This window comes from Dermacentor silvarum, chromosome 2 (genome assembly GCF_013339745.2).
Source record: "Dermacentor silvarum isolate Dsil-2018 chromosome 2, BIME_Dsil_1.4, whole genome shotgun sequence".
Classification (NCBI taxonomy): Eukaryota; Metazoa; Arthropoda; class Arachnida; order Ixodida; family Ixodidae; genus Dermacentor; species Dermacentor silvarum.
Window position 1 is genome coordinate 249731972 of NC_051155.1, and position 143845 is coordinate 249875816.

At 45.2% G+C, this 143845-nt stretch overlaps 6 protein-coding genes and 1 pseudogene across 7 annotated transcripts; 3 read left to right on the forward strand and 4 right to left on the reverse strand.

Moving 5' to 3' along the window:
• Window positions 1-864: 864 nt before the first annotated feature.
• Window positions 865-18370, reverse strand: LOC119443115 (DCN1-like protein 1). Its single transcript, XM_037708265.2, has 7 exons — window positions 18222-18370; window positions 17907-18120; window positions 17350-17518; window positions 17118-17248; window positions 13832-13914; window positions 12966-13062; window positions 865-1433 (listed from the first exon to the last, which is right to left on the reverse strand). Exons 1-7 carry the CDS (start codon window positions 18222-18224, stop codon window positions 1342-1344), a joined length of 789 nt encoding a protein of 262 aa, XP_037564193.1. The 5' UTR covers window positions 18225-18370; the 3' UTR covers window positions 865-1341.
• Window positions 18371-18430: 60 nt separating this feature from the next.
• LOC119443112 (DNA replication licensing factor mcm7) lies at window positions 18431-51379 on the forward strand. The gene is made up of 15 exons (XM_049662583.1): window positions 18431-18667; window positions 18779-18858; window positions 18942-19106; window positions 19778-19902; window positions 20558-20738; window positions 24440-24577; window positions 25304-25486; window positions 26423-26504; window positions 33601-33732; window positions 33868-33951; window positions 34789-35000; window positions 40132-40313; window positions 45616-45871; window positions 48758-48867; window positions 50587-51379. The coding sequence occupies exons 1-15, from the start codon at window positions 18637-18639 to the stop codon at window positions 50792-50794; spliced, it is 2169 nt and encodes a 722-aa protein (XP_049518540.1). The 5' UTR covers window positions 18431-18636; the 3' UTR covers window positions 50795-51379.
• On the reverse strand, window positions 47255-47428 carry LOC119443305 (U2 spliceosomal RNA; annotated as a pseudogene).
• Window positions 51380-51444: 65 nt separating the features above from the next.
• On the reverse strand, window positions 51445-69681 carry LOC119443114 (replication factor C subunit 4-like). Of its 2 annotated transcripts, none has more exons than XM_037708264.2 (12): window positions 69591-69681; window positions 69197-69324; window positions 69028-69106; window positions 68010-68089; window positions 67694-67810; window positions 67547-67616; window positions 65258-65331; window positions 65055-65175; window positions 62552-62677; window positions 53073-53153; window positions 51842-51958; window positions 51445-51591 (listed from the first exon to the last, which is right to left on the reverse strand). In XM_037708264.2, exons 2-12 carry the CDS (start codon window positions 69307-69309, stop codon window positions 51493-51495), a joined length of 1077 nt encoding a protein of 358 aa, XP_037564192.1. In that variant the 5' UTR covers window positions 69310-69324; window positions 69591-69681; the 3' UTR covers window positions 51445-51492. The 2 variants fall into 2 exon arrangements, with proteins under 2 accessions (XP_037564192.1, XP_049518542.1); XM_049662585.1 differs by lacking the exon at window positions 69591-69681 and adding an exon at window positions 69400-69582.
• A 146-nt stretch (window positions 69682-69827) lies between these two features.
• LOC119443116 (general transcription factor IIF subunit 2-like) lies at window positions 69828-86620 on the forward strand. The gene is made up of 8 exons (XM_037708266.2): window positions 69828-70048; window positions 70128-70201; window positions 77112-77266; window positions 77878-77907; window positions 79794-79875; window positions 80715-80811; window positions 82597-82740; window positions 86267-86620. Exons 1-8 carry the CDS (start codon window positions 69986-69988, stop codon window positions 86384-86386), a joined length of 765 nt encoding a protein of 254 aa, XP_037564194.1. The 5' UTR covers window positions 69828-69985; the 3' UTR covers window positions 86387-86620.
• Window positions 86621-92667: 6047 nt separating this feature from the next.
• LOC119443118 (ATP-dependent DNA helicase Q1) lies at window positions 92668-95989 on the reverse strand. Its single transcript, XM_049662586.1, is given in 2 exon segments — window positions 92668-94310; window positions 94312-95989. Coding segments are annotated over 2 exon segments (1923 nt in total). The 5' UTR covers window positions 95698-95989; the 3' UTR covers window positions 92668-93773.
• A 645-nt stretch (window positions 95990-96634) lies between these two features.
• On the forward strand, window positions 96635-99874 carry LOC119443119 (profilin). The gene is made up of 4 exons (XM_037708269.2): window positions 96635-96909; window positions 97771-97945; window positions 98723-98820; window positions 99227-99874. The coding sequence occupies exons 1-3, from the start codon at window positions 96787-96789 to the stop codon at window positions 98818-98820; spliced, it is 396 nt and encodes a 131-aa protein (XP_037564197.1). The 5' UTR covers window positions 96635-96786; the 3' UTR covers window positions 99227-99874.
• Window positions 99875-143845: the final 43971 nt, after the last annotated feature.

Sequence of the window (143845 nt, forward strand, 5' to 3'; positions counted from 1 at the left end):
CCAGCACAGATTTTGCAGCCCACAAAGCACTCAATACACACGCAGAAGTGGTAGTAGCGAGTGTGCTCTGAATATATATATATATATATATATATATATATATATATATATATATATATAACTTCAAGGACACTAAAGAGAAACACTGAACCAGTTTCGATTGATAAATCGTTCTTTCAAAACTTTTTTTTTTTATTCGAAAAGAAACTGAAGGTCAAAGTTACAGATTTTCTCGAGTTTCAAAGTACATTCTCATATTTGGGCAGTTGCAGCCCTGCAAAAGTTGAAACATGCTTAGTATTCGGCTCTTTTAGAATAGCAGCTGTCAGTGCATCTTTCCTGATAAAAAGTTAATTGATAGTAAAATCCATAATGTCATGGCAAGCAGATGCACTAACTTCAAGGTGGCACAGACATCAGTCTCTTGTTCTTGTGCCTTTTCTGGCGTACCAAACTTCTCACTGTAAGGGTGGCTTTCTTTTTTTTTTTTGATATGGCAGAAGCATAATTTTTTAATACGGATCAACTTTTGTTTAATGTGCCTTAAAACTGCATCAGTTTTTAAAGGTTTTGTCAGTTGGTGCACAATGGAGGTAATAAACTCAAGACCACAGCCCAGTGGTGACATAGTTATAACTGACACTGCAATACACATGCAGGCAAGCTTAGTGGTGAGCAAATGACCACTCACCTTCTCCATGATCCTGATATAGCCCCTGCTCTGTAAGCACCACAAACCTAAGAAAGGAGTGGTTCGTCCGCAAGCATTACCCCACCTCCCAATTATGAAGTATCTGCAGAAATAATGGACATTCTCGCACTGCCATGGTATTCAGTTTCTGAAAAGCCAGACATCTCACAGAATGTGCTTGAATGATTTATTTTCATTAAAACCATTTGTAAAATTGGAGTCCTAAGTAAAGAGGAAACAAAACTGCAACAACGCCTATCACTTTTGACTGGCAGACAGGAAGAAAAAAAAAAGTGTTGAAATGTTCACCACAACATTTGTTTCTGTGTATGTGTGTGTAAGACCACTTCGAACAAAACCTAGTTGCATTTCTTGTCAAGAGAAGATAGGCTGCTCCACCTGTGACGCCACAATGTGCAACTCCGCGCACAGATGAGAGGGTGCGCGGAAGCGGGAGAAATTCAAATAGCGATCACCTAGGCAAGGACATCTCATGCACACTCCATTAAATTAGTCTTTGTACAACCTGGAGTTATCAGAAGGGGTGCCAGCATTCTTTGCTGTGATGGCTGAGAATGCGGGCGCCTGACAGATGTTCAATGATCTATTTACAAGTGTGTACACGATTGAACGAAACAGGTGGAACACTTTCACTGGAGCAGCTTGTTGTTGTTGTTGTTTGAGCCTTGGACGATTGGCCTTGCCCACTCCACAAAGTCATCAATAAGCACTGGCCAGGCACCTGCATTTGAGAGACCAGCAGCTGTCATAAGAACTGTGCTGTGGAAACTGGCGTCACCCTGAAAATTCATTCTAAGTGGATGATGCACTTTGCAAGCTCACCAGCTACAATTCGTAAATTGCAATACGAGCCATGAAGTAATTAAGAAATTAGTGATTTCTTTGAATTAGTTGAATATGTGTGTTGATTTTCCGTGTGTACGCTTCTTTGAAACTTCCAGCTCAAAATCTACATTATGCTATCTATGACAGGCAATTAAAAAACAATTCTGTAAAACTTAAAAATGATCACCTCGTAAAAAGTCTTTGCATCCTGTTTTATTGCGAAACATTGTTCAACTTATTCCTAGTATTTTATCATCATCATCATTTATTTTCCCTTAAGGACCCCTGTCGGGGTATTACATAAGGGGGGGGGGGTTACAGGAGGTAAGAATAGGAATATAGACATGGTTACAATTTCCTACCGCCTGTGGATTTCATTTGAGAACACAACTAAAAAGAAAAAAGGAACACACAAAAAAAGGAAAAACTTCGCGGCACACCGAATACAATGCAAAAGCAAGAAAAAAAGAAAAAAAGAAAAAGCGAAAGAAGGAAAACACAGTACGGTCATTATAAGGTTAGAGTTTGAGGTAATCAGTAAGCCGCCGTTTAAAGAAAATGTGGTTACGCTCGCTGACAACTCTATCTGGTAATCTGTTCCACTCTGCGATAGTGCTAGGCAAAAACGATTGATTAAAGGAAGATGTTGAACCATGCAAGCGCTGGATGCTGCAAGAGTTAAAAAGGCGACGAGATGTACGGGTTGGTGGAATAAGAAGCTTTCCATGCAGATGTGGGAAGTTATAATATATTCGATGGAAAAGGCACAGCTTTGCAATTTTCCGACGCAACAACAATGGTTCGAGTCCTAAGGATGATTTAATCTTACTGATACTTTCTTGGCGGCTGTACCTGGAAGTGATGAATCTAGCGGCACGATTTTGTATTGATTCTAAAGTGTTGATCAAGTAAGCTTGGTGCGGGCTCCAAATAGCTGAGGCGTATTCAAGTTTACTTCGAATGAAAGTTTCATAGGCTAGTTTTCGTGTCGATGGGGGGCACAGGGCCAGGTTGCGTCTGACGTAACCAAGTGATTTAGTAGCGTCGGTAGCCAATTTTGTGATGTGGTCGGTCCAGGTCAACTTGCTGTTAATGGTGATACCGAGATAACGATATGATTGAACGGTGGATAGGGTTGTCGAATTTAGAGAATACTGGTATTCCTTGTTAGATTGCTTACGGGAGATCCGCATAACTTTACATTTGGAGATGTTAAGTTTCATAAGAGAATTGGAACACCAGGTTTCTATTAAATGTAAGTCTTGTTGAAGTATTGCATGGTCGGTTTGGTCCTTGATGCGACGATAAAGTACGCAGTCGTCTGCGAAAAGTCTCATAGAGGATGAAATGCCGTTAGGAAGGTCGTTTATGAAGATGAGAAAGAGAAGGGGACCGAGGACAGACCCTTGTGGTACGCCGGAGATCACGCTAGAAGTGCCAGAGCAATGATTTCCGACAGCTGTGTACTGGAGGCGATTTGTTAGGAAGCAATGAATCCATGACAGTGCGAGAGGGTCGAGATTGAGGCATGAAAGTTTGGCCAAAAGTCGCTGATGGGGAACACAGTCGAATGCTTTGGCAAAGTCTAGGTAGATGACGTCAGTCCGAATTGATGAGTCTAAGTTCAGGTGAAGATCAGTAACAAATTCAAAAAGCTGTGTATCGCATGACAAACCAGGCCGGAAACCGTGTTGATTGTGAAAAAAGAAGGAATGATCCCCAAGATGACATGCTATTTGTGAACATATTATATGTTCTAGGAGTTTACAGGCAATGCTTGTTAGAGAAATGGGACGATAGTTAGAAGGATCAGAGCGGCTGCCTGACTTATATACAGGTACCACTTTACTGATTTTCCAGTCATTTGGAAGTGAGCTATCGGTAATGGACTGGGTAAAAATTATTTGTAATATTTGACTGGAAATTTCTTTCGTACCTTTTAGTATCTTAGCAGAGATGTTATCTGGCCCAGGGGCACTAGAAATTTTCAGGTTTTCAATTAGCTTCATAATGCCTTGATAATTAATGATAATAGGAAGCATGCGGGGGAAACAGTAGCTGGGCAAATCAACGTCCTTTAGTGCAGACTCACGAGTGAAAACAGAAGAAAAATATGTGTTGATTAGGTCTGACCGCTGATCAAGTGGCACATTTGTACCGTCAGGGTAAGTCAAAGAAATGTTGTTGGAGCGATTGTTTGGTTTCAGAATATTCCAAAATTTTTTTGGGTTGACACGAATAATGTTCTGCAAGTCGTGGTGGAAGAATTTCTTTTTGGATTGTTTCAAAGTGTTGGTGTATTCACGAAGGCATGTAAAGTACTTGTCCCACTTTAAACAAGATTTCGAGCGTTTCGCATCACGAAAAAGACGTTTTTTCTTACCTAACAGCCTCCTTAATGTATTAGAAAACCAGGGCTTTCCTAAATCACCGCGAATACGAACAAGGGGCACGTGTCTCTCAACAAGCGATAGTAACGTATTCTTAAATAGCATCCAGTTTTCATCTACTGTACGAGAAGGAGCAGTCTGACGAAAAGAAAAAGAAAACTTGTTTAGTTCAGTATTGATTTTGCTGAAGTCTGCTTTGTTGTAGTCCCTAATCTGTTTTGTTGAGGGTTGTCGGATAGGAACTGCAATGCAGAGATTAAATAGTAGTAATTTGTGATCGCTTAGACCACCAACAGATGATAGCGATTTTATTATTTCAGGATCAGAAACAAGAACAAGGTCGAGAATGTTCCCCTCACGCGTTGGGATATCAACCATCTGAGTAAAATTGAATGTTAGGATCGTATCAAGAAAATCTTTGGATTGCCGGCTATGCGCCTCTAGATCTTCCCAGTTAATGTCCGGAAAATTAAAATCGCCACACAGCATAAAATTTGCAGGCGGGAACCGTGAGTAAAGATCGGCTAGTACGGAATTTAGTCACACAGCATAAAATTTGCAGACGGGAAGCGTGAGTAAAGATCGGCTAGTACGGAATTTAGTTCATGGTTGAAAGAAACATCACAGTCAGGAGCGCGATAACAAGCAACAATCACAATCACTCTTGAAGCAAGTGAAATATTCACACACAGAATTTCGTGTTGACAGTTCAATTCGGTAACATATGAAGGAACATTTTCTTTCACAAAAATCAAAATGCCGCCTCCCCTACGCCCCAACCTGTCAAGTCTGTGCACAGCGTACACTAGGTCATCCTGTAGTAGCTCATGATCAGCAATATTTGGATGTAGCCACGATTCTGTAAGTATAGCGAGGTCAGTATCGCTGTCTCTTAAAATACATTCTACGGCGTCTTTCTTAGGTAGATAACTACGCACGTTTGCGACCAAGACGGACATATTTTGATAAACAGGATTAGCGATCGGGGCGAGGCAGGATTGGGGGGCAGGAGGAGGACGCGCATGCCTAGGAAAACGCAGGGACTGCTACGCCTTCAGTTCAACTACACAATCAGATTCAGCATTGTACGTGAATTGCTTGCCATCAAGCAGGAGCCGGTCAAAGCGAAGTTTAAATGTTTTGCCACTCTGTTGTCCATGAAGGTAAAGTTTTCTTCGCGCTTGTCGAACTCTCGCTGAGTAATCATCGCGAATAGAAAAACTCGTGCCTTTGAGCTTGGAAGCCACTGCAAGAGTTCTAGAGTTATCTTTATGGTATGGTATGGATTTATGGTAGGTAGGCTGCTGTTTCAATCAAAAGAAATGCGTTACTAATGGTGGGATTGAACCTCCGTCTTCCAGCACAGCAGCCAGACGCCCTAACCATTAGGCCATAATCGCAAACACACCTTATTTGTTAGAATATAGGTCAAATTTTTTTTGTTGGGGGGGGGGGGGGAGGAGGATTAACTATCGACCTATATTATTGATTAAAGAATCTCTACCTACATACGTATATTCGTGAACAAAACTAGCAAGAGTAATGAACTAACGGAGTTCCCCCATAGCGCCTGCCGGAAAGGCAGCCTGGAGATTATCTAGACTGGCCTTGAGAAATGCTGCACATCCATTGTGCTTAACACCAAGATCAACACTGTGTCGTTTGGGGTGCTGAGGACGCCTGCAAAGCATCCAACAAGGACGACTTAGCTGGCAGTTCTACTGAGGATGCAACTTGTGGCATCGACTCGCCAGATTTAGCAGCTAAGCTTACGGTAAATTAAGGTGTGTCATTTTTCTAAAAAAAAATAAATATTGGATGACCTATATTTGTGTTCAACCTATTTTCAAGCAAACACGGTATTTCTCTCATGCCAAAGTCGACTAGCTCTTGGAGACTTTTGGCGAATGAAACACATGCCAGCTTCTCGTATCCTTCCTTTGTAGCAGCTAGCACTCTGAGACGTTGTGTTAGAAACCTTTGGGATTAGCTCACATTTCCCAGTCCTTTTGCAGTAGCAGTTAACATTATGTAGAAGCTGCGCGATATTGTACTTATTCATGATCCACCTACGTTTCTAAACAGGTTCTAACATTTCTTTAATGAAGTAAAAATTTCGGCGTCATTTTAATGTGGGCCACATGATATAGACATTCGAACATACGATTGTATAACACTTGCAGATGATGTTGCAGACAGTTGCATGACGTCACAATCTTTGTTTCACTCGCTTAAAGGAGTGGGAGTGCCCAGTCATTTTGTAGCAATATTTGCAGCAGATGAAATTTCATTCTAGAGCAGATTGGAGCAGACAAATTCTGATCTTGGAGCAGTCTTGAGCATGGAAATTTTAATGATTAAGAGCTTTATTATAATTAAATGGGGTAACCGTCAAAAAACCTTGAATTCTGTAGCACCCTAGAGGTAATTTTACACTTTCTGTATTAGGTGCTGGTGAAGTGACTGACTGGAGCAGGTGGTTTCCAACAGAAGTTGTGAAGAAGCTAGGGTTAGTAAACACTACAGTGGTTTTTTTCAAAGAGATTTCTATGTAGTTAATGTGACAGCACAGACTAACTGAAACCAAGATTCTGCATGAGACTGATTTCGCTTTTCCACTCACTAGAGGCACCTAGACATCAGGAGTTCCCAATGAGTGAGTGGGTGTAAGCCCCCTGAATAAGCTAAAGAGAGTGACATTCCTCCCCATCTCTTGGCCTCTCCTTTTCAGAATCCCCTCGTCGCACATGCTTTCCCTCGCCGCTCTCCGTCTCAGTGTGCACTTTTCGATTGCCGCGATTGCACAGTGCGGCAATGCGATATCACGATTAGCGATTATCGCTATCGTGAGGCTGCGCTCTGTGATCAAGAGTTACTGTCAAGGCACCAGCGCTAGCGAAACCAAAAACCAAGGTAACAAAGGCGATTGCACAGTGCGGCAATGCGATATCACGATTCACGATTATCGCTATCGTGAGGCTGCGCTCTGTGATCAAGAGTTACTGTCAAGGCACCAGCGCTAGCGAAACCAAAAACCAAGGTAACAAAGGCAATTGCACAGTGCGGCAATGCGATATCACGATTCGCGATTATCGCTATCGTGAGGCTGCGCTCTGTGATCAAGAGTTACTGTCAAGGCACCAGCGCTAGCGAAACCAAAAACCAAGGTAACAAAGGCGATTGCACAGTGCGGCAATGCGATATCACGATTCACGATTATCGCTATCGTGAGGCTGCGCTCTGTGATCAAGAGTTACTGTCAAGGCACCAGCGCTAGCGAAACCAAAAACCAAGGTAACAAAGGCGATTGCACAGTGCGGCAATGCGATATCACGATTCGCGATTATCGCTATCGTGAGGCTGCGCTCTGTGATCAAGAGTTACTGTCAAGGCACCAGCGCTAGCGAAACCAAAAACCAAGGTAACAAAGGCGATTGCACAGTGCGGCAATGCGATATCACGATTCGCGATTATCGCTATCGTGAGACTGCGCTCTGTGATCAAGAGTTACTGTCAAGGCACCAGCGCTAGCGAAACCAAAAACCAAGGTAACAAAGGCGTTGCCATCAGCGCGCGGATGCTTTCCGCATGTTTCTGCGGAAATGGCACCAGCAAAGCCAGGTGACTCCGGTGCACCAACAGGGAGGCGCGGAGAAGCCCCAGACATCCTTGCCTGCCATCGCTCACGGCTCAGGTGGCAAGATCAGTGTTTAAAGTCAGGCGGGCCTGGCCCACCCTCGCCAAGTCAACTGTAGCACTGTGGCACCCATTCGACAAGGGCTGGAGGTGATTTTATTACCAGTAGTGCCTTGTGCGGGACAATTCTGACTCCAATTTTTCAATTAACGATTCATTTGCGATGAATCGGTTGATGTGGCTTGAGCAAAAACAGGAAAGAGTGTGTTAATGTACCGCTGCATGCATTTCCCCGTGTTTCTTCTTGTGCTGTGTACTAATATACAGGCTGTTTCAGTTAACTTGGGCCAAACATTAAAAATATGCAAATGCTACGTAGCTGGACAGAACCAAGGTAGTGTTGTTTGCCGTTGCTTGGAGATACTTGACTATTTTTTGCCTCTCGCCTAATCTGATAATTAGTCTTAACCAACTTCTCAATTATTATAATTAGATGCAAAGTGCCAATGAAAAAATTGTAGAGCAACATGAGAAAATACCGACACCGCTTTAAGTTGCTCAATACGTGCTACATAAAAGTGTTTTTCTGAGCGTGAAAGAAGCCCACAAATACACGCAAAGTGCCTTGAGCGACAAAGTGTCGCACGGCAATTTTGCATGTATTCGCGGGCTTCTTTCACGCTCAGAAAAACACTTTTATGTAGCACGTATTGCGCAACTTAAAGCTGTGTCCCTACTTTCTCATGTTGCTCTACAACTTTCTTATTGACATTTTTCATCTAATTATAATAATTGAAAAAATTATTAATTATTTAAGACTAATTAATTAGGCAGGATGCAAAAAATAGTCTGAGTATCTCCAAGCGACGGCAAACAACATTACCTTGGCTCTGTCCAGCTACGTAGCATTTGCATATCTTTAAAGTTTCTTTAAAGTTGGGCTTTAAAGATTCTTTTATGTTGTGGTATACGCTCTGCGGCAGTTTCTGTTGGAATTTATCGCACTCGTGCGGTCTATATTGCATGCAATGGTGTCTTCTACATGAGGTATGGTCCTGCGAGGTGTAGTGAAGGAATTTAGGTCTGAAGTAATTAAGCAGCTGGAGTAACTGCTGGTGTTAGGGCGGACGGAGCACCCAGCGCGAGGTGTGCGCGTTTGTTTTGTTTGAGCTTACGATTAGCCTCGGATATCAGTTAGGTATTTCTGAAAATTCGTTTCACGAATGTTACCTTACTGCAGCATTCTCAGCACATTCTAAGCTCTGGTTTAGCTGCAACAAGTAAAGAAACATTTGACGAAGCAAACAGCGTGGGAATGCGGATAGAATGCGTTTGCATTCAATTTACAGTCGAATCTCGGTAATTTGAACCAAATCACACGGCGGCGCCTCCGACCGGCATTGCTCCGGCACCGCCATAGAGTAAAAGCTTAGGAGAGACCCCTGTTTGTTCTATATAGCGTATGGTCGAAGTGGTCCAAGCATGCGGCATGACCATACGGAGTCTTATTGCGTCGTTATCCCGTGTTCTGTTTTATTTTGCAGCAAAAGGCGCACATATGAACTCTTTTTCTTCCAGTCTCCCAAGTTCAGTCATTTACAATGCATTCACCCACGTCACGGAAATTGTGTCCTCACAAATAGCTGTTGGATTCTCTTTATGCGATCCCCTTTGTATATTGTGCCTTACAGGGCAAAAAGGCAATGCCGATCTAAGCACGAAGCAATTGTGTATATCATATTGGTTTGCCAACTGCAGTGCTTGCTGTGTTCAGCAAAACCTTCGGCCTCTTGCAGGAGGCTAACGTAGACATAGTGATTTGAAGTCTACTAGACTTAAAATGCGCGAGAACGATGGCGGTGGCTGATGCAAATGTTTTACAACAACTCTTCGTCGAGTGAAAACCGATACATCCACCATAGTTCACAACACATACACACACCGCGGCTGATGATGCACGTCGCATTTTTGCACATCCAAGAGAAATTTCTAGATACCGTAGCTACTGCTGCACCTAAAGGCTACACAGTGGTTGTTCGACGACATCGTAAGAACTGACATCCCGTAAATTGCACTCAGAACTAGCTAAAACACCTCCGAATCGTTCCGCAGCACTCGACCGGCAACACATTCAAGCCGCGCTGTGCCGGCTCGCACAATCCAGAGAGGAGGAAAGGCTCGTCGCGAGCCCTTTTCTCCTCGCTCGATGAAAAGGGCTATAAGTACTATAAATATAAACACTACAGTGTAGAATATCCATATTCACTACACAACAATTGCATTATTCATACAACCGTTCTCAACACATCATGAACGCTTCGCATTACATGGACGTCAACCACAGTTGAGTCTGCGAAATGTTTTATTAGTTATTTTAGATGTAGAAAAAAAATTACCATATATATAATCAGGAGGAACTTGGGTAAAGAAACTGTTTCACGGATTTTGTACGATGCTAAGCTTTTCAGGTTGCAGGCAACGAACTAGCTAGTTGGAAGGGAAGGCACATTTCTGTGAATGTTATTAGCACAGTTTTTCAAGTACAGTCTTTTAGATTGGCATTTTGCCGAGGTCATAAAGGACATTTCTGTTGTCTTCACCAGATTTTAATTCACAATGATTGATTTCTCTGCTGCAATGTTTTCACAAGTAGTGATGTCAAGTGCACGTGGTGTAATATATCAAGATAAGCAGAAAATGCGTACTACCGTGTGGGAAAGCACCTTATGCTCGGTAGAGAAAATGAAGCAGAGACAAGAAAACCGTTCACTGTGTTATGTGGTGAGCAGAAATGGGAGAGATCTATCTTTACACAGTTGTCAGCTAAGCTATATATCCACTGGCAAATGTATATATCGTGAGTTTCAGCAGTGCGGCCTCGATAGAAGCCATACACGATAACACAGTAATCCACAGAATTGCACATACAAACCCATGCCATTTTATCAATGAAAGTGTTAACAGTATGGCTAGATGCTTTTTGAGTGAGTACTACTGCCTCCAAAATCTCCATAAATGAAATGCAAACATAGGCTCATTATTTTTAATCTTTGTGAAAGCATGCACGAGCATTGTTTTTCTGTACTATAGTACATGTGTCTCTCAAGTCTGCCGCTCCACTTGCAGAATCCAGTCTGCCCTCCATTTTACAGGACATGCATGTACGACCTGACTCGCACAATTTCGGTTCACATGCTCGAAGAGAAACTCCAACGCGAACGGAGTAACCACAGTGCTCATTAGTTGCCTGCATGAAGCTTTATCAGCTTCAATGAATAGCACTAATATTGAATGTAGGATTTTTCACATGAAACACCATTTTATTGCGGACGAAACAAATCTGGGGGATTGCAATACAGTGTAGACCGCTTATAACGTAAGTCGCCGGAGTCGCGAATATCCGCACTATAACCAAAGCAACAATTTTTATGGCCCGCACATATGCAAAACACGTGCACCGAGCCGCCCCGCATATGCGACAGTCGAGGAATGCGGATAGAATGCGTTTGCATTCAATTTACAGTCGAATCTCGGTAATTTGAACCAAATCACACGGCGGCGCCTCCGACCGGCATTGCTCCGGCACCGCCATAGAGTAAAAGCTTAGGAGAGACCCCTCAATGTCGTGCGCGATAAAAAACACGGTGGAAATTTCACCCTCTCTCAAATGGCAAGGTCGCAAATTCTGCGTTGCGCTGGAACATGCGTGTATGTGCCGACGTCTCAGCCAAGCTACCGTAGCCACGTGTAGAAAATGGCAGTGAACCCTTCTTTCTCCTTTATGCTTCCTTGCACGCTGCGGCTACGGCGCAGAGGGAAGCAGCGGCGCTGTCCCAGGCCGGCCAATGAAACTGCCCACACCGGCAAACGCCCACTTCCGTATAACGGCAGGAAACGAAACTTCGGCGAGCTGGCGCCGGGCCGGCTGGAGCGGCGGCGCGTGCGCACGGTGACTATTATTTCGTATTTCGTTTCTCGCAACTGCACTACAAGCGATACGTGTATACATGGAGTGCTATGAGAAAATTAACGTGAGTCTGAAAAGACCGCACTATATCCGGTCCTGCACTATAAGCGGTTATGTTATAAGTGGTCTGTACTGAACAATGCAAGGTTGTTTTAGAGGTTTCAGTAAAAAATTCGAGTGTATGAGCAATTGTGTAGGGTACATAGCGCAAGTCTAAAGCACACGTCACCGTAAATAGAGGTTCAGCGAAGGTTTCGTTTCAAAGCAATAAATGCCATTCGGACAGATATACAAAGGTGGAAGAACTAGAGCGTATGTATGGTTTCGTTGATACGTCAGGGCACCACGAAATTGGCTCTACATTAATTGCGGGATAATAAAGGCGACTGTTGCATTTTGCAGTTCTAAATAGCCACATGGTGACGACCGCTGATCTGCACAACATACAGGTGTTCAGCAACTAAGCACAATGATAGTGGATGCAGCCAGTGGTGCCAGATCGCTATGCATACTGAATATACTTTATTGCTTGCCCTACACAAACACGACGGTCCATCTAGCAACAATTTGCAGAACCCCAAACGTTGGTGGATAGCCAGCTACTTGAAAAATGCTTTGCATAACATTCCCACAGTGCATGGGATGTGCATTATTTTAACAGCGGAGCTGTTCTTAGTCGAGCGTGCGCTGTCTCATGTGGGGGCAGAGCCAGAGAGGTCACGTGACCCGCTTGCCAGAAGGAGAAGAGCCGACCAATTGGAGTGCGCGTCGGGGAGGAGGAGAGGCGCCGAGGTGTAATAGCAGGTTTTTGCGCCGTGCACTCTTCGCACGATGGACGCCGCGCAGTGTCCACTTGGCTCGTCTAGCGGTAAAGACCGCTAAATAGTTGATTTATTAACTTGGTTTGAATCTGAGCGCTATAGTAGCACTCCATTCATCCTTGTTGGGGACTTCAACGTGGATATAGTTAAGGAATCTCGGCTAATCGAAAATAAAGAAACATACACGACAATCGCAGAAGCAGAATGACCACATCTCCGCTGTTTCGACAGATTTCACTCCGTGGAACTGGCTGCATTTCTTTAAAAATATGTACTACTACTTTTGTTCTTAGCCCTTCTAATCAGTTTTCCATGTTATTGGTTTTGCAGAGTTTTTCTTCACAGTGGTGGAACAAACATGCATTCCAATGCTGCTGTACTTGCCCGAAATGTTTAACTCTTTTTGTCTTCCATAAACATGAGTGGCTTAGGGAGACAAAATCTTAAAACTATCTGACATGCGTACTTCACCATATTCAAAGATATATTACAATGCTGGCTTCGCTGTGCCACAAAATTATAATGGCAGTGGCCCAGCTGCACTATGTACCCAAAACAAGCAGCACAGAATGTAGACTAACAACTGTGCCACCCAGGACACAATGCAAACTTGCCTTCCTCATCATAGTTGCTCATGTCATCAGCAATCATGCCACTGAAGTCCAACAGCAAATTCCAGGTGTCCTTAGGTATGGACCTCTTGTGGTGTTCCTAAAATCAAGTATGCAATGACCCTCAGATAATTCACAAGCATAAACGTTAGAAGTCTGCCATTACACTACAGAGTTTACTAAAGACTAGCTGTCAGGGACCTAATTACAAGTTCAGTTCTTGGTATTGATGCTAAAATTAATTTCAGCATTCTGCTTTATGTAATTTGTGATGAAAATGTAGCATTTCACATGAAGAAAGAGGCCTCAAGTGAACCAATCCAGAGATTATTGTATGTTACTAAGTCAACGTAAGCTGAAACATCAGACGCTTTTTTTTCAGTAAGAGATAAAATGTACAAAACAATGCCTTAGATGTTCGTTTGAGTTAAGAGAAGCTTATGGTCAAGAAAACACATAATTTGCATTCTACGTTAAGTAGAATGCAGTCAATGAGTAAGGTGCATGCATTGCCGAGTTCATATTACACACAAACATATATACAGGGGAATCTCATTGATACGATTGTGTTTAATACGTTTTTCAGGATAAGTTTTTTTTTTTCCCCCAAAATACGATTTGGTTGGATAATACGTGGGATGAAACGATTTTTGGATGATATGCTTTTACGGTACCCGTGAAGATTGTATCAACGAGGTTCCACTGTAATGACAATGATTCATTGCAGAGCATTAATTTGTTCAATTTCCTGTGATTTTCTATCAGGAATAAATAGTTGACTAATCAAGGGGCAACAGCCTCGTTCCCATCAAAAGGAGCATGGTTTAATTATAACAGACTGAAATGTGTTAAAGCAAAATGGCCCTCACTTGCAAGAACTGGCACCAAAGATTAAGAAACTTGAACCTCCCAGGAAACACGATGTTCCAGTAGGTTATTGCCATTTCCAGATCTGAAAAATCAGGAACATCCTCTTGTCACAACCTTGTTTGGTAGTACTGTAACTAATGAGCATCACAAACACTCAACAGTCTTCTGCAGTGAATGAAGTGTTGTGTTACTCAGTCTAGGTGGTAAAATGCTGACAATATGCTGCTCTTAAAGGGACACGGACACAAAATCTAAAAATTTTACGAAAATGCTGAAAATGAATTCTCAGTGTATGATTGCACCGAAAAGAAGTAGTCACTTGGCTCATTTTTGAGCCGATGGCGTTATTTTTTGTGTTTTTGTGAGCGTGCGCCTCGCCGCCCAACCCGCCGGAGTTGGAAGGCATGACGTCACGAAACCCTCGTCGGATAGCCAGCCGGCCGGCCGCGGTCATTCGAAGCGCGCCGACGCTGCCATCGCGAGCATGGATTCGAGTTCTGCCGCCTCTACCAGCGATGAGTACACGTCTGAAGACAAGTAGCGTTCCAACTTGGCAAGAAATATTACCGCTTATGGTTACGAGCCTTCCGCGTTAAGCGACGAAGAAGAGCAGGCGGCCGTGGAAGTGCCGGTCAGCTTTTCGCGAACCATAGGGGAAGATTTCGCTCTGCACCACCAGAGACTTGTGCAAGAATTATTTGTCATTTCCTCTGTAAACTTGCTTTTTCAAGAGCGCACGCAGGCGAGGCAGCTGCGGGGTACTTCAGCACTGCGCGGATGACTGAAAAGTAGTTTATGACGTTGGCGTGAGCAACTGCTGTGAGGTATCAGTACCCCCCCCCCCGAGACTCACGTCCACTTCGCCATCCGCCCGACGGATGGCAGCACCTGTCTGGCGTTTTCCCCAGTTTTTTCTGCTTTTAGCCTATGGAGAAGCAGAGCTTTGTGTGTGTTAGCCCCGCTGCCATGTAGGACTGCTATCGTGTGTCGTGTTCGCTTGCGCTAGCCTTGTATTGTTTTACTATGCATCACCAATAGTTTTAAAGACATTACTGCCTTCGTGCCCAGCCTCAGGCATCTCGCCCCAGCCTCGCCCTCACACTGCACAAGAAGGCTGCAAGTGAATGAAAACAGCACCGACATCTTTTCGCCTCCTCTTTTCAAACGCGCCGCTGATCATCTCCTGCCTTGCGTTTTCGTGAGAAAACCGATGGAACAGCGTCACGCTTTAGGTGTTGCCATTTGAGCGGCATGCCGAGGCTTTTCGGCACAGCCGGGCTGGTCGACGACGAAGTGGTCATCATCATCATCGTCGACGAAGTGCTCCGCGCAAATGAAGTTCTCCAGGCTGGGCGTGATGGTTGACAGGCAGGTATCCAAAGTTTACGCACCTTCTCGTCTCTGGGAGACGTGTGCGACGGCGTGTCACGACCGAGCGACGACTGCGGGAAGGCGCATGTAAGACGCACCACCTGCGTGGAGCGCCGATGGTGATGTTTCAGACAGACCACGTGCGAAGATCGCCGAAAGGGGTTAAACAAACGCTGCAAGGGACCGACACTCCCGGAAACACTGCGAACGCTGTAGCCGACCTTCCGTGCGAGCGCGCACGGGTGGGTGTTACGTCAAATTTCAGCTTCTGCCGGCGGCCGCTTGGAGGTAAGGTGCAACAGAAAATCACGCACAAAAAAAAAAGATGTTTCTCGTTTTTTCAAAGCAGCTTGTTGTATTCGTCACTTTCAACAGTTCAACTTTTGTTCTGACGCAAAAAACCACCCGCCAACTTTTGTGTCCGTATCCCTATTTTTTAACTATTTTTCTTGCCTCTAAACTCTAAAAACATAGCGACAGGCCTTGAAGCAATGTAAATACTTCAATATATAACAGCTTTTCTGCAGCCAGTTTTGGTTTCGTTTCCAAGGAGGATACTGTGTTGAGAGATCGCGAACCAGTATACAGTCATGCGGGAGCAGAACACTGCAACGTTCTGACAATCGCTCCTGCTCTCTTGGTTGGCTCGTATGCTGCTATTCGTTCTGAAGGCCGACTGTAGCAGCATAGCGGAGACAAAGCGCGAGTCAAAACCTCGCAATGTCCTACTATCATGCGACCATATGCTGTGTCTTGATGTCACACTGTATAAACGAACCTGAAACTGTTGGGTAGAAAAGCTATTAAGTTATTCAGGGCACTGTAATGCTTGGCAGTATTCTTTCTGGGGTTTAGAGAAGAATTAATTATGGGGTTTTCCTTGCCAAAATCATGATCTGATTATGAGGCATGCCATAGTGGGAGACTCTGGAATAATTTGGAGCACCTGGGGTTCTTTAACGTGCACCTAAATCTAAGTACACGGGAAAAAAGAGACATAAAAATATAGTGTCAGTACCACTTTAAAAACTGACAAGGCAGTCCAAGCCTATGTACTAGTCACAGTTATTGCAGTAAATCCTTGCTAGTGTAAAGCAAACCAACGAACTGCTGTTATGTGGTCAAAAATCCTTGAACAAAATAAATTTTCAGAAATCGTGCAAATTAAAATTGAGCTGTAATGGTTGCCCTCAGTAATATCAAAACAGCCTTTTTTATGCTTGTGCCCAGGTTGAGCTGTGTAGGTTTCATGAATAACCACTAAGACAGGCCTGCCCCTATAAAGTACAGGATAGAATTTAACTATGTGAGACTTTCAGATCAGTAATACAATTCTAGCTTCCAACTAGATGTGGAGTGCACAAATACTGCCAAGAGAGACAGAGAAGAGAAAAGCATTATCTCAATTACTTCTCAGTCAACACAATATAACAAAGTCTTCTGGCTATTTTAGAATTCTCTCTCTACACGTAAATGCCACGAATTTATCAATATTAAATGCAATTATATGCTTGCTTGCTGCTATGAGTGGCTGCAAGCTTCTGTGCTTTCAGAACTGAAAGCGCAAAAGCAGCACCAAATTCATAACATTTCAATACCAAATTAAAAAAAAAAAAATGTATAAGAAGGCTTCATGCGCAAGTGCAGATATGATTGAATTTTGAGTCGATGTGGACATTTTCAGCCTGCAACACATAACAGGATTCACATAGGTAAACACAGCAGTATGAGGTATTACACAATAGCTCTGTTTAGAAAGCATTAGATGAGTCTCGATGGTATGAATTCCACATTCCTCGTCTTTTCAAAGAGTTGTGGTCCAATGACGGGGGTTTCTATAGCTCACCAAGCGTCTTTTCACATGCCATCACTTAGCTAAATGCACTGACAACAGCACCATCAAGAGGTGCTTACCAAGGCCTTTTTGTCCTGGATTTTTCGCATAATTGAAGGTGAAGTTGTAGAAGTCCTTGAACTTCAGTGGTTCCTTGAGCTCAGGCTCAAGGGATGAAAGCTTTGCTTTTAACTTCTCGACGCTGTCACAGCTGCAAAGGAGGTAAAAATACGTGTTAAGACGTGTTAACTCACGCAACGTCGAGCACTTCGCAACATTTGTAAATGCGGAGAAAATATAATTTACTCTTACCCCAAATCTGACATGCCATTCATGAATTCGTCCCTTGTAAATTCGCACTGGGCGACGGCTTTGAACTTCCACGCGATTATGAGCACCAGTTTGCTCTCGGGACTCAAGCCGAGGTCGTCGAGGAACCGTACGATACCGTCAACCGTCATCTTGTCTGGCTCGTGAGGATCTGTGGACAACAGTGGGAGAAGATATAAGGTTGAGCACGACCAGTTCTTCCAGAATTACATAAATAGTTTGAAACTCCACTGCACTGAAGACGCAGCGCACGAACAATATGAAACTGCGTTTTAGACTGTGTAGATTGCGAAAGACAGCGCCTACATGCTGCGTCAGTTTAACTAAAGCGGCAGGCTCAGTCAAGTCGAACACAACACCTAGATGTTAAAGGTAACAGCCCAGGAAAGGGCGTTGTCTCTTTTTAGACATTTTCCAGTGATACTTGCGATTTCTAGGAGCAGAAACCGAAGTATTAAGCCTAACCGGCTGATCACTACCGAGGTTCGCCTACGAGCGATCGCCGTCAACTCGGCACATTTAAGGCCCAATGTCATTACCTTTATATTTGTTGAACAAGTGCTCCAATTTCTTTCTGTCGACTGCTCCTTTGGGCTCCCTGTAGTACATGTCTGGGTTTTGAAAAAAGTTGTCCGACGCCACATCGAGTTTCCAATCGTGCTGCGTGAGGCAGTAGATGGCCGTCTTCTCTCCGGTCTGTGTGAAGGCGATGAACTGTTTAACTTTCTCCTTTTGTGATGATTTCAATTTATGCTGCAAAGAACAAAAGCATTGGAGGTTAACGCGACATTATTAATGTTCTAGCTACTGCTAGCTAAACTCATGAAAAAAGAAAAAAGTATTAGCTTTCCTACCATTTTCGGCCATTCAGACTCCGTCGCCTGCGGTGCGCATGCGTCACGGAACTCTGGCACAGCTGATGGCTTTCGGCCCACAGTCCGATGACTGTAGCACGAAAAGTTAATGCTCAACCACTGCCATCAAAATTGAAATGTTCTGCGAAAAGAAATTCTGCCGCTTGTGCTGCAGCTGTTGCCTTCCGATGAGCGGTCGACAATTTGCGCTGTCCCTCCTTCTTCCGGAAGAGAGAAAGCGGTGTCCGGCGGTGTCAGCGTCACGTGGGACGACAAATCTGGAGAGATCACGTGATCACGTTTTCCCGCGTTTTCTCAACTTCGGCGGCCTTTTCCCGTGTGCTTGTCGGGATCTTTTGTGGCCGCGTGAAAACGCAGCCTTTTTCGCGGCTTTGAAAATTTCTCATTGAGGATCATGTCTGGAAAAGATTATGTCGCCGATAGAGGTAGGTTGAGCTTACACTTGTTTTCCCAGTTACCTTTTCTCTCTTTAAAAACGAGCTGGCGCTTGTGGCCAAGCCGCGGACCTTTAACAATGGTGTAACGGTCCTTTGCAGAGAAGATCAAGTCCTTTCTCACAGACTTCTACGCGACCGGTGACCGGGGGAAAAAGGAATTTGTTTATTCGAAGCAACTGGTAAGACTATTACCTTTTATTTTGGTAATGGCTCGAGCCACCTGCCGATGTCTCGTGATAACAGCTCACGCTCGTGTTCGCAGGTGAACTTAGCGCACCGGGAGCAGGTAGCGCTCACTATCGATATGGATGATGTCGAGGACTACGACAGCGGCCTGGCGGAAGCCATCATGCAGAACGCACGTCGGTACTGCAACTTGTTCGCCGATGTCGTGTATGAAATGCTACCGGACTACAAGCAGAAAGAGGTGTGCACAACTTGCATTTTTCAACTTGTCCCGTATGATGCTGAGCCGTGCTCCCTCAAGGGCTGCAGAAGATAGCGCCAACCTTTCCTTTCTCAATTGAACCACTTAGTAACTTGTCCCGCCTCACTGGCACGTAAACGAGTGCACGTGACTTTTTATAACTTTTCTGTGCGCGAAAATGTTGCTCTGTTCGTAACTGAAGTGTAGAATTCCACCACACTGTGAACTCATGTATACATAAATTGACAGCTCTTTCTGGCATAAGTAACGAGCACTGTGCAGTGATATAGTGCAATTAGCAGAATACACCAGCGCACAGGATCCTAAAAAGGTAAGTTTTAGGTGTAGTCACAAGAGGGAAAAAATATGTAGTTTAGTAAAGCAATGAACAGGCCTAGTTGGTGGACATTCATGATTGTATTGCGCCTAGTATTACACTGACGGAAGATTACTAAAGAACAAACATAAAATAACAAAAAGCAAGAAGTGGACGTACTTGAACCACGTGCGTCCACTTTTTGTTCTTTTATGCTCGTTCTTTGGTAATCGTCCGTCAGTGTAAAACTAAGTGCAGTACAATCATGAATCTAGTGTAGCATGAATTCAACGATGCTATTTGATATCAAACAATCAATCAAGAGATGCTTTTTCTCATTTATATTTTATGGCAGGTTGTGGCAAAGGACGCCTTGGATGTCTACATTGAGCACCGTATGCTCATGGAAAACAGAAACCGGCAGCCTGGGGATGCCCGAGATCCACGCAACAAGTACCCATCAGAGCTGATGAGGCGATAGTGAGTAAAAAGTCTGCTTACCAAAATTGCTGCATTATTTCCATACATACTCAGATGCCTGACGAAAAAACTACCTTTTGTGCATGTCAAGCAAGTTGTAGATCATGAACCATGTGGAAGTCATATACTCCCCATTTTAGAGGACTGTATAAATATTCAAAGATTTTTGTCAATGAATCATATGTACCCTTATTGGAAACAATCCTTCAGTCAGGTAGTTTGCGATGTCTAAAGACATACGAATGACTGAAAAGTGGATTTAAAAGAAATAGTGCTTATTTCCCTGCAAAATAGTGTAGGTGTGGACGAGGTAAAATGTCTATAGGAAGTATGAAACTATACAAGAGATTTGCATTGTATTTAAAAAATATTTGTTCTGATGCCATCACTATTCAGTTTGGTTCCAAAAACTGCTGTTATTACACCCTTATTAAATTAAATCACATACTCTCTGTGAAGAAACATGTAATGCTGTGTTTAAATCGAAACAAACTATTTGTTTCTTTAAGTAAGCCCTGTCTGAAGAAATTCCTTTCTCTAACTGGTGACCCACATACTTCAGAATCCCTTGCATATTTGTCACTGCTAAAATGTGATACAAAACGATTTTCATATTATATGTAACTTGTTCTGCCTTCTCTGTTCTGTGCTGCAGTGAGGTGTACTTCAAGATGCCGTCAGCCACCAAGCCTCTGTCTGTACGAGACGTGAAGGCAGGCTGTATTGGGAAGCTTGTTACCGTGAAAGGCATTGTCACACGGTGTACTGAAGTGAAGCCCATTATGTGCGTTGCGACATACACTTGTGACCAGTGTGGTGCAGAAACGTACCAGCCTGTAAGTTACTTTTAAGTTCCAAGCATTCTTTAAAGGACTACTTACACAAAAATTTTGTCTTGCTCTTTCTTCTTTATTAGGTAACCGTCTGCTCTCTAATCTCAGTATGGAACCTCAATTACTTGAGTGTGAAACAAATCAATATAATACCGGGTGTGCAAGGTATTTGAGGACACATTCAAGTCGTCATAGACATAAACATTCTAGTTCTGTCTAGGCGCCTAACTTCTGTCTTCACCAACCCCTCTGTTGAACGTACATCACACTTGTAGCAGTCAAACACAGGAGACGAAACTGTATGCAGCTCTAGTTGCCTTACATGCGAACCACACTGACTTGGAGATAGCCACCTTCTTGGATGTCGTGAAATACTTTGTTTTCGGGGTGAGGCAAGAGTTTATGGCCAATTATCATCTGTGACAAACAAATAAGCACTGCTGGCAATCAGGTGCCATTCAGGCAGTTGAGTTTTTCCAGAAGGTGGAGGCCTTCATGAGCGAGAACAACCCTGAAAAAGCATTTTACAAAAGGCCATTGCGTTGCAGCTTTAGGTGCAATAGGATGGATTGGTGGGATAGTTGGGATTGCATTACAGTATGAAAACTTAGTGCACAGCAAAAGGCAAAGAAAGGGACACACAACTTTAGGTGGCAGAGTCAACAGCCGAGCTTTCTATGCGCAATGTCATTAGCTGCCATTCCCAAGTAATTGATTTGCTCGCTCACACTGGGTTTGCGCACTCCAAGAGTCTGGCTGTCAACTTCTGCAGCCATGTCACCCTCAATGTGTCGGGCATCCTAGTTGCCGATGCAGTAGACATTCATTAATTTGACCCTGACAGGACCATCGAAATTGATCGAATTATCCGGTGGATCGAATTAAACAAGATGAAAAAAAAAAAAGCGAAAAAAACACTTTAGCACACCACTGATTCATTCGGCTGTATTTGCTCAATTCTAATACCCCTGTCACACGGGCAGCCTTAACCGAGGTTAAGCTAACTACGGTTACGGCTGACCGCAGTTACCGCTAGCTACACGGCAGGCGTAACCGTAGTTAGCCCCCTAACCATGGTTATCGCAAACCGAGCTTGACAACCTCGGTTTACTCTCGCAAACCGACGAACAGGCAAGATGGCGGACGCCATGGCAATTGCGAGTGCACCAGCGTCGTCCGAAATCGCAATGAGCCAAAGGCGCAGTAACTGGTCCGACGCTACAACAAGGACATTTATACGCGTTTGGGAGGATCACCTTACCGCACTGCGGTCGAACACAAGTAATGCCCGAATATATGCTAAAACTCGAATCACACACACAAACCACTTGAGCACAGAAAACACACGACGTGAATTATTCTCAGCAAAGCCTACTGGCCATACGACACTTGTAACCTGTAGCAGAGGAAATAATGCGCACAAACTGCTAACACACCGCAACTACCACGCACAACAAAAGAAACGCAATGGAATGCGCTGGCTCTCGTAAAGGCTACTAACCGGCTACTAGCCACTGTAAACCGGCTACAGCAACCAGTGTTGAAAGACTTAATGTGAAACTCGCCAAGTTCATCAACATTATTTAGTTATAAAGGCTTGTAGTATTGAAAATGTGAGCGTATATTTTATTGCAACATTTATCTGCACGCTGGTTATTATTTCTTTATTATGCACAGTGAACTTCGCACAAAATATTTTGCACACATGAGGACCACGTGATTGCATCGGTTTGCTTAACCAAGTCCGTGTAGCAATGGCAGACCGCGCTCGCGTTAACCACGGTTAACCCTGTAAACCATGGTTAAGCTTAATCGCGGTTATATCTGCTCGTGTGACAGGGGTATAACATGCCCCCGAATCAAATGTGTGCCCACTTTCTATGTATCCAAAGTAGGAAACTAACATAGAAATTATCTTAAAGCTCCTGAAAGAAGTAGAAATGTAATGTGCACCTGATCTTTTAGAAAGAAAGATGGACAAAGGTTTTAATATGTAATGCACAATGGCAGCTTGTTTTGTAAAGTCAGCTTTGCCGCTATACAGTCTTGCTATGCGGTAAAGCATACAAATGCTGCAAAGGCGGTTTTGGTTTCAAGTCCAATAGCACTGTGCAGGCAACTTACGGCCCAATTTTCTCGGAGAAAAAAAAAAAAAAGAAACAAGCCCGTGTTATAATCAGGTAAATACTGTAATCAGGCACTGAGCTACGGCTATGGCTTGGAAGCTTTTCCTATGGTAGACCGAAAATAGGCATTTTCAATGGGAGGTGACGTGTGCTCAATGCATTAACTGTCCTCTAAGCTCTGCTGAGGCAGACGCTGCCACTGAAGGGGTAGCTATTGAGATCAATCACCGCAGGGGTCATGCGTGTGTGTACAGCCTGGTCAAATTTTAATGATCTAATGAAGTGCAATTTTAGGATCAAAATAACGAAACATTGGACGCATAGAAATGCATGGGCGCCGGCCGGGATTGAATTGACCGAAGTTTAATTAACGAAAGTCAACTGTATAAGCTTACTACACTGCTATGTATGGTGGGTGTCACTGGTAGGGTGACTAACATGCGGTAACGAAATGCTAAAAATTCTAAAGACTGCCATTGTTGAAGCACAGCCCATGATCAAACACACACTATCTGGTTCGAGCATGCAGCTGTTATTAAAGCTGAATTCAGTCAATAATTGAGACTGAAGATGCTCTTTAATTCGAAACACACCAAGCATAGCATGGCGTCAGTGTTGAATCGTGTTTTCTTGTGGCAATGCAGGAATTGGAGGTGATGTAATCATACTTAACAAGCTGCTGATGCATAGCAGTCAGCTTGGTGCAGTGCTGGCAAGGCACACAATGACCATGTTGCTGAAAGTTAGGAGCTCGATGCCACATAGGCCATTTTTAGCTCTCCACTTGTTTGCTTTCGACATGGGAAAGGACTGGTACTCCTGTGTCACCCTTATGATAATAAACCTAATACTCTGGATGTGGTGCAGTCACCTCAGCCTATCCATCGAGTGCTCGGATTTCAATGTAGTCACGGCATAGCCTGCGAGAGCTGCTGACCAAGAAGGTTTATGATACATACTATGTTCACCACCTTTGATTTCCATGATGTCACAAGGTCTTCCTCAAGCTGCGCTGCACTTTGCGTACATTTGAACTGCTTCAAAATGTGTACTTCGTTATTTGTTCTCTCAACGAACAAATAATGAAACAAATAGCACTTGCGCCTCATGGCGCAATTGGCTGACAGCTGTTTACCAAGAAAACATATAAAAGTTTTCTGGTAGTACTCATTTAACTGTGAGCTCCATCCTTTTAATGCTTTAGTGCCCTGTGACCATTTTTCTATTTTCTCATACAATGCAGTGACAAAGAAAATGTGCAAAACTTGAATATTTCCCGCTAAACCCACATTTTGGCACCACCAGTCGTGTGCTGCATTTTTGCGTTTAAGAAGCCTACATTTAGGCCATTACCTTCAAGGGTGTGAATTGGAAAAAAGGGTGCTGAATGCATTGCTAACATATGTAATATTGGGAGTGTGGGTCAAGATTACTCATGTTTCTTTTTCTCTTGTTTGAAATGCATCTAATGACAAACACCATGCTGCTGCCTCTGCTCCACGTTGGTCGAGCCGAGTAGTTGTTTTGATGATTCCATGTGAGGAAGGCCCATTGTAATCACATGTATTCTACCCGTAGATCAACAGCCCCAGCTTCATGCCTCTGGTGACTTGTCCAAGTGATGACTGCCGTGTCAACCGATCAGGAGGTCGGCTCTACCTTCAGACCAGGGGTTCCAAGTTTGTCAAGTTCCAAGAGCTGAAGATACAAGAACACGTAAGAAGGCCAACTGGTGTGCATGTGTTGCCATTACTTCCCTCTTAGCAGTGATAGATGCTGCACGGTGAGCTTTTTTTTTTTTTTTTAAATATCAGTTCTTTGTGGGTTCTACTTCAGTGTCATAGGTTTGATGGCATGCAGATTTGTTGCTGTTGAAAAACTGTGTTGAAAAACTGTGATGCCAAGGTTAAACTTGAGAAGTGTGAAGGTTTGTAGGCACTTAAAAGATGTCTGAATACTAAGGTAGGTCTAGAAATACTGCCCTGGCATCATCGGCATTATCATGGTGTCAGACACAGACCAGAATTTGCTGATGTGTAGCAGTAAGGTTAGGTGTGGTTACGTTGCACATACAATAAAAGAGACAAGCGTGCTGTACACATGGCTGCGGTTGTATGTGGCATCCGTAACGGCAAATGCAGGATTAGAGCAAGGCAATGCGTTGTGGCTTCGTGACACCTACTGGGTGGTACCAAAACTGATTCATATGACCAAGTATTTAGGGTGTTCTGGCGTTTGTCAGTATTTTTATGGGATTTACCGAGTCTGGACCTTCATTTAATGCAAAAAAGAAATGTCAAGTAGAAAAATGTTGTGTCAGTACGCCTTCAAGTTATTTGCCTGATTTGTTCAGATCTTTAGTTGCTGACCAGTTTTGGAACAAGTATCCCCTGCCCCTTCAACGGTTATCTTCATTTTGTTTTTGCACTATTTTTCTTCCAGAGTGACCAAGTACCCGTGGGGAACATTCCACGAAGCATGACTGTGTATGTGCGTGGAGAGCTGACTCGTACTGCATTGCCAGGTGACCATGTCTCGGTGACGGGTATTTTCCTGCCACTGCTGCGCACAGGATTCCGCCAAATGCAGGGTGGCCTCCTCTCGGACACTTTTCTGGAGGCACATGTGAGTTGACCAGCTGTGTGTGTACTTGAACCTCACTGCAGTGATTCAGTCGCTGTGACATCTTGCTGCTGAAAACAAGGTTGTGGGTTGAATTTTGTGCCTTTTATTTGAGCCAGAATGCAATGGGAACTCCTTTCCTTTTTTTCTTTTTTGAAATAGAAAATATTTGGTGCTTGATTCAATTAAAGGATTTCATTTGCAAGCAAATCACTTGTGCGGACTACTGCAGGCAAGGTGCTACACATATTTTATGGGCTTGGAGAAAAAAAGAAGTCTTGTGTCATATCATTGTACACAGATCTCCCTGGGATGGGTTTCTGTTTGCCTTCTTGCAGCTTTTCGAACTTTGAGATGTGTGCGGGCTGCATGCTGATCTTCGTGCAGCTGGGGGGGCACAAGGCATTGCTTCCTTGTGCTCCCTTGCCACCTCCCGTGTTACTGAAGTATTAAACCGCCAAACAGACGACACAAGAAGACACACGGACGAGCGCTTAAGTGTTACTTCCAGCGCGCTAGTGTAATTGAAGAGAAGGAAAGCCGCTAATCGATCTGCTAACTTTTAACTTCACTTTTGCTTGAAGAATTAGAAAAAAATTTCCTGCAGGAAATTTGTGAGGCGATGCAGTTAGTGATGTCATTCTATGGTTAGTTAGAAAAGTGTTTCAGGGCCCCTTTCAGACCCACATGTTTCGCTTAATTGTTGTTTATCTAGGTAGGTAATGACTAGTATACTTACATTTTTCATTAGATGTCATTGCTGAATTTTGTGTTTTACATTTTCTCTTCATTGTCTTTGTTTTTTGCCTTTTTGTTCATCATGCTGTTTAGATATATATTGACTGCTAGAAGGAGAGCTACTTTGTTTGGGCTTCATTTTCGCAAAAAAAACTTTGATGATGCTTACTTTTTAATTCTTTTGTTTTTACTGAAATTCAGAGGATTGTCAAGATGAATAAGATGGAAGATGATGAACTGGACGACAGCATGATGACGCCTGAGGAGCTGGAGGCACTCTCAGGTGTGAAATAGCACCTGTAAATAGTCATTTAGTCATGTTTAAACCTTGAATTATGTTTACCTAAGCATAAGTTGCAGCAAATTTCAGAAGTGTCTGTTGCCAAGTAATTTCTCCAAGCCTTGTTTCTTTGTTTTATTAAATATGCTTCCACTGAGTGGCATTACCTCTTAGGTTAATTTTTGTCAACTTGTGAAGCCAACACAGGGACAACTCTTGTAAAATATTGCATTGCTTAAAAGAAAAATGTTTGTGCCGATAGCTACAGAGAAGGCTCAGGACAAAACTGTGTTTGCAAAATGCAGATTGGTGCATGATAGACTTGCAGAAATCTGTTTTCTGTATCGAAACTAGAAGAAGCACCGCCATTACAGCTTACCAAAAGTGACACGGAACCAACTTGCACAAACCGATGTGCCTCTTGGCTACTTAAAACGCAAAATTGTATGCTTCCTGTGGATACGCTTCCAAGATGTTGCCATGTGTCTTAATGACAAAAACACCATTGGGATAGCTTTCAGTGTGCTTTATGCGAATCGGAGATTGATGTCATATGCACCCCATTGGTAGCTGTGCGGCGAGCCTTTATGTGCGGCTGTCATCTGTTGTGCAGCAGTCTGGTCACTGTTAATCTGTGGTTGCTAGCCTTCTGGCTTTGCTGCAGTGACTTTGGTAATGTCTGCTATTCCTTTATAACAAATTGAGCTCAAGTGAGATTTCATTGCTGTTGGCTTCTGACACCGTTTTACTGATTGTAAAGCTAGTTTTCACAAGGCAGTTTGCCAAGCTAATGGCAGTGCAGTATCTCGCAGTCGGCATGTATGCGCACAGTTTCAACACCTTTTATGAGATGGACAATGCAGACCCGCTCTTGTAATGAAATCGTGTGCACCACACAAGCACCAACATGCTAACTTTGACATTGTCTTAATGGAATGATGACTGGTGCAGTGCAGTCATGCACACTTGCCCTTCATAAGACATTTATTAATGTGTAAGCATTCTTTGGCGAGTACCCCAGCAAAATCTGTCCCTCCTGTGATGCCTTATATCTACAAAATAAATGCATAATTGGTGAGGTTAACACATGTAATTATTATAATAGTGTAATAGTAGATGATTAGTAGCGTTAGAAAAAAAAAAAAACTGTGTCGCCTTGTCAAGGTCGTAACACAAAAGGAAAATAAAAAAAAAAAAGCTGGAAAAAGTGGGCAGATGCATTTGAAGTGAAAATAGGCCATTTCAGAAATACTTTGCCACAAAAAGTACTTCAATGCATTCAGCAGAAGCGGAGTCAATGGCAATCAAACATGGCCTCCACTGTGCTCCCGTTCCTTCTTAAATGCCTTGCACTGCGAAGGCTATGGTGGAGTGAAGTGTGGCCAAAACGCTCCACCTTCTAAATGCCACCATGGCGCGAAGTTCAAATTTCATTTCAAATGTAAACGTAGACGCCACGACTTCCGATTTCGGTGCCTATGACGCGCTAAACAGAAGGCAAACGTGGTTGCCCTCAGCGAGTCGCAGTGCGCTTAGCCAGTGGACTCGTGGCAGCCACGGTATCTATGCTGCGTAGCCCACCGGAGCTACCAATAGCAGCTGTGTATGGGAATGAGCTTCATTACGAAATAAAGCGTCCAGGAGAGAGTGAGAAGCAGGATTCTGTTTGAAATGAGAACGTTTGAGAGGAAGGCGACATTGCAATCCGCTTGGAAGCTCCACGCACTGCATACGACAGCAAAACTTGGCTGAGATGTTCACAGCAGCATATGCTACCCGGGGACTATGTTATTTCGCCAAGCCCGAGGGATGATTCAGGGCCTTTATAGCTCATGTCGTCATTTTAATAGTGTAATAGTAGATTATTGGGCAGCGATGGGTAGACATGCGTAAGCTAGCTAAATAAGTAAGTAAAAGCGAAGTAGCAGCCAAGCCAAAGAATGATTACGCATTAGTAGACAATTTTTAGAATTGCTGTAGCATTTTATGGTTTGAATTTTAATTAGAACAAAAAGTGTTCTACGTGCATGAGGACATGATCTTGGAATTTCGTAGGCTTGTGCGAATATTCAATATTTTTAACAGCAGAGCTGTTTAAGGTAAAGGTTGAACCGTGCGAAGTGTTGATAAGTAGTGAAAGCAAAGCATAGGAGGAGTGGAGGTGCAGAGAAAGAAAGACAAACAGGGAGCGAGAGAAATAAAAAAAACAAAATGAACTTTTTAGACAGGCGGGATTCGAACCGGGTACCCACGGTCCGAAGGCGAGCATCATAACCACTGCGCTATACACCCAATTTTTTTTTCTTTATTGCATGGAAATATTAGTAATTATATGCGAAAATTAGTTGCGATTAGTTGCATTACATATATACACAGATGAAAAACAAATTCACACACGCTAGGCAGTTCAATGAAAGTTCAAAAAACACCCAAGCTTGCAGAACATGCATTTATGGGAACTATGCAGTTGCATTGTACCGACGATTGCAACACAACCTGCTATGGGCGAGAGAGAGAAAAACAAAACAATATAAACTTGTCGAGGCGGGATTTCAGCCTGGGTACTGACGGTCCGAAGGCGAGCGTCATACCCACTACACTATACACCCACGCTTGCAGAGCTTCGCTGTTTCATCAAATTTCACAAGCGTGGAACTGACTTAATTTTTTGGAATATGCTATTTGATGTTGGCTTTAGTTTGAATTTCAATATTCATAATTTTCATATTCAAAGGAAACGAATATAAATTTAAAAACATGTATAATCGACAGTTTCCGTGAGCAAGTCACATTGTGATAGCATGGCTCATAGCTAAGACAAGCCAAAGATGAACATGTATAAGGGACTGTCTACCATTTTTCAAGGACCTTCAAATATTTTGTAGTGCAATAGAACGCCTACTCTGGAAAGTGAGTATGAATTCTTGAAACAATTTTTCGATGTGCGTGGTCTCCTCTTAAAACTCTGTATGGACACCGACAACACTGATTACTGGACACGATGGCAATCTTGGAGGCCATACATCAATACACCACTCCATTCACTGTGACTTCGAGGATGAAGAGCAAATGAAAAGTGATGAAAAGTGGTGGCACCACTTTTCAATAAGCACTAGCTGAACCGAAAGAAAATACTTTCTCACGTGAATAAAAGTTAGCAGATGAGCATAAAATACAATTTCGGACAATGCAATATTGTATACAAAAATAACTCTCCCTGCGCGATTTTTTGCTTTAGTGAGGGTACAGCGATTGTTTGCACTGTTTCACTGAAGAGCGGCGCCACATGTCGTTCTCACGCCACTTTCAGAGACAAATTAAAAATATAATTCTTTGTTTATGAGAAACAAGCATGCTCATTTCCATCACTATGACACTCGATCTTCTTATTCCTACCACAATCCAAAGACATGTTCCGAGCGGTAGACAGTCTTTTTAACAGTCGCCAACTGGTTTTTGCACCTGCTTGATTATTCAAACAGTGATCCCATGGTATTGCCACCTTCTGTCTTGAACCAATGTATAATGACGATAGCAGTTTTGGATTCTGTAAGGTGTCTGGCTCGATTTTTCAGACATGACCTGTAAAAACGGCAGCCGGGAAGAAAGCACAATTCCTGTTCTTCCTGTACTCCTGCTTTCCCTAGCGAGATAGTATCTCGGCTTCCTGAGAACTGTACGGCTGCTGTAAATAGGTTTGCGTTGACTCTGCACTAGATGAACTAAACCGCAACTTCAGTCGCAGATAGAGATAGCGCTGGTTAGGCCTAAAGCCAAGGCATACATGTGGTGGTGGGCGGCAGACCATTGCAGGAAGCTTGTCGCTCGTCAATAATTGGGCCTGAGATGGTGTGTGCGGGCTAGACTAAGGGCCTTAGAAATGTTGAGTGGGCCTGTCAAGTTCATCTGTGCACTTGCTGGATGGAAAATTTGCGCAACTCCTGGCGCTACACAGTCAAGGTTACACTTCAGGACAACATGTGATTGGCAAAAGTGGAACACTCCCATGGCTCAACCATCATGAAATTTCAAGTGCACTGAAGCACAACATTGAGAAAAAGCCTGTGAATGAATTTTCTGTGCTGCTGGCGTTATAAAAATGTTAAAGTTGCATTTTTACATGAAAATACAGTATAGACCACTTATAACGTAACTGCTTATAGTGCAGGACCGGATATAGTACAGTTTTTTCAGACTCCCATTAATTTTTCCATAGAACTCCATGTATACGCATACTGCTTTCAGTGCAGCCGCGTGAGACGAAATACCGGTTATAATGCGGCTTCCATGGGAAAATCTCGCCGACAAGGGCGGATAGCGAGCACGCTTCTCAACGAGGTGTGCCCACCGATGGGAGAGGAGATCAACGAAGGCGATGCGGAGGAGGAGCATGAGACGCGGAGCAAACAAACGAAAAAAAAAAATGCGCGCGTAGGTTGTCTAGGGCACGGAGAAAACTTGCTCGGCTGCTTATTGGCGGTGCGTTTAGCACTGAACGAGGCTTCAGTTTCTGTGCACCTGTCGCGATGCGTGTCGTGAAGTGCAGATATCGCGCGAGCGACGCTGCCAATTTAAGCAGTGTTCTGTAAAATTAGTTTGGAGCTGCAGTAAAAACTCGTTAATTCGACCCTCATCAATTTGGACTCGTCCTCTAGTCCCTGACCGGCGTATGCATTATTCAATGCAATCAAACTCGTTAATTTGGACTACTTTTGGAGCTGGGTGAGCGAGGAGCGCCGCAAATGTGCGATGCAAAAGAGCAAGAACGGCGCTAGCGTCCAACCGAAACGAAGCGGCGGAGTCCGCATCGCCACAGCCATCAGTTGAAATCGTACGTGAATGACAGCAACGCCGGAATGCTTCGAGCCTATTTGTGTCTTTAACGCCTGTATTCTTGCGTTTACCGCTGCGCATAACACCGCGTTGGCCGCAGGCTTTTGTAACTGCGTAGCCGTCATCTACGATCGCGTCGATAACGGCCGCGGTTTTCTCTGCAGCGGTTGCGGCGAACAGTAGTTTTTTTACTCTGTATGCGCATCGGCCGCGTGCCTAAAAAACTGCGTAGTCGCCATCGATGATCGCATTGATAGCGACCGCGGTTTCGACTGCAGTTGTTGTAGCAAATGGTAGTTAATTCGTCCAGACTCGGTGCGTGCGTCGGGCGCGTGCCTTCAGCACTGCAATGTCGCCGTTCATAATTGCATCGATAGGGGTCACGGTTTTTTCCGCAGCGGTTGCGGCAAATAATTGTTTCGTTTTGACTCTGTGCAAAGCTGTCGAGCTTGAAGAGCACCGACTACATCGCGATTATGTTTTCGCCAGCTCAATGGCGAAAACGTAATTGCGATGTGTGCGCGATAGTACAAAGCGTTTCTACATGCTTGGTCTACATGTTTTGCATACGTGCAGGGCTTGAAAATCGTTTTGGTTATAGTGCGGTACCGCTTATAGTGCAGATATTCGCGACTCCGGCGACTTACGTTATAAGCGGTCTACACTGTATCTGAATAGCAGAATATTCAAAATACTACACTGATCCCAGAGATAAGTGTTTCCCTTTTTGGAAGTAAGAAAAAAAGAAAACGTCTTTTTAGATTTAACGTCGGGCACTTGGAGTCAATATCTTAGGCAAATCCCACAACTAGATAAACAATTCAGTACAAAATTATTTGACACTAATTACTGTTCGCTTTGAGCCAAAAAAATTGTTATTCAGCGAAGCTTATACATTTATATGTGGTCTAAATTAAAAGGCGGGGTGGGGTTACTTGGCTAATGTGAAATTATCGGATGTTAATTGTACAGTGTAGACCGCTTATGACGTAAGTCGCCGGAGTTGCGAATATCCCCACTATAAGCGGTACTGCACTATAACCAAAGCAACAATTTTCAAGGCCCACACACATGCAAAACATGTGCACCGAGCCGCCACGCGTATGCGACAGTCAAGGAATGCGGCTAGAACGTTTGCATTCAATTTACAGTCGAATCTCGTTTATTCGAACCAAATCATGCTGTGGCGCCTCCGACCGGCATTGCTCCGGCACCGCCGTAGAGTAAAAGCTTAGGAGAGACCCCTCAATGTCGCACGCGAACAAAAAAAAAAAAAAATAAAGAAGATAAATAAAAACGCGCCGGAAATTGCACCCTCTCTCAAATGGCAAGGTCGCTGATTCTGCGTTGCGCCGGAACATGCGTGTACATGCCGACGTCTCAGCCACGCTACCGTAGCGACACGTAGAAAATGGCAGTGAACCCTTCTTTCTCCTTTATGCTTCCTCTGCTTTCTAGTCACGTGTTGACCTTGCACGCTGCGGCTACGGTGCAAAGGGAAACAGCGGCGCTGTCCCAGGCCAGCCAACGAAACTGCCAACGCCGGCAAACGCCCGCTTCCCGATAACGGCAGAAAACAGAACTTCGGGGAGCTGGCGCCGGGCCGTCTGTAGCGGCGGCGGGCGCGCACGGTCACATTCGAAAGTGAGGGAGCTATGAGGGAGGGCGAGGGGAGCCACCGAAGCGGCGGAGTTGCCGAGGCGAAATCTGCTTCCCGGCTGCTTTCCTCCCTCACATTCCACGGTCTCTGCGTGCGCCCTTCGCCGCCCGCTCCCTGAAGTTTCGTTTCGTGAAGCGAGCGTTGGCCGGCGTTGACAGTTTCGTGGCCCTCGCTCGCTATGCGCGCCGTGATATTTCACGACTCGCACTCAAGATTCTGGTTTCAGCCTCACTGGCTGTTCGTTCGCACCACGTGCCCTTCTCCTCCACTTCATCTCTTTCTTCCCCGAGCACTCCTTGGGGCGCCCGTTTGAGGGGAGCGTTCGCCATCTCCGCTGACTTTCCGTACTCCCAGGCAGCCGCACTGTAACCGGTATTTCGTTTCCCGCAACTGCACTATAAGTGATATGTGTATACATATAGTGCTATGGGAAAATTAACGGGAGTCTGAAAAGACTGCACTATATCCGGTCCTGCACTATAAGCGGTTACGTTATAAGTGGTCTATACTGTATATGCATTTCCATCCTGCTCTTGAAGCTCAGTTGAAGAGGTTAATTATGAGATTTGAAGATAGCTGTTTGCTTTTGTTTTTCAATTTGATCAGAGCCTGACTTCTATGCCAAGCTGGCTGGCAGCATAGCACCTGAAATATATGGACATGAAGATGTCAAAAAAGCGCTGCTGCTTCTACTTGTAGGAGGCATTGACCGCAACCCAAATGGCATGAAGATTAGGGGTGAGTTGTTCAGCTTTTCATTTGATGCTTCAGATTGGATCTTTTGTTTGTGTGCATTCTGGGTGGCAAATCAACAAAGGGATATCGGTGCCTGTCTGGATTTCAAAATGCTTCTTCCTCTCACCTCTCATCTAGGCAACATCAACATTTGTTTAATGGGCGACCCTGGTGTGGCGAAGTCACAGTTGCTGTCTTACATTGATCGACTGGCTCCAAGAAGTAAGTTTGACTATTTAAACCAACATATTTTTTTAAAGAAAGTGTACAGCTATTGCGTAGGTCATGTAACTTATTCCTTGCGTGAGACTTACTTGAACGATCCCCAGCAATGTGTCAGGGTTTTAAGGTCATGATTATTACTTCTTATTAAGTGTTCTGTGTGCCACTACACTCAATGGACATTAGGACACATTTAGTTTATTATTGTCTCGTGCTATGAGGATTTCAAAGCAATGCTGAAAAAAATACAAGAAATTCTTGAAGTGCTAGCGCAAATTTCTTGACGTCATGAAACACCAACTGAACCGCCTTCTACTAGAAAACGAAATCGATTTGCTCGCAGTTCAGGAAACCAGCCAAGTGCATTGTGATCTTTCTGCATGCTTGTTTCATACCAAGTTAGAACCAACGTGGCTATTAAATGCCTATTTTCCACAGACTCCAAATGGGGCAGTTGCAACATTGGATAAATTTTTACCGAATCTGGTGTAGTTACTATGTAGCAGAAATATGAAAAACGTTGGTTCTGTAACTGTTCTTGCAGATTTAAACACACCAAGCCACAGCAGAATGTGTTAGACAAGTCCGCCAACATTTGCTTTCAGATCTGTTCGATTTGTGCTAGCGGTGTTCCAGTACTATTCCTCTAAACTATCATGAAGTATGTCATTCAAGCAAACTACATGAAAGATGTGCTTGAAAGTTGCAGTCTGGTTTCTCGGGATACTGGGAAAATGTTAGAGGTGCTTCTGCATCATGGATTTACTGATTACACTGTTTTTTAATAAAAAAGGCAGCTGATTACAAATAGCACGATTCACTATGTTTGTTTTCCAGGCCAGTATACAACAGGCCGTGGCTCATCTGGTGTTGGTCTGACTGCGTCAGTCATGAAGGATCCACTGACTGGTGAAATGACACTTGAAGGCGGTGCACTTGTGCTTGCTGACCGGGGCGTTTGTTGCATTGACGAGTTTGACAAAATGATGGACAGTGATCGTACTGCAATACACGAGGTTATGGAGCAACAGACCATCTCTATTGCAAAGGTGCAGCTTTCTGCATTCTATGTTTGTCTGGTAGGGATGGGCGAATAGTGAACTTGAGGTTCGAAGCCAACAGTGATTTGGACGAATACTTTGGAATCGAATAGTTTGAATAGTATATATCACATATTACAGTAAAACCTAGTTAATTCGAATTTCACGGGACTGGAAAAAAATGTCCGAATTAACCGAATGCCGAATTATCAGGGTATCTGAGAAACAATAAATGCTTACTACGTCAGCATGATTTTATTAGTGTAATGGATGAGCAAATCCTTTTGCTATTTTGCGCAAAAGCAGTGCGGAAGCTGCAATTCTCTTCATTTCGTGACTGATTTGCTCTCGCAGCGGCGATCGAGGCCTCGCAACTTTCTTCGCAGCACGGCCGTGGCGCGCGCCATCATTTGCGATTCACTTTGCACTACCGTGCGCACATCCCGATTATTTTTCGCCAGTAAGCTGACCGCCAACAGATCGCACGTCAATGACGATGTAGCCGGTGCTCTTCATCCTCGACAGCTTTGCACCGAGTCAAACCGAAACAACTGTCTGTCGCAACCGCGGCCGCTATCGACGAAATTACCGTTCGTTGCAACAACTACAGACAAAATCGCGGTCGCTATCTATGCGATCATGGATGGCCACTACGCAGCTTTTTAGGCACGAGGCCAACCTGCGTATTGAGTCAAAACGAAACTACTTTTTGCCGCAACCGCTACGGAAGAAACCGCGGCAGCTATCGACGCGATTATGAACGGCGACTTTGCGGTGCTTAAGGCACGCGGCCAACGCACGCACTGAGTCAGAACGAAACTACCGTTCGCTGCAACAACTGCAGACGAAATCGTGGTCGCTATCTATGCGATCATGGATGGGCACTACGCAGCTTTTTAGGCACGTGGCCAACCTGCGTATTGAGTCAAAACGAAACTTCTTTTTGCCGCAACCGAGGCAGCTATCGACGCAATATTGGATGGCGACCATGAAATTCCGCGGCCAATGCATTGTTATGTGCGGCGGTAAACGCAATAAAGGCACATTCACATAGTTTCTTGGTGTTATAGTGAGAAACTTTATGGTCATTCACGTACGGTTTCGCTGATGTCTATGGTGATGCAGACTCCGCGGACCACTTTGTTTCGGTTGTACGCTAGCGCCGTTTCTGCTTTTTTGCGTCGCACATTTCCGGCTCATTAAAGGAAAAACGTATAGCCTTTGAGATTTATGGTTGATGTATGGCAGCCATGACGTGAAGCATAGCGTCCAAGATGTGTACTGGCTTTCCGTCGCTTCTGGCTGCCTATTCGGGAGCGCCGAATAATTCGAAAATATCAAATACCTGAATTCGAATCGAATAACGAATATAGAATTATTCGTTCGAATATTCGACAATATCGAATATTCGCCCATCCCTATTTGTTCTGTTCTCTGTGTCATAATTGCAGTCATTACCTTTGAAGCTGCTCTGTTTCCTTTTTATTAATTCTATGATACCTTAAAATTGTTCTCTCGGCAATATATTACTTGTGATGCTGGGTAAAATGTTTAGTTCTCTGATGCTTTTGCAAATCTTGTTATAGCTTTAGCATAAATTCTTATACAGTGTAGACCGCTTATAACGTAAGTCGCCGGAGTTGTGAATATCAGCACTATAAGCGGTACCGCACTATAACCAAAACGATTTTCAAGCCCTGCACATATGCAAAACACGTAGACGAAGCAGCCACATGTATACGAGAATCGAAGCGTGCGACTGGGTGTTTTGCATCCGTTTAAATTTACGAACGGTGAAAGGTTAATGTCCAAGTACCCATGATTTTCGCATGAAGCAGAAAAAGCAATAATAATTCTTCAAAAATGTCTCAGTTTCACCCGAAAGGCGAAGCATCAATTGCGATAGCAATTGGCACATTCGCTTACTAACTGAATTAACAAGCGTGGTGTCAACGCGCACAAGCAAACATGAATAGACTCGATGACCGCAGACCACCACTGTCAAAACGCGGGCGTGGGGAAACGCGGCCTGCCGCAGCGAGCGAAGGTTCGTGCGGTCTATCGCTTCAACGGAAACTGAGAGCGGCTGCAAGCACAGCGCATACAATGGTCAGAGCCATGTGGAGATCGCTTTAGATACGGTGCGCGCGACAACACCAACAGCCGGCACAGGTGAGAATGCATTTGTTGTCAGAGTAGAAGCCGCCCCTCCCTCCTGCGCTGCCTTCCCGCTTTGCTCCTTTCGCGTGGGAGATTGCGTCGCCACTTCCCCTTGCGCCCGGTTGCAAGATATGCATTTGGTGGCGCAGCACAGCGTCGCCCCCCCCCTCCCTCCCTCTCATACTCCCACAGCCTCTCGCGTGCTGGAAGTCGCGTTTGCTCTTCGCTGTGCGTTCGCTCTCCGCGAAGGCGCGCGTGCCCCGCGCGCTTTCACTCGCACATACGACGCGCGGCGCCGATTTTATCGCCCTTGGACTCATGCTCCACGCCTCATGCTCCTCCTCCACATCGCCCTTGTTGATCTCCTCTCCCATTGGTGGGCACACCTCGCTGAGAAGCGTGCTCACTACTGCCCTTGTCGGCGAGTTTTTCCTGCGGAAGCCGCATTATAACCGGTATTTCGTCTTATGCGGCTGCACTGTAAGCGGTATGCGTATACATGGAGTGCTATGGGAAAATTAACGGGAGTCTGAAAAGACAGCACTATAAGCGGTTACGTTATAAGTGGTCTATACTGTATTTAGGTGCATGTTAAAGAACCCCAGGTAGCCAAAATTATTCCGGAGTTCCATGCCACGGCGTGCCTCATTATCATATCATGGTTCTGGCACATAAAATCCCAAAATTTAATTTAAATTTTAGCATAGATTAATTTTGTGTGCTCGTTAGAACTTGGTGTTTTCTTAGCATGGGAATGTTGAATAACCAAACGAGGCTCAAGCTTAGGCTGTCAAGTTGCCTTACAGTTAGGTCTGTTGAACAGTTGAAACCACTTATAACAATATTCAAGTGCCACAAAGATTTCATTGTTATAACTGGGTTGCATGAAAAAAATCAAAATAAGGGGGTGGCAGTGCTGTTGTGAGAAAACTATAATGGTGGGGAGGCCAGTGCCCCTCCCCCACCACATTCCTTCTTCCGGCTGCTGATTGTGTTTACTGGTTTAACTGTTTAACACTGCTTCCTGCGCGCTCCGATCACGTATAACAAGCCGCGGCTGTCGGCGTTTAAGAATGGCACTGTTAAAGAACTGCAAAGCGGAGGTCACAGTGGCAAGTGACATGTGAGCTCCACCGAGGCATCGCATTGGTGGCCTCAAAGGGGCATTTTAATAAATGCGAGAAGGTTGCCGTGGCAGCTTCTCAGCTTGAGAAATTCAGAAGAAACGCTGGGGCGAAATTGCCACAAGTGTCTCGCCACGTACTTCTCAGGGGCTTACACGAAAGAACCCCATGTCCAGTCAGCTTTGCTTGCTTTACACAAACCTTGCCCACATCCTCCTCTCGTGAAAGTCCCTCGCGAAAAACGAAGCCCTGGAGGGACTGAATCATCTGCTGGGCCTCCTGTGGAAGAAAGGCACATGACGGAAGAGAGGCACATGATGCTGGCGATGCCGTGAAGGCTGGAAAGCAGCGTACAGCGGCTTGATTTTTTTCCAGGATTTCGCATTCCATTCCCTTTCGGCACAGACACCCAGTAGCCGGACTTCGTTATAACCGATAGTGCAGCACAGGGGCATTGTAGTAAGCTCGTTATTTCACCATAGATACAAAAGTTGACAGTGCAGCAGGTTCTCATTGTTGTAACCGATATACAGTGTAGATCGCTTATAACGTAAGTCTCCGGAGTCGCTAATATCCGCACTATAAGCGGTACCGCACTATAACCAAAGCAACAATTTTCAAGGCCCCCACATATGCAAAACATGTGCACCGAGCCGCCACGCGTATGCGACAGTCGAGGAATGTGGCTAGAACGTTTGCATTCAATTTACAGTCGAATCTCGTTAATGCGAACCAAATCACGCGGCGGCGCCTCCGACCGGCATTGCTCCGGCACCGCCATAGAGTAAAAGCTTAGGAGAGACCCACCCCTCAATGTTGCGCCGGAACAAAACAAAAAGAAAAAAAAAATGCGGCTGAAATTTCACCCTCTCTCAAATGGCAAGGTCACCGATTCTGCGTTGCGCCGGAACATGCGTTTACCTGAACAGCCACGCTACTGTAGCCACGCGTAGAAAATGACAGTGAACCCTTCTTTCTCCTTTATGCTTCCTCTACTTTCTAGTCACGTGTTGACCTTGCACGCTGCCAACTACGGCGCAGAGGAAGCAGCGGCGCTGTCCCAGGTCAGCCAACGAAACTGCCCACGCCGGCAAACGTCCGTTTCCCGATAACGGCAAAAAATGAAACTTCAGGGAGCTAGCGCCGGGGCGGCTGGAGCGGTGGGGCCTGCACGGCGGCGGGCGTGCACGGTGATAGTCGAAAGTGAGGGAGCTACGAGGGAGGGCGAGGGGAGCCACCGAAGCGGCGGAGTTGCCGAGGTGAAATCCGCTTCCCTGCCGCCCTCCTTCCTCACATTCCATGGTCTCCGCGTGCGCCCTTCGCCGTGCTGTGCCGGCGCCGCCCGCTCCCTGAAGTTTCGTTTACTGCCGTTATCGTGAAGCGAGCGTTGGCCGGCGTTGGCAGTTTCGTGGCCCTCGCTCGCTATGCACGCCGTGATATTTCATAACTCGCACTCAAGATTCTGGTTTCAGCCTCACTGGCTGTTCGTTCGCACCACCTGCCCTTCTCCTCCACTTCTTCTCTCTTTCTTCCTCGAGCACTCCTTGGGGCGCCCGTTTGAGGGGAGCATTCGCCGTCTCCGCTGACTTCCGTACTCCCAGGCAGCCCCACTGTAACCAGTATTTCGTTTCCCGCAACTGCACTATAAGCGATACGTGTATACATGGGAAAATTGACGGGAGTCTGAAAAGACCGCACTATATCCGGTCCTGCACTATAAGTGGTTACGTTATAAGTGGTCTATACTGTGTATTGTTAAAACCGGTATCGTTATAAGTGGGTTCGACTGTATAAGGAAAGCCGTCATTGCACAAACAGTGTGTTATGCTTTGTACATTTTATTTTCTTCCTTGCAGGCTGGCATCATGACAACGCTGAATGCACGCACATCCATTCTGGCGGCAGCCAATCCCGCATACGGTCGTTACAACCCAAAACGCTCCATTGAACAGAATATTCAACTGCCGGCTGCGCTTCTGTCACGTTTTGATCTGTTGTGGCTCATCCAGGACAAACCTGACCGAGAAAATGACCTCAGGTGCGTCTAGCCTGGCTGTTGTATATAACAAATAACAGAGCAGTTTTCTCATATATTTTTCTTAATTTGTGGCCCACTGACACAGCACCGAATGGGGCCTGATTAAATATTTTTTGTACAGTAGAATTCTGTGAATTCGACTCCGGATAGTTTTATTTTTCGTGCCTGCCCCAGTGGTGACCCTAATATCGACCCCTTTAGTGGCAGCGTCTGTCTTGGTGAAGCTTAGGGGACAGTGAACACATCATCTCCTGTTGAAAACGTTTATTTTCGGCCTGCTCTAGGAAGGTTTTCAAGCAACAACAGTAGCTCACAATGTTTCATTGTGGTACTTGCCCAATTCTAACACACACCCTTTCTTTCCCTCATGAGCATTGGGCTGAAACCTGTGGTCGCGGCGTTTGTATGCTTTGCTGCATAACTGCCCCAGCCACACTGGAGGAAAAACGTAGGAAATGCGCTGCCAGCGGTAAAATGCTGCTGCGGCAGTGTGGTTACACCGACTGGCGCGGCGCCGCTGTGGCAATCATGTGACAGCATGAAAATCTTGCCTCCTCTCTTTTACTCTGCGTGCTTTTACTCTTCTTTCCCATCTAAATAGATGGGAAAGAAGAAATTTTTTTTTCGCCAACCACTGCACCAAATTTGATGAGGTTTGTTGCATTTAAAAGAAAAAGTTAAAATCTTGTGACTGTTGGCAGTGATGTTTTTTTTTATTTATATCGTCTACTTTGAAATAAACATTGGCAAAAATTGCAAATTCTCAGAGAACAAAACTATCAGGTTTACTATTCTGGCAAAAGTCGCAAATTCTCAGAAAATGAAGCTATCATGTTTACTATTCTGTAAATCAGCAATAAAAAATGATATCACAGTTCTGTAAATTGCACCTAATAGTACATCTAAAGCGGATAAAACTGATATATGTATTACATATGGCTAAAAAAAAAGAGTAATATGTGAGTAGAGCTTTTTGCAAAACCCTTGTCAACAATGTAAAAAATTTACGTGGTATAAATTCACATATCAAATTTGGCCGCTTTCGGTGATCTAATAGATGCAGTTTACAGAATTGCGATATCTGTTCTTGGTTCAGAGCTACATACTTGTAAACTTCGTGCTTCTATTTTTTTTAACTTACAAATTTTTGAAAATACCTTTAAATAAAATCAGGCCCACAATTGAAATTCCGCTTACAACAGTCACTAGAATTTGACTTTCCTTCTCAAATGCACCAAATTTCATTAAAATTGGCCCAGGGGTTATCTCAGAACAGGCTGCGTACAGGTCCTTGAAATCCTTGAAAACCCTTGAAATTGCAAAGTGCGTTTTCAAGGCCCTTGAAAGTCCTGGAATTTTTCTGCTTCCTTGAAAATCCTTGAATTTCGTGAGCAATGCACTTGACATTGCGACCTCCTTTCTGTGGTAGATCGGCGTCGATCTGACAAACTCCCCATTTCAGAAACAATACGCCGGCGCGAGCACACATGGTTCCATTTTGCAGAACTGCGTGGAAAAAAATAAAAGGCTTCGCTGCGTCAAACCGCGAATGGAGCGAGAGACCCGTGCCGCACTTGGGTGCTTGCTCGGCTGGCAGTGTTTACGCTGCTTTCCTCACCCTATCGTTCGTTTCACTCCTCGCCCGTCGGTCTGCCTTGTCCTACTTTCACTCTTGCGCACGAGATGAAGCTAAAGAGAGTATAGTGGGAGCAACTTAAACACTGATGCTCAGTGCCTTTGGTTGGAGGTTTGTTATAATATTATTTTTGATAATATAAGTATAATAACATTACCGTATTTTCCTGTCGATAATTTGCACCTTTGTATAAGACGCACCACCCTCAAAACGGCATTTATTATTTTTTTTCAGTATATAAGTCGCATCGGTGTATAAGGCGCACCTGTTCTTTCAGTAATCGATTTAAAAAAGTTCGTGATGTTTCGCTCCATGAACGCGGGTCACACGCAAGCGTATGAGTGCCATATATTTCCACTCTAGGCGCATTTCTGCCGTAATTGTTGCTGCGACGTTCCGTATAAAGTGCAAGGGCGAGAACATCGTCCCTGCATGCCATATGCTGTATGTGCGAGTGAAAGCGGGCGACGGTGAGCCAAATCGCGCAGAAGGGAGGAAAGCGGGAAGGCAGCCCGGGAGAGGGGGGCTGCCTGTACTCTCGTAGCAACTGCGTAGTTTGCGCAGCGGCGCGCGCCGTATCTTATCTGCAGATGTGACGACTTCGCGGTAGATCGACTTGCGGTCGGCCTACCGCCGTTTGCGTTACTGCTCCATAGTTCTCGCACGGCGCTCAGGAACTTGATCATGAGAACCCGGCACCTCGATAGTGCGCACAGAACCCGTATCAATTAAGTCAACCAGCAGGCTTCACGTGGCCATAACATCGGACCCGATTTTGACGGCAGTTTTTCCGAAAAAAAAATGTACATAGGTCACACCGTTCTATAAGACGCACCAACGAAAAATTACGAAAAAAAAAAAAACGGGTCTTATACACCGGAAAATACGGTATGCTGAATGTTTCGGAAATGTTATAGATGAACTAACCTAGTTAATACTGCAGAAGCCTGAGCAGCTGTTGTGAGTGTTCGTTGTGTTAACTTTTGATATTGCGGACTTGAGAAATGATCAAGACAAGGCATGTTTTACAAATTACAATATACATCTGTTTGTTATAATTTAATGAATGTGTAGCAAGACTACATCGAATGGTTTGGAAATGTTCGGTAAACTTTCCAAGTTAATACTGGAGAAGTCAGAATAGCTGTTGGAAGCATTCATTGGGTTTTGCGAACTATTTTTTTGGTAGTGTTGTGAACTTGCAAAGTGATCAAGGCTAGACATTATTAACATCATTGGGATATGCATTTATTTCTTTTTATTTTAGTGCAGTAACCCTATGCTGAATGTTATGAATGTTTTTGGTGATTTATCCAGCCTATACTGGAGAAATCTCAGCCGCTGTTGTAAGCGTTAATTTTGTGTTAACTTATCAAGGCTAGACACTTTTATTGTAATTGTGATATACATTTATTTATTGTAAGTGCAATAAAACTAGTCATTTTTGGAAATGTTAGAATTAAGAAATCCTACTTTGGATGCCGCTTTGAGTCCTTGAAAAACCTGTGGCAGGTCCTGGAAAGTCCTGGAATATCCTTGAATTTTTGCCTTGCAAACCTGTACGAACCCTGCGCACGTGGCTCTGCTGTGTGAATGAGGAGGCGAACGAACCTTACTGGCTTGGCTTGACCGACTTGTGGCCTCCGAGGTTGCGATGTGATCTCAGAGGCCACGCCTAGCTGCACCAGCGTGCATGACGTGCCACATTGAGAGAGAGAAGTAGATGCACTGGTTTTCACATTGCCATGTGCAAGCAGTGGTTCATCATTGCAATCGCAGTTCTCTTAATGTGGCGCAAGGCGCACATAGGGCAGAGCTAAGCATGGCCTCCGAGATTGCATTGGTGCAATATCTGAGGCTACACCTAGCTGCACCAGCATGTGCTGGCGCCGCAGTGAAAAAGAAAAGTGCAATGGAAATAATGAGCTGCTGCTTTTGCGCAACTACGCGAAGTGAGGTAAATGAAATCACGATATAATGAACTTCAGGGGACAGCGGCAAATTGTTCGTTATTCTGATAGGTCGTTAGAGTGAAAGACCTAAAATTAACCATTTCACCCATCAATCCACCCTTCAGTTTATCAGTTGTCACCATATGAGCTATCCACAAAAACATCACTGTTGGCTCTTGGCCCACGCTGTTGCTGTTTTGCATAGATGCCGCCGCCGCGGAACCCCGTAAATAGAGTGGCGCATGCAAAAGAGATGCTGGTGCCCAGAAAGCCACCGACAATGAAGAAGCTCCATGTAGCCTATACAGCATAATGTTTCGTTTTGTTTGTTTTTCATATTCCTTGCTGGGGACAGTGCAGCTGTCTCGCTCAAAGTGGACAGTTGAACTATTACAAAATGCTAGAGCGTGTAAAACCATCTGGGAAGTGTGACTGTGCGGCATCCCCGCGAGCAAGGAGGTTACATTTCTCTGCACACGTAGCTGGTACAGCCACTGAAAGAAGCGTGAAAGAAAGAGGTGTTGGCAGAAAGAAGGAAGAGACGTGTCTCTGTTTCTAGGCGAGACTTGTCTGGGTGAAGCATGCGCTCACAAAACATGATACATCGTTGCTTCTGGAATAGAAAAGAAATGAAAAAGGGGGAGTGTTATTGTTTTCTCTGGTGCCATCTCGGGTTTTCTGAACTCATGCATTGCGACGTCCGTTTTTTGCACCTTGTTGTCTGTTAGCCTACTGTTCTGGCTGCCATAAAGGATGCACGGAAATGTAAGAATCCCCAGACTTCGGAATATTAGTTTTTAGTATTGAGGCGTTTACATGACACAGAAACTAAATAACAATCATTATTCTGAAAAGTTTGGTATTCTGAAAGTCGTAGTAGTACTGAAATATTTTTATGTTGAACCTATAAGCAGTCAGCAGGAAATTTCTTAAAAGTTGTTAATCTGAAAAGTTAATGTGGTGTTCATAGTAACGAGGTTTCACTATGCATGTATGCTTTCCTAGAAACCGTATACTGTGCAGCTCTCGTCATCAACTTCACCATACCATCCTCCTTCCTCTTCAAATCCTATCTATTTTTGTTCCCTCAGATGCCTTCCCCAGAAACACTTTGCTAAAGCCAACCTCTCCACCTTTCTGCCATTAAGTAACTTTCTCTTAGTAGTGAGAAAGACCTGTGTTGCTCCATGGCGTATTCAACGTGGGAGTTTTTAACTTCTGCTCCGAATGTGTGGCGACACCTGCGGAAAGCAACATATTCGGCATGCAAGGGCTGAGTATCTTTTAGTTCCGGAGACAAATCTAGTTATATGCACTTACTGGACAATTTCACTTGGATAAAACGAAGCTTTAAATACAGAAATCTCTAAGAATTACAAGGTGAACTTACTTCGTTATATTGTAACGTAGGTTGAAGACAGAGGCTAGCTAAATAGACGCGGTGTCTTTACTAGCGGACCAGCGGTGGAAATGACCATGCGGTGGAAATTCGGTGGAATACAGCGGTGGAAATGACCATGTACCAGCACTGTTTCTGCAGTGACAGAATAAAGGTGGCAGTTTGACAGGTCTAACCTGCATTAATAAAAAATCCCGTGGCGGTCTGTTTTCTTAGTCATTTTAGTTCTAGGAGTAGAGTATTGCTTGTGCCTGAATCTTTTAAATATATTACAATGTTTCACTGCTATGTCTTTCTTTGCCTCCCTCTTCTCAGACTGGCGAACCACATCACTTTTGTGCACAAGAACTGCACGGAGCCACCACAGGGCACCCATAAACCACTGGACATGCGTCTCATGCGGCGTTACATTGCACTGTGTAAAAGTAAGCAGCCCGTGGTTCCTGAGGAACTGACTGACTACATTGTCAGTGCATATGTTGAGATGCGCAAGGAAGCACGCAACAGCAAAGATGCCACCTTCATGTCACCCAGGACATTGCTAGCTATTCTACGCCTTGCTACTGCTCTGGTATGCACTTTCTCACAGCATTTTATTTATGTGTGTCTCTCATGTGTGTTGACTTCTGAACCTTGAGCACCCTATGACAAGTTCATAGCTTTGAAATGAATAGTGCCTCCTGGCCAGTTATAATTTATAACACCTGCTGTCTTGGAGCCAAGTCAGCTCTCAGTAATTAATGATGGATCGCGCTGAGCAGAACTTTATAAACACTGTTAAAAAGGACAAAATTTAGAGCAGATCTTGTTTTGTTGTCATCTGAGGGACTGTGATGCACTTCGGTCCACAGGCAGCTATTGTGCTTCTAGTGACATTGTTCATTGGTGTTGTTCTGCATGTTTTATACGAATCAGAACTCTAGAAAAGGCCTTTTTCAGAAGTTGGTCTTTAGCTGTCACAGCCAAGTTGGCTCCAAAATGTTGGATGCAGTAAATTCCAACTTTGAAGACATCATTCACTTTGTAGTTACTGTAACCAGACATGTAGTGCTGTCGAAATTTTAGCTTGCAAGTCTGTTGTGAATGTGTTGAGCAAGTGTAATACAGTGGCATGGAGGACATATTTTATTCAGAAATTGGGCTCTAATTTGTTGATAGGTTGGGTTCTTTATTTTATTAGACTGTTTACCTGGTTGTAGCCAGTTTTTTTTAGTGAGAAGAGTGCTTGCATGAATTGTTTTACATGAGGTGCATATTGGTTGCTCTTCTAGAGAAAATATACAAGCTCGAGCTTTTGGCAAATATGCATGTTTGAAGCAGCACTGTACTTAGGTACATCCCGTTACTTAAGGCGTTTTACCAGCTGTTACCAGCCCAATGACCACAAAAGAAAGAATATACTTGAAAAGTCTCCTAGATTAGCGACTGTGCGGATTTTGATTAGTATTCGGATGGATTTATAGGTGAGGAAAATATCTTCCAGAAATCAAACTTTGTGCTCGGCACAGGAACATAGGCTGAAAAGGAGATGACGTGCTTGACGCATTCACTGTACCTGAGCGCCGCCAAGGCAGATGCTGCTGCTATTGGAATCACTACTGGGGTCACCATTGGGGTTAGGTTCACGTGTACTGACCAGCCAAGTTCGAATGTTCCGGCGAATACCAATTTCAGGATCGAAATAAGGAAAGCTTGGGCCCATAGAAATGTATGGCCAGGACCTTCGATCGGGATTGAATAACTGGAGTCGAATTAACGAAAGTCTGCTGTACTTAATTTTTCCTGCTACCAGGGTAAGCTTAAAATTACCCCTCATGTTTTGCTTCGTCCGGATTCCGCAATATATTTTGGACGTTACGAATTAATGACTAAAAAAACTGTTGCTGTCTTCTGATGTTTTTCTACAGCGAAGCTTTATATGGCTAGTTTTCAGCAGATCGGTGTCTGTAGACCAAAAACGTGGGCCGATCCCGAAGATAGTGCAATACCAGGCTTACCCGCGAGGTGAAGTAGGCTTCAAGCAGTCCGCCAACTTGCAAAAATAAGTTTAATATCTGGTCCAAATGTAACCCGTATCAGATATTAAGCTGATCAGAACAGATACTACGCTTTGACCCGCGTAGGCCATGTCGACGTTCGCAGTACGCCGTCTCGCGTATTCAAACTAGGGCCTACTAATCTGAGTGTCTTCTGTCTCCTGACGTCATGCTCTACGTGGGCTCCTTTCCTCAGTTCTTCTCGGACTGTGAAATGGGTAGGCCGCGTGTTGTACAGTCTGAAGAAGAACAGCGTGCCTGCCAGGAACGACGGCGTGAAGAGAAAAGGGGATGGGCGCGGCGGCGGCAGAAGGAGGCCACCGACAATAGGCGGGCTGCAGGCACCAAGCGTAAGCGTGCTGCCCGCCAGGCCGGAAGAAATGCAAACCATCCACGTGGTCCTGATCCCGCAAACTTGGAATGGTTCACTGGTGCAATGGTCAACCACAACATCCACAGCTTCACTGGTGATCCATCTTCACAGAATGGAATGGCACTGATTTTTTAACAGTGAAGCTGCTTAAGCCAGCCGTAATTTGTGATGTGTATCAAGAAACTACCAAGAAAGAAAATAAAATAAACTTTTTTGCCGAGGCGGGATTTGAGCCCGCGCTCCCCCTGTCCCAAAGCGAGCGTCGTAACCACTAGGCTATACAGCCACGCTTGCAGAACATGCATTTATGCGAACCATATGATTGCGTTCGAGCGTTGTCGTCTTCGTCCACAGCTGGCGCGTTCGTACGCTTGTGCTCTGCAGGTGAAGAGGTCTTGCACGCTATGAGAGCAAGAGAGACACATTCACGGAGCGGGTCTCCTGGAACGCGGTGTCAGTGTTGCAAGCTGCGCTATGCAATGCGCAGTGACGGCTATAAGTCCGAGACAACGTGAAAAGCAATTATCATCATCATAACTAATAAGATGAAAAGTTTGCGCGCACTTCCGGAAAATGCGGAGCTACGATCGCCCAGCTTCGCTGTTTCAAGCGTTGCGTGGCCGAGTGCAAGGTTTTTTATTATTCATGGAATTTTTGCTGTGAAAGTCATGGAAAACCTAGAAATGTCAAGGAATTTTGAAGAAAGGATTTGCTAGACACCCTGGTTTTATCAGTTCTAAGCAGACGGCATCATATAGCTGCACACCTTCACAGCAGCATGACATAACATATTTGCTCAGATACAAGGCTTTGTGCTTTCTACAGTAGAATTGCTGTAGAAAGCCTGCGCCCTCTCTATAAGTCTCAAGAAAGTTTGTGTTGTCATGTTATCACACATTTAAAACCATGCTTTTGCCTGTGTTGTTGATCTTTGCTGCGTATGTTTTGAATGTGGAACAGTTACTGTCATTTTACGTTCTTTTTATATATAGGACTCCTATTATTTCCAAACAGTCATTTCTTCTATCTGTTCCCCCTTATGTTGCAGGCAAGGCTCCGTTTGGTTGAAGTGGTTGAAAAAGACGACGTTAATGAAGCCATGCGTCTCATGGAAATGTCGAGAGACTCCCTTGTACAGCATACCGAGTCTGGTGGCAGGTAAGCATTATCACTTTGTCATAACTGTGGCCCATGTTGAACAGTTGGTTCAATGTGTGTCTCTTCCGGTGCTTTTAGGTTTCAACATTTTAATTCAAGACGTAGTCACTACAGATATACTCTGATACATAAAATGCAAGCCTGGTCACAGGCGTTTTGAATGAGTGTATTGCAGTAATAATTGGTCAGACAATTTATGAGAATTCGTATGTGAAACTTCAAAAAAGTGCATCAACACAAATAAAAGTGATAATTTACTGTGTTTAGTATAATTACTGAGTGAAAAAATCTGAAGTATGCAAAACATGCACCTGGTTCCTAGTTCCAAACTTTTGTAAGTCAGATCATGCCAATCATTCCGAAGATTTGTTGGCGTCAGTACTAGCCATAGTGATACCAATGCTATGCGGGAAAGCAGTAGCTTTGCAAATGTGAAAACGGGTGAGCTACTATTGTGCAGGGAGTATTCATCCTTACTCAATGCATTCTTTAGGCTTGCGAAACAATAGCTGTCGGGTCAGGGAGCATGTAGAAGCCTCATCATACTTGATTATTGCATTCTATCAGCTTTTCTGTGTGAGTAAGGTAGTCTAACGCGCGTTCAACTGGCGCTGGAGCCTCCACGTGCTCTGTTCCGTTCCTATACAGTGCTTTACAGCATTGCACAATATTGTACAGTAATGAATACGGGCACTTACACAGGTGGTGTTCAAATGCTAGAGATTATATAACTACTAAGTCGAGCTTCACTCGAAGGTCGGTCTGAAATCGACTGCATGCTCTTGTGTGAGTGAAAACCCGACATGACAGGAAGGATTGTTTGTAATAATTTGTGCATACGCTGTCGAAGTGTTGCTGATGGATAAAAGCAACCCACGGTGTGGAATATAAAGTTGCACTTGATATTACCCGAACACAATTATCAAAATAGCACACACACTCATGAGCATCTACTATTGTTTGAGACGACATTAAAACAGATATGTCTAATCGAAAAATTGACAACCCGACAGAAGCTTTTGTCTTCACTGCTGCTGTCATATTATAGATTATGTAAGTGCTAGAAGCACTGGAGGCTAGTTTCGATGGTGCCTCCAGTCAGTTTCATTTTTCCAGACTCCCTATCTACCAAAAATTGTCAAATGTGACGAAGAGGTCAAGTTCGGTTGTCATGTCAGATGGTGCACGGTGTTGTTGTACAGTGGAATCCCGTCGATACGGTCTTTATGGAAACTGGAAAATCAAGCATATCATCTGAAAATCGTATCATCCAACATATCCAACCAAATCATATTATCAGGAAAAGAAAAAGAAACTTATCCCCAAAAAACGTATTATGCAGAATCGTATCAATGAGATTCCACTGTAGAATTCCAACGGAAATATTTAACGTGTAGAAAAACTGTATCAAATTGATTAATCTATAGGCACAGTAACGAAAGAGCACTATGCCTAATTCTATGTGTGTTTATTGTTCGGCCAGAAATGCTTAGCTTGCTTTTGCTTATCCCTGACAATTGCCACAGCTTTATAGCAGTTGCTAATATTCTGCCCATGCTTACCAAAGTTAAGCAACCATCTTAATTGTAGGTATTTATGCTGAGACATCACCTAATAAAGAAATAGTTGGGAACCTCCCTTTCATTGTTACACTGAGAAAAATACGCCTGTTCAGAAAATTAAGTTTTCTAATCATACCAATGGTGTTTATATTTTCAGGGTCCAGACGGTGACTGATAAGATCTTTGCACTTATCCGAGACATGGTCACAGAGTCTGGGGGCAAGACAGTGAAGATGGCTGATGCTGTTGAGCGTTGTACTTCACGTGGGTTCCGGCCCAACCAGATCGAGGAAGCCATTGAAGAATACGAGGAACTCAATGTCTGGCAGGTTAACCAGGCCAGAACGAAGATCACCTTTGTTTGATGCACAAGTTCTTCACTAGCAAAAACTTTGCACTGATGAAGTTTGCTACCAAGGACTGTAAATATTGTATGAAGCCAATTGCTTTTTATCGTGTTGCATCTTGTGTCCAGAGAAGTACCTGCATGTGTGTTGACACTTGCAACGTTTAATATAGTTAGTGCACTACACATTGTATCATCCATTTTGCACTAGTTTTGAAAGGCCTATCTGGTAAAATCTTCCTGATGTTCTTGTTTGCAATCTGTTCAAAATCAAGTTAGTACTTGTCTATTTCATATTTAGCCTGCTTTCTAAGTGAACCAACATGTTTACAAGCCTGCTATGCAGCTAAGGCTATTGAGGTCACTAAATTGATTGTCTGCAAATATCTGGTGTGCTCTGACCATCCATATTTCAGTTGTGCATGTGCACAATATGGGCTAGCATTTTATTTAGTTTTTATTTTACGCCTGTGGCAATGCACTGCATAGCCGGCAAAACCAGCACACTTCACTGCCACTTTCACACATATATTTTCTTTTTTTGCTCTAAACCTAGTTTGTGTTTTATGTACCTCCATATATGTAAATAAAGTTTGAAACTTCATGTGTTTTGACAATACTTCAAAAATTGTGCACAAGTGTTACCTAAGGTAATTTATAAACACCACAACATTTTAAAAAGGACTTTATTTTGTGTGAAAATATACACATAGATAGCTAATCCTGGACACTGCAAATTTGGTTCATGATTGTGACACACAGGTCCATTATTTGGAGGTACTCGTCAGCACCTTCAAGCAGTCGGTGGTCGCATATCTGTTCCAAGAGAATGGTGCATGCTTATTAATCATACTGTTGAATTCATAAGCAAGAACATGTATGCAGTCTTTATGAAAACATGAAGCTTAAGCATATGCATTTTCCTAACTGAGCACAACATAAAGGACATTTTAAACAATACAGAGGTTGCTGCTGTTATTATAATGCAGCCCAAAATAATTCAGGCTTTCTGTATTATCACAAGCTTAAACTGCATTTACAAGAAAAACTTGTGAAAGCTACTTACGGCAAGTTTCTCGGCCATTGCCGACTTCTGTTTGTCATTGTATTTGTCGCTCAACACAATGGCATCATGCAGCTGGTTGAAAAGCTGTGACGCTGCAAAACCTTCAAGCACGAGGTCCTTCAAAAGAAGACAGTTGTCCAATAAACAAGTGCACTTGTACATTTCGGTGCTGCCTAGTTGCTTAAAAAACGGCAAGGCCACCACCACATGTGTAATCAATACTGCACTGGGCTGCTTTTCACAACAGCAATCAAGCCTTGTGCCATAGGGCATAAAATTAAACATCAATTGTACTAGGGTCTAGATCCCAGCTGGTTTGTAAGGGAATATATTTGAAGGATGCAGTAAAAGACTGCACAAGCGACTGGCAGTGTTTTCTGTATGTGTTTGTCATTCGCTTGTCCAGTGTTGAGCTGTTCTCTTCAACGATCAAGCAGGAAGTTCAGCTAAAGTGATATATCAGAGCTCCAGAATGTTTGCGAAGCACAGAGCTTCTGTAAGTGGGAGGATAATGTAAATGTTGGGCAAGATTGAAGCTACTGTTGAAAAAATACTCAACTAGCTCTTTCTGTTGTCTTCAACCAACTTGTCGCTGATGGTACAAATAACATATCCTAGAAGCATAAGCTAGTGTTGCTCTGAGCCATAGCACTGAAACAACCTATGAAACCACAGGCACCATGCAGAATTTGGTTGCACTTGGAAGCAAATAATCAGCTTTCAAGTGTAATTACCAGATAATCTGGTAGTATGCCCTCTTATATGCTGCTCAATGCAGGTTTAATAAATCTGTGCCAGAAGTTACTGAAACGAGTAGCACCGGGTAATGGGGGTGTTTCAGTTGTACGGGGTCATTCACTCTATTTCTGTTAACCTGAGCCATCCAGTAAAAGAAATGAGTTCATACTTCTTGCTTTGAGTGTTCATGTTGTGTAGTGGTCACTTTGATAGCTTCAGCTGAAGGAATTTGTTTCTCATGTTTTTGCATATAACCAGGGAACTGTGCCATTTGTAAAGTAAGCACTGTTTTTAGTGAGACATGATTGCATCAAATTTCTAATTACCACAGCGATTCCTTTAAGGCTGTGGAAGACCACATTTTTCTAAGTGACAAGAAAATTGTTTTCTGGCACGTGACCACCCAATTCGCCTTTTTCCTTCAGTGCCCTTTTATGTCATCAGTGCCAATACCCTTTCTTTCTCTACAAATGACCATTGCCCAGCTTCTTACCTCAACTGTTGTGCTGAGCTTCTCATACGAATTCGACGCACAACTGGTAAGCAGGTCATCGATGCACTGCTTTGGAATAATCTGGATGGAAACATCACACAAGTTCATTGCTGTGATAAACGCTGCTTCAAGAGCACAATAAGCCACTTAACAAGGTTGGAATTGAAATGCGCTCTAGAAATTTGCTGAAAACTCAAAAGAACCCTGTATTCAGAGTCGTAACTTTCGAAGTGTTGACTTTTAATGACATTTTAATCTTTTAAAGGTCAACGGCAACAAAATTTCACTTCAGCTATATTTGTTTTAAATGAGTAGTACTATATACCACTGAACCATTTTTGGAAAGGCCGCAAGGCTGGTAATACTGTAGTTTTCTTGTTAGCAGTCTTTAAAGGGCACCTAAGCAGACACAGCGTGCACCTCGTGGTTGTCACCACTTATGCAAGTCCACGCCGCCTCAGATTTTTGAGGGCGCTTAGGGCAGCAACAATCACTAGACTAGCTTGCATTGCCACGCCTAGAGAACCACAGAGACCAATCAGAGCCCGCGGCTGTCAGAGCGCCTCGACGACGAGAGGGCACGTGGTGGCCATGGTATCTATGCTACGCAGCCGCGTGGCCTTCAAGATAGCACGGGTGCACCGTTGCAATCTCAGAGGCCACATGCAACAGATGTGGCTACGTGCAACTGTGCACGACCAGGCTGGAGTACGTGCTCGTGCTCAGTCTGGCCATGCTACGTGGTACAGACTAGCTTTGTTCTGCACCGACGGAGAGTAGCCGAATCCAGATTGCACATTTTGAAGTGCTATCAAAATCTTATCTTGGAGGTCACACCAAAAAGCCATGCATTAGGTCATGCAGTCACTATGGGCAAGTGGTGATGATGGAGTTTTTTTCAGTTTCAGTATTAAGCACAGATATTTTTTGCAAGCTTCTTGTGACACTTATGCTCATATTTCAATGATCAAACTTTGCACAGAGGCCCTCCTTTATATCTACAATAAACTAGGCATTTTACACGGTCTAAAATTTTGTTGCGGTTGGCCTCATTAAAAAAACAATACCAAAATAGCAAAAAAATTTTTTTAATGACGTGAAATACTCCAATAATATGTTTAGAATGCAAAAAATAACCCTGTAAACATTGTATGGCAATGAATTCATAGGACCTGGCAACCATCTCATGCATACTTTCTTCGTATCGGACACATTGTCTAGAGTGTCGTTACAGTATTTCTCGCTTGAAGAATGAAGCACGAAGTTTACATCCTCGTCACTTTTGATCTCATTGTTTGACGGATAGCAACCTAGCACACTAAAACGCTGCATGTATGATGCCATGTTTGTTTGAAAGTGCAGAAAAATCTCGTGCAAACAGGGCAACCTCAGTACACAAGGAATGCCTCCTGCCATCTAGTGTGGAAAATCGTATTAGAGAAATGGGCTGAAACCAAAACGGGTACTGTGATCTATGTTGTAAATAGAAAAACACCCTTTGACGGCCTCTGTTCATCCAAAGCCATTCAGAAAGTGGCGAAATGCCCATGTCGTACAAGGTTATTTTGTCACGAGCTAGAAAGTGACAATTACTTATGATGAGCTGAGGTCGTCAAGATCCCTTAAGGAATTAATAATGTTGACCTTTAATGGCTATAATGCGTATCAGTTGGATCATTCACATTTCTGTCTCCGAGTTATGCGGGTGTTATGGTCACACTAAGGCCATTTCTGCCACCACATTACTTTGGATTGCGTTGTGGCCTGCTTGTGACTGGCGATTGCATGTGGAGACAAGCAGGATCAAGGGGTGTTAATTAAATGTGGGGTTGGGACTAGTACTTGTGAAGCAACTAAAGCAACTAGTCCCCATCCGAGTTATTCCACTGGCACAAGAGCAGCCAACAGCATGGAGTTTCAAATTAATGTTATCGGAGAAAAATGTGCTGGTATCGGCAGTCACTGCCACTATGATGGGCAGCACATGGATTAAACTTCAAGTAACCTTTGACACAAGGCACAACACTTATGCAACGAACTGTGTACCCTCCCTCATATGACATCCATGGCAAAGGGTGCAAGTTCAGTTGAAAGCAATGCTATGAAAGCACAAGTGATTGAGGACATTACCTGCTGTAAATTTTAAGAAATAGAGCAGGAGGGCATGAAGAAAACAAAAATAAAAAGCAAGGCTAAAGTTCATAGATTACTATGAAAATGGAGTAGTGAACAGGATTCAGAGATTCCTTCTGTAACTATAGATGACGTTAGAAGAGCCTTGCAAGCATGGAGTTAATATAACTAACTCTAGAGGAAAAGATTTCAGACACCGTAAATTTTACATCAAAATTTTCAAAATAACCATCTGATCTTTCTGAAAAATATATGGAATGAACTTCAAATGTTGTCCGTGCCTATGTGCTACGTGTAAGTGCTTGCTTTTGCATAATATTTTGAATATTTTTAGTGCTACAAAAATGAGTCGTAGCAACACAACGGCGCCTATGGGGTTCCCACTATTTTTCGCCCAGCTTTTCCTCTAGCGTTAGTATAGTGCCTAGAATATACTTACTAGTGTGCCGACCGCGGGCTTTCCGGTGGCACGGAGAATGATGCCTTCCAACGGCGGCCACCAGACGGCGATAGCCGTACGGACCGTGCTATGCCGAGCGGCGTCTCTAGCCAACGCGCGCGTGTGCGACAGACGCCAATGGGCTGTCCCAGCCCGTTTCACTTTGCGGAACGTTGGTTGAGGTGCAAAGTGTAATCGAAAGAATATGATTTCGTTGCACTTACAAACGATCGTACGCACAGTTATCATTATAACGCTACACGCTACCGGGTGTTCCTGCGAAAAATACCAATAAATAAATACGTGGTTTCCGAAGAAGTGTAACTTTTTTTCCACAGTAAACTATTATATGCGAGACATGTCCACAAATGCTAAATTCACACCAAGTTGTATCTAATTACCATAAATTAAATTAATTACCATAAATGACGGTAATTAAACATGGCACATTTTCATGGGCGAAACACCGTCGACTAATTTTGAACGAGCGCTCAATGTAGCAATTATTAAAGTGTTTCTCACAAGCGACAGCCGCCAGAGTTAGCCTTCGATCTGCCCTCTTATATTCTTCTCCCACTCGCAAAACGTTCTGGTTCAGCAGGCGCGCTGAATAATGAGACTTGGTCGTTGTTTGAGCGCTATCCAGTTGTACAATATGGGACAAAACAGGTGCTGTCTTTACGCCTCGTTTTCTGCGACATCTCGGTTCCACCCGTGAACAGACACAAGTGCGAACCACGCGCACAGAAAAGAAACCCAGCAATGGCCATGCGGAGGCACTACATGCTTCTTGCTCGAAAGCAACAACGCGCCGCAACCGACTGCGCTTACGAACGCGCATCCGAAGTGCATCCGAAGCGCAAGCGACGCGCGATGCGCCGCTCGGTTAGCACGGTCCCAAACAGTGTCGCCGTCTGGTGGCCTCCGACGGAAGGCATCACCGGCGGTGCCAGCGTCTCCCATTAGAAACGCCCGGCGGTCGGCACACTAGTAAGTATATTCTAGGCACTATAGCGTTAGTATACTATATGCTTGCAAGACATGTCTCAAGAAAAAAGTGGCAGAAGATGGAATAGCAGTTAATTTAATCGAAAATGGAGGAGATGTTATGCTTGAAAATCTTGCAACATTTTATATGCAATGCCTCACGACTTCCAAGTGTACCCCCTTCAGTTGCAAATTAAATCTGGCAGTGAAAAAAAATTATCTTAACATCATTTTTTGGCTCTCCATGCTTCAATAAAAGAGCCATTAAAAGATGGCAACATAAATTTTATTTTTCATTGTTTTCCGTGGTGTCCACATTTGTGGACAGGGGCCTTAACCGGGAAAAGATGTTGCACTGCTTAGCTAGGTAAGGAGGGCAAAACATTTTTCCTGTGATTATTCCTTGATTTTCTAAACATTTGCAATGTAGTTTGTGTGGTAAACATGAAAGCAATGATTCTGAGCCGACAGGCACAGGAACATGTGACATTTTCAGCAAAGAATTCGGCTCTTCGCTGCGCATCCCTCACGGCAGCAAAGCTGGCCCTCACGGCAGCAAAGCTGTGCATTTGGTGTGCGCGCGTGCCAGCGATCGTACCTGTCATACCTAATGGCAGCGGTTGGAAGTGACTGTGGTGTGGCCTTCTTGACAACGGGCTTAGAGCTGTCATTGCTTGGCCTACCGCGCTTTTTTGGAGCATTTCTGTTGCAAGTGATCAGGCTGCTCACAATGTCTGCTTGGAACGCCATCATGTACATGGTGTTTCACTGTAGGAGCTTCTCAGCGCTTGCGTTCCGGAAGTACTCTAACCAGCTGTTGCTCAACGCAAAACACAGAAAATGAGAAATCACCATCACGAGCCACCGTATGCGCCAAGTCTTGCTCCGCGCATTCATCATCCGAGAGATCTGGGGAGGTATTCTGTAAGAGTCCACCTAGTGGACTTGTCCATTTCATCTGCTGTTGAACTTCTGATTGGCTGAGCTGAGCTCGGCGTCTGCAGGGGGCAGGCGCCACTGTCAATCAGCACTTCAGCAGCAGACGAAATGGACAAGTCCACTAGGTGGACTCTAACAGAATACCCCCCCCCTGCATCGGATGCGTCGCCATTTTGAATTTTCGCTAAAAGTTTGTCGACAGTCTGTTCATAGAGCTTGCATCTTTCTACCGCATGCTTAGAAATGCCTGAAAAACAAAATAAGAGGTTTTGATTATTTTAGCCAAGGGGTGTCTTCTGCTATACAAGGCAGCTCGCTCGGAAAGGTGGCTTTGAGGCGCCCTGTCTACAAACGTGGACAGGGCGATTCAACGTGAAACTTTCGGTAGTTGCGTGCGGCACTCTTACACTTGGTACTCCAAGAAAAGATAGTATTTGACAATCACGAAACATTGCTTTTTACAAATAAATGGCTTTTGGGGGTCTTTAATAACATTAATAGTTAAACCTGCTTATAACGAACCTCCATATAACGAATTCCTGGATATAACAAAGTTTTTCTATTCGCCACCGTTACTCCATAGAAGCACATGTATTTGAGACCTCTACGTAACGAAGTGGCAGTGGGAGACCCCCTCGAAATAACGAATTTTCCCCGCCGACAACCTAGAGATTTCGTACCAAATTTTGTCATTTTTGCGCGAGCAGCAACCGGAAGCACCTTCTCCGCCGCAACGGAAGGCGAAGCAGCAGCGGTGCGCTTGGTGCGCTCGAATTCACGGCGACTTCCTGATTCAAACCTGATCCTGCTGCTTGCTGCAGCTGGCCTTGCCCGCCAAGCCGGCACTCTCCTTTTCCAGTCTACCAATTTAGCTAAACAGCGAATGTTTACAAGTTTATACGGCCGATAAAACAACTATGCTTACTTCGTATAGCTGTTTGCTAATTTGCTGTCGCCATCGATGCTTCGCCTTTTGGCCAAAACTGGGACTTTTTTGTTCATCGCAACTTTAGTGCATAGGGAGTAAATCTTGAGCGATAGTTGTATTTCTGTATGAAAGCATGAGGTGCACGGTACTGTAAAGGATTTTTCTTTCCTTTCTTTTGGTCACAGAAAACGGGTGCGCGTTACAATCAAGTAAATACGGTAAGTGTTTCTTTTTAGAATTTTCGTGCCGAGCCTGCATATAACAAAATCATCTTTATAACGAATTTTTTCGGGAATTTGTCAATTTCGTTATATCCTCGTTTAACTGTACTACAAAAACAAAAACGAAGAGCTAGTTACGGCTCGCGCTGTAGAAGCTTGAAGCAGCCATTTTCCCGCGCTTTCTGATAATTATTTTGTATGTCTTCAGGGCGATGGTGCCACTTGTCAAATAGAGAAAGGAAAGGCGCGTTCGCCCGCACTTTTCAATGTGTTTGGTACTACGCGAATGAAAAGTTGGTGTCCACATTTGAGGACATGGCATAGCACCTGAAGGGGGTACCAGTGAGCTGGAAGAATGCCAACATTATACTAATCCATAAGAAGGGACATATTAAAGAATTGAATTATAGGCCTATTAGCTTGCTTTCAATATTGTATAAAATATTCAAGATAATTTCCCATAGAATCAGGGCAACACTTGACTTAAAGCTTCAGGAAAGGACATTCTACAATGGATCACATCCATGTCACCAATCAGGCAATTGAGAAATCTGCAGAGTATATTCAACCTCTCTATATGGTGTTCATATATTATGAAAAGGCATTTGATTCAGTAGATATGACCAACCATGGAAGCATTACGTAATCAAGGAGTACAGAAGGCATACATGAATATTATGGCAAATATCTACAAGGATTCCATAGCTACCTTGGTTCTCCACAAGAAAAGTAGAAAGATACCTACCTATCAAGAAAGGGGTCAGGCAAGGACAAACAATCTCTCCAATGCTATTCACTGAATCACTGCATGCTTAGAAGTATTTAAGCTCTTAGACTGGGAAGGCTAAGAGTCAACGGAAATTATCTCGGCAACCTTCAGTTTGCAGATGACATTGTCCTATTCAGCAATAACGGGGACGAATTACAACAGATGATTGAGGACCTTAACCGAGAAAGTGTAAAAGTGGGGTTGAAGATTAATACGCAGAAGACAAAGATAATGTTCAATAGCCTCGCAAGGGAACAAGAATTCATGATTGCCAGTCAGCCTCTAGAGTCTGCAGGAGTACATTTATCTAGGTCAGTTACTCACAAAGGACCTTGATCATGAGAAGGAAGCTTATAGAAGAATAAATATGGGTTGCAGTGCATACTGCAGGCATTACCAAATCCTGACAGGGAGTGTAAAATTATTGCATTCTACAGGTGTTAACATATGGGGCTGAAACTTGGAGGTTAACAAAGAAGCTTGAGAATGAGTCAAGGACCGCGCAAGGAGCTATGGAACGAAAAATGTTAGGTGTAACGTTTAGAGACAGGAAGAGAGTGGTGTGGATCAGAGAGCAAATGGGAATAGCTAATATTCTAGTTGACATTAAAGGGCCCCTCACCAGGTCTGATCAGACTGAGTTGACAAGCGCAGTGTATACAATGCGTGGTAACGATCCGTTTCTGCTAAGTATTACATCCCTATGCGCCGCGGAATGAGCTGAAATTTCAAATCAAACGCCGTTTGCCCTTCTCGAGGGGCGCTGCGCTCCCAGCAGGTGAGTCGATGTCTATCACACAAGTTCACCTACGTACATGGCAGTGCTGTGACGTCGCTCATAGTGACGCGTGACTCAAGAGAATTATTCACGGCAACATCAATTATTTGTTTAATCGGGTGCTTCAATAGAAGAATAAAGTTTAGAGAAATAATAAAACATACAAGCCAAATGTCTGCATGCTTTTGTTCCACTTCATACCCTGGCAAGAGAGATATACTTCCATTTTGTCTGCTTGTTCCCACGTCGTGCAGTCTTGCGCGCAGAGGACTAAACTATGTCATTTTCTACACTGTTCCGTTGCCACGATCATGCTTTTTCATCCTCTCGCGCCTGCCTCAGTGCTCATGATTGTGGCACTGACTTATACCGCTAAGCAGGTGTTCTCATGCAGAGCACGCAAAATCGTCCGCTGTGTGAAAAGAGACAAACATAACAGCTCGTGCGTGAGGTTCTTACCAGAAGTGTGCCACTCAGCAAAAACGTGAGAAAGAGAGAGAGAGAGAGAGAGAGAAAAGGCAGGGCGGGGTCTATGACATATTTGCCACGCGATCCTCTGGCTCCGGTATGGGAGGACACAAGGAAGGAATTTCATTTGCAGAGGCTAGACGGGGCAGGTAGAGAAAGCATCTATGTTGACGGTGACGCTCGCCTCCTGAAATCATGGGTTCGCAGCACTACAAATATTTCTATCTCTGCTATTAATGAACTAATTTGAGAAATTCTTGTGGTAGAACACTCTTTAGAGGGCATGTAACAACATTCAGCGAATAATCGAAATTTGCTATGTGGCTAGGTGAGGGGCCCTTTACGAGAAAAAAAATATAGAACTACGTAATGGGGTAATGCGTAGGGCAGATAACCGGTCGATCATTAGTGTTACAGAATGGGCGCCAAGGGAAGGGAAGCGAAGCGCAGTTAACGACGGCAGAAAATTAGGTGGGGTGATGAAATGAAGAGATTTGCAGGCACAAGTTGGAATCACAACTTGTGCCTGCACAAGACAGAGGTAATTGGAGATCGCCAGGAAAGGCCTTCGTCTTGCAGTGGACATAAAAATAGGCGAATGATGATGATGATGATGATGAAAAGGCTTGCAAGATAAATTATTCCCTTGGTTCGATGCCTTGAATATTTTAGCAGGAAGGGTGCTGGATAATTTAGAACTGCTATGAGAAGGATTGCACATCACCACTGAAATTATCTTGATAAAGCGCTGCGAGTACCTTGAATCACTGATTATCTTAATTAAATAAAAAATTTAATTCTGGGGTATTACATGCCAGAACCACGATCTGATTATCAGGCATGCCGTAGTGAGAGACTCCACATTAATTTCGACCTCCTGTAGTTCCTTAACCTGCACTCAATGCACTGTACACAGGGATATTTTAATATTTCCTCCCATTGAAACGTGGCTGCCTTGGCCGGGATTTGATTCTGCGATCTCGTGCTCAGCAGTGCAACATCAAAGCCACTAGGTCACCACAGCGAGTCCATAGGGCCCACGACGTCGCCGAGAGACACCACCTCCCCGTTCCGTCATGGGCGGAGCCACCAACTTGATTGGGGTGCCTTCGGCTCCCCTCCAATATTTTTTCTCAGGACCTTTCAATTAAGTTCTTGTGAACTGTCAACAGCGAGTTATTACCCTGGCACAGCTGCAAGGCTGATGAGTGTCTAGTTTTCTTATTAGCAGCGGTTAAATAGCACCTAAGCAGACGACATGTGCACCTGGTGGTTAACGGACATAAGTCCCAGCCCGTCTCCTTCAAGATTTTTTAGCGTGCTGCCTGATCTCGGGGGTCATGCCGAGGAGCCACACTGCTTCGCAACAATCAGAGTCATGGATTACTCCCAGCGAGCAGTAATGGCGTTCCAACCCCCCCCCCCCCCCCCACTTTTTCTTTTGTTTCGGCATCAAAAATGTAACATTTTAGCAAAATATTCGTGACGCATTCACTTGTATTTCCAAGGTAAACATTTGCATGCAGGTCCCTCTACCTACACTATGTGAAACAAGGCTCCTTACACACTTCAAAATAATGTTGCAGTTGGCCTTAAATTTCAACAAACAGGAGTTCTTAATATGTCGAATTTTTGCATTACACCCCCTTGTTATTGGCAGCTACATCTGGAAATCAGACCTGAAATGTGCTCGGCAGCAGCATCCTTTTTCTCAAAGTAACCAACCTTAGTCGTCGGGTTTTACTTACTAGAGCTAATTCTGCTATTTACAAGCAGCTTATGATCAGTGAAGATGCAACACAGAAATGGCGACTCACCCCAGCAACTTCAGCCACATCATGGGACGTTACAGGCTCACCACATTTAAGCCGAGAAACACTTTGGAAAAGGGTGATTGCTCTTCGCATGTCTCCTTCACAAGCATCCATAAGGAAATCCAGTACCTAGACATTTGATACAGAAGTGTTAATGAATGTGAAAATAGATGTATTGAATTTCTGGGGCAGTGAAGACCAGTCATGTACTACTTGAGCGTCATGTTCAAGCGTGACAAGCTTTGAGGGCAGATTTCATAGAAATCTATGTACAGTGTAGACTGCTTATAATGTAAGTCGCCGGAGTCGCGAATATCTGCACTATAAGCGGTAACGCACTATAACCAAAAAAAAAAAAAAAACTATTTTATTGCGATAATGGACACTCCAGGCGCATTTCTGCCGTCGCTGTCACCGTGCTCTAGGTTCCGTATTTGCTTACTAAATAAATTAACAAGCACGGTGTCACGCCCGCACAAGCAAACATGAACACATCTCTCTCGTTGACCGCGGAAACGAACCGTCAAAACGCTCGAGTGACGAAGCGCGGCGAGCAAAAAGACCTTCGTGATATCATGGCCCTCGCTTCAACGCGACCTATAAGCAGCGAAAACACGGCGCGCGGCGGACTTTCCCCGTCGAAGATTGCTTTCAAGATAGGCCAAGGCGATCGTATCGCTGAAGTGGATCGTCGCAGATTACGTCCTGCTTTGGTCCACTGAAACCGCTCCGCATTGCTTTGCTGGCGAAATCCTCTCCTTTTTTGCGCCAGTCCCGAACACAAGCTTCGGATTCTCCGAACGCCCGTGATGCGGCCCGATTTCCGTCCGTCTCCGCACACATGATCACTTTCCTTTTAAATGCGGCATCATGATGAACTCAGTACTTCATGCTGATAGAGCAGACGCAGAGAATGTGAAGACAGACGATAGACTATTGCCTAAGCACGTGTAGTGCAGCACATGGAGGAAGCTACGGTAGTTAGGCTTGAGAGTAGCTAGGCTCGAGAGTAGCTAGGCTCGACGCGCGTGCGAGGCAGCCATTTTGAAATGCCGACGGCTATAGGTAACGCAGATGTAGGGTCGTACTCGATTATAACGCGCACGCAAGTTTTGGACCTGTTTTAGCAAAAAAAAAAGTGCGCGTTAGATTCGAGTAAATACGGTATTTGAGGAGAGCGTTTGCCGTCTAGGTTGTCTGCCGAACTTCAAGGCAGCCACACTGTAACCGGTATTTCGTGTCCCACAACTGCACTATAAGCGATACGCGTATACATAGAGTGATATGGGAAAATTAACCGGAGTCTGAAAAGACCGTATTATATCCGGTCCTGCACTATAAGCAGTTACATTATAAGTGGTCTATACTGTAATAGGCTCGAAAACGACAACACACACCAAGCGCTTTTTGTGTGTCGGTCTATATGTATGTTGTCGTTCTTGCGCCTATTACATAGATAAGCAAAACCAACCGGCCCAAATTTCCACCCTAACAATCTTATAGAAGCTTTGCTTTTATTTGAAACATTACACTATGGGAAAATGATTGAAAAAAGCTTTGCTGCAACTTAACATAACAAATTAACAACAAAAAGGTTATAGACGTTTCGTCACCTATGCAAGTGGTATCTTCAGTATACACTGACACAAATGAGGGGATGCAGTTTCCCCACTTTTGCCTGAGAGCAAAAGTGGGGGAAAAGAAAACTCCTGGAATCCTGGTTCATCCGTTGTGACGCATCAGCGTGCAACACCAACCGTGACCCCTGCCAGATGCTTATAAGGACGTGTGTGATAAGTAGACTGGGACCTCCCCTCATTTGTGCCAGTGTATACTGAAGGTGTCACTTGCACAGGTGGCGAAATGTCTATAACCTTTTTGTTGTTAATTTGTTATATTAAGTCGGAATAAGCCTTTTTGTTACCCATGAATTCACCCGGCTTTTGGAACATTTTTGCACTATGTGAAAAGAACAAAAACCAATTAGCCGCTTACCTACTCCAAACACTCTGCAACAGCATATGATACACAGCCTTTCAGCACACGATCTACTAGAAAATTAGTCATGATGATGAAAGTTCCAAGTTGACCATTCTACTGGTCCTTACATGTAGAAAACAGCTAAGGTTGAAGACTGGGCGTGTTGGTATAGCATACTAAAGGTTGGATTGCGCAACATTTCAACGGGACACGCAGAAGAGAAACACGCAAGAGAGCGCTACTTGTAATTATTGATTTATTCCCTTGTCAGCGGAATAAATACAGGAGGATACTCAAATTTATTCCACTGACAAGGGAATAAATTGATAGTTGCAAGTAGCACTCTGTAATGTGTGTTTCTCTTCTGTGTGTCCAGTCGAAATGTTGTGCAATCCGAACTCAAGAAAACAGCCGTCATCACTAATGCAAAAATATCACACAGCATTGCACTCATATAGCACCAATGTGTCACCGCTACCAGAATGCCCATCCAATGAAACTGAAAAAGCAATCAAGAGTATCGAACCTGATCATCGCACTGAACTCCTTCAGCTGTACATATGGCGCGTAGGCGTTCTATTAGAACTTCTTTAGGCAAAGGCTTGAATCGAAACTTTGAGCAACGAGACGTCAGTGGGTCTATGATTCTGAGAAAAGACAGAAATGCAATTAAGTGCATCTTCATAATGGTTATACTCGGGTAAATAAAAATGTACGAAGTGCTTTTACCTGCTTATGTAGTTACAGATGAGGCAGAAACGAGTTGTCTTAGTTTCCTTTTCCATGGTACGACGCAAGGCTGCCTAATAATAAAAGCAAATCAACATGTCTTATATACAAATTGAAGCCAACAGGAAACGTGCTACTGGGAAAGAAATAAAAAAAGAAAGCAATTACTACGACACTTAATAAATTACTTTTTGCCGTGTGAGTCATTAAGAAAAGGGAAAAAGAGTCATCCACCAGACTGTAGCACAATGCTACAAAGGATGACATTCTTTTCCATGAACTTTCCTCCACCTTGCAGGCTTCTGCAGAACTGATTTGCCATATCCTCTGTCCCTGTGCTTCGAGTTGTTGATAAATTTGGCCTCGCGCTGCAATGTGCTGTCCTGGTTTGCTCAGGTCGTGGGGTCGATCTCCCGACAAAGGCGACTATTTCTTGAACTGCCAAGCTTTCTTTCTGAAAAACTCTTTCCTGTGTAGTTTCGTGCTACAGTTGGGTGAACGACAATTCTTGCTTTCATGAACCTTCCTCCACATTAGGGCTTCCACAGAACTGATTTACCGTGAGCCAGAGAGGTTACATCACCACATAAACAGTTGAGCCGTATTCTACAGCCACCGTATAGACATCAGAAACTATTGCAATAAAACTAGTGAGGGTGTAAAATGCCAAGAGAATTAAACATTTGCTAGCAGATTTCGTTTATTGCCATTTAATTTTCCCCAATAAAACATATGTACGGCGGTTTTCAAAAGTTTTTAAGCTAAATAGAAAGCTTTAGCTGGGGAAAAAATACGATTTCTCTATTCAAACACATGTAAAATGCAGCAATGCTTTTATGAAACAACCTCTGGACCGATTTGATGAAATTTGTTGCATTTGAGAGAGAAAGTAAAATGCTAACAATTCTAGGAAGCAATATTTTTCTTTAGACCTCTAATCTTTAATCAAAAGTGGTAAAAATTGATAAGTTTAACAAAAAGCACAATATTATCACATACGTAACTCTACACCAAAAACAGATATCACAGTTCTGTAAACTGCATATGTTAGAGCAGACAAATGTGATTTACTAATTTATAGCTAATGTGAAATTGTTACAAATATTATGATGGCTTTTCGATCCTACTGACAAATTTGTACCAGTGTATTTCAGAGCGGTGTATAAGACAAATTTTGGTCGCTTTCGTTGTCTTAATAGGTGCAGTTTACAGTATTCTGATTTTGCAAATTTAAAGAATTTTTAAAAATCATTGAGAGCATAAATTGAAAATCCACTTTTACAATTACTAGATTTGAACCGTTCCTTTTAAATGCAATAAACCTCATCAAAATTTGTGCAGTGGTTGCCGAGAAAACTGATTCCTCCAATCTGATATTTAGATAGGACCTCCTGAGCTAAAGCTCCCTTGTTTAGCAAACTCTATTGATCGTTTCTGAGCTTAATAGAAGTTACCAGGTTTTATGAAGGCTTTATGCTTGCATTAAAGGCTAACAGCAGAGAAATTTCACTTTGGTTATATTTGGTATAAATGAGTATATACCACTGAAGTGATCTTGGCAAAGCTGCAGGGCTGGTAATTGTATAGTTTTTCTGCTAGCAGCCTTTAAACAGGATCTAAGATGATGCGTGCACCTGGTGGTTGTCGCTATGACGTAAGTCCCAGCAGGCCGCCTCCGAGATTTTTCAGCATGTCACAGGTGACGCCTTATCTCGGAGGTAATGCTGATGAACCACGTGTACTAGCTCTTGCGTCACTTCCGACATGAGGAAATGGTGACTTTTCTTTCTTTTTTTTTTCTCTCTCTCTCTTACTTTTTTTTTTCAGTGATGGTATTGAAAACGGTTATTTTTGCAAGCTTTTCGTGATGCTACTGTATGTACTTCAAATGTAAAGGTTTGCACAGTGGCTCCCCTATCTTAAAGGCTCCTTACGCAGTCTGAAATTTTATTGCGGTTTGCCTTTAATGCAAAATAAAAATTTTAATAAAACCTGATAAATTCTATTAAGCTCAGAAATTATCAATAGAGTTTGCTAAACTTTCTTAATCTACTAAGCGAACTAAGCAAAACTCAGATGTGAGAAGCCAGAATCACAGTGAGGCTAAAGTGACTAACAAATGGGAAGTATTGTTATTATATATGTAGTTTAAGTTTCCATAATTTGCCAGAGTAACCTCTAACACACATTTCTTTTTGCTGAAGAAAACAATGATACTTTTGTTAATGCAGCAATGTGCCCAAACTTAACATATGCACTGAGAGTTCAAAAGGTTTCTGGGCCAAGTACCTGAGCACTTGCTGTCATGGAATCTGCTTCATCTAGAATTATAATCTTGAATGGTGGACATGGTTTCCCACTGCAAGTGAAACATATTGTAATCATATCAGATGGTAACAGTGCAAGATCAAAAGTTCCTAAAAAATGTGCACGTACTCGGGTGCTGTAGCACTTGCTGTAAGTTGTGAAAAGGTCTTGATTTTCTCTCTGACAACCTGGATGCCACGTTCATCAGAAGCATTTAGCTCCAAAATGCGGCTTTTGTACATGTCTCTGAAAAATGATGTTACTGTCAATAAGTTGTCAATATATAAAGCACAAATCTGAAAAGACATCACAATGAGCAGAAAGCTTATTTGAATTCTTGACAAGTTTCGAAAAATTTCTCATTTGTTTCAGCCTATACTAATTCATCAAACAGAGGAGCATACGGAAACTATGAGGAGTAAACCATAGAGTTCGATTAGCATACCCGAAGAGTTCTCGGGCCAGGGCAAGTATAGTAGATGTCTTTCCCGTTCCTGGAGGCCCATAGAACAGAAGATTTGGGAGCTGCAAGCATTGAACCCACACAATCACGTAAAGTGCTTTGTGGCAGAACACTTATTTTTGTATGAGTTATACAAAATGAAAGCACTTCAAGTTACAAATCTATTAATGAACTAATTACATTTTCAGGTTTTATGTGCCAAAACCATGATATGAATATCAGGCACGTCGTAGTGGGGGACTCCGGATTAATTTTGACCACCTGGGGTCCTTTGATGTGCGCCCAATGCATGATACACAGGCATTCTTGCATTTCACCCCCATCGAAATGCAGCCGCGGCGACCGGGATTTGATCCCGTGATCTTGTGCTTAGCAGCACAACGCCATGGCCGCTAAGCCACTACAGCGGGTCTACAATTCTATAAATTCTTTACAAATACAGCCAAACTGTTTACACTACAGTGAAGCGGTTGTGCCAAACTTTGTTTCCATACACTGATTGGGGATTATACAGTTTCTATGGCTTAAGTTGCTGCTATTGCTGCTTATTCGGTTTCCTGCTTCCTTCTCTTACCTTTTTTCACTGTACCGAAGTGTACTCTTATTTTCATTATATCTATTAATGCTCTATATATGTAAACATTGGTGTCATACGTACGTCATTTGTATAGATAAGATATTCTTATTTTTTTCTGTCATTGAATGAGCTGCTGTAGCCTTGTTTTTCGTAACATGGTGTTTTACAAGCCACTGCAAGGGGTTGTCAAGGGCTCTGTCAAGGTGTCTATGTAGACCAGCTTTTATTTGTTTATTATTATTATTATTATTATTATTATATTTTTTTTTGCTTGGTATGCCACACGGCATAAAATCATAATGGAGTACTGAAAGCCTTCCAGCGTTTCTGCTGGAGAAATAAAGTTGACTTGACATATACGACTGCGGTACAATATAGTTGAGCACAAGACACGAGGATGCACTGCTTACTTTCTACACTTACATCGGCTCCTTGAAGTGACTTTTTTAGTACAGAGACCACTTCATCTTGGTGGGCCACATCGTCTACAGTTTTGGGCCGGCTGAGTGAGGCGGAAAACGAAAACAAGAATAAGTCATAGAAAATCACGTTACTAGATGCTAAAAGGGCAATTAGCTCTGCAAAAGCTTACTATTTTTCCACCCATGGGACGTGCACTGGTTTTTTGGGTGCCGGCTTCGGCTCCTTGGTTTTCTCCTTGGGAAGGATTAAGTTTGGGTTGGCCGTTTTCAAAAAAGCGTGCATGTTTGGTTCCGATACCTGTGCAGAATAAAGTTCAACGCTTAATTAACCTCCGGCGTTACACATGAACGACCTCCTCCCCGTGAATTACACCTTTAGGATTCCGCAGCGCACACAGCCCTACAGCTGCGTCACGAGAGTTAATTCGGCACAGCGTCGCCAGCCTTGCCTTACTCGCATATGTTTAGCGTGCAATCATCCCTCATTGATGAATCAATGAATAAAAGCTGATAAAAGTGTGGTCAAAAGACAGCGCGAAGCGACCGCGCAAAACGTCAACTCACCACGAGTAATGAGCCTAACCGCGCGCAATTTTTCGCGCGCTGGGCGCCGGCAGCGAGCGCGCGGTACAAAGAAGCGAAACACCGAGCGTGAATAAATACCATTTATCGTATCTAGTACAGTAAGATTTATCAATAAAGATCTGAAGTGAAACTCAATTAAATATATATTAAGCTTTAGAAAAAAAGTTGTTTGGTTTCATTTCTGACTGTTTTTAGTTCTCAGCTGTCATTGTCAGGTGGCGCAGATTTCAAAGATGGTTGCGCCCAAGCAGTGAAAAGCCGCGACGCGGAGACTACGCTTGCGCTAATTCCTTGGTCTACAGTTACGCTTGAGCGTTGATCGATGGTTGAAAGTATTTACACTATTCCGAACACAAGTCGCTCACTCTCCTAAAATGGGTGATCAAGAGAGAGACGTTGACTGTACCAACGCAGCCCGTGGCGTATGGCTGGTAAAGGTATGTTTACGTGTTCCTGACCTGATTAAAAATCGACTGACTCTGCTTCCTATTTTCTATTCATTCTCTTGCATATTAGGTGCCGAAATACATCGCTTCTAGGTGGAGCAAAGCGCCACCCATGTCGGAGGCTGGGCGGCTGAGAATCACGAAGTGAGTCAATGCGTGCGCCTTGTCAAATGTTCTGCGAAAGTTCACCTCTGGCCAGGCATGATGCTGGTAAAGTAAAACCACGCAAACATTCCCACCACTATCGCTGCGTGATATCTCCATCATTTGAATTAACATTGCTGTCCTGCCGAGATTACCTTGGAGGCGTCATTAATCACACCTTGTCATAGCTTAGTCGAAGACGGCAGAAAACTAGGTGGGGTGATGAAATTAGGAAACTTGAAAGGGTTTGAAGGTGAGCTCGTTGGTATGCATTCATGGTGTAAAGAACAGCGCTAAAACACGGACAGAAGGAAGAACACAGGACGAGCGCTGCGTCCTGTGTTCGTCCTTCTGTCCGTGTTTTTAGCGCTGTTTTTTGTAAAAACACCATGAAATTAGGAAATTTGCAGGTCTAAATTGAAATCAGCTAGCGCAAGCCTGTCTTGCGCTGGCTGAATCGGAGATCGCAGGGAGAGGCCTTCGTCCTGCAGTGGACATAAAAATAGGCTGATGATGATGATGTCTTAGCTACCCAAACAGATAAGGGATCAACAGTGCTCGAGCAAAGAATATCTTAGGCTGGATACATCCCTGACAAAGACCACTTGTCGAAGCGTTGGTTCCAGTGATCTTGTTCGACTACAGTTGATCTTGTCGTGGCTTCTACATTTTACTAACCTTATGCCCTGGGTACCCGCGATGCCGCGTAGAATACTTGAGGATCGTAGCCAAGTGCTCTAAAGAGGCCAGGTCCCAAGTATAATGCGAACAGAAATATGCAAGATAGCACCAAACAGTGTTTAGTACTTTAATCAGCGGAAACTATGACCTAACAAAGTAAGAAATAGATAGATAGATAGATAGATATTATAGATAGATATCTATCTATCATAGATAGACATCTATAGATAGATAGATGGTATGCACTGAACCTTGATCCGTGAGGCGGCGACAGCATCGCCGGGCAGCCTCGCCATGTTTACGGTCATCGGTTCGTCCGTGCTTCGCGGAAGTATTGGAGATCGCTACCGTCCAAGCCGTCGTGGGGAGTTCGCACAAAGCAGTGTTTTGTGCGCAGAGCCGTGAGTGCGTGTTATTACGTAGAAAGTACTTGAATTAGTGTATCTGCGTGCACAGCGAGACTATACGTGCCGCGATTGTACGCCAATGCAGCAACGGCATAATGGTGAACTACGCGGTGTCGCCGTCTTCTTTTATGAGAAGCCACGGTGCGAACGGCTTTTAATTGAATGACTGTGAATGATGAACCTGCGAGTACAAACAGACAGCCTAAACGTCGAGATCTGAAAATTTGAATTCAATTTGAAAATTGTGGTGGCTGCAGAGTTGGAGCACTTACTACTTTTCAAAATAAAACAATGTCAACGCTAATTTGTACGACGTCAATTAATGGCATTTACGGGACTGCGTGAATGCTGACGGTCATTAAAGCGGAAGGAAGTTACAAATACATTATTCTTGTTTTTTTCGAAAGCTGCACGTCTCTAACCAGCACTAAACAAACACATGCACAGCACGCAGTGGTTGTGGAGGTCTAAAATACCATTTGAAAGCAACCGCTAGCAACTGCTCCATCTAATCCCTCTCCGGCCGCGACATCCCATTACCGTGGGTATGAGATGTACACACAATTCGCAAGGCTATTTCACACAAAAAAAGAAAAAAAAACGCGAACAAAAATAAACGACGGAAGCTTGCTCACCTTTCCGACAACAACAATGAACGGCTGCTGCACCCAGCCGCTCATCAACTAATTATGGCCTTCCATGGATTTGTATGATTTTAGTTGCTCGCGCGACACAAAACTTGTTTCATGCACAAGAGAGTCCTTGATGTCGGTGAAATCCATGCGAGGCAGCAGCCCAACATCGCGCTGAAGTTCAGCACCTTTCAGCTAAAGTGGGTCGACGCCGCCGCACAAGCGCACTTTTTCTTCGTAGCGCAATCGCTCAGGTTTATCTAAACCACGTGTGTATGCACTTAAGTGCGTTATAGTCACCGAACACACCAATTGACTATAAATAGTGAAGTACAACCTTCCGCTGAATCGTCCGTTGCGCTACTGCCAGCGCCTAGGCCTAGGCCGCCTAAGGATGGCGGCCGCCAACATGGTGGAAACCGCGGACGACGGTAGCGCTCCTCGCAGATGACATCAAGTGCATACACCCTATAGATAGATAAACAGGGTTGTTAATGTGTTTTACTACTTATAGAATAACTTTGTGAGAGAAACAGTATTGTCTTGCTGTAGAAAGCCATTGGAATGCCCTTATCATGTTATCATGCTTTGGAATAACTTTGTCCCGTTAATTTTTGAAGCGCGATAAAATGAAGCTTTCTTTGGCCTTTCCTCCCACATATTGATTGCTTACTGTTGGCTTCTGTCTCGCATGTTTAGCCGGTCCCAGACATAATGCAAATAAGCAGCTGGTTTATTGCAAATCATGGCAGGCGCAGGGCAGCAGGTGATGCAAGTAAGCACGGATCATGCTGCCTTTGCCATACCATCATCATTGATCAGTGTAGAAATTTAGGCTCCTTGTATTTTTATCTTGGTCTTTTTTTCAGTGTAGTGCAGCCAGTACAAGGACGCAGAGAAGGTACAAGACAGTGCTGTGTGTGCTTCTTGTTCCTTCTCTTTGGCCTTATACTGGTTGCGCTACACTAAAAAACACAACGAAAACTTCGTTTTATCGTCTTTATTCCATTGTGATCAATCCATCATTGTCATGCCATTGTCATGCCATTGTCATCGCCCCGTTGTCATCACTCTGTTGTTGTCGGTGTATTATTTTGTTGTCATCACACTGTTGCCATGCATTCGTGGTGATACCATTGTCGTGATGCCATTGTTTTCATCCCATTGTTGCAATTCCATTGGTGTCATTCCAGCTTTATTATGCCATCGTCGTCATTCGAACTTCGCCATCATATTTTCATCACGCTGTCACACTCGTCATACCATTGTCATCATACTGTTGTCATTTCATTGTTGTGAAGCTGTCGTCATTTTAGTGTTACCATACAGTTGTCATCGAGTCATTACGTTGTTGTCAGGCAGTCGTCAACAATCCATTGTCATTATGTTGTCATGATACAATTTTCATCGTGCTGCTGTGTTCATACAATTGTCATCATTCTGTCGTTGTCAAGCCATCGTCATCAAACAGTCGTCATGTTGCTGTGTTCATTCCATTACTGTCATTAAATCGTCTTCAAGCCGTCATCGTCATTCCATCGTCATCATGCTGCTATGTTCATTCCATTGCCATCATTACGTCATCAATCATCGTTGCTGTGTTCATTCCATTACTGTCATTAAATCGTCTTCATTCCACGTCGTCATGCTGCTATGTTCATTCCATTGCCATCATTAAGTCATCAATCCATCGTCATACAGTTGTTGTCGTGCCTGTGTTTGTTCTATTGTCGTCATTATGGCGTCGTCGTTCCATTGTCGTCATTTCTTCATGGTCATTGTTGGAGAGAGAGACTGGTTGTGGTTTGTTGGAGACAGAGACGGATGTGGTTTATTGAACCAACTGCTCAAGATGGCGCTAGCGCGAGCTCTCGTCTCCTGCATTTCAACTGCTCGACCGGTGGTGGTCGAGCGAAGAGCAAGCGCGGTGGCGATGCGGTTGGCGGTTTGGTTTTTGATATCCTTGATCGGGGGGGGGGGGGGGAGGGCTCAACGGTGTGCGTCTTTTGTTTTCGGGTAGCTCGAACTTGTCCTCAATTTTGGTCGTGATCTGCGTCCCCTGTGTCGGCGATCGCCTTGTCTTTCTTGAGGAAGAGTGGATGCTGTCCCCTTCCTTCGATCTGGAGTTTCGGTTGTAAGCGTGGTGTCGGTGGTCTGGCCTTTGCGCTGACGTTCGCCTGCTTACCGGGTGGATAGACTGGATGTACTGCCTGCTCTCCTCAGATAGGGCTGGCGGCAGTCGCTAGTGATCCAATGTCGGCGCGGGAATGAGAATGAATCCGGCTGACGGCGTGGCGGATCATCTCGTGGTATTCAAGGGCCTTGGTGAATTCAGCTTCAAATTCGTCATCGTCAATCACGAGCTCTTCTATTTTGGCATTGATTTCCGCGAGGCCATGGTCTTTGTCGTCAAGTTCGCGCAGAAGCACTTGCAAGTCGGTATAGGTCGGTTCGGTTTCTTGCAAAGCTTCTGTTGCGGCAGCAATGACATGGGTAGCGGCGCTTTGAATGGCATCGTGCTGATGGCGTAGTCGATCCATGGTTGGTTAAGGACGCCAGTTTTCTCCCGGGTTTCACGGCACCATAAACCATGTTGGAGACAGAGACTGACATCCGTCGGATGCGGTTTATTGAACCAACTACTCAAGATGGCGCTAGCGCGAGCTCTCGTCTCCTGCGTTCCAAACCTCTTCTTCTACAATTTTCAATAGTCATGTTTGAGATCCACATGTAGAGCGCCACAATTTTATGTTGAGCAAGACATTTTCTGGTGAACATGTGTCCAGCTTGGTTGTGTGCTCTATATTTGCAATAATTGGTCGCTAAGCAAGAACAGCGTTCTTCAATGACACCACTTCCCACAGCGCATAGTATCTGCATAAACGTTGGTATTGTGATATGCTTAACTGATTATATCAGGGGTGGGACTCCTGCGCCAATTGCGCCATTTTGATACAAACGCAAATTCCAGTTCCAAACTGCGCAAAACCCAGAATATTTACCGAAATTGTGCCATGCTGCGTACTACGATTTGTACTACGAAAAAGATTTGTACTACGAAAAAGAGTGCAGCCATTCACATTCCGCACACCGTGCGATGGTGCCTCCGGCACATTTTCACTTAATTTTTACGCTTAAACCACTAGAGTTTTCGGCGCTTCCGGCAAGTGGCCGGCGCACACGCAGCCGTTCCCGGCTGTTGTCGCAGCTATAAGAACGGCCATGGTGCCAGAGCGGCTGTATTTAGAGTGTACTATAATACGGTTGAGTGGGCCAAGTGGCGCGTCGCTCCTTAGCTGAGGCGCACAACGACAAAAGGTAGGCTGAGGGCGCTGCGAGCGAATTAGGAAGGCGCGCGCTGCAGCGGGTTCAGCGGGCTGGCATCTCTGTCCCCAGGGCCGGTATAATGTAAAACTATTGCTATCTGTCTTCTGCCCACATGGCTCAGGTCACGCTCATGTGGGCATAAAACAGATTGAGGGCTAATGAGGACTAATGGCGGATCCTGAAGAAAAATTAACAGTTTCGCCCCAAAGGCAAAGCATCAATTGCGATAGCAAATAAGTAGACAGCTATACCAAGTAAGGATGTCAGTTTTCTCGGTCCTATAAACTCGTAAACATTCACTTACTAACTAAATTAACAAGCATGGTGTGACACGCGCACAGGCAAATATAAACACATTTCCCTCGGGGAACGCGGACAATCGCTGCCAAAACGCTGGAGTGAGGAAGCACGGCAGCAGTAGCGAGTGAATTGACCTTCGTGCTGCCTCTCGCTTCAACGCGAACTAAGCGGCGAAAACAGCGCACACGAAACTATCAGCACTCAGCGCACTTTGTCCCCATTGCAGATCGCTTTAAGGTGAGGCCGGCACGGCTGCACCTTATGCCGCACACGCCGGAGTAGACCCCCCTCCCCCCCATGGGTACATTGCGCGACGGAAGCCGGCGTGCTTCATCCCCGCTTTCCTCCCTTGTGCACGCGAGACGGAGCCACCATCGTCGGCTCACCCCCGTATGCTTTCACTCGCACATACTGCATATGACGCGTGGCGACGATGTTATCGCCTTTGGACTTTATACGGAACATCACGGCGACGGCAGAAATGCGCCTGTAGTGTCCATATAATTGCTATCGCAATAATAAAAATATAGGCTCGAAGTCCTCAGCAGGCAGACGAGGAGAAAAGCGAAATGGCGCGTTGCTGCGAAATTAGCACGAAACGGTTGCAGCGCGCAACCGTCGGACGATTTGTGGCAACTCCGTGCAGTTGCAGAATGTAGCTCAAATACAGTTCCAATCCAGCTCAAATTCTGCTCAAATCGAGCACTTGATGTAGCTCCAATTCTGCTCAAATCCTGCGCTTGTGTAGTTCAAATCCAGCGCTAATGCAGCTCCACTAACGTGAAACCTAGGGAAGTGCGAAGCAGTGATGCGCCGGTGTAGGGTGGTGGCGCCCTATCTTGCACTGCGCTGGTACAAGTCTGGCATTTCGGAACCGATTTTAACGAGTTTCTGCTAGTTAATGCGCTTAATGCTTGAATATTCCTGTCTTTTACATTATTCTGAATCATGTTAGTTTATTTGCACCGGTTTTGATCAATTGTGCACTTGTTTTGACCCTGTTTTGAGTACTTGTTTGTGAGCGTGATCACGGCGTACGCCGCTGACAGCAAGGCCCCTAAAGTGCTTTGCACTTGATAACAGATTGGGATAGTTTTACGTTACACCCGCCCAAGGTTGATTATGGCTCTCCGGGTCTGCGGTGACATATGGTGACCCAGAAATTATGTTACCGTGTCGATTGGACCACACAAGTTGATAGCATTTGCCCCTATCATTATGAGCCTCGGCACCGGAATATATGACATGATGAGCCTCGGCACCGAATCATAGTGCCACCGATGTTTTTTGCTTTGCAGGAAAGCATGCTCCATGTCGTCGCTCGACCCCCTCTTCCATATTCTAGTACGCTATAGCTAAAAATCGCGCTTCTACTATGCACTTCGTGTTGGTTTATTCTGTGTTTCATCATGGTTTTGAAGTGCGCTGCCATATTCTATTATTCCACCAAAATTCAAATTGGCCTGCCCCAAATTGCTCCAAAATGCCTTTGGGCAGTCCCACCCATGTTATACGAAAATGTATGTGTTTATATGAAAATCTTAATTTGATTTTCCTTTTCAGGGGAGCAAATGGTAAATCGGACATTCGGTTTACACTGAGCGATGAATGTGTCAACATGAAAGACCCAGCTGACAAGTCGGCCATACCCAAAGAACATCGTTTCGTCATCTCCAACATAGCCAACCAGAACTTAGCCGTTTTCTCACAGAACAAAGGTTTGTTTTAAGCATTGAAGTCTCTATGAATGAGCGTGTAATTTTGATAAGTACATGAGTTGTATTTCAATTAGTTGATGTCAAGTGACAAACATGTAAACTTGAAGAACAGCTGACAAGTTAACCACTACAAAAAGCAGAAAAAACAAGCGAACATAATTTCATCATTTTTGCTAAGCCATCTATGATTGGCTAACTTTTACAAAAATGCATGTGTAAGATGATGAATTTTTCATGAATAAGCACATGGGGCTCTATTCTGGATCAACCACTTTTTTGGGAGATCACTTTTGGTCTGCATGGATTGCCAGTGGGTAGAATGCCCATTGCCCACATGAAGTGCTGCACCACATGCCACATTTCACGAGAAAGAAGTATCCATGAATCGGATCAAATGAGAATATAGCCCGTAATTTTGGTAACCACATGCATTGTATATACAAGTCGTACAGGTTCGTAGTATCAGCACTCACCTCTCATCTTTTTTCTGGTGGTCAGATCAAATGCTCACAATGTTTCTGTTATTCTATTGGCTGTTGAAAGACCACATAAAAAGCGAATATCTTCCTTTTTTTTTTTTTTTTTTTTTTTTTTTTTTTTTTTTTTTACAGTGGTGGAAGATGGTACAGAGCATTCCTCTCGTAAGTGTCTACTATTCTTGCTGTTACAACCTTAGCTTTTAGTGCCAGATAACTTCTGTAGTAGTATACCTAAAAGTTTAGTAGCTTTTCATATATTTCAATTTAGTAAGTATTGTTTTGTCAATTGTACATTTTGTAACTCAGTTGCATGTGCTTTGTAATAACTCTTACTATTAACTTGCACCTTTGCATAGTAATATAGAAAATAATATAAAATGTATTATAAAAACAGCCATGCAGCACCGAGCGTCACGAAAACCTGGCGAGGTTTGCAAGGAAAAGCTTTGCTTTTAGTGGCTTTTTTTTTTTTTTGTATGTCATCAAAGAGTGTAACCATTGGGTTTGAAGTTTTACAAGGTGCAACAGGAAACTAACTTCAAGTTTGACCAGTTAAGTTTTTCTGTGCAGTGCCTTGAAACCATAGTAAAAAAAGCTAGTGTAGACTCACAACATATCCCAAAATTTTGTATTCCTGTAACAGCACCCTGTTTCCGGTCTCCAACCATCCTACTGTAGTTGGTGCTCTGGGTACATAACTAATAAATAATAGTAAGTACTTGCACTGCAAGTTGGCATTGTGATGTCACTTCCATGCAATAAGCCCACTCCACCATGGTGTTTTCGTGCCGTGGTGTTCTGCTGCTGAGCATGAGATCATGGGTTTCATGTTTGGAATCATGGCCATATTTCAATAGGGGTGAAATACAAAAACACTCCTGTTCTACGCTGCAATGCATGTTGCGGAACCCCAAGTATTCGAAATAATGTGTGGTTGGCCTGACAGTGCAAGTAAGATGTTAACAGAAACAAGAGCACAACTGGACTAGCGATGACTTCAGAATATTGTTTATTCCAGAAGAAAAGCACAATTTAACCACCGTGAGAAAACAAAGCTTTAAACCAAAACAAGCCAACAGCATGTGTGCCCACACTCTCTCCCAATTGTCCTCTTATCTCTGTTTGTCTCACTTGCGCTGTTAGTAGGTTTGCCACCTGGCTGGTTTTCCACCAGCACAGCTGATTTTTTCCTAATGGTGCTGTCTGCCAGTACGACCCCATACCGGCACTTCAGTTGCCAGTTTTTCAGTTCTTTCCTAAATCACCATATGTGTGCATGCCTTTCAGCAGATGCCATCACAGCCAACATTACCAGAACCAAAGTCAGTTTGTAAACTCTGCTTTGGAATGCTGCAGAAAAGCGACCCCCACCCATTGCCTGCCGTGCCGTCAATAGAAAGCGTTGTATGCACCACCACCGTCCCCAGCCCTTGCTACATTGTGCAGCAAGGTGCAGCTCCTTTTCCCCCGTGTTTACAACAAGAAAAAAAAAAAGGCAGCACAACACTACGCTACTCCTGCTGGTCCGGTTTCCGATCACCGGCTGTCTGCATACGTCCGACCTAAATTGGAATTCAATTCAGACGAAAAGGCAGCATTCTCTGATTTGCTACTGCTTGGGCCGTAAAAAAATTAGCCGCAGACACGAAAAAATTGCAAGATTTGCAGTGGGTTGGTGTATAAACACTCGTGCATGATGTTTGGGGGGGGGGGGGTGCATTTTCCTTTTCAAACTTCCGCTTCTTCCGAGCCCGTCCAAAAATACCTTTCACCCCTCCCCCCCTCCCATTTTCTTTTTCTTGAGAAAGGTGGCAACTTTAGCTGTTAGGTCAACCATGCATTTGTACACACTCGCCCTACTTCTTGTTCTTGTCAAAATCTGGAGCCTCCCACTGTGTTTGTTTCTGATACTGTAAGATGCTTTGGAAAGTTAAACCTTATTATATAGCTTATGTGATGTGACCATACTGGGCTTTAAGCAGTACATCTCAACTCTCAGTGCTTGCTGCCCCATGACAGTGCAATGTGTATTTGTGCAAATGCTACAGGTAAGGTTTACCTGGAAGGCCATGTTGTACAGAAAGGAGAATGCAGGCCCCTGGGAGATGACCGCTACATGCAACTGAAGAGGTACATAGGTGCATCTCATCCTGTAGTACTGTACTACAATTATTTATTAAAACTTAGAGATTGACTCCAACCAAATAAGGAAATTTACTAGCCCGAGTCAATCTCTAAGTCCTAATCAATTTTCCCAACCAGACAGGTAATTCTGTCGAAATGTTTAGCTTCAAATGTACTACAATTATGTTTCTCATTTACATTACAACATGTATTGTTGCTATTATTTTATTTAATGTCTCATGTGACATTGTGACAGCTGCAGAGCCTGAAGGCTCTGCAGCTGTACCATCACAAAGGCAACAATGGCTTGTTTGGCCAACGAATGTTCGAGTGCTTCAAGTTGTTGATTAATTCACTTTCACACTGTTGGAAGGGCCAACAATGCTATGGTGTGATGACTGTCGTCACAAGGAGACCCTTGAACATAGTCTTTGTGAGTGTCCTTCATAGGGTATAGATGATCACTTACAACTGTGTTGGCACGCACTGATCATTGTGATAACAAAACATTTTGGAATGCCAACCTCGTAAGCCATTGCAGCAGAGGGTGTCGAAGACACTGCTGCAACTCTTAAGAACAAAAAACCTGCACAAACAGATTTAAGTTTTTCCCTAATTGGTGTTGATTGTGCTGTACAATATCCTGTGCTCTGATTATGTGCCCTGTGTCTTTCTCCTGTTCTTTCTTCATTGCTCTTCTCTTTTCCCCAGTGTCCAGTAGCAATATGGATTGTCTGTTCTGGTTAGCTCCATGCCTTCCTTTCATCTCTCTCTGTCTCTCTTGTGTTTTTCATGTGCATACCAATATATGCATAGTCTATAAAAAGTCTTTCACACGTTCTCAGGCAAACTATCCTCAAGGCTAGCCAACCTGTGCGTCAAGTGAAGCAGCTAGATCGAATTGTGCAGAACTACAAGCCAGTGTCTGACCACAAGCACAATGTGAGTTTCATTTTACCAGTGATATTCTCTTGGCTAGCAAAACTTGTGTTGCCCAACCAGCGTCGGTGTTCGTGTAAAAAAGATCACATATGTGCTGAGGCAGTCTCAGTTTTTGCAAAACAGCATATTGTGAATTTGGTGGAATGCTTTTCTTTTTTGCCATTGATGATATAGCTCCTCTCTAAGGAGTCATTGTTTTGCTACTGCTGCTGGCATAAATTGCTGTCAGTTTGCACAAATACTCAAATTATGAATAATACACACAAATGTAAAAGAGAACATGTGTTGGAACTTCTTTATGAAATAGATACACCAATGTGTTATGATATAGAAATATATTTAAAACTTGCCAACAAATAAGTTGCCCTATAGCAAACTGTTGCAACTTCTTGCACACATGTTTGCTTGAAGTAAAATTAATAAGTCGTCAAAAACAGCAAGTTCAACAGGTTTGTGACCGTAAAATGTTGATCATGGAAGGCTGGTTCTTCTAGCAGAACGGAATTTCTTAAATGGTATCACAAACTACGATTTGAAGCAGTCGTTACCACATCTTTGTTAGGAATCTGATTAATCTGCTTAGGGAGCTGTGCAACAGTCTGAGAAGAAAATGGAAGCTAGCAAATCTATTTGTTCACAATAGCTCAGTGCAGTTTACTTCATCTGCTGCACAAAGACATTTAGGATAAATGTTACCACAACAAAAAAAGAGAACCTCCAATAAGGGCATTGCATAGCATTGCCTTTGCGCAGAAGGCCTTATGGTAGCCCCGTTCGCCATTGAAAATAGTTAAATAATTTCTGATGAAGAAAGCTTACCATTTTAAATTTAGCCTTTTAGGAACGTACATTCTGTATGTACTTGAATGGTGTGTACATCTGCCAGACTGCCCACAGGAGTTTTTCGAATGCAATGTAAGCTACAATTCTTAGCAGAGTCAATGCCTGGAGATGCACTGTTGAGCCTCCATGTTTGAGTAAAGAATCACATCTCACTTGGAGAGTGCATGCTTGGGCCTTGAAGTATTTAACCACATTGCAAAAATATTTGTAGGCAAGTGTGCATTGTCAGAGGTGTAAAATGGTCATTGCCCTTCAAATTTAAAATGAAAATGAAGAAGACTATCGTGCCAGACGGTATTGATGGATTATGCTGATGGAGTAGTTGTTTACTTTTATTTAGAGAAGGGGTACGATAAAACAAAAAGGATGTGAAAGATGGAATGTGGCACTGCCGTCACACACTTGAACCACCTTCTTTTGACATCACAAATTTTGGCAATGACGTAAAGAAGGTACTTAATATTGACAACAGAAATAGTGAATTACTGCCATACCTGATACACTGAACTTAGCAGTTTCTATCAGCATTTTTCTTTGAAGAAAATCATCCAAAAGTTTATTGAATGTAAAAAATGTTCTGTGTCACAGGAGCAATGTCATCACCATCTCTGTGAGTGTGTAATGGAAATTGATATATGGCAATTTAACCTTTTGCTGCAATTTTGGTTCTGCCCAGAAGTCAACTTTTTCACGCCAGGCAACAAATTGAGAGAATGCACCCATCTATCACTTCCAGGCTTTGGCCTCATCTGTCTTATGGTTGACTTTCCTTATTCAATTCCTACAACTGTTCACCTGATTTAGAGATTGCTTTTAGCATTTCTTCTAGAAAGCAGTTAAATTTTCTTAATTTGTCAAAGGACCACAGTGTTTGCAGATGTTGTGCTCTGCCTTGGTGGTGATCTGGTGAAAGAAAGTGCATGAATTCCTTTCTCAATACAGCTGGAGTTTGAGCAGAAGAAGAAGGCAGAGGGCAAGAAGGCACGTGAGGATAAAGATAAGGTGCTGGACATGCTTTTCTCAGCCTTTGAGAAACACCAGTATTACAATATCAAGGACTTGGAGAAGATCACACGGCAGCCAGTGGTAAGGACAGTATCTCTAAAGCACTGTGTAGTTAGTGTCCACAGAAATGCTGACGTAAGTGTTCTGTAAACTGTAGAGACACCATGCCACACACTTCTTGCATATAAAAAGAATAAAACTTAGCTGAGAGAAACAATTATAGGATATTTAATTTGACAGTAAAGGTGCCTTCAAATGTAGGAGCTGGTGTCATCTACGTTGTCATGACTTAGTTAAAATGTCATGATAACAGCCGTGACACAGAAAAATTTGCTCCTGCTGTGCAGCAGTCTAAGTATAAAGGTGTTGCTCAAGTTAAAGAATTAAAAATCTGGAATGTTGTAACATGTTTCTTGAGGCTGCACATCAGTGGTAAATTATAGTAAAATTATTTATGATGCTCCAGCATTGGCCAGTCAATATTTGTAAGGTTTAGAGGGTTTGGGCCTTCATTTAATGCACAAGAAAGAATGACAAGTAAAAGATTTCATATCAGTACTTCTTCAAAGATGACTAAAAAAATTAATGAGGAGAGAGAAGAGAGAGGAAGTAATGGCGCAATGGCGCATTGAGTTGACTGAGTGCCTATGGCAAATCACACGAATAGGAGCAGCCTTGAGTGGGCAAAAGCCTCTTAGATGTTTTGACTTGTAATGGCCTGTTTCAAATATCTAGCCATGTAGACAGCATAGCTGCAGTTTTCTAAGTCGTTACTGCTCCTATTTCTGATGTTACATGTCATGAATGTCTTGAAAATCATGAATGAAGTGATATCTTCGAATAATATGTGCTAGTCAGCACATTCCGCCACTGCGTTAGAAACTTGGAAGAGATTGAAGAGGCTTGAAAGGCAGTGGCTCAGGATCGTACAGTGAACAGTGTAATGAAAAACAGTGGGAATAATTTTAGGCAACAGGAAGTCTAGTATGAATCATAGAACAAATGCGGGTAACTGACATTCTAGTCGAGATTAACCCATTGCCACATGGCATATCATATGTGATACACATAGAATTTCTAGCATAATAGAATTGGAAGAAAAAAAAGAGAGAGAGAAATCCCTACATATTTACCTGGAATATATGTCCTCTCTATCATTGAAATACTACTACATAGCGACTGTAGCACTGCAAATATTTTTTAGTTATTTTTTCTTTAAAAATAGATGACAGCAGCTCATCACACAATGTGCAGAAATTACATAAATAAACAGGTTATTTACACAATTTCTACTCTCCGTATCAGCGCATGAGATTCCTGGGTGCTTGGTAACTGTTTATTAGCCTATGATGTTTTCACCAAAAAAGACTTCTGGCAGTACTGTGATGCAAGCATTCATTGTTTTGTTTCCTCGTGAACAAACAAATTTGGTGGCAAAATATAATATTTCTACAGGCGATGTGGTTTCTTAATATTATCATTGGTGATCAATAAGCCAGAAAATGAAAATATCAGCAGTGTTTACAATAAAAATAGCATAAGGCCTATTGTTTTTCCTGAGAGCTGATAACAACAGCTGCAACAAATAATGCCCAGAGAAACAGGAACTTTTGGCTTGTATCAATCTCCTAAAGACTATGCAAAGCAAAAAAATGACATAGAACCAAGGTTTATAAATGATCCAACCTAAGTATTGAAGCTGTCAATGACATCATCAAATTTAAAGAAACTTGTACTATCTGGAACTGCAAGGAATACACTCCATTTTTCAAGCTACGTTTAAGTTTCTTAAGTAGTTTAAATATATTTGGCAATTCTTCTGCGATTCAAATGTTTTTCTGCATATTCACAAAATATGCCTGTGACTGCACGGTGTATCATATATGATTCCCGACAATTTTCATAAAATTGCAACCATATATTTCTTTGAGAAATTGAGGTTTGTTTAAGCATATCTGGCTTAGACACAAAGGCTAGTATAATTTTTTCAGAAGAAAATAAAAATTCATGCAGGAAGGGAGGGGTTAGGACGATTAGCAGGTTATGTAATGTGTAGAGCACATAAACATGCAGTGCAGTTGAGGGCTGCAGAGTGTTTGCTACAAACCAATTGCTACATTTAATTTTACACTAATTGCTTCAAACCTATTTGTAGCAATATTGACACATAGCTGTGCTGGCCTTTACTTCCTCTTACCACATCTCATTCCCTTTTCCTGCACTATTTGTAGCCAGGCTGTCGGGCTGAAATGGTTTTGAATAATTGTTCACTATGGTAGATTTAGTTCACTCCTGTATGTTAAATGGAAGGAAAATGATTAAATGTGGGCAAATACAAAATTTTTTGAATATGAATAGTAGTATTGATTATTGAATAATTGTACATAGACGCATATATTTATAACAGGAACATTTATTTGGGTATAATTGACCCGCTGCAGTGGCTCAAGTGGCTAAGGTGTTGCGCTGCTGAGCACGAGGTCGCGGGATCGAATCTCGGCCACGGCGGCCGCATTCCGATGGAGGCGAAATGCAAAAACGCCCGTGTGCTTGCATTGTAATGCACATTAAAGAACCCCTGGTGGACAAAATTGATCTGGAGCCCTCCACTACAGCGTGCCTCATAATAAGAACTGGTTTTGGCACGTAAAACCCCAGAAAGAAGAAAAAAATTCATTCCATTCCAGAGCACAAAATTTTTGCACAGTGCTCTTGTTCTTTGTACCATGCACACCAAGGAGCATCTATACTGAATTTTTAAAGCATACAATATACAGGGTGTTTCGGCGAACACTTTCAAAAATTCTTAAAGGTTGCCTGTGGCAGATAGCACAATTCTAGTTCATGAGCTGGTCTACTCGAAGAGGCTGACATTACTTGCACAAGAAATTGAAATACATAATCGAATAATTAACAAAAATTCACTAATTAAGTTTTCAACTAATTACCTGATGACCCATATTGCAATTTACAAATTGTAGCCGTGGAGTGTGCAAGGCGGATCCACTTGGAACGAATTCTCGGGATGACACCAGTTTGGAGATAATAATTCCTGAACTTCGCGGAGAAATGCATTGGCGTTCCAGTTCGTTTCTTAGCAAAACGTCGCTTTATGCATTGAAGCACAAAATTAACTGGAACGCCAATGCATTTCTCCGAAATTCAGGAAATAATAGTATCTCGAAACTGGTGTCATCCTGAGAATTAATTCCAAGTAGATTCGTCTTGCAAACTTCACGGCTACAATTTGTAAATTGCAATATGGGCCATCAGGTAATTAGTTAAAGACTTAATTAGAGAATTTTTGCTGATTAGTCAATTATGCATTTCAATTTTTTGTGCAAGTAATGTCCGCCTCTTCGCGTAGACGAGCTCATTAACTAGAATCGGGCTATCTGCCACAGGCAACCTTAAATAAATTTTGAAAGTGTTTGCTGAAACACAATATGCATTTAGTTTTGTTGCTTTCTGGTACACATAAACGGATGACAAGTTTTACTTTTTTGAAATACTCTTCACTGTAAGGATTGCTGTAACACGCATTAGGCTTATGCAGTGCATTTTTTCGAGCATATAAGTCCCACTGAGTCCATGCAATCTTTTTCAGCCTTACCTGAAGGAGATCCTGAAGGAAATCTGCAATTACAATGCCAAGAATCCTCACAAGAATATGTGGGAGCTCAAGCCAGAGTACCGTCATTACAAGGATCAGGAGGCCAAGCAGTGATTGCTTCGTGAATCGCTTGTTGTGCACCTCACCTTGAAGAGCTACGTGATCGAAGACAAAAATATGTATACTGCCTCCTTTGACATCGCGTTTTGATCTCACAGAAGTTCTAAGACATGGCAAATTCTATCATATGGTCCGCCCTTTGTACTCACGTTCAAGAAAGCACAGCAGCTAGAAGTTGTATGTTGTCAACCATATAAACAAAAATAAAAACTGCCCCTTCCTCCACTACTATTTGTTCTACTGAAGTTCTCATTCAGTTTTTCCATCAGTTGTGATTCAGTGAATCATTACAGAATTATTTTAATGAAGTTGATATGAAAGGTGTAAGTTATGGGCTTGAACATTCGGAAGCTACACAGAAGGCTATAGTGGACTCTGTAGCACCGTTGGCTGCTGTTGCACCTCAGCAGTCTCGAGGATTGGAGTATGATCACATTGATGTGATTTAATTCATGAGCTGAGTGTCGAACCAAAAGCTTTTTTTTGCTTTCTCACATGGAACCTCACAAGCAATATGTCAGAAGTAATACTGTCATTTATATTGCACCTACTTCAGTTTTCTTATCAGTATAATCAAAGGTTACCGCCCAGTTAGCACTACTCTATTTCAGCATTACAGTGGAACCTCGATACGATTCTGCATAATACGTTTTGGGATAATACTTTTCTTTTTCCCCGATAATACGTTGGATGATACTATTTTTGGAAGATACGCATTATTTTCTGGTTCCCGTGAAGATCATATCAACGCGATTCCACTGTATAAAAGTCTTTCACACCAGCAAACTATTCGATGATCACCAATATCAAATGCTCATGAGTATTACTAACATGCTTGCCTCCTGACAAGCCACATTCAAATTTGCCTTTGCTAAAATGACAGCAACCCCATGTGCATTTGCAAATGAGATAGCATGCTTGAGCCACAAGTGCAGCCAATGAATCAATAAAAAATTCCAGAGAAGTTCGCCAACCCGAATTAAAAAGGGTTTCGTTCTGGAGTAAAAAAAAAAAATGGTAATGTTTCGGTTAAATACACCTTGCGAGGGGCTTCAAGGGCATTTAAGGGGCCCTGAACCACCCCTCGGGCATGGTGAAATAACATAGTCCGCGGGTAGCATACGCTGTTGTGAACATCTCACAACAGCATACGCTGTTGTGAAGTTTTGCTGTCGTAGGCGGTGCGTGGAGCTCGCAAGTGGAGCGCAAAGTTAGCTTTCTCTCAAACACTCTCGTTTCAACGGAAGCCATGATCCTCACTCTTCTGTGTGCTTTATTACGTAATAAAGCACATTACAATACGCGGCTGCTATTGGTCGCTGCTGTCAGCTACACCACGGCCACTGCGGGGTGCCGCCACAAGTCCACTGGCTGCTCGCTGTGGACAACCGCGTTTGGTTTACGTTTAGCGCGTCGTAGGCATCAAAATAGGAATTCCGATGGCGTCTACATTAACTCACTGTGGACAATTGCGTTTGGCTTATGTTTAGTGCGTCGTAGACACCAAAATCGGAAGTCTTGGCGTCTACATTTACAACCAAAATGAAATTTGAACTGCGCCCCACTTCGCCGTAGCCTTCGCAGTGCAAGGCATTGAAGGAGGAAGGGGAGCACAGCAGAGGCCGTGTTTAATTGCCAATAACTCTGCTTCTGCTGAACGCATTGAAGTACTTTTTACGGCAAAGTATTTCTGAAATAGCCTATTTTCACTTCAAATGTCTTTCTCCACTCCGATAAAAAGCGGTTCAGGGCCCCTTTAAAGAATAACCATCAGCTGAACTGTTAAATTTCATATTCTGAACATCAAGAGGTTGGTCTTTCTTGCGAGGGGAGCTTTGGCAAGCCAGAAAAGGTACAAAAGTTAGTGGCAAAGCCACCTTAACGTTCCCTTACTATGACTCCTGATGATGCATATTTTGACAGCATCTGTCCAAGAGCAGTTAGTAATTAATTGAACATGGATTAGTTTGCATTCTGAAGAAACCAAGGGCGCAACCTAGTTTTTGATATCTGTTTCTGCGAAAAAATGGCCTAACACGCAAAAACACTTTAAAATCTGTGACATCATGCTAATGTGCTAGTGTTCCTTTGGCACGAAAATTGTAAAAATTTTATTCTGCTGAATAAATGCTGATGGAGTCTTGCAAGAGTGTTTTGCCAATCTGAGCTCATTTAGCATTTTTCATTTATGTCCTATAGAAACACAGGGCTACAAGAGAGTTGCCCATACAACCAGATTACACGAGGTGGCTTTCTGGCGTTCTTGTAGCACACACTGAAAGCATGGTACATGAACATTTTCGCATTGTGTCCCCATCAGAATGTGGCCGCTGCAGCTGAGAAACAAATCCCTGTTGAACATGAACATAGCCACGGAGCTCCTGCAGTGGGGGAGTAAAATTAAGTATGAAGTCTAAAGAAATAGCTTCGGATGGCATAATTTTTGATATAATAAAGACTAAACAAAGTAAATCGTAAAAAGGGCTGGTTTATGTCCCTTGCATCATGGTGGACAGCTTGCAAATAGAGTTGCAGGATTGTGCGCTAAACTTGTTTGCACAGAAATGAGCAAACAGGTGAATGGTCACAGGAATTTATGCAACCAGGTCAATCTTTAGAAATAGTGAAGTGCGACTATACCCCCATCACACCAGCACCGTGCTTTGCTGTTACAACTAGATTTTTTTGCCACCTGTCAGTGGGAAATAGAAAAAGGTTGTCCAGTATTGTCTGCTAATCTTCCACTACTCAATGCTAGTTGAACAGAAGGATTATGGATGAATTAGTGGTACACAGGTGCAGAACCTCCTCTTCATAGTTACACGTCAAATTTTCATTTTTGGTTGGCCGACAGGGCCCATAGTTTTCGTTGCAATGTGAAGAGTTGGCAACATGGAATGTGCATGCAGCCGGGTGCACATAGAGGTGTTTGTAATGATGTGTAATAAAATGTCTTGCTTTCTCACAGAAAAGAAGCAGCTTCATCACATCACATGTCAGCAGCTGTAAACAGGATGGTCTCCCACCAAGAGCACTTGACTAAACTTAATAAAAAGTGTGAAGGCACTCCAAAATTAACATAGTTATGTCACTACAAATTATCTAATGCAAAATTTACTTTTCACATGCTTGCTCAGCAACCACTTCCCTTGCAGCAATGATGCATTGCACAGCAGAAGATAGGCATTCATTTAGGACAGAGGATTAAAGAAAGTACATGTGACTCATTGGGCTGAGCGGGAGGCACTTGGAGCAGCCACCAAGCAGCCACGCTTTGCATGGACATTTGCCTTATGCAGGCTCTAGTTATCGTAATACACTGCGATATTCAGCCAAAGGCAAGTAGTATTTGGAAGTTCTGATCCTGAAATTCTTGAACCGAAAGTTTTTTGAATAAAAAAGGGGGGGGGGGGGAGAATTAAAAATAAATCTCTTGGTACCATTACACATACAACTGGAAATATGACCTTGTTTCTTCTTTCTTTTAAGCTGTTCAGTGCTCTATTAACTTCTTGAGTATAATGAACCAACTCGCTCGACAAACTGTATTGTTAAACAAATTTTCAACATGTTTCAAGAGGCTTCGTCAGTTTTCAAGAGCAACCCACCTTTCAGACCCATCACACATAATGGACACTGCCAGACCTTGTGTACACGCTAAAATAATAATTATTTCATAGACATGAAATTCATATAACTGCTTGTCCCTAGGTGATGTACATAAAATGTACATCACCGTTTAGCACAGTGTGGTAGGGGGTCACTTGTCTGGTGTGCAGTTTTGAGTAAGAAGCTATCAAGGCCAACAGAAAATTGGTAATGCGGCACAACTGTTCATATTAATAAGCTGAGATGATTGCATGTAGTGATGCAACAAGCCAGGTAACCTTTGTATAAATATCCCATATCTTTCACATTATCGGTTTCATGACATTGTTTTGCTAGCATGCACCCTCGTCTCGTACCAAGACATTACAGAATACTACAAGCTAACCTGCAGAACATATGCACCCCCACACAAGTCACTACCTAGAGAGCAGGAGCGATTCCTCCGAGCTCTACAGGTTAATATATTCCCCCGCCCAACCAGAAATCACCTCATAGCCCCTACACAATTCTCTCCTCAGTGCCGCTTCTGCGCAGAGCCCGGGTCCCTCAGGTACATAATAGGGGGTTGTAGAGAGGCACCACTCAATCCTCCGAACCCTTACCACACCAACGAGCTTTGGGAGAGAGCCTTGGCCAGCTTTGACCTCGAAGATCAGCAACGGCTGATTGCGAGGGCATTCTGGAATGACGCCTCTGCAAAGCTGGATTTACATAATAAATATGTTTATTCTCTCTCTCTTGCTAGAATGTTGATAAAATGCATACATTCAATAGTAAATTTCAAAATTATTTTTAAAGGTATGTGTTAAATTGGTTTAGCCATTGTTTTAAAGCTGTCTCTCCTTTACAAAATTACAGTTGAAGGCTGAACTCCCTTTTCTTAACTTACGTTGAACTGCAGCAGCAAGGGCATCATCGTATCTCAACTGTCAGTTTCATATTCCACTGTCAGTTTCAGTGAATCTATCTCTTTGAATCCATATTTCGTAGATTTGGGCTGGTTTGCAGCGAGAAAAGTTGACAAAGGTTCCTTGTTTGAGTTATATTGGGAGTATATTTGGAACATACAATAGTCAGAAAGCTTTACACCAGTGGCGTAGCCAGAAATTTATTTCTGGGGGGGTTCTTTGTCAACACCTACCACTCCTTCACCTTTCTCTCTCTCTCTCTCTATATATATATATATATCCTGTCTTTGGTGTCTTTGGCAGCTTCATATGATATTACTAATAAACATCGAGCCCTCCCTTATGTTTCCGGCCTTCTCGTTCATATATATATATATATATACATGGAGGTTGTATACCACGCAAGGAATAACTCCTAGCACTCCCTGGACAAGAATGCTTTAACGAGGATTCTCGTTTTTGTGTGTTGCCAAAACAACACTTTGCGTAACTTCTGACAAAAGTTTTTCATTGCTACAGTGTGCAGCTACTTCGCATCAAACTATGCTATCATCCTTATGCTATTTTTAGAAATATTTAAAAAACTAATATTTCGTTTACGAATTGATGCAGTTATATAATGTATGTTGATGATTTATATAATGAATGTTGGGACACGAGGGACTGGCAGGGAACGCGAGGGCAGACCGTATTGCTCGAGGATTAAACGTCCGAGCAACGGCAGGGCCCAGCGATGACCTTCCACCGAATTCTCGTGACATCCTTTTACAGCAAAGACAGGAGCGGACACATTTTGTACATCCTCACTCGAATTTAAACAGCCAACAGGAGAGGGACTGGCATTGTATTCAGACGAATACGTACCCCAACCTGCACCACCTACACAGAATACACCCCACGAGGTTCACTGACGAGTGCCTGTGGTGGACAGACACACCCAAGCTAAAACACATCACATGGGAGTGTCCCAAGAGGCCTCCACACATAGACAGCCCAATAGTACTCAAACATCCACTCATGAGGAATAGGCAGAGGGAGGCATGGCTTGCGGACGAAGGCCGGGAGAGCCAATTGGCTCTTCTGGGCCAAGCCCAGCGAGCCGCTTGGGCCAGTGGAGCCCTGGAGCCCCAACGATCGTGCCTGTTACTTATTTTCAATAAAGTGTTTACTCACTCACTCACCTAGCTGGTACATGACTTGGAAAAGCGACAAGTGCTTTCGGCGTTGTGAGCATGCTATATTATTTTATATTTAAAAATACAGGAACGAAGCTTTGCGCTAGAACTTTGATAGTATCATATGATGCAAGTTTCACTCACTTTCAGTGACCTGCTGTCACCTTGTTTGAAAGTAACTTGCGATCATGGTATTGTCGTCATCACACTCGCAAATTGATGAGGCAGACAATCCAAAACAGGGCTGCTTCCCGTTTAGAAGCATTTGTGAAAATTACGGCATCCATAGCTATCAGTAAAATTTCAGATTTGAAAGTGTCGTGTTTCCTGACACCGTCATTTAGTGAGGATGGGCTCTCCGCAGCAAGCAGCATGTGTGACGACGGGGTAGGTGAGCCTCAGCTAGGCAACTGGCCGGGGCTGTCTGGTGTTGAGCGATCGGGCAGTGACGAGACACTCTCCCTATGTCCATAATTATCTGCCAACTTAGTTCTTGACACATTACATGCGTGCCCCCCCCCCCCCCCCGCATCGATCACCCCACTCCCTTCTTAAAATTTTTGTCCATTAGTCACTTGCACTCGACGGCCCCTAACATTCCTATATTTATGTTTCTGCGTGGACTTCAAGGCCATTCACCTACCTGCCCTTCCACCTGTTTGTTGTGGTGGTTTTTTAGCTTCCCTGGCTCAGCACCCCCATCCTTTAAATATTTTACCGTACGCAAGTCAGCATTCTGTAGATCTTTCTTTCTTTCTTGCCCCATTTTTTGCCCTGTTCTTCATATCCCCATTATTATTAAGCCCTTTTCAAAAATATTTGCAGGAAAAGTATATTCACTGAAACACATTGCACTCACTCCAGTGTCTTCCAGTTTTGAAGAAAAGGTGTTGTGGGCCTCATTTAACCTCTTTATATAGAAGCAGTGCAACTAACTAAATTTAGTTTCTACTGGCGCTGCACCCATCACAGCTATAATGCGTCAAGGGTGTGACTAATGCCAATGTGCCATCTTTAAGACCAATTTCAGAACAGCCAAACAGTCAAGCAGGGACATTGTGAATCACATTATTTGCACCAGCTTGTGCAATGGTTGGAAAATACAATCACTAACAGCTCAGCATTTCATTAACAGCAAGTCCCCCAACTAAGCCGGCCCTCAGTTAGTTTAGATATAGAAGCAGCTAGATGGAAACAAACTCAGAAGAGAGAATTCCAAATATGCCAACCCTAACTTGAAGTTCTTTAGTGTTATTATGCAGAGCAATGGGCCAACCGACCACAGCAGAATCAGCTGCTGAATTTCAGTCCTGCTTTACAGTCAGAGGACTAAAATTTTTGTTAAGGCCACATTTTGCATGCTACAGTCCAACTTTACAGTCCTTTACACTGCTACATTCCAAAGCACAAGATTTTAATGCATTTTTTGGTGAGCTACAAAGACTGGCTTCCTTGAGCAAAATTTATAGCACGAGGTTAATCATATTTATTACACAAAAGTATGTCCGTGCAGCGACAATAAAGCAAATTGCGCATGTCAACAGCAACATCTTGGGACATTGTTAAATGGTCACTCAATGGCCCTCAGTCCTTTGAACAGCCTTATGCTTTACTTGTAACGTTTAGAACACAAGAATCCGACTTATTGAACACAGGTATGTCAAAGGAACAATAACAAACCAAAGTGCATTAATCAATCACAACCACGTCTTGGGATGTTGGTAAATGATTACTGAATGACTTTTGGCTCTTTGAAGAGCCTTCTGCCTCACTTCTGGGTCGTTTACTTTCAGCATAGTCACTTTTGCTCTGCTTGTGACGCTTTACCGATACTGGCAGTGTGACTTCTGGAGCAGCTACACTTGTCATCGAGAAAGGGCAAGAAACTTTTTTGCCTTTGTCAATTTCTTGCTTCCTCTCACCTATACGAATATAACTGATGTAAGCATAAGGAGTGATGTGGAACTTTTCAGCAAGGTAGCCTTCCAGCAGTGCCCATGCAACTATCGTCTCACACCGCTCCCGTGGCAGGTCTGTTTTTGTTACCCCTCGTTCTTTCCATTTTTTGGCATCCTTGCCCATCCAGGCGTCAATCAACTTTGTTGCTGTCAATTGTTCCTTTGCCTCACTTGCTGCTAAAAGCACTTTGTAGATGTTCTTGATGTGCACCGTGACATCAATGTCTTTCACCGTCTCTTTGAGTCGACAGTTGTCACAGATACCATCACTGGCAGTGTATGTCTTGCTGTTTTTCCCCAAAGTGTCGCAAGAACATGGCACGACGACACTCACGCACATCCACACAGTACCGCACCATTGTGTAGACATTTTCCCGGCCACACTTCTCTGTGAAGACAGATGTTGTCTGGCGAAATATGTCGGCAAATCGGAAAAGTATCAAACATGTGGCTGGTTGGTCATCCCTTCCTGCACGGCCACTTTCTTGGTAATAGTTTTCAACAGATTTTGACAGTGTGTGGTGAATGACAAAGCGCACATTTGGCTTATCAATTCCCATACCAAAAGCAATGGTAGCAACAATGACCAAAAGTTTGCCACGCATCCAGCGGGTATGAACACTGCTGCGCCTCTGCGGTTCCATGCTGGCATGGTAAGAGTCTGCAGCAATACCATAGCCTTTCAGCTCATCTGCCAATTCATCAGTCTCTTTAATAGAAAAACAGTAAACAATGCCACACTGATCTTTAAAACGACCGAGAATGAGCCTGGCAACGTTTTTCATAGCTTCGTCAGTCCCCGAAGGCTTTGGCAGTACCTCGTAGACAAGATTAGGTCTGTCCAGAGGTGCACGCAGTACCACAGAGCTCTCAATGTCAAGCATCTTCTGAATGTCGGCAACAATGGCTGCAGAAGCAGTGGCTGTGACTCCCAAAATTGGTACTTCAGGAAATTCGCGTTTCATTATGGCCAAGTACTTGTAGTCTGGCCTGAAGTCGTTGCCCCACTGAGAGCAACAATGCACTTCATCTATGGCAAGCCTCGCAAAATACTTCCTGTGGTACGCCTTTCCCAGCATGGACATAAAACGCTTACTTTTGGCCATCTTTTCTGGTGTCACGTATAGCAGCTTCACGCTATCTTCTCCGTCAGCCATAGCCTTCAGTATCCGATTTGTATCTTTTACAGAAACGCTGGCAGCCAGCATTGCAACTGGGTATGACATGGCTTGCAGTGCCATGACCTGGTCTTCCATGAGTGAAAGTAGGGGTGATACGACGATAGTGACACCTTTTGAAATCAGCGCTGGCAGTTGGTAGCAAAGGCTCTTTCCGCCTCCGGTGGGCATGATGAGAATGCAGTCTTTATTTGAAAGGGTAACGTTTATGGCTGGAAGCTGCATGGACCGGAAGCTTTTTACGTGGAACACATTTTCTAGCACCTCATTAACTCTATTTGACCACGGGAAATCGAACTTGCTCCAATCCGTGCGTGCAATCTCGTCCAGCGACTGTTGTTTCAACTTCACCGTAAGTTCGTGCTTTTTCCTCGTGAGGCATTCCCGTATCGTGGTAAGACGAATTATCTCCTTCTCAGTGGATATTAATTCTTTTTCAACTTTTCGAAGCTCTTGTTCCCAAGACGACAAAGCCATTTCAGTAACGGGGCAGGTTAGTAGTTACCTACAGGCAAGAATCAAGAAGTCATGCTGTTCGGACTCGCCAGGGAACGGCGCTACGGAACACGTCGCATTAAAGCCCCTTTAGGTCGCACAAAAGTGACAAAACTGTCGCACTTAAAGGAACATACTGTCGAAACTTGCTTAGAGTTCGCTTCCGCTGTTCGAGCTGCGTGGGTGACGAACTGATGGGACGACGACACGGCATCGACGGCGCCGGCAGCAGCTAACCATGAGCTAACTTGAATTGAGTTCACCGGTAATCTGACAGGGGCCGCCACCGATTTCCATTTCCGCTTTACGTCACGGATGAATCACAGCACCCACTGTGCAAAAGTGACGTAGCAAACCTTGCGCCGAGGAAAATAGTTACCGTTTTGAGTTAGCTTACTTAATACAAATCACTATAACGCACACTTTTGCAGAGGTTGAGGAGCAATAGTAGCAGTATCTAAATAAATGAACAGTGGTTTGAAAATGTACGACTTACAAGTTTAGCGCGCATTTTTTAAGGAACCGTCAGCAAGCCCACTAATACCCACCACTGATGACTAATCGCAAAAGAAAATAAATCAACAAAGGCAGTTTATAAAATTTGGCGTACTTTCAAGTAGCTCGAAGAATTCAAATTTTGGGGGAAATTCATCTGTTATCTCTAAGCAATATTTGTAAGCACAAGTACTTTTCTGGGGCGGTGCCGTGCGTGCTACAAGCACACGTCATGCGCATATTGAATATCTATACTATTTACAGCAAGAGTCACTGTTTGCGAGGCACCTCAAATGGCGAAAGATGTTTGTAAAAATCCGGCTGATAATTTCCTCCTCGTCCTCGCCCACTGCGGGCGTTGCGAGCGAGCAAGCAGTGACAGCTGGTTGCCGGTATAAAAGCGAGGAGCCGGCAGATTCCGACGTCACGTGCACCGGAGGCGGGCGGAGTGATACATCGTGCGCGCTTCGGTCGCTCTCGCAGTGCCGGCTTTGTTGGATTTTGAGCGCATCTGGTGCCAGCGCTGCGGCTTCGTGTCGGATACCTCTGTAGTGCAACGAAAACAACGCTTCAGAAATGTCTTGGCAGACGTACGTCGACAACCAGATTTGTGCACAGGTCAACTGCACAGTGGCCGCAATTGCTGGCCTCAACGATGGAGCCATTTGGGCGAAATATGAAAAGGACTCCAACTGTTCGGTGAGCAAGCGGCTCCAATGCCGGTACCTCGACTAGGCCTAACACGCCGACATGTTCAATCACCTTTGTGGCCGGGTTTGAAAACAGGGCCTTCATTACGCGCGGTCGACTGCTTCGGCTGTGCTGATTTTTGCTGCCTCTCGACTGCGCTTTCGTTTGTGGTCTTTCTCTTAAACTTTATCGGTCGTTGGCTGTCGTTATCGCTCTTGAGATTGGCTTTAGTACCTGTACACGCCCAAAGGCGTTACCTTGTTTGTCAAATTTTTCCGTAAACGTCACTAAATTTAGTGCGCGCTTTCATCGCAGTTCTTCGAGATTGTTGATTAGCTTACTGTGACCATAAAATTGACATTTCGCTGCAAACTGTATCCTACGTAACTGCTCATTCCTTCAATTTCTTGACTATCCTGGCTGCCGCATGTGCTCGGGATTATTTTACTTGTGACCGCGACATTAGCTTGATATTACGTTCACCTGCGCTGGCTCGTCCTGTATTCGCGGTGTGCGGCAACATAATGGTTCTCATTTGCACTTTGCCGCACATAGTGTACTTGAAGTTACTTTTTGCGAGTGTTTCATATCGTTTTCTATGAAATTTAAAAGAAAGCGGTGTCCTGCCGGTGGCGGGTATCGGGAGGTAGGCCTAGGTGTGACTGAGCTCGGGTCATCGCGATGCGAGCCTTGGTGATCGTCACGCGGTGTCGGTTAATTTTGCTTTTCTAATACGTTCAACCTGGTCGGAGGGGAGGGGGAATGTCATCGAGCTAAGGCGGGGCGGGGCGATTTTTCGTTTTTGGGCGCCGGTCGAACCAGTTTGTGAGCTGGGGGGGAGGCTTCATCTGCTTGCTGATATCGGCGCAGATCACGCAGCAGGAGCTGAAAACCATCGCCGACACGATGCGGACCAACCCTAGTGCTTTCAACGAGACCGGCATCCACCTTGGTGGCCAGAAGTACGTCTGCCTATGCGCCGAGAACAACTTGGTCCGGGGCCGAAAAGGCAGCTCAGCGTTCATCGCCGTCGCCACGAACACCTGTGAGTTCCAAAGTCGTCTGCTCTGTTGTCGTAAACACCGGATATGCCGGTCGTTCTTGTGCATGGTGCAGTATTGCAACAGAATCTACTACTGTGAAAGCCAAGAAATTTCGGATATCGGACGCGGTTTGTGTAACTCAACACGGCGGTTTCGAGCAAGCTATTAAAATCGTCGACTGGCAGGTTACGAGAGCGTGATATGCTACCGCAAACACCTAGGACAGATTTTAATTTAGCCTTAGTTGGTGGGGACGCCTTGTCTGGTTGTGTGCCCGATTTAACCGTCCTTAAGCATTGTCTTCTCTTTTGGAAACTTTAATTACACGTGCTACAATTGTTTTTAACCAGCGCTCTTCACAATTTTAATATCGGCAAGGTTGGCTCAGTGGTTATCGCTTCTGCTACTGAGCAGGTCTTGGCTCATTCACGCCTGCGACCGATTGCGACTTGCGACCACAGAGCGACTCCAGGCAACCGGCTCGTCGCGTCACTTAAGTCTCGCGATCGATGCCCTTGAAGTCTGCTCGCAATTCCATCGCCATGTAAAATACGCGTCAGCGTGTAACGATGTCCTATTCCTACGCATCTAATTGGTTCAGCAGCTTTGTGTCTGAAAAACTGAGCAGTGATCGACTGACCCAAAAAAACATATTCTTTTCGACCAAGGCAACCATTTGTGACGCACCAGGTCGCGCGACCTGTCAATCGCCGGTGTGAACGCTTCTACTTTTGTGACTTGAACAAATCTCAACGCATTACTTTGCTTCTTAATCGCAGGTCTGCTGGTAGCTGCCACCATTGATGGCTTCCCTCCTGGTGTGCTCAACACTGTGGTCGAGAAACTAGGAGACTATCTGAAGCAAAATAACTATTAGGTATGCATAGTTTTTGTTCTAACCACTTCTTTTGCACTGGTTATATATACATCGTGGTAGCTTTCGTTCCCCTCAGTGCATCTGCTGAATGCGCCTCCTAGTTGTTCTATATTCATCAGAAGTATTAATTTTTGTGTGCGCCACAAGCAGCCTTTTGCTTTAGATACCACTTCAATGCTCAGAGTTGTCATTTGGCTGCTTCGGTGTGTCCACATGGACGCTCAGTTTCCAAGGCTGCAGTCCTTGGGTTTAGTGCTGCGTTCATGCATTCTACAAATTTTCCCTGATTTTTGTCTAGTCTTTGTGACACCCACAATGGAGTGTAGCTTTTCACGCTATTCTGAAGTTTTCTGCATGGTTGTGGCTGGTTATGCAATTTATGTTTGGTCTTTTTTTCTTTGTGCAGTTTTACAAAGCAAAGGAAAGCGCTGTCTGCCACGAAATTGCTCGTGCCGCCTCCTCCCCTTGATCCTGCTGTCGCCGCCATCTCCGGTGCCACTTTCCTTCCTGCCCTCTCCTCGATGGTCAAACCACGAAGATGCCGCAAAGCCAACACGATGACATCCGCCGAAGACCGCAGCCCCACGCATCGGTGCTCTTTGCAACTTCAGTTTGCACCACCCATTCCTGCAAATTCGCTTTCTTCCACTTTCTCACGAGCACTGTTAACATGACACGTCCGTGAGTTTTGCGGAGTTCCGCTGTATTGTTTCTGTGAAGGGGGAGGGGGTGTGCAACAGCGAAAAAGAGAAGACTCCATCGCTTCTTGCCTGTATTCGTTGGCACATTTTTAATTGTGAATTGTAATCTTTTTTTTTTATGCGTTACAATGTATTTTTCTTTTCACCTTCTCCTCCTCTTCAATGTTTTTTTAGGTGGGTCGGGGAAACAATTTGTGCGTTAATGGCAAAGCTGTCAAAGCCAGTGAACATGGTGTTGCGCCAAATACGCCGGTTGGAATAAATTCCAGTGTTGGTGAACTTATACCCAACTTTTTTTTTTATGCACACATGTTGAGAGGTGGACAGGTGCTATTAAATTATTTTGTGCTGTTTCTCTTTGTCCTTGTTTGGTTTATTTTCTTTTTAATGCTTTTTGCTAACATGTTCTCTTCAGCGCTCGGATTGGTGCTGAGATTGGTGGGAAGCTTGCCAGTAAAAACATTGTGCCGGCTGGTGAGCCACACTTGCTTTCAGACCTAGTGCCATTTCAGAACACTTCCCTGTTGCATGAATGCTATAGTGTTTTCACTTTTCACCTCTTGAAAAAAAATTCAGTGCCGAGTATACTGAGAGCCTAGTCAAGGAAACTTGTGTGGTGGGGTTTCATACATTTTTAATGGGGATGTATGGATGTGAACGAACAGCTTCATGCATGGTGCAGAGTGATTGACAGCCTGTTTTGTATAACAGGCACCAACTTCCGGCAAATTATGCTTGCAAATTCCCCCCCCCCCTAAATTGCCTGGAGGCCAGCCTGCCTTCCAGTTTGCTGTTGCCAGCTTTCAGCAGCATTTGTAGGCGATGTTTTTTTACTCTGTTCGTGGCATGAAGCTCAAATTTATTAATGCAAGCTCTTGCCTTGTTGGTGTGGCATGTTAGTCTGGAAGCTCCCTCCCCACTGCTTGTTTAAGCAGTGGGGGGTCTGTTTCGATGGAATTCATGGTGCTGGATAGAGTGGTTAAACGGATCGAGTGTCCGTTATTGGGAAAGCTGCTCACGTTGAAGGCCACGCAGGTTATTGTCTTGTAGTGACTGCTGGTGGTGCGCGGCATTTTTTTTCTCTGACCCGATTATGCATCGGGACTAACTGTGCCGAACAAATTTTTTTCCCCTTTATTTTTCTTTGCCCCCACACCGTTGATTGAAGATGCAAGTGCTGGCCAGAAGAGAGAAAAAAAAAAACGATTTATCTGAAGCCCGAGGGGAATGAATGCGGTCGCGACGATGGCATGAGCGGGCTTCGGAAATTTTCCGACGACTTAACAATTTTGTTTTTATATGCGGGAATAAAGGAATGATAGTGACCTTGAACAGGCTGGTCGTGGTGATTATTGACGTCCTCGCCACATCACTGTTGCGAGGCGCATATCACAGCGCATTCCCGACCCATACCTAGATTTTTCACCTCGTGCAAAAATTTTCTCTAAAGGCAGCCGAATCTGCTTCCAGCTTTTGCCTAAGCTGGCCGGTGACCTTGACCTCACGTGCAGCGTGGAAGAGCGATGCCACCGACGCGTTCGGAAAGGACAATTTGAGAGTACAATTCAACATCTGACTGCTAGGAATGGTTGAAGCCATTTGCAGTGGTTGTGTGTACCTCAGAGGGAACGGTTGAGTTTGCAGCATATCCATATCGAATCAAGAGGCTCGTCATTGCGACAACCGCACACGGCGGTTTGAGCTATGTGCGACTAGCATTCGAGGAGCACCGTTTTTTTTTGGGGGGGGGGTGGGGGGGGGGGTATTTTTAGATGTAAGCGTATTTGCCTCTGTTCTGATCAGCTTCGTTTAACTGGGCGATGGCCGGGGGGGGGGGGGGGGGGATAAAAACTTTTTTTTTTTAAAGTTCGCCCAACAGAATAAACTTAAATATAGAAATGTAGGCTGGTTTCGGCGATGAACATCAATAGTGCTCGATGGATGTCTCCATAGAGCCAAGAATCAGTCCAGTGGTCGCGTGGGATGAAGGCCACTGTTAGCAGGAAGCGTCGTCGTATCTGGTTTAGACCAGGGCATGTCCACAACAGGTGTTTGATTGTAGCCGCAGACGCTCGAGCTGGGCAATATGGGCAGGTATCCGCAAATGGTCCATGGAGGTGGTGTGGAAATGGGGAGGGAAAAAAATTGCTGGGCTTCTCTTGGAGAATCAACTGCTGCTAAGTTCATCGTGGAAAGCGTTATACTTGTATGCTGTCTTGGATGAACAGATTTAGTACATGTTCGCCATCCCGATGTTTCGCCAAGCAAAGCCCTCTTGACCAAATAAATACACGGACAGGCATCAACAGTGGCACTATCGGAGCTGTTCGCTATGAACAGTTTCATGCGCGTGGAAACAGCAGCGAGCGTGCGGCCCCAAGAAGCTTCCGGTGACGCGCCTTAGTTTCGCCGCAACACAAAGCGAGTTTTTAAGTTGTTTCAGTGTGCGGAAAGTATATATATTTTTTAACGTTTTCAGATAAAAGACCTGCGCATTACGATCAAGACTCATACGTAACGTTTCTCGTAGAACTTGCGACAACCTTAACTTGTAAAATTTAATTTTACGGCGGAAGGGTCGTAAAATTACGTCCATGGCCGGTATGTTGTAGCGATGCCTTGTGCTTTATTCTCACGTCCGGCTGATCTCGTTGATACCGTAAGCGGACCGTCGCTCTGACCATTGACCAAGCGCGAGAAGGCATTGGCATCGGAAAGGCATCGCTGCAAAATACTGGCCCATTTCGCCTTGTAGAAGGCCAGAGACATGATTCCGGTCTACTTCTCTGACCATTACGCCATTCAAGAATTTCCGGATGGTGGTTGTTGAGAAACTTCGCAGTTCCGTGCTCAGACTTAGTTTGGGTACAGAACACTGCGAAGCTACGGGTTCAGCCGACGCGAGAACGGCCAAGGAGCTTTAGGTGCATCGCAAGGACGAGTACGACCTTCGCCTGGCTAATCTGATCGAGCTCTACGTCTCGTATAGATGGACAAGTCCAGTTGGATGCTTGCAGGGTCATCACACGCGCCGCGCCATCTATCCATGTCTGAAGGGCAAGAGGGATGCGCTTGAGGACTAAATGCTGCAAGCAAAAGGAGATCCAAGAAGCGTTTGGAAGCCGCCACGGGAAGACTAATACGGGTAGGGTACGGGTGGCTCACGGCGAATTTTCGACTGCGGTCGAGCCCGATCGGGATCGATCTTCTCGATCGCGATTGGGTGCTTTGCAAGATTGAGCCAATCGTTGTCGTGAAATTCGATCGCTATGTGAAGTGCGCCGTGTATCACCCGCGTGATAAGCAAAAGTTGGATAAGGAAGAGGAAGCCCGGATATTCCTCGAGAAGCATGATGCGACAGATCGGTCAGAACATGAAGGAAGTTTAGGTCATACATTTCATGCTTTATATTTATTGTCCTGCAGGAGAGCTATCTTCCCACAAGTTACGAGGCGACACGTGACGTTCATACCAGTGGAGCAAATAAATTATCTGCGTAATTCACGTGCTTTATTTTCTTTTTAATTAAAAACATCTTACGATGCATTCTAATTCAGCGCAGTATTAGAGGGGTGCCGGAATCGCCACCTCTCTCTGTCAGCTCACCTCGTCATCTTTTATCCTGAAGAATTCGCCATGCGTCTACTCTTTCCAGCACGGAGCATCACCGACTTGCACTATCTGGGGTCGCTCTGACTGAAGCTTAAGCGATTTGCTAAAAAAAGAAAAAAAAAAAAAAAAGCATCAACGCCCATCACATTCGAGGAGTGGTCGCGACAAAAAGAGGTTACCGGCAGCGAAATATCCTTGTCTTATTTCTAGGATATGTCCCAGGACGTGGCTCTCAAGCAAGCCGCCTGATGCCAAGAAGTGAAGAGGTGGGTCCATAATTTTAGCATTGTAATCAGTCGGACGGTTTTCCGGCAGCGCATCTGGCGTTGGAAAGGGGCAACAGTTTTATTAGTGGTGAGCCCCACCGTATGCCAATCTAGGCCTGTTTCAAATCGCCGGATGAGCATGCGTCTAAGTAGTAGTAGCAAACGTTATTTAGAAAAATAAATTGTGCAATGAACTGGGCCCCTCAGTCCAAGAGACCGCTGGTCGCCTGCACCAAAGCAGAGTCGATGTAGGCAGCCAGGATCGCTTGGTCGTCTTGTGTAGTGGCTACAGTCGGCCACTCGGTTGCAGGGTGATGTTGGGAGTGGAGATCCACAATGCCATAGTATTTGCCGAGGATCTCGAAAGATTTTTCTCCGGCGATGGACCCCTGGCAGCCTAGCCCCGGGTACCAACAGCCTTAACCGCTGGACAAATAAAGGTTATTCCTATCCTATCCTTGTGCGAAGGGGGTGATAAAGTTAGGAAATTTGCAGGCGCAAGTAGGAATCAGCTAGCGCAAGACCGGGGTAATTGGAGATCGCAGGGAGAGGCCTTCGTCCTGCAGTGTACATGAATATAGGCTGATGATGATGATGATGTGCGAAGCGTTAGGTGACCGCCACAGAGTGGCAGATGCTCTGTTACTTACGTGTTGTCTAGCTGGTGTATGTAGGATGTTTGTGCTTGGCGAATGAGTGTGCCTTGTCGTCTGGTGAGGTGTGGGCATTGGCGGGAGCTTTGTGACAGGATGGACCTGTGCAGGGGATCGAGCGGGCTCGGCGCAGTTCTTGCGTCTACTTATCTAGTACAAATGAACAGAATGAATATGACAAGAATTGCACACCGTCTTCAAGTAGCCGAGATTGTTCTGAACTCCCTTCCGCATCGGACTTAATGTTCAACGCTACAACCAAGTCAGTACCAGCCCTGCACATGCTCGATCCAACGCAGTGATGGAAAGTGCTGCGCCAAACTGCGCCGTGACGGTGAACAAAATCCTGCTACATGCTGCCCCAAATTGTCGTTTATCGCAGGTATTGCGCCGGTACGCCTGCTACTCCGAATAATTGGGAATATTTTGGGCGCACGAGAAGACGCCGCGCATCAAGCATCTTTCTCTACTCACCCTCGTATGTATTCCCTCACAACTACAGCATACGGCGCGCCGCCATCTTGTCGCATTTGGACATACTAGGAACCTCACGGCGACGCTGATTATGACGTCGGAAATTCGCCTGGAATGTCCATACAGGCGAATTTCCGCCGTCCGGAAATTATTATGGTTGCGATTATCTATCGCAACAATAATTATGTAAATATGGTGACGCACGATTGCAAGGGCACAGCTGCTCGACAACGCAGACGCTATTTCACCTATACTTGCGAGGACGACAATAAAAATAGTGTCCTTGTTTCTGTTCCATCTGGATTTGCGCTGCTTAGTCGTGCTTCTGATCATCTACCAACTCACTCAGCTAGTAATTAAAAGTGTAGTGATATACGTATATATAGTGTCAGTATAGTACAGCCACCCAATTCTTTAATAATATCGCGTGAGCGCCGACCCGATAGTGCGTCAGCGGCTTGCATAGAACAGCCTAAGACCATGCGCTGTGACTACCTTGAGCTTTAAGCGCATGAGCTTATCCTTGCGCATTATTATTAATGCGCGAGGATACAGCGTTCGCGCTATATTAAGAAAAAAGGGTGTCTGTACGTATCCAACTTGTTTAGCGGATGAAGCGCTTTAACTGATAAAACGTTTAGCAGAGGAAAGGGACGATGAAGCCGAGGACAGCTTGGGGGAAATCAATTAACTCACTCTTTATTGAAACGAGAAATTAACTGTGAGTTAGGGTTCAGTCTGCGTTTATCTGCATCTTCTTGTATAATAATATTAAAATGGAACAGAAAGTTGAAGAAAAATACTTTCATGTAATACATATTGAATGCAATCTTTCAGAAAGTACTGCCTTATACAGCGCTTCCTCTTTGCACCAGAGCAGTAAGTTACTGTTCCAAAGCATAATGCTTCCTTGCTCCAAACAACATTTTTTTTTCTGCTTCAAGAGCTGCTCCGAAAGCTGCTCCAAAAACCAAGTGCCGCTTCCATCACTGCCAACGTCATCGCTCCAAGAAGCAGACTTCACTTGTGGCCACGGAGCATGTGAGAATGTGATCGTCTTTATGGCAGCAACAACAGCACCACACCCATCGCTTCACTTCATTCCTCGAGCATACTGTACAAATAAACTGTGAAAAAAAACAGACACGCGCAAAAACAAAAAAGGTTGTTCTACCTTTATTATCGGAACTTTGTTTCAATGGAAACTGCATACATATATTCTTTCATTCAAGAAATTACTTTTTGTTTATTCTGCAAAACAATCTTTTTTGATATGTACAAAATTGGTACCTATAGGGCTAAGTGAGAATTTTCTCATGTATTGCAGTGAAAAACTTGCCTCAGAAATTCGACAGAGGTATAATCGCAGCCATGACAAGGGACATGGCATAATATTTCAATGGCTTTCGGGACACTGCAACGTCAGCGGGAATGACCACGCCGATGGAGCCGCCCGATCTGCACATGAAAGCGGCCAATGTGTTTTGATTTCGCTTTCGCGAATAGACAGTGGCTGGGCTGCGACTGATGTCCTGTGAATGTAGTACGTTGCCTCTGTGGGACTCGAACGTTTTCCCCGTGTGCTGTTTACGTTCGTTGTCTCCGGATACATCTACCGCCTGGGTTACCACGACGTGAACATACCATGCTGTACCATTTGTGGCCAGGAGACGCATTTACAAACTGTTATGCCTTCCTCATTGAAATGGCCAACAGCCCCACGTGCAACTGTGATGAGACGCTCACACACGTTATTTCTGTCTGCCGGTGCTATAGTGCACCGAGCGGCAAGTGATGTGCAGAGTGCTGTACCAATTGGACAATCGTCCTCTATCAGATCTAAATGTTCTAGGCCATTGCTCCCAAATAAACTCCCGGCAGACGGCTTTATTCGCGCCACTGAGGTACTGTACCTGCGGTCTGTGGGCCTTCATGATAGACACTAAGAATGCTGCCCGCTACTTATCTATAGTGTACACTTTAGCACAAACAAACAGAGGTTTGTTCGTGCTCGTCTGTCTCTCTCTCCCTCTTCCGCTCTATTTCTCTTTTTTCCCCTACCCTTCCCCCCGTGCAGGGTAGCCAACCGGAACGACCACTGGTCTGTTTGTTTGTTTGTTTGTTTGTTTGTTTGTTTGTTCCTTCATTCGGTCTTACCGTGCGGGCGGGCGTATAGTTACGTAGCCGCCACTGAATTCATCTGACCTGCCGGCCACTTTTCATCATCGTATAGGTTGTGGGGAATTCGCGGCACTAAAGATCCGGGCTGCAGGAACTCAGCCCTCACTATACTGTTCTTTAAATTGCATGCCGCAAAATGTCACTGGGGCAGTCCGCTCTTTGTGTACTTTACAACAAACCTGCGTTGAGTGGTGGTGGTGGTGGTGATGTTGAAGCAGGCGGGTTTAGCCTGGTATACATAGCCTGCAGTTGTTTCGTCTGATTCTCCTTTGAGTTGAGATCAGGGGTGTGTCACCAGACGTCGATAAGCCCCGTGTCTCGCGGGAAGGCTATCATCAGTAGTTGCGCTCTCTTCCTGATTACCGCGGGCACTCCGGGGAAGACGACGTCTTCAAAGGTCCTGTACGTAAGACCGCTCTTTTGCAAGCTGTCGACCATCGCTTTTCTTTCTGTGTCAAACTGCGGGAATAACCACTCTACGCATCCGAAATGTTCGATGTCGCTTCTGTGGTGACATTGGCGACATCGAACAACCACATGCTGGACATCAGCCGCCAGTAGATTTTTTCGGGTGTTCGTTCTAATGTACGATATTTCGTTTGGTGTCAATGGCTTCCAGTGACATCGACACAGATTGCCTGTTAACTAGCTTCATGTTGACTGTAGGAAGCACGGGCACACATATGATGGTATTTGGCGTCCGGCGCAAAAGTCGCAAATGGTCGCGCGACCTCCTCAAGTCGCCGGTGTGAATGAGCCGTTACATACCTCTGGGATCTGATGTACTCACCGGCGCAACCTACGACAGAGACGTGACCATCCTTAATAACGACTTGCGATTCTTGTCAAGCCAGCAAATGATGATGTCATTGTTGATGTTACTCGGCTAGGTAGTTCACGCTGGTGGGAAACTACAAAGTGAGACACTTAATTCGGACATGTTGTGCGGAGCTTCATTCCGAAGCCTCTTCAATGCCGCAAATGCATAAAACTGGGACACGTCAGCAGCGTCTGCGAAAGCCAGACAGCATGCATACTGCCCCAGTTCCACGCTGCAGATAAATGTGGCGCCACCATAATGAAGTGTTCGAACTGCAGTGGGTCCCGTGAGGCTTCATCGAAGATCGAATTGCTTCATCGAATGGCCCTCTTGAAAAAGATGGTGAGAGATCATTCATATCATCGAGAAGCCGCTGCTAAAGTCTGGAGGCGATGTTCCCGTCACCGACGTTCTTCAAGGAAGACCATTGCTTCTGCGACGCGCTTGCCACTCCCTGCATCATCACCTGCTCCTCTGCCGCCCAGGCCATGCACTGCGGAAAGGACAACGAAGGACAAAACCACTGAGAAGACCACATCTGCCGAAGCTTGGCTGGCCCTACCAAAACAACAGCAATCGCCAACAGAATCAGAGCCAACTTTTAATGGAAAAACCCCGGCGTCTACTTCTAGCGTCGTATGGATAAATTGGAAGACAAGCGATGGAGATCTTTCTGTCAGTCGCTTGATTCCAGAAGATCGCTCTCGCACATATGGAGAACAATTAGGGGCCTTCGCTAATGTCCGCGTCAATGGAAGCCATTTGCTGCTCTGGCCAACTACGAAAGCCGCTCGCAGCTTGAAATGGCTCAAGAGCTCTGTGCGTGAGTTGCTGGGTCCGTGGTCATCATTACTGACGCACCACTGAGTGACGTTCTTGAGGCACGTGTACCAGAAATGAACGTGCTATTTTCACTCGAAGAGCTCGACGCTGCGTTGGCAGCCTGCAGGCGTTCTTCGTCACCCGGTCCAAATGGCATCACGTACGCTGCCCTATGCCACCTTGGATATGACGCACGTGCTGAGCTGCTCAAGTACTACAACGAGTCTTGGCACAACCGCGTCGTTCCTAAACAATGGAAATCGAGCCGCTTGATCTCCATTCTGAAATCTGGAAAGCCTCCGCTTGATTTATTATCATATCGTCGGATTTCGTTTTCGAGCTGCGTCGGCCAAGTGATCGAACTAATAATTCTTGCCCGCTTGGAATGGTACCTCGAACGATTCAACATCAATACGGACACCATAGTGGGCTTTCGTCGAGGTCGTCCATCCATCGACAACGTGACTGACCTAGTTACCTTGGTCCAAGAGCAAAAAAAAAGCCTCAAACACCTACCAATGGCACTTTTCCTCGATGTCAAAGGAGCATACGACAACGTCACCCATGAGGCCATACGGAACTCACTTGAGTGGGATGTTGAGCCCCATATTGTTCAACCTCGTCCTGGTACGACTTGCGGAGTACTTTATGCGGACATCTGCGTTTGGGCCTCTGCGGTGACTCGCCCTCAGGTGCGGGCCAGGCTTCAGCGGGCGGCAAACATGACGGCGCCTTATGTTCGTGAACAAAGCCTCAGCGTGTCTACCGAAAAGTGCGCAAAACTTATGGGGTTTTACGTGCCAAAACCACGATCTGATTATGTGGGAGTTGGTGGCCAGATCTATCAATAAATTCGGGACTATTTGACTGATGTGCCTTTTTTTTGTAAAGACCGACGACGGCCCAACTTTGGAACATTACATCTGCCGTGGTGTGCCGCAGGGTGGGGTGTTGAGCCCCATATTGTTCAACCTCGTCCTGGTAGGACTTGCGGAATACTTTCTGCGAACATCTGCGTCTGGGCCTCTGCGGTGACTCGCCCTCAGGTGCGGGCCAGGCTTCAGCGGGCGGCAAACATGACGGCGCCTTATGTCCGTGAACAAAGCCTCAGCGTGTCTACCGAAAAGTGCGCAAAAATTATGGGGTTTTACGTGCCAAAACCACGATCTGATTATCAGGCACGCCGTAGTCGGGGACTCCGGAAATTTGGACCACCTGGGGTTCTTTATCGTGCACCTAAGTCTAAGTACACGGGTGTTTTCGCATTTCGCCCCCATTGATATGCGGCCACCGTGGCCGGGATTCGATCCCGCGACCTCGTGCTCAGTAGCCCAACATCATAGCCACTGAGCAACCACGGTGGGTCCGAAAAGTGCGAATTGATTGGCTTTACGCGCAAGCAAATGTCATAGTATCCCGTTTAAATCAATGGTCAAACTGTATCCTATGTTAAAACGCATCGCTTTCTGGGTGTCATCATCGACCGCAACGTCTCGTGGAGCCCTCATTACGTCTATCTGAAGTTATCTGTCATTGCTCAGGTCTTCAACTTTTTCTGCGGGAAAACCTGGAGTACACCAGTCCATTCTATGTTGCAGCTGTACAGGGTGCTGTTCCTGGGGATCCTGTATTACAGGCTACCAGTTTTGTCAAATACATGCAAGACTAACATTTTCGCTCTGGAGAGCGTACGAGGTCAAGCCCTATACGCACGTGTTTAGAGCTGCCTCGGCGCACCTAGACAGCAGCAACAATTTCCATTGTGAGAGACCATATGATTCAGACATACGTAGCTGTTGACTCTCTCAGAGAGCACATTCGTCATCTGTCAAGGATCCCCGACCATCACCTAGCTTCCCTACCAGCCGAGAGACCTCAAGCGATCTTTTCAAAAGTGATTAGCGCACATCAAGAGTGCATACCGTCATCTCATACAACGGCGGCGAAGCCTTCATCTCCCCTGTGGTGGCTGCCACAGCCTCAAGTGAGCCTTGCTCTTCCCATAATTTTACAAAGACGGCCAATCATCCGTCGCCGGCTCTGAAGCAACTGACGCTGCTATTACTGTACCAAAGTCATGACCGCATACATGTATAGCGACGGTGCGACTTCACCTACCAGCACAACTGCCGCTTTCGTCGTCCAGCTAAGATGATTACAGTTAAATTAAGTGTCACACATGACTACATCCACGGCGGCAGAACTGGCAGCCCTCCATGCCGCTATGAACAAAGTCACAGAAATGGGGCACATCTTGTGACTCTAAGGCAGCTCTTCACAGTATGAAGTCTGCCTTACATCACAGAAAATACCAGCAGATGATATCGGACATAGAGAAATACACCACCATGCTCTGGAAACAGGACAGAACATAATATTTCAGTGGATTCCTGCTCACCGTGGTATCGTCGGCAGCAACTTTGCTGACAGGGCTGCCCGGTCTGCCCATGAAGACACCCACATGCGTTCAATACCTTTCGCGAGGACGGTCGCTTCCGGGGAACTTCGTCTTCTTTCACGCAGAATTTGAAGTCGCAAGCTTTCTGGAGTTCTTCAAGCGCCTTCAATTGCCGATTGCATAAGACGGACCCCTTGCTATGGCTACAACTGCCATCTAGCATTTCCCGCGGCTAAACGACCTTTCTGTGCCGGTTGTGACTGGGAGTGGCGTTCATGAACCCAGTGTACGACTGTAGATGCGAGGAAACCATAGGCGCCGACTACTGGGGGGCTCCGGGGCTCGAGCCCCCTCCGGAGTTCTCCCGGGGGGGGGGGGGGGGGGGGGGCTCTGCCCCCCAACCCCCCGGCGTTCCGTAGCCTACCCCCCGCCCCTAAATTGTCATTACCGGAGTTCTGTTACCCACATAATTTGAAGATTCTTTTGCGGTGCCTCTACCTTTTCACTTTTGTTGTGGCTATAAGCTTGCGGCATCATTGTTGGCGCAGACGTGCACGGCTTTTAATTTATACTTTCGCTTTATTTCGGCAAATCCTGACAATAGGAGGACAAGCGCATTAGAAGCACCAGCGGCGGCTACCTCATTCATGTTTCCTCACTTCAGCATTTTTACAGCGAGAGCTGTATATGGCTAGGCGAAAGGAAAAACTGTTCGCCACATGTTTCGATAAACGTCTCCATTGGCTGCGCCGTCAGTTGCGTCGTTCTCTAGGTCGCACCCAAGTGTGCGCGCCACTGGCAGCGCCGTCAGTGACGTCGTGAGCGAACGCGTTTATGCCATTTCCACGTTGACGCTGCTCTGCCCGCAACGCCGCCTCCTCGGCTCGCCGCTGTCGCATGCGTTCGATATCTCGAGTTGGCTCGGCATCGTGGTTAGCAGCATGCGCCCGCCATTGGCGCTTGTGTTCCACTTCGCAATTTCAACGTGGACGTTTCGTCGCAGCCGAAGCCAAAGTGCCGTTCGAGAAACTCCCGCCGAAAGCGGGCGTTGGCTACGGCGAACGCATTCTCGCCATTGCCACGTTGACGCTGCTCTGCCCGCAACGCCGCCTCCTCGGCTCGCCGTTGTCGCATGCGTTCGATATCTCGAGTTAGCTCGGCGTCGTGGTTAGCAGCATCCGCCCGCCATTGGCGCTTGCGTTCCACTAGAAACACAAACATGTAACCAATAATTGCGAAACGCTTCAATACAGCGTCGGGATTAACCCAGTGCTAAACACCGGGGCCGCACGTTTCAGCTTCACTGGTTAACCCTCTGTACGGAGTGCTTGGGCGGTGATTTTACTTCATTTCTCTCAGGAGTTTTTTTAATTCATCTGAGAACACAATGCACAGACACAATATATTTAAATATATACACAGCACATTGTTTATTATATGTTTTAAAGAGAAGGAGGTAGCCAAGTAAGTGGATAGCCTATGCTTAGAGAATGAATATGTTGATGTATGTTCATCTCACTTCAAATTACTTTGCGTCCTTTTTTGACCCTGAAAAAAACTTGCAGACTTCAGTGACCCCTTCGGCAGAGTCTTCTATCAAGGGCGTGTGAAAATCACGTGAGTGATATGTGTCAATATTGATTCTCTTTCCAGTAGGCAATTCTAACGAGTGGCGACAAAAGAAAAGAAGCTCTCCTAATTATTTACAACATATACGCATTAGGGATGGAAACATCGGCTCTTTCATGCAGAGGCCATAAATACGGGGTGTTTCAGCAAACACTTTCAACAAAATTTTAAAGGTTGCGTGTGGCAGATAGCACAATTCTACTTCATGAGCTGGTCTACTCGAAGAGGTGGACATTACTTGCACAAAAAATTGAAATGCATAATCGACTCATTAACAAAAAATCACCAATTAGTTTTTAACATATTAACTTATGGCCCATATTGCAATTTACAAATTCTAGCCGTGGAGTTCGCAAGGCGAATGCACTAGGAACATTCTCAGGATGGCACTCTATTCGAGGTATTAATTCCCGAACATTGCGGAGACATGCATTGGCGTTCCAGTTACTTTTGTGCTTACCTGCCGTGGTTGCTTTGTGGCTATGGTGTTGGACTTCTAAGCATGAGGCTGCGGAATCAAATCACGGCCATGGCGGCTGCATTTCGATCGGGGCGAAATGCTAGAACACCCGTATACTTAGATTTAGGTGCACGTTAAATAACCCTAGGTGGTCTAAATAAATTATTCCAGAGTCCTCGACTATGGCGTGCCTCATAATCAGATCGGGGTTTTCACACGTAAAACCCCATAATTTATGTACATAATCATACTTTTGAGCTTCGATGCATAATACGACGTTTTGTTAAAAAAGTGACTGGCATGCCAAGGCATTTCTCCGCAATGTTAGAGAATTAATATCTTGACACTGGTGTCAGCCTGAGAATTAGTTCCAAGTGGATTCGAACTCCACGGCTAGAATTTGTAAATTGTAACATGGGCCATAAGGTAACTAGCTAAAAACTTAATTGGTTAATTTTGTTTATTAGTCGATCATGCATTTCAATTTTTTGTGCAAATAATGTCCGCCTCTTCGAGTAGACGAGCTCATGAACTAAAATTGTGCTATCTGCCACAGGCAACCTTTCAAAAGCTTTGAAAGTGTTCGCTGAAACACCTTGTATATAGAATTCACTCAGTAACCGAAATGATGCCAAGCCGGATGAACTCGAAATCAGAATAAATAGAAGTCTAGAAGCCATGCGCAGCAGCGCTTATACTCGGACTCAAAGTACTAAAAAATAATAATAATAAAAAGAGTGCTGTTTGGCCGGGAAGGCAAAACAGTATTAGTGATAGCGAAGTAGAAAACAATTACAAGAAGGAAGATTCTTACCATGTAAATCCGTGTAAAGATCGGCCCCGTTTAGGGCCGCATCCCCAACTTGACAGCCAACATTAAAAAAAAAAAAAAAAAAAAAAAAACATCCAACCGAGAAGCAATGGCGTTCCGTGCACTGATTCTGATCGGGCTCAACAGCGAATTGTCGCGCGCAGCGTACTTACGCGCGTCGCTACTGGATGTCGAGAGGAGGCGATTGCGGAGGTTTACGGCGGAATTGATACTCGAAGTTGGAAAAATGAGGTCAAATGGCCCGGTTGCATGAAAGGCCCGTCAAAATTGCGACAGAAAAGTGCGACCCTTACACGACTCTATATGTTAGTTATAGTGGCCATATAAATTGTAGGAAACATTCACCTAAAATTAAAATAGCAAGCATAGTGTAATGCACGGACCATGGAAACCTGTGAATACCTCACTGGGTGACCTCGAGCACTCGCTTTCACAACGCAAGCATTACGAAGAACGCCGGCAGCGGAGGCGAACGGTTCGTACAGCCGCGCGATTCACCGCAACTCTGAAAATTAGATTCATCATCATTATCTGCCTATTTTTATGTCCAGTACTGACGGCCTCTCTGTGTGATCTGCGAGGACCTCCGTCTTTTAACTCTGCAACACTATGGGCGCGGAAAGACAGCCCGGCAAAGAAGACAGCGCGCATGAAGTTAGCAGCCATCACTGCTCGCCCTTTATCATTGCGCCCACCAATGATTACCAACAATTAGATATGGCACGCGAGCCGCATAAGCGTCAGCCGCGCACAGTCATTCACAGCTATGGAAGGGCTAGAGGAGAAGACGCGTGCTCTCTTTCCCATTCGCGTTTGATCACGTCACCTCCAACTAACCCGAATATTGAGCGCGTGGGAAGATAATGCGTATTCAGCCGCCATCCTTTTCGGCTCACTGTTACGTGCTTTTTCCCGCACCCTAAGTGCGGGAAAAAGTCGCTAATTTAGAAGGCTTTTGGATTTAATACGGAACATCACGGCGACGACAACAGCAAAAGTTTGCCTGGAGTGTCGATATAATTGCGTTCGCTATAAAGCGGGAAATGGAAAATTGTTAACAAAGGGTATATAATATTTATACAGGGTGTTCTAGCGAACACTTTCAAAATTTATTTAAGGTTGCCTGTGGCAGATAGCCCAATTCTAGTTAATGAGCTGGTCTACTCGAAGATGCGGACATTACTTGCACAACAAATTGAAATGCATAATCGACTAATCAACAAAAATTCACTAATTAAGTTTTTAACTCATTAACTGATAGCTCCTATTGCAATTTACAAATTGTAGCCGTGGAGTTCCCCAAGGCGGATCTACTTGGAATTAATTCTCAGGATGACACCACTTTCGAGATAATCATTCCCGAACTTTGCGGAGAAATGCATTGGCGTATATATATATATATATATATATATATATATATATATATATATATATATATATATATATATATACATGGGTAGGTCTCGGAAAGCTGGTTGCCCCCCCCCCCCCCCCTGGAAATGAAAGCTTTCCGCCCATGGAGGAAACCATCGAGTACCTATTGTATATCTGTCCTCGCTACGACGTACAACGCCTTTCTCTCCGGACAACTTTAAACCGACTGGACTCGCGACCGCGTTCTCCGTGTCAACAATACTCGGACCGTGGCTACACCCGTCACTGGTACAAAAAGCGATTCGTGCACTACTATAGTACTTAAAGTGCACCGGTTTGAGAGACCGCTTAAAGTGTATCCTCCCACGTGCACTCAGTGCTCACTCTTCTCTTCTTACTATTCCCCTTTTCCCTTAGCCCCAGTGCAGTGTAGCAAACCGGATGCTCGTCTGGTTGACCTCCCTGCCTTTCCTCTCCTTGCTTTCTCTCTATTACACCAAATCGCCGCAAGGTTTAGACATTCATCGAATTGCAAAGGGGAGGAGAGAGAGAGAGAGAATAAACTTTATTCAAGAACCCCGGTCCGGGTTAGCCCGCTTTGTTCTAGTTGTCTGCCAAGCCGAGCGTCGTGATCATGGCTTGTACGTAGTCGGGTGAGGAGTCCGCCAGCCACTCCTCAGGTGTCGCGCAGCTCTACGGGTAGGTGAGAGTTTAGCAAGGCTCCCCTGAACAGCAGGAGGACTCCCCGGGCGGCAATCCCACAGAATGTGAGCATTATCCGTGAAGCCGCCACATGCCATGCAGGAAGGTCTGTCAGGCAAACAAAAGGGGAGGAGGGTGGTTGAGTGCTGATTGGGTGGAGCGTGTGCCTGCTGGCAGCACAGCAGCGTCGTGGCGATTCGTAGCATGGTTTTGAATACAATATGCCTTGACGCAGACAGCTGTATCACCACTGTGGGTTTGCATCACTCCTTATGAACCTTTCTTGGATTTATGAATGGACTTTAAGGAATATGCGAAAAAAAAGAATCCAGGTGTCTGAGTGTGGCAGCTTAGAGAGAGAAGGATAAATTAAAGGCATGTAGGGAGGTTAACCAGGGCTGATCCCGGTTAGCTACCCTGCACTCGGTGGTGGGCAAATTGAAGGAAAATATTAAGACAAGGAGCGAAAGTCTAGTGTTGATGTCGCGGACGTAGTGAAAGTTTGAACGGCATCGTAGATGGCTTGTAGTTCATTTACCAGAATGCTGACTTTCCCTGATGTGTAAAGCTGGTGACCGCGGACAACATCATTTGTTGGGCTGAGAAATCATTTTCGCCCACCGTATCTGCATCGTGGCGTAGCCGTACGTGTCACGGGTGTCAGCGTGTTGGATATCGAAAGTGAGGCGCACGCTCGTGATATTTTCTGCATCTGGCAAGTGATTTTGTTTGTGTTCATGTAGGCGAAACTTCGTGGAGGCATTGGCTCGGATTCATCCGAAGGTTACGTTGAAAGTGCTGATGCACTAGTGCAAGGCTGGAGTAAACAGCTGAGCTGGTGATCGACCTAGCTTCTTCCAGGTTTTACTAGGCTTGGCTAAGTTTTGCTAGGAAATGCCAAGTGCTGATAGGCACAGTATTCCGAATCGGCTCGCCGCCGACGCGCAGATTCTCGCTTGGCCGCGCGACGCGCTTCAAGATGAGCGGCTTCTTCTTCGGGTGTCCGGATCTTCTTTGGTCGTCCTATGTCAAGGTTACATGTACTCGCCACAGAGTCGACGAGAGTTCTGCCGCCGTCGCGGCGGCTCCAAGCTTTATCTTCCCGGTGACGTCACGACTAAGCTCCGCCTCCGCACGATCATCCAACTGTCAACACGGCATGGCAAAGCGTGTAACTAGGCGGCAGCAAAGCTTGGCGAAGCGATGACGCGGCCTGGTAAAGCGTTGACATGTCTCAGAGAAGCGAGGCACATGCGGTTGCTAGGCGACGGGAAGTGACGCCATGGCTAGACGGAGCACGTGCGCGGTCGTAGCAGCTCGGCGCGACGGTGCGGAGCGGCGGCGAAGCGAGTCGCAGCTGTGCCAAGTGGTTGCTATGCAACGTGTGGTGACGTCATCGCCAGGCGCAGTTTCTGGTCTACACTATATGGGCCAACCTCCGGCTTAAACAGCTCCGCTGTTAAAAAGTCATTCGCGTTACACCCGCTCGTATGTTGGTTACAAATTACAGTTAGACTGGGTTTATTCGTCCTACATCAAGGGGTGACAGGTACCAGGCGAATAGCTGCACTCGACCTTGGAGAACTACGGGTAGTGTAAAGCACGTCAAACAATTTTACGTTCTACGCGACGATTAAAGAAAGAAGCCAGGCAAGCAATGCTCGTGCTTCTGTCATCAACCTATTTAGTGTTCACTGTGGGACGAAGGTCAACGACTACCCCTGTAAGTCGACTTCATCTTTTTCCGCAAATTTCCTAACCTTATCACATCACATAATCATCTGCCGTTCTAGACTGTGCTGTCATTCCCTTTGCACCTCATTCTGTTACTCTAGAGCACCGGCTATCCGCTCAAATCTGCTCCATACGCATCACATGACCCGCCAAACTCCACTCTTTCCTCTTAACCTCAACTAGAATATCAGCTACACCCGCTTTTGTAGCACACACGAGAAAGTCGAAAGGCAGACGCAGACGCTGAATGTGAATATCGCCATAACCAGCAAGACAACGCAGATTGTGTTCTTTCGAGGGCGCCTCCCGCAAAGCTTTTCGCTTCCACGTAGCGCAGTTCCAACAGCGAGCGATCGCGGTTTCAGTTTGCACACGCGATCACAGCCGCCAGCTTCCGGCAGCGCTTTCCTCCGGCGATCCCACTTCCTGTTGGGGCGGTGGTTGATGCTCACGCGGCTTCCTGCGCTGCTGCCGGGGAGCGGTTCGCCGCGCGCTATCGGTTTCCTCGCACACGTCCCGCCACTGCAGAAGATTCATTCCGCTCTGCACTCGCTGGGCGTCGGTCTCCTTCTTCTTCTTTTTCTCTTACTTCTATTTCGCCTGAAAGGAGAAGTGAAACGATAGAAAAAGAAAAAAATAACGAAATCGGCAAGGTTGAGCGATTCCTCCGGCGGCGCTGAACTCGTTTACCGCGACAGCAGACATAATCTCAGCTGAACAACTCCTTCCTTGCGATGCACGCAACGTAGTTCTCGTTCGTTGTGCTGTCTCTTGTTGTGGCCTCCGAAACAGGTGCACGTATTACGTTACCATGCACTGTCAGATTGTGTGCGATGCTCATAACCTTTAGCACAAACTACAGAGCACCGAACATGCGCCTAGCGCAATGGTAACTCGCCCAGCCTCTAACTGCATATTGCCGAGGGTACGTGAGTTCGAATACCAGTGGCCCAATTGGGCAAAGTATCGTTTTCATTTGCCCCCATATCGTGGGTGGAGGGGATGATGATGCGACGAGGGCCCTGGCTTCCAGCATAAATTCCCTCCAAGAAGCTGAGTTTCTTCGCGGCGCGGTGCCTACATTCAAGGCTCATTCAAGACAGCTAGTAAACTTTAATTTCCTTTTTAATGTGAATAGCATTCTTTGCCTATTTCAGCCGTTTGGAGGCTACCTTCGTCATACAGGTTTCACAATACAACGATCGTTACGCCATTGTCATCATTCACTCGTCGTTATCCCCTTGTCTTCAGGTAGTTGTCACGCCATCGTTGTCATTGCGTCGCCTCATACAGGTCGTCGTCATGCATTCGTTGTCATAACATCTTCGTGATGCCGTCGCGGTCGTTAAATCATCCGCATTGTTACTTTGACAGCCGTTCCTCGTCATGTCGTTGTCGTGAGCCATCGTCGTCGTACCGTTTTCGTCATGCCATCGTCGTCTCGCTGTCGTTTCACCATCGTCATTACTTCTGTACTTCATCCCATTGTTGTCGTCATAGCACCTTCATCGATCCATCGAAGTCATTCTTTCTTCGTCAATCTATGGCCACTGCATCGACGTCATGCCGCAGCATAGAGTTTCACACTATATAACCTAGAGGGAAATGTGGCGCTGCTGCGCTGTGGTATGCAAGGGAATGCCGGTATATTGTGGATTCGGATTGGCAACGTTCTGGGAGAGCCAGAACGCCTTGAAGACGCGCCTGACTAGCACCATTCCGTCTGTCACAATGATTCATTTCCTGCTAAAACAGGACGTAAAAAACTGATTTAGCTTTATTATTACACAAAAACATGTTTTGTTTAATTTTGAGGACATACTATTGGATGCACTATTCTATGAAACGTAAAAAGTATCAGCTGGCCACTAAAGTTGAAGGGCAGACGACAAGATTCTCGCTCGCTTTGGAACAACTTGTCGTCTGTTCTTGCTTTTCTTCGCTTGATGCTGCATTGTGGGTGAGTAAACTTTATTTAGAGATGTAATATGGGTGAATGAAAGCCTTTTACGCAGATATTATTTTAAGAACGCGTTATTTGTGTAGCCATATCCACGTTTTAGACGAAGATTCGTACAACACGTACCAGCCAACACAAGCATCGCAGACACATATCCCGTCATTCCCATGAGGGCACGGCAGCCCTTTAAGAAACTCGCATAGACGGTGGCGCCAGTTTACCCTCTAGGTGTTATAGTGAGAAACTCTATGTGCCGCAGTGCTCATGGGCGATCTTAGCAAGCGACTGCCATAGCAAAGTGGGGCCATATTGCAGTATGTGGCACATAGCTGAGGCAACAAAACTCTCACAACTATACCACTACACGTGTTACGTAAACGTGACTTCAGGGATACGGTCAGGCGTTATATTGCTCGAAAGCTATTCGCATTATAGTCGACAGTCATCGTGAGATGAGTTCTGCCGTAATTTTTCTGCCGGCGTGGAGCAGAAAATGTTTATTCTGTCTGTTCAAAGCGCAAATCTATTAGAGTCAACATTTAAGGACGTGAAACAAGGGTATACTGTGCATTTGGTACCATCTCTGCATCCTTCCAGCATTTCATGTCTTTCTTTCATTCTTACTTTCTTTGATATTGACAACACAGTGCAGGTTAAACGTGCCCGTGCCCGCTCTGTGCATTTTCGTTCTTTCCAAATTTAGGAGCGCCGGTTAGCGCGGGTGTTCCTAATGGCGAATCTCGGATCGAAACCACGTTGTGCATGCCTCGCCACCTAGCGATTCTGAAAGCACGGTTCGAACGCTCAGTGCAGTTATACCACACGCACACACGCACACGTATGGCGGCGTAGTCATTTTTGCAAACAGTGCTTGCGCACTGTTTGCCTGTGCATGCCTGTGCATGTTTGCGTGTCTGTGTGCATCCTTGCATTCTGTGTGTGTCGTGTTTGCGCGTGCGTGCGTGCGTGTGTGTGTGTGTGTGTGTGTGTGTGTGTGTGTGTGTGTGTGTGTGTGTGTGTGTGTGTGTGTGTGTGTGTGTGTGTGTGCGCGTGTGTGTGTGTGTGTGTGTGTGTGTGTGTGTGTGTGTGAGTGCGTCTGCGTGTGAGTGTTTGTGTGCACGCAACCTCACTCCTAACGTATCTGTCCTAGCAAGACTGAAAGCTGGACTTGTTGGATGCTTGAGAACAAAGCAGCGCGAAAGGTGCGCGTACGAAGAAAAGAATCAAACAACACAAATGAGGAACTCGCAATGAATAGTTTATTATGGAATTCGTCGACGTACGTTTATACGATACACTCCTAATAATTGACATAAAACATACGATCAAAATTGACCAGTGCATGCCTAATGCCAAGATCATGCAGCATGCAGTATCCACTGCCACTGCGACACTGGGTCCATAATCAAGCATGGCACTGGATACTGGGTCTCAGTGGCACTGGGTGTTGCAATATGGCTCCTACCGCGAGCGCAATTAAAATAGAGATTTAGTGCTTCTCTTCGGCGTCTTTCTACCGTATACGCAGGACACCTCACATGCACCCCACTGCAACTGCCGCTAGACGTGTATCGTGTCTCTATATTGTGGCGCTTATGGCGTGCTATGGGTTCTAGACTTGAAAATCAAGGTTGCCTTCACGCAGAGAGTAAAGTTCTTGAGCACAGCTATATAGCACGCTAATAGCCATCGCGCACGAAAACAGACGTTTGCGCCGTCCACGTGGCAAGTCCACTTTCAACAAAGACTGCACGTTCAGATCGCCATGCAGCTGCGCAAAAGCAGAAATGATTCATCCCAACATTTTTCTTGTACACCATCTACAAGCCTTGACAGAAGTCTATGCACTGGTGCGCGTTCACGGACGCTGTGGTCGGCTGTTTTGAGTCAGGGCAGCGTGGCTTCAGCCCTTTTGTGAGTCGTCGCGGGATACGCTTGTCTTGGCACGAACAAAAAACGCCCACGGCTAAGATCTGTGCCGCCTCGATGGTTATGCTATCAGCAGTTCCGCTGTAAGCCCGCTGGGGCACAGTGTTCCCCGGTTCTTCACATTACATCGCATTGAAAGTCACTTCGCCCACTGCATACCATTGCTATAAAGCCACACGTGAGCTGTCGGTCGTTGTGAAAGGTAACTGTGCAAAAAAAAAAAAAAAAATATGAAGCTAGTGCGATTAGTGCAAGATAGAGAGGGAAATGGAACATTTATTACACGAAGCTTTTTGATGCATTGATACAGGTTTTGATGCTTTGGTCAGTGGTCGGATTAAGTTGCTGCGGATATTTTTCTTAATTCTTTAATTTTTTTTCGCAGCCGGACGGGTTTTGGTTCCGTGGTCGGTGGCTGAACTGTATTACTTCGAAGGTTATATGTTGCGTTTCTGGGGTTCCTGCGGACGTTACCCTTAAAGCCGAGCTTTTTGTGGCGCTCGACGGGTTTATATGATGTGGTTGGTGGTGGTGGTGGTGGTGGTGGTGGTGGTGTTGGATGGACGGATACAGTGTGGGAAAGATGCGGATGGTGAAAAGGAAGAGTGGCGGTTTGGAGAAGGAAGGCGGGATATAGGTCAATAGAACGCAGCAGCAACACAATGAGTTAAGACAAATGCATACTCCGACTTGCCATGCGGATCGGCAGCCAGCGCAAGCAAGCACGACGACAGTAGCCGAACGAAGATCCCTTTAATCGATTAGTAGCGGAAATATATACACAACTAGGGGCCACCCGGGGCGCCCTCCAGTACAATGCAACAACACTATAACAATACCCTTTGTGAGTCCGGGTGGATAGTGATGATCAGGCGGGGTTGGCCTAACAGTTCGAGCAGGCAATTTGATCCGCCGGAGCGTCTGTTTCCGAGGCATGAATATGCGACCACGTGTCCTTCAGCTCAGCCGCTCTCGAAAATGTGAGCAGAAGGCGCCAGCCTCGCTGTAGAGAGTAACTGTGAAGAGGTAGGTGCGCTATTTTCTGCAACCCTTTAGGGAGTACGGCTCAGCGCCGGAAGGGGTACGGGACACAAAAATGAAACATAAAGAGGCGGAAACGTAACGAGGCAGTCACAGAGCCCTTGGCTGTCAGCAGTAGCCAGACGGAGCATTCACAAGTTACAAAACAGCCCCGTGTTCTCCAGGAACGTGGGTAGGCGCCTGAAGGCGAGGCTGTACCTGCCGGCCAGGGAACAGCAGTTGCGATGCCGAGACCGCAGGGAGTCCCAGATGTCGAAATGATGTGTAGAGATAAGCTCTTGCCATCTTCTCTGCTCTCTGGATCAGCTTGAGCTGGTCGTCGAGGGCCGAGCTGGACAGCAGTGCCTCCCATTGCTCCCTCGTGGTGTTCGTGTCATGGTGTTCTATGTTGTGTAGCGTGCACTCCCACGTAATGTGGTATAGGGTTGGTGTGGCCCCACACCACGGGCATTCGTGCCTGTAGGCTGTGGGGTGCATGCGATGTAATATGTGTAGGTTCGTGTAAGTGCCTGTCTGGAGCCTACGCCAGGCAGCGGCATCCTCCGTCTTTAGTATTCGATGGCCTTGTGAGAAGATGGCAAGAGCCAGCGGAGCCCTGGACTAGGGGCCCCGACCATTAGCGATGCCCCATTGGGGCAAGACAAAACTATCTTTGGATTAAAGTTTATCTATCTATCTATCTATCTATCTATCTATCTATCTATCTATCTATCTATCTATCTATCTATCTATCTATCTATCTATCTATCTATCTATCTATCTATCTATCTATCTATCTATCTATCTATCTATCTATCTATCTATCTATCTATCTATCTATCTATCTATCTATCTATCTATCTATCTATCTATCTATCTATCTATCTATCTATCTATCTAGAGATAAGCTCTCTCTTTGGATAAAATGGAGCAGAAGCAAAGAAGATGCTCAATTGTTTCGGCCTCACCGCACGCTGAGCAAGCCGGGGATGGAGTCAGGCTTTTGTACCTCCGGGATGCCGTCCAGGAGCAGCCGATCCGGAGGCGCAGCAGGCGAGACCGCTCCTGCCTTGTGAGGCCGTTCCTGTCTTGTGAAGCCGCGATCAGGAAGGGTACGGGGGGCTCGACCACCCGCGACGCCCTCATCCGGGTGAAGCACCGTAAGGTGCCACTGCAACGTGTGCCTTGCGTATAGTCGAAGGACATTACAGCGGTGCTGACGGGTACAGTGGTGTCGTGTGCTGCCTTTGCCAGGGCGTCAGCCTCCTAGTTGCCCTGGACATCGACGTGGGAGCGGAGCGACTGCAGCAACAGCTTCAAGCCACTATAAATAAGAGCGCGAAGCTTTGCCGCCAGCAGGGCGACACAAAAGCTGGCGGTCTCTGGACGTTGAAGCGCCAGGAGCGCGGATCGTGGTCGCAGAGGATGATGACAGGAGATTCCGGGGGGTCCTTCACCAGTATAGGGCTGCCCCCAGATGCAGGTGAGCCACCTCAGCAGCAGTGGAGCAAGCAACAGCGTCAATGACTACTTGAGAGAGTGAACAACCATCCTCTTTTAAGTACCACACGCAGACATCTGCGCAGACCGCCTAAATTCGTTCTTGCGCTCCTTGAGGACAGGTTGCTGCGTGTTCCATCGCGCTTGCGCGCTCCTTTACAGCGAAGCTGTGTATGGCTAAAGTTTCATGTATGTTTCGTGTTTGTGCGTCAACAATAAAAAATTGGAGGACGCTTAAGCTTCGCCTTTAAGAGTAGAACGCGATAGCGTTATCGGGACCCGTTCGCATCGCATCGTTCGCATACGGCAAGTAGGCTTCATTAACTGTAACAGTGACGTGGGAAAGCCAGCTTACAAAGACCAAGCTTACACCGAACCCCTTAATGTCGGCTTCACTTTTAAACTGAAATGAATTGCTGGAAATGTGTTTTTCCAGGGGCAATATAAGTGTCTTATATTAAAATGTGAAGGCCCTAGCACCTTTTTTATTATTTTATTAATTGTTTGCTAGTGCCCCGACGCACGCAGGTCTGGTAGAAATGCTGGAAAAGGGGTTTGTGTTTGAGTTTCCTCGTAGCAGAATTAGGTTTCCTCGTGCATTCAAATTGCAATCCGACGCCGATTGGTAAACAGTCCGACGGCGAATCCAACGCCGAATGGTAAAGTCGCATTTTACCTTTTTTTTTTCTGACGAATTTCACTGTGAGAAATTCAATTTTTGTTCACCAAAACCTTGCTCCACGTGGAGGGCCTGCGCGGCCGATGTGGTTGGATGATTTTCTCCGCCACCCGCGATGACACCGGCGCCGGATTTTCTGCGACACGGGGCCCTAAACGCCATCACGTTAAAAGGCTAGGGCTAAGGATCTTAACGAGACTCCGTAAAGGTATTTAATGCATGTAGTGCTTGTTTGGGGTGCGGGTTTTCTATTAGCGTGTTCGCGGTGCTTGTCGCGTCATCTATTATGCGGTTCATCAAGTATAGCGTGCCACTCCGTCAGCCGGGCTAACATATTCCTGAAATCTTTCTCAACAATGCGTGACGGCGGCAGGCGTGCGTATACGTCACTCAGCCAATGTCAGCGGCATCCATCACGGACTGCGCTTTTCGAACGTGACATTGAACTTCATCTGCTTGATCGCCTTTGTACACACAACACACTTCGCTGTCGCTGTGTGCCGACGAAGCGGGCTACCTGGCCTCGAGACGGATGTGTACTCAGTTTTAAAATACGACACTTTTGTCATTGCCTGACTATACTTAGCTGACCACTTGGTAATACGAGGGCTTGTGCGCTCGGAGCAGCAGTATAACACGAGCGAACTGAAGCAGCTCTCTTTCAACACGGATAGGACACAGAACCTACACGGCACGACCGGCTCTGTCATGTCCGCTTTTAATTTGCGCACATTCATTTTACAATCCAAATGGATCAACTCGTGCCCAAACCAACTTGCCATTGCAAGTGAACCGACGCTTTTATCGTAGACTAAGGTCATATAGCGCACACCAGGCCGGATGGTGATATTGGGTGATATCAACGCACCTCATACGCTGTCGGGCTACGCGTCCACATCCCCCTAAAGGCGCTCTACTCGAGCAATCGGTTGAGAACCTCGGCTTGCAAACAGCAAACCACATATAAGCACACCCACACGCACAGGGACACAACACCCCGATCGCGTGCACACGCGATCAAGGACGCACAGTGGACATCGATAAACAAAAACTTGGGGAGCGATCACGACTTGAGTTGCTTTTCACTCACCACCACCAAATTACGTTGAACAATTGACACAACCATACCAACCGACTGACCAAAATACAGGGAGCTCCAACGGACCCTAGGCACATCAAACCTACACTCGACCGACAGCGAAACACAAAGGGTACTCGTTGAAAGTTAGCGCCAAACGTGTGTGTTGTCGGCCTTCTTCTTCTTGTGTCCTGTTTCTGATGCGCTACGCCTTTTGCCTCCATCATGTTATACCAAGAAGCCCAACGTACAACGTTAGACAAAAGAACAAGAGGTACGCAGTGGCAATCGTCGACACGAAAGCCCGACAACAATTTACGGCAGCAGTCAGGGCAGGGACTCCAGCGGCTGCCGAAACTTTCGCCGTGGCAATCACCCTCGCTCACGCGGAATGCACGTAGTAGAGCGCCACCATAATCACAGACTCACAAGAAGCATGTCGCATGCTTCTTAGGGGCCACGTGACCAATACAAGTGAATAATAGCGACAAATACGCCCATGATTACCTACTCGTATGGTGCCCAGGCCACACGGGCCTGGAAGGGAACGAACTGGTCGATTCGCTAGCCCGAGGTATTTTTGACCGAGCAGACTCGACTGGGACAGTCCTGGGAAGCTAACGTAATCACCTGAATCCAACGAATGCCCGAGAGATTCTCGCTCATTAGCGACAAAAAAAGTAACCTCCCCCTCACTCACAACTCATTGGAGAGGAAGCGGCCAGCTGGCGCAAAATTCAGACCGGGGTATTCCCCCGCCTTAAATTACAAAATGCCATGTTCCACACTCACTACAAGGCCGACTGCCCGTGGTGCGGCGGCAAATCAACACTACAACACATTACATGGGATTGCGAATCATACCCGTTTGATAAAGAACGCCACATAATGGAGCAATGGGAAGCACAGCTAACCAGCTCAGACCTGGCGGGACAACAGTCCTTCATAAACCAGGTCAAGCGGCAACGGGCGTCCGAGGCCAGTGGGCACCTGGAGTAAAGGGGCTTCGACCATTCCACCATTTGAACTAAAGGTTTTTTCTCCCTCTTAGAAGCGTCGCCTCCCACTCATTACCATTCCCGTTTGAGTGCGTGGTCTGTCGGTCGAACTGTGTGACCTCACGGCTGATGTCCACGCGTAATGCAATTTCTCGGGATTTATCTCAGGCTCGCATGTCCCCATATGTAGGAAGTGTGACCGCCACCGGTGGCCAAACAGTTTCAGTGGTCTCGCACGTGTTCAACGGACGTTGAGTGAGTGAGACAACTTTAATAAATATCCAGCAAATTGATGGCCTGGGTCTAGGCCGCGCCGGGGGCAGCAGAGAGACCCTGTCTCTCGGTAGGTTCCCGGGCTTGCTGGATGGCCCAAAGTTGGTCCTGAAGATCAGAGCTACTCAGTGCGGTTCTCCACCGCGCCCTTAGTTCATCCCGGGGGGACTGCAATTCTTCTCTGAACTATTTCACAATCCCAGAGTTTGTGACGTTGCTGCGCGAAACTTTGATGGGCCGTTCTCGCTAGCAGGGAAGCTCGCCCCGCGCGGAGTAACTTCCCGCACGGCAAACCGTCCGGCGCACCCGCTCACTTTGGACAAAGCCCCTCGGTGTATATCCTCCTGAGACCCGAACACCACCATGTGGTATAATCGCTCTTCAAGGTGGTTTTTATTGTCCACTGTTATGTTATGAACTTGAAAAACAATTTTTAAAATTTATATACCACCGTTAGAGGCCAAGAACTGCGTCTCCGTGTACGTGAACATCTCCTCATGTTTGCTATGGTAAAAACTGCATTTCATTGCTTAAACGCAGAGATGAAGACATGTAGTACATTGCCATGTTGCTGGCGCGTCCGGTATTTTCACGCAATCTCGGTGATATCGAAACACACCTCAAGGTTGCATTCGGCCGTCTGGGACGACACAGAGGTCTAGATCAATGGAGTGTCAAATTCCTCGAAAGCGGATGAGAAGAATATGAGCAAACCACTTCTTTACACATGCACCGTACTTTATACCCAGAATGAATGTTTTGCATAATCACTTGCGAATGAATTTGTAAAAAAAAATGTAGAAGGCAATGTGCAATTTATTGTACAAGGGCTCTTAGGAGGATATACACCGAGCGCATCCCCAAAATGAAACGACGTGGAGGCGCGCGGGCGTTCCTTTCCGTGAAAGACACGCCTGGCTGATGCCGCTCTGCTTTGGCGGCCGCTCTCGCCGCTGTCAGGTCGGCGTCGTTTCGCACGCCCCTCGCGAGCGCGTGGCACCGGAGCGGGCACGCACGTGCGCTGTACGCGCGTGCGCCGCTTGGCGCGCCGGCGCGACGCTAATGTGGCCCGCGCGCTCCTATTAGGAGGCGCTCGGGTGTTGAGGGCAGTTGCTACACAACGCGATGCAGTGCGCCAAGTGGTTCCTGAATGCCTCGAAAACGCGGCCAAGGAGGACCGAGGGGAGCGCGGATGCAAGCTCCCTTGAGCGTCGCCGTATAGCGGGCGGTATATACGAGGCACCGCCGCCGAGACCGTGATACTGGCGACGACGATGGCGATGGACGCAATCACGTGACCACCGCGATCGTGGCCATCGTCGTAAGTCCGACCAGTCTTTTTCGTGAGAACTCGCACCGTCGCGGTGGAAAACAGTGCCACGTGAATTCACCCGAAGAATACTAAGCACGAACCGAGATTCTTGACATTTTGAATTTTGACATTTTTAAATGGCCAGATTTCTCGGCACCCTCGCATATCTGGTATGCACCACGTGACCGAAGTGTTTATTTTGTTTTGTCAAGCAATAAAATTCCAATTGTCAGTCAGTCAGCGCCAGCGTCGTCCTTTAATTCCTTGTCCCTCGCCTGTATCGCGCTGCACATATACATACGTAAAAAAACCCCGAACAGACATTCTTTTTTTCTGCACACCACGCCCGGGTAAGTGCTATAAGCTTTGTCAGGTGAAATAGTACAGGATGGTGCGGATGGTGCAGGTGCTACTACGGCCCTTGAATCGCGTGCACATTGTTTTCCACCCTGTTCGAGCACATATTCCTTTTGCGGGGTTTGTTCTCCTCGTGAGCCGAGCACGTGGCTCGCGCGCGAAGGGAGAATTACCCCTCCCAGAGAATTGATCTTACCCTTGTTCTGCGTCAACCTGATCCTAGTGGTTAATCTCGTCAATCAGACTTCTTCTCCCTTGCTACGTTATATTTCCCTTGATGCTCACCCTTGACCCTGAATAGATCATCGGTCAAGGTAACTAGTTTCGCCTGCTTTAAGTCGACGTGGGCTTGCTTACTTCGACGAGAGCTCGTAATGATATTTTTTAGATTAATGTATTGATTCCAGATTCCTGACGATATTTTCTTTTTTTTAGCTTGCCAGTGTTACAGCCGCTTTAATGAAAATAAACATGACACTTTTTTTCTCGCATTCAATAGTCTTGTCGTGTGCGTTGAGCTTCTGAGCTCGACGTCGCGGGTTTGATCTCGGCTGCGGCGGCTGCGTTACGATCAGGGCGGAATGCAAAAACGCTCGTGTATCGTGCACGTCCTTCATCCTGAAACATTGCGCGAATCAAAAGAAGACGAGCCTCTTGACGCAATACACGCAAAGTGCCTCGAGCGGCCAGTCGCACGGCAATTTTGCGTGTATCCGCGGGCTTCTTTCACGCTCGGAAAAACACTTTTATGTAGGGCGCATTAAGCAACATACAGCTGTAACGGGAGTTTTTAAGGTCGCTCTACAATTTTCTCGTTGACACTTTTCATCTAATTACAATTTTTGAGAAGTCGATTAATTAATGAAGACTAATTGTGGAAATAGGCGGAATGCAATACATAATCTGAGCATCTCCAAGCGACGGCAAGTAACATTACCTATAGCTTCTGTCTAGCGATACGTGGCCTTTGCATATTTTTAAATCTTGGTGGGTGATAGTTGGCACACCGTATATATATATATATATATATATATATATATATATATATATATATATATATATATATATATATACGATTCCGCAAAGCCATCTGCGTATTGCGCCCAATGCGGCTGTTGTCGCGCTCACTGTCGTCGGAAGCAACAAGCGCTCTAGCCGCGTTCCTTATCGTCCCAGGCGTTCAGGGCATGTCGCCTTAACAGTGGGCGGCAGCGATAACGTCCGGTCGCTGCCACTGCCGAGCTTATCTCTGAGCCCGCGAACGACTACAACATTGTTCCGCGCAAAGGTCGTCACACGGGGCGCAGAATCAGTGGTGCGTTGCGGTGATGTCTCCTATGTAAGAACTGCTATTAGCCATTTAACTGAAGCAGTGCGCAGGCGCTAAAACTACAGATAACTTTGACAGGCGGGGATTCAAGCGAAAGCTTGTCTCAATCGCTACACTTTCTATTAAGGGAAAGGCAGGTAAGCACTTACTGGACAGCCATTTGATCTGACGGAGTTTGTCGCATTAGAGGCTGCAAGAATGGTTGCCCAGAATATTTATCAGGGCCCTCGAACATGCCTAAATATAATTGTATGTACTAAGCCACGAAGGAAAAAAAAGGGAAAAAAAAGAAAAGAAAAGCAAAAAACAAAATCACGTGGCGCAGTTAACGACTGCGTTATTAAGCCGTGAAAGCGACATATACAGGGTGTTTCAGCGAACACTTTCAAAATTTATTTAAGGTTGCCTGTTGCAGATAGCCCAATTCTTGTTATTGAGCTGGTCTACTCGAAGAGGCGGACATTACTTCCACAAAAAATTGCAATGCATAATCGACTAATCAACAAAAATTCACAAATTAAGTTTTAACTAATTACCTGATGGCCCATATTGCAATTCACAAATTGTAGCCGTGGAATTCGCAAGGTGGATCCACGTGGAATTAATTCTCAGGATGACACCAGTTTCGAGATATTAATTCCCGAACTTTGCGGAGAAATGCATTGACGTTCCAGTTAATTTTGTTCTTCAATGGATAAAGCGACGTTTTGTTAAGAAACTAACTGGAACGCCAATGCATTTCTCCGCAAAATTCGGGAATTAATATCTCGAAACTGGTGTCATCCAGAGAATTCGTTCCAAGTGGATCCGTCTTGCGAACTCCACGGCTACAATTTGTAAATTGTAATATGGGCCATCAGGTAATTAGTTGAAAACCTAATTAGTGATTTTTTGTTAATTATTGGATTATGCATTTCAATTTTTGTGGAAGTAATGTCCGCCTCTTCGAGTAGACCAGCTCAATAACTAGAATTGGGCTATCTGCAACAGGCAACCTTAAATAAATTTTGAAAGTGTTTGCTGAAACACCCTGTATACAGTGTTTATTTATTTATTTATTTTTTGATACAATTTAGATTTCTGTCAAATAGTAATGAGCGCAACGATTGTTTCAGTTTCTCAGAGGAGTTTCTAGGTGATGTGGACATAGTTTGCCGCTAATAAGGTGAGCTTCAGAAGACGAAGAAAAACTCATTGATTAACTTTTTATTAGTGCTTTGGAGGCAGTTGTCTGAATGGAAAACTTGGAGACAGTCACATTTCTTTAAAGACATTTCTTTGATCGTGATCGTGATCGTCACATTTCTTTAAATATGCGCTGAACTAACACGCGGAACAATATAAAAAAAGTCAAAGGGAGAAGTAAGGCAACAAAGCACCACTCAATGGTTCGCATCCAGATACTCTTTGAGGCAAGCAACGCGACAGATAGTCTGGCAATACAAATTTCACCCGTCTTGCTTATAAAGCACTCTGGTACCAGCCGGAGATACCACAATCACCGCAATGACCCGGCAGCCACTGAAATACGACTTCGACGAAGCTGCTAGGAAAGTAAATGAAGGAGCAAACTGTGTTCCTGTGCCTTTATCGAGGACTGACGCAGCCCAACACCAAAGCAAGCTAGCGCACAGCATGACATTGGAGAAGACGCACACGCCTGAATTCACCCAGCATCGGTTGCTTTCTCTCGACCCATCTATGCAACTGCGGCTGTTGCCTGGACTTCCGCGAAGTGAGGAAACAATGCTGTGCCGCTTACGCTTCGGTGTTGCATTCACCAATGCACATACGTGTTTGATTGGAATGGCTGATAGCGCCGAGTGTAATGCCTGCGGTGTCGAGGAGACCATAGAACGCCTACTGGGCTACTGCCCAGCATTTGAAAACGAAAGACATGTCCTGTGCACAACTCTCAATCAGCTGGATAAGAGACCATTCACCTTGAACAAGATCTTGCGACCATGGCCTTGAATATCGCAGCTACAAAAGGCCGCAAAAGCGCTGCTGCGATTTTTGAAAACTACCGGATTGAGTGACCATCCGTGATCCGGACTGTGTGATCGTCAGTGATAGAGCAGAGATCCATTGCTACGTCGGCGATATCCCGCAGCGGACTTTCTGTTCTTGTCTTAATCTTTCTCTCCCCTTTTCCCTTCCCCCAGTGAAGGCTCAGTCCTGGTTAGCCTGCCTGCCTTTCATTAATCAGTTTCTCTCTCTGTCTCTGCATGGTACCAGAGTGTTTTCTAGGTACAATGTCAAAGTAGCACGTGAGTTTGAAAAATCGTTTATATATATATATATATATATATATATATATATATATATATATATATATATATATATATATATATATAAACAAGCCGGCTGAAATGTGTGTTGCTGGACCATTTGGAGCATTGCTTGCGCCAGAAATACGGGCTTTAACTCTTTATAAAAGAGGTAACATGTACTAGGGTAGTATTACTCTCAGAATAGGCTTCGCGACGAGTAGAAAGGTACGCCTGGGTTCTCTTAGTCTTAAACATTCGGTTAAGAGTATCTGGGTGTGCACCATTGAGTGGTGTTTTGCTGCCTATTACTGATCCCTTTGAGAAAAAGATTGTGCAACGTGTTTGTGCAGAGTGTATATATATATATATATATATATATATATATATATATATATATATATATATATATATATATATATATATATATGTCAGCTCCGTCCACCAAACTCCTAGCCTACACGACCTTCGTGAGACCTATTTTAGAGTATGCTAATACAGTATGGTTTCCGCATTCGAAGACTAACATTAAAAAACTAGAAACTGTCCAACGTAAGGCTGTGAGGTTTATTCACAACAAATATAAACGTACGGATTCCCCTACAAACCTGTTGGTTGCCTCTGGCCTTCAGACATTAGAAGCTATAGCGATACAGTCCCGATTAATATTTCTTTTTCAAATTCTTCATAATACTTATAAAATTGACCATTCTAAATATGTCGCTTATTCACAGTCACGTGAAAGCCGACATAAGCATCTGCATACATTGGTGGAATATTCTCACAGGTCGACGCATTTAAACTCATTTTTCCCATCTACAATACGAAAATGGAACCAATTAGATCGCAATATAACAAGCGCTAACACTCTCTCTGAGTTCCGCACCAAAATAGAGGCACTAACTTTAAATTGACAAACAGCATGTTTACGCAATTGAACAGGCTGACTGTCTCATCGTAAAGGATATATATAGATATTTTAATCACTTGATTGCCTTTCTTTCTTTCTTTTCTGCGTGTTAATTTTTTTTGTACGCTTTCTAGTTTCATGTTCAAATTAAGTGTATACATACTACTCAGTGAAACTTTTTTCCGTCTTGTATGTTGCTGTATACATTGTTGCAAATCACACGAGTAAATATGTATGTCGCAATTGTACATTCCTAGGCACATATATGTATAGATACATTTTTTTTTCTCTTTCGTCTCACTTTTACTGTACAATGTACCCTCAATATGCCCACCTGTTATGCTCTCGATCGAGAGCGGCAGTATTGTAAATAAATAAATAAATAAATAAATAAATAAATAAATAAATAAATAAATAAATAAATAAATAAATAAATAAATAAATAAATAAATAAATAAATAAATAAATAAATAAATAAATAAATCTCTGTCATTTCAATAAGACCTCACTTGATAATCAATGCTGTGCTCGTCTTTCTTGCCTTTGTATCAAGTCTTTCTTTCGCGCCGTTCGCCTACAGAATGCTGTTTCTTGGGCCTCAGGCTAACTGCTGCGAACCCGCTGCCGCTGCGTTCGCAAAACCGTCCATTGAAAGAGCTTGTGGTTCGAATCGAAGTGATACGCTGAACCCCCAACCGTCGAGTTGATTTCTCTGTGGATTGCCTCTCGGCATGCTTGTGGGGCCACGAATGCCACTGCGCTGACCTCGTCAGTGAGAGCAAGGGACCCGTTGCAACAGCAACTGTGTCGACACGCAGGAAGACGCGTTGCAACCCCATTTCTTATGCGTGAAAGTGCGCTCTCAAGCGAGTGCGCCAGGTGCATTACATTGAATTCGCTGTGCAGCGCGGTGACGCCAGTGCATTTTTCAACCAGGCAGGGAAGAAACGGCAACCGGATGCCACATCACACGTATGCGAGTGACAGGCAGGCAGGCAAGGAACGGCGCAGAAGAATTAGACCCGCACGAAAAGAAGGACGTGGCGCCTACTAATTGTTCAACATTTAATACTAGCGACATGCGAAACAAATATTCATGTGCGATTTCAGTAAAAATAATACGACGGTTGCACAGGTGCTCTCGTAGAACTAATAGCGGCGCCACACGGCCAGTTTTGATCGTGATCGAGACTGATCCGGATCGAAATTCTCGACCGCTATTGGCTCCCTCCCGCAGCTTGCGCAAGAGAGCGTATAAGGTGTTAGGCAATAGACGGACGTCCAGCACGCCCAGCACGTGACAAAGGAATTGTTGGAATATTTGCGTTAAATATGCGTGGATGGTCGTTACTACGTATATGCACACGTGCGCGACGCAAATGTGTTTTCATACGACGTGTGTACTTTCACGTGCGTGAGGAGCGGCGTGAGATGCGTCTGCATTATGTGCACGGGTAGTACACATACCATGCATTGGACGCCGCGTTTAGCGGCATTAAATCATCACACGTAATCTTCCTCTCACTTTTCCTCACTCTATTCGTTGCCCCTTCCCCAGTGAGAAGCAGGCCCTATTTGCCGATCTCATTGCTCGTGTGCTTATCATATCTCTCTTTCCCGTTGTTATAATTTGTTATTGTTACTTCGCTAAGGTTATATGGGCAGAAGCATCAGAAAAAATTCAGCAGGTCCAACGAGTTAGAATCTATATACAGCGAAGCTTTGTGTGAGTGCATGAAGAGTCGGAACACGAGTGTATACACACACGCACACACGCACACGCGCACACGACACACGCACACACGCACACACATGAGCTCCGCTGTGATTGGTTGGCCTATTCGGCAAGGCACAGCCAGGCCGCAGCGCCCACGGTCACGAAACCTGGCGAGGTTCGCAAAGAAAAGCTTCGCTTTTACCAACTCGCTCACTTCATGGTCTAGCTGCTCAACTGTACATTGACTGCTTTGCGCGTGCAGTGTGAAAAAGGGGGAGAGTTCCTGGCTACTCTTTTCCTGACTGCATGATTTTTTCCCCACTACCAGCACGGCGTATTCGTTATCGGCTTTGTGCGCGGCCACAGATGACGGAGGGAACAGACAGCGAGAGGTAAAATATTTTATTCAAAAACAATCTGCTGGCCTGGGTGTGCCACGTATACTCTGCGGCGGACGGAACAATAAAAACTGGTGAATTGATGCAATCTGATACAAGTGCCGGTGTATATGGGAGGTAGCGGTGCTTTCCGGTTCGCTAACATCTGGATCTGGTCAATTGTCGGACACAGATGGGGTGCTGGGACACAGATTGGACACAGATGGGATGCTGAGCAGCCATGAGTTTCTCAGGACGCTAGAAATAAATACTTTAAGCTTTATACACTTCACCAGTTATCTTACTCGTTGGTATTATCAATCAGCGGCTCACCGCTTCAAAAAAAAAAAAAAAAACGGTCGGCACACATTAGCTTCCACGTGACAAGGCAAGATAGGGCAATATAAAACAAAAATAACTAGGCCATTACTTATCATAACTGACGTACAGGACTTGATGGTGACGTGTTTCATGTGTTATGATGATTATTATGAAAAGCGACACATACCTAGTGAGCAAAGTTGGTCCGAAGGTCGATTTCGAACCCGGTTACCTCAGCACAGCAACCCGATGCTCTAAGTTAGCGTGAAAAATGTTATATAGGCACGGACGGACGGACGGACAGACGGACGGACGGATGGACGACTGACTGACTGACTGACTGACTGACTGACTGACTGACTGACTGACTGACTGACTGACTGACTGACTGCAAACTGAATGAAGTTACGAAAAAATTCTAATCGCATAAATAGGGGGGGGGGGGGGGGTTGAACACTTTAACACTCCAGTTAGTGTTCGGTGACGCATGCTTACGATGCTTAAAAATAATTATAGGCAATTATGGTTCGTCACGGAAACGTCACAGGAACGAAAAATGATAGGCATAAGGTTAAGAGATAGAAGAACAGCGGTGTGGATTACAGAGCACACGGGAGTAGTCGATATTCTAACTGAAATTAAGAGGAAGAAATGGAGTTGGGTGGGACACGCAATGAGTTTGGCAGACCACCAGTGCTCTGTTAGAGTTACAAAATGGGTGCCAAGAGAAAGGAAGCGCAGTCAACGAAGGCAGAGATCTGAGTGGTGTGATGACATTAGGAACCTTGCAGGCACAAGATGGGGGGCAAGAGAGGGGTGATTATAGATCACTGGAAGAGGCCCTCGTCCTGCAGTGCACACAAACATGATGGTATCCCTCAGCATGCATGGTTGTAAGATCGTGCCAGACAAGAACATTTGCGTTTGATTGCAAGATACTCAAGTATTGTATTCTCTGAGGCTATTTCTTCCTCGCTCATAAAGCAATTGACATCATGTCATTTCCTTCCTCTACAACGTAAATGAAAGCGAAGCTGAAGAAGCAGTAATGTGACTTCATGGAATGCCGTATCGGACAAGTTCCGCCCTGTGAGTCTACTTCTGCCGAGGTTATCACGGAAAAACGGCGAGTGAGATACGCAACAAAAGAGAGAAAAAAAAAAAAAAAAAAAAAAAAAAACAGAGAAGCCTAAAGTATAACTGTAAAAAAGACATGCACTGTTGGGGGACAAGATTACAACGCTTTCGGCAATGTATGACGTATACTTGGACTGCGAGACTCCTGGAATTGCCACAAAGTCAAACAAAACGCTAAAAGTAAATGGCGCTTAGTGAGAAAGTAACGGTGCGGGAGTCTCCGGTGCCATCGCTGCGCGACGCCGTCGCGACACATGCGGAGTTGCGGCGGGGCGGGAGTAGTGAGCGGAAGTCGCGCCGCTGTGTCATATCGTTTAAAGCGGGAAATCGCACCCTCGCCCTATGTACTCTCTTCTCCTGTCGTCCGCTATACGCGTAGCTGTGGGCATGCCTGCAGTCTTTCGTCATTTACAGTTATCGCTGGCAGGCTTGCTTCGGATTCAACGACCCCGCCTCGACAAATCGGTGCAGCGTGTGTAAGCCTATAGAGCTTGCGCTGAACAATTGGGAAAGTGAGCGTATAGCCTCACACCAGTTCTCTTCCTCAGCGACGTTACGCGGCTTCGTCTCTCCAGAAGAGAACCAGTCAACACTGCAAAAGCGGAGTGTCGGTGTCAAATTGTACGATAATTAGAAGCTTCAAAATGCTCCCAGTTATTGACAAAGGAATCGCAAGCATCACGTAGCTCGCAAGATGGGTGTAAAGAATGTGACAAGTGAAGATTAATTGAGTTGAAGCTTCATGAGGGTGGGGGTGTCTTTAGTCACCATGCCTTTAGTCATCCAGTGCCCATGACTAAAGGCATGGGCACTGGATGCATGACAGAGATGTCCCCTCTTCTTAAGAAAGAAGTGTCAGCACAGCGCTTAAATAGCGATAAATAAAACAATTTGGCTTTACATCAGATAAAACTAGACATTCTCTATATATACAAAACCAATCAGCAAAATGACTGCCAATGTGCATACCCTAGAAAACCAATGCAAGAATGACAACAAGGACAACCCACTCAAGCAAAAGTAATGAAGGACAATTCCCAAAATGAGGCTTATCAGATGTCCGTCAATCAGAACGACGCAATGTTAACAACTTAGGAAAGGTGTCAACTTGTGCTCACCGATAATAACTCAAATTGCTTTAGAATCTTTATTTTAAACGCCTTATTTGCTGTGCACAACGGTGAATATATAACTGCCCCCGCGACACCCTCCGTACAGCTCGCAGCTTGCACAATGCTGTACAGTATTGGCGGGGCAATGCGGTTATTGCTTGCTCATTTAGTTCGGTGCGCTGTAGAGCGGTGCCTTCGCCATCCGGCTTGGTCGAAGGGAACAGACGGCACTTTTCAACCGCGAGTTCGGTGTCAGTAGATGCGACACACGTGGGCTGCATGTGCTCTTCGCGGGTCGAGGGAGGGATTTCAGTCACTCCATGTCGGCGACCTTCCCACATGGCAGCGGCAATAGTAACAAGATGCGTCACGTCAAACCACATCCCTTTTGTAAGGCGGCGATGGCATAGTGATGGCATAGCCTGCTGCTGTTCCGCTACGCGATTGTCGCAGTGTCTTTCGTAAGGTGATTCACACTATCGCGTTGTTGTCGGTGAACTGCATGTATGAAGCCCAATGGAGGGGGGTCGTGTGGTCTCATGGGTTGTTTCTGTTACGCTGGTTTAAACCCTTCCTGTTATGGGTATACGCTCTTCTTCTGACCCCGTCTTTACGCTCGCACTCTTTCTCAGTCACGAAGAGAAATGGAGAAAAGGAAGTATAAGTGACACAGAGAGAATTATTTCAACGACTATATAGGCGTTGCGCTGCTGAACACGAGGTCGCGGGATGGAATCCCGGCCGCGGCGGCCGCATTTCTATGAAGGGGAAATGCAAAAACGCTCGGGTGCTTGCGTTGTAGTGCACGTTAAAGAACCCCAGGTGGTCAAAATTAATCCGTAGCCTTCCACTACGGCGTGCCTCATAATGAGAACTGGTCTTGGCACGTAAAACCCCATAAAGAAAAAAGTATTTTACCGACTCCAAGTTTGACTCGAATTACGCACGCGGCAGGCTCGGTGACTGTACGGCTACGCATACTTCAACGGGGCTCTCTGGAATTAATGAAAAGAGGCTAGAGTAAGGGAGGGAGTGACATTCTTCTTGAATACAATAACTGCAGCAGCCGTTGACTCCGCCTAGTAGAAGAGGATTATTCCGAGCTCCAGGCGATCTCGGCGTAGTCTGGCAGAGAAGACAACATGATCGACCTCGTGTCGGAGTGCTCCAAGAGGTACGCTTTTCATCAGGAATATCTGCAGGATTATGCGACGGCCCTTCGAGCACCGAGCGTTGCACGAGGGCTTGTGCGTCAGCCCCCGCCTATGTCAATCATTCAACGTGTATGCGGACCCCCTTCTTCTTGCCGTTTCTTCTTTCTTTTTGCCCCGGCTCGCATAGCGAGCAAGCAGCTTTGCCGCCGCCACCTCGGTCGCCGCTGCGCGTCTCGTCCCGCCGCTTTTGCGTCTACCAGCAGCGCGGCCGAGTTGTCGGCCGTGCTCGAGGAGGACCCAGGCACTACGCGCTGGGAGCAGAGGACGAGGGGGAAGTGGCAGCATTCGGGGAACGCGGGGCTGTCACGCGTGCTTGCCAAGTTCAGGCGGCCTCCCTCACTCTCCGTCGCGCGCTCGTTCAGCTGTGCCGCGCGCTCGCTTTCGTTTCGAGGGTGTGTGCCGGCTTATTTGCTCGTTGAGGCCGACCGCCGCCGGCTTTTTCACGCCGTTCTCGGCGCTGTGCGTGCGGGATCCCAAAAGGCCTCGCGAGTGGGCGGCGAAGACCGTAACCGCTGTGTTGCCTGCCTTCCCCTCTCATACGTTATTCCCGCCGCCACCGAATTCTCACCGTTCCGACGCGATAGAGGCCGCAGGAGCAGCAGCAGACGAAGCCAGCAGCGAGGCTCGTCTGTCTGCACACGAAAAGCAAGAACTGAAGAAGGAGGAGGGAGCAGTTTCCAAGGGAGGAGAAGCTGCGGGCGCGGGGAGCTCCTCGAGACGGCGTCCTTGGTTTTGAACTTTCGTGGCTTCTCGCTCCTCTCTGCAGGTCCCGGTTCCTTCAGTGCGAGCCATCGGGCGGCCGTTGTGTAACTCGGTTGTCAGCTCGTTACGCAGTGACGCGCGATGAGCCCGATTGAGAGACGCCCGGGAGCAGACGGATGCCCCCTCGGCGTCTGCTTCTCCGGCGAGGTTTCGGCGGTGCCGAAGGGAGCTCCTGCTTGCGGAAAACCCCCTGCAAAGGAGACTATATAAACGTCGTAATGACGCCGGCGGGAAAGAATGTCATTCGAAGAACGCCATCACGCTGAGGTTGGCTCATTTCAACGGTTTCTGGAAGGAGAGGGAGCAAGACGGCGCGCTACAGATTGCGCCGGCTCCCTTCCAGAGGGCGAACGCTTGACATCGTTTGATTGTTCCGCCAAGGTTAGGGCGTATTTCTAGCCTGGCAGAAGCCATGACATGCGCTTACATCTTAGCAAGTAGGAAGCGGTGAGTTATATTTGTAACGTGTTGCAAGTTGCAACGCCTTACGCTTGCCTTTCCTCTTCCTCGCCTTCTCCTCTTCTTAATACAACAACGACTACGTCTTGATTAGTAAAAACGCAGACGTAGAGCAGAAGGGAACCCTCGGTGAGGACGCAGTGGAGTCTGGACACTATCAACGGTGGAGCTCTACTGGCACATATTTCATACACTCCACCCTGGAAGCCACGCGATCATGGACAAATGAATGCCGACAGAAAGAAATGAACTTGTCAAGCCGTTTGGGCTTGACAAGTTCGCCACAATCGTAGTCATGGTACGCCGAATGCCAAGGGAATTAGAAGATGCGCTTTATTGAGCAACAAGTTCTTCTTTCTGGGGTTTTACGTGCCAAAGCCAGTTCTGATTAGGAGGCACGCCGTGGTGGAGGGCTCCGCATTAACTTTTGCCACCTGGGGTTATTTAATGTGCACTACAACGCAAGCACAAGGGCGTTTTTGCATTTCGCCTCCATCGAAATGCGGCCGCCGCGGCCGGGATTCGATCGCGCGACCTCGTGCTCAGCAGCGCAACGCCTTAGCTGACTGAGCTATTGAGCAACAGGTATTTATACTGTAAGCACCAACAGGGGGCAAGTGCGGTCCATCGGTCAGTTCTGAGCCGCCGGCACGGCGCTGGCTGGCCATCGCGCATACGATACAGTCAGCATATGGGGTCACTTGGTAAAGCTGCATGAAACGACTACATGTTATCGCTTATATCTTTGCAACCGTTCCATCCACGCGCCTTACTCTGGTATCGTTGTGTGGAGGAAAGAATCCGTTACTAGATCACGCAAAGATGGCGTCGTTGTCGCGCCACTCTCAAACGGGAGGTATCGCGTTTGAGAGAGTTCACTCAGCCATAGAAGGTATCAAAGTCAAACCTGTGCTCATAAGGAGGCTTAGAAGTGCGCAATTTGCGGCAGAAATCTGACGGTTACTCGGCTATGGCGCACCCTCGTTCGACGCGTAGGGTCCAGAGAAGAATGAACTCGGGCAGCAGGACAGAGACCTATACCACGGCAGGCCCACTGCGAAAGGGGGGGCGAACACTATTGCAATATTACACTGTAGAACCCCATCCCCTTCTAGCTCTATCATAAGTTAAGCATGTAATCTTTCTAATACGTAAATAAATGTCACTTGTGTATTTGATTATGTCATCCGTTTTGCCCATGCTGCGCCCAAGACACCATTACGGCTGCGTCCCCGATACAGCCTACCCGATTTTGTTTTTCTTCTCACACGGCTGTCGCCCTCTTTTTTCGTGTGTGCACAAAAGTGAAAACCGTCTTGCACAGGAAGCAACACCTCGCCTCACCTGCTCCGTTCTGAGAAACGAGAAAGGGTTCTGCATTATGCATCTCTGGCCGCAGACGAACTCGCTTTCTTTCTTTCTTTCTTTCTTTCTTTCTTTCTTTCTTTCTTTCTTTCTTTCTTTCTTTCTTTCTTTCTTTCTTTCTTTCTTTCTTCCTTTCTTTCTTTCCTTCTTTCTTTCTTTCTTTCTTTCTTTATCACGACGCGTGACTCGTGCTGGAAACCCGATTATCGTGGAGGCAGCTCCTCTCTGCATCCATGAAAAAACGTGTGCGCACTGAAAAAAGGCAGGAAATGCCGGACATATGCCCTTGATTGTGTGTACCTGTGACCAGTATTTTAGCCTTTCTTTCTTTCTTTCTTTTTTTTTTTCGTACCAACTGCCTCAGACAGGTAAATGGCAATATTTAAACCCTTAGCAAAGCTAAATTTATCTTCCATTCTTTCTTTAAAAGCAACCGCACGCGCAGATTGTTTCGAGACTGTGAAGATGCAGTAATCAAAAGAAAAAAAAATAATCCGAAATTTCTATCATGTTTAAGCTAACTTGACAGGAGCCACCTGTCGCACTATACGTAACTTCCGCCTTCCATGCAGCCTCATTGTGACTTCTGTGGCGCCTGTCCCTGAGTGCTTTTCCTTATTTATTTATTTGTTCTTTTTTCATGCAATCAGTGTCCGTACAAGACTAATGCACGTATTACTCGGCTCGTGAAGGCTACGTTTAAATATGAAATGTAATCAAGCGCGTTGACGTGTGATCACTATAGGTGAGGTTTGTATGACTTGCAACACATCCCTTTCGGTGCAGCTAAGAGAATCACACGAAAGAAGACACGAACAGGGAAAATACCTCGCCGAGTTTTCATTCGTCGCCCCATGGCGTATGAAGCTGGCGCAGGTCATACTGGACGCAACTGCGTGTTCTAGAGCTGTCGATTCTGACGAGGGAAGTGTACGAGCATCATTGTTACGCACGTCGAGCTTCATCTCCGCAGCGATATAGAAGACAGCGAAACGCAATAACAAATGAGAAATTACAAAACGAAACTTGCAATGCTCCGTTGCCATAAACACTAAGTGTTATAACAGCCGTCCGCAAATTCCTCGTGAAATATCGAAGGACTGGGCAATAAGCGAGGTTTGTCCTGTACTTCGGCCATATTTTGCATTGCTCACACACAGTTTTTCTTTCTTTTTCATTTTTTTTTTTCAGGAATGCGCAGTACGGATTGTTTGTGACCGTAGGAGTTCACTGCCATGTGCCTAGATGGTAAAAAATATATGAAAAAATTATATGAAGAATCAATTAAAATAAACAAGAAACAAGCCCCACCTCTCACGCCGCCTTCATTAATATTATCTCCCTGTATTTCACAGCAGCATTAGCCGACGTGGCCCTCCGTGAGGCCGCGTGCTGCGTTGTCGACGCGGTGCTTGGCCCGAGTTTGAGACCGTTGAATCTCGCACTCCCTGCCAAGGACCCGGGGTCTCAACCATGCCGCTCTCGGAGCTTTCCCTCTGAGCAGTTAGAACCTTCTCCAGCTTAAGCTACCTAAGCTCATCCCCGTCCATTCCCGCAACGTGCCTCGATCGCGGGTCAAAGCGAGGTTCTAGACATTTAGAGCGTGCCGCACAGTGCTCGCCACCGAGCCTTTCGGTCCTGCGTATTTTTGACACCAGTCTGTACTTGTCCGACACCCGTGGTTTAACTAAAATGGATCGGGTGAGCCGAGGGCGCAGACTGCTGCACTGTACACGGGAGGAGGTCCCTCTCCTCGTCAGCGCACGCGTTCGTGCCAAGCGCCGGATCCGCCGCCGAGTCGAGAGGCGCCTGTCAAGGTGCGGGGCCAACGCTCGGACGATGCACACGAGTGCCCCACTTGGAGGAGCTCCTTCCACGCCGTTGCCGCGCGTGGGCGTAAAAATAAAACCTTTTCGCACTCGGACCAGCGACGCCGATACGCCAAAGATAAACCGATACGCGACACGCGCGGTCGGTGGCCCGCCGCAGGGGAACCGCGGTCGACGCGCAGGGCCCGCAACGGCGAGGGCGGCAGTAGAAGGGGAAGAACAAGTTTTTGTTCGCTTTTCTTCGCCGTCGTCTTGCACTTTCCGGGTCGCGTAACTTTTTCTGTAGACTCTCTTCACCTCTGGCGCAAAGAGCGGGGTGTGTTCCGTCGGGGAGCGTGCGTGCTTGGAGTGGCTTCGGGCTGGCTCGGGTCCAGGCGAGATTCCGAGGCGTCAGCCGCGCGGCGTTCCTCGCTACCTCCATGCAGGCTGGCATTGGCCTCCCTCGCCGTGGAGGCGC

Excerpts from the sequence above, each read along its gene's own strand:
- LOC119443115 (XM_037708265.2), bottom strand. Across the intron at positions 13,915-17,117 it reads TCCAGGACAAAAAGGCCTTG|ATCTGGAAATGGCAATAACC; the intron begins GTAAGCACCTCT and ends CTGATTTTTCAG. Across the intron at positions 1,434-12,965 it reads GAGCAACTATGATGAGGAAG|GTGCCTGGCCAGTGCTTATT; the intron begins GCAAGTTTGCAT and ends TCTCAAATGCAG.
- LOC119443112 (XM_049662583.1), top strand. The coding sequence starts at position 18,637 with ATGTCTGGAAAAGATTATGTCGCCGATAGAG. Across the intron at positions 18,668-18,778 it reads AGATTATGTCGCCGATAGAG|AGAAGATCAAGTCCTTTCTC; the intron begins GTAGGTTGAGCT and ends GGTCCTTTGCAG. Across the intron at positions 25,487-26,422 it reads ACACTTTTCTGGAGGCACAT|AGGATTGTCAAGATGAATAA; the intron begins GTGAGTTGACCA and ends ACTGAAATTCAG.
- LOC119443114 (XM_037708264.2), bottom strand. The coding sequence starts at position 69,309 with ATGCACGCTTTTTTGAAAACGGCCAACCCAAACTTAATCCTTCCCAAG. Across the intron at positions 69,107-69,196 it reads GTCCCATGGGTGGAAAAATA|CCGGCCCAAAACTGTAGACG; the intron begins GTAAGCTTTTGC and ends CGCCTCACTCAG. Across the intron at positions 51,959-53,072 it reads AGCTCAGCACAACAGTTGAG|GACCTCGTGCTTGAAGGTTT; the intron begins GTAAGAAGCTGG and ends CTTCTTTTGAAG.
- LOC119443116 (XM_037708266.2), top strand. The coding sequence starts at position 69,986 with ATGGGTGATCAAGAGAGAGACGTTGACTGTACCAACGCAGCCCGTGGC. Across the intron at positions 80,812-82,596 it reads TGTCTGACCACAAGCACAAT|CTGGAGTTTGAGCAGAAGAA; the intron begins GTGAGTTTCATT and ends TTCTCAATACAG. Across the intron at positions 82,741-86,266 it reads AGATCACACGGCAGCCAGTG|CCTTACCTGAAGGAGATCCT; the intron begins GTAAGGACAGTA and ends AATCTTTTTCAG.
- LOC119443119 (XM_037708269.2), top strand. The coding sequence starts at position 96,787 with ATGTCTTGGCAGACGTACGTCGACAACCAGATTTGTGCACAGGTCAAC. Across the intron at positions 96,910-97,770 it reads AAAAGGACTCCAACTGTTCG|ATCACGCAGCAGGAGCTGAA; the intron begins GTGAGCAAGCGG and ends ATATCGGCGCAG. Across the intron at positions 97,946-98,722 it reads CGCCGTCGCCACGAACACCT|GTCTGCTGGTAGCTGCCACC; the intron begins GTGAGTTCCAAA and ends TCTTAATCGCAG.